We start from the raw sequence: 106763 nt of genomic DNA, 5'->3' as shown, positions 1-106763 counted from the left end.
CTCTGTAAATTTCAATGATGTCGCTCTTGCTGCGGGTGATTATTTGATCCACCTCTACGCAGACAACACCATTCTGCATACATCTGGCCCTTTTTTGGACTCTGTGATAACAAACCTCCAAACGATCTTCAATGCCATACAACACTCCTTACGTGGCCTCCAACTGCTCTTAAATGCTAGTAAAACAAAATGCATGCTCTTCAACTGATCGCTGCCCGCACCCGCCCGCCCACCTAGCATCACTACTCTGGACGGTTCTGACTTGGAATATGTGGAAAACTACAAATACCTAGGTGTCTGGCTAGACTGTAAACTCTCCTTCCAGACTCATATTAAACATCTCCAATCCAAAATTAAATCTAGAATCGGCTTCCAATTTCGCAACAAAGCCTCCTTCACTCATGCTGCCAAACATACCCTCATAAAACTGACTATCCTGCTGATCCTTGACTTCGGCGATGTCATTTACAAAATAGCCTCCAACACTCTATTCAGCAAATTGAATGCAGTCTATCACAGTGCCATCCGTTTTGTCACCAAAGCCCCATATACTACCCACCATTGCGACCTGTCTGCTCTCGTTGGCTGGTCCTCGCTACATATTCCTCAAAAAACCCACTGGCTCCAGGTCATCTATAAGTCTCTGCCAGGTAAAGCCCCGCCTTATCTCAGCTCACTGATCACTATAGCAACACCTACCCATAGCACGTGCTCCAGCAGGTATATTTCACTGGTCACCCCCAATGACAATTCCTCCTTTGGCCGCCTTTCCTTCCAGTTCTCTGCTGCCAATGACTGAAATGAACTGCAAAAATCACTGAAGCTGGAGACTCATATCTCCCTCACTAACTTCAAGCTTCCATCTGTCAGAGCAGCTCACAGATCAATGCACCTGTACATAGCCCATCTGTAAATAGCCCATCCAACTACCTCATCCCCATACTGTATTTATTTATTTTGCTCTTTTGCTCCCCAGTATCTCTAGTTGCACATTCATCTTCTCCACATCTATCACTCCAGTGTTTAACTCGCCACTATGGCCTATTTTATTGCCTCCCCTCCCTTAACTTACCTCATTTGCACACACTGTATATAGACTTTTTCTACTGTATTATTGACTGTGTGTTTGTTTATTCCATGTGTAACTCTGTGTTGTATGTGTCGAACTGCTTTGCTTTATCTTGGCCAGGTCGCAGTTGTAAATGAGAACATGTTCTCAACTAGCCTACCTGGTTAAATAAATGTGAAATAAAAAAATCCAAATTTACTGCCTGGTGATGTCACCAGGCAGGCCAAAACTCCATCCCACCAAAACAGGCAGAAATGTCAGTCATTTCAAACAGCTCTTACACTAAGAGGGCATTATTATCATTTTCACAGTATTATTCGAACCTCATAGCGTGGAAATACTATATAAGTTCAAACACAGGAAAAGCATGTTTTTTACTGCACTGGGTCTTTAATGAAAACAGACTGCTATTGGAATCTGCAGGACAATCTGCAGTTCGAACAATATAATCATTGAATTTACTACAGGTGGACTCCAATCAAGTTGCATAAACATGTCTACATCTGCATTGCTTGTTGTTAGAAAATGACTCTGAAAATGAGTAAGAGTGAAAGTCACCCAGTAAAATACTACTTGAGTAAAAGTCTAAAAGTATTTGGTTTAAACTATACTTATGTATCTAAAGTAAATGTAATTGATAAAATACACTTAAGTATCAAAAGTAAAAGTATAAATTATTTAAAATTCCTTATATTAAGCCAATCAGACGGCACAATGTTTTTTTTCCCCATTTACGGCTAGGCAGGGGCACATAATTTACAAACGAAGCATGTGTGTTTAGTGAGTCTGCCAGATCAGAGGCAAAAGAGATGACCAGAGATGTTCTCTTTGTGTGTGTGAACCATTTTCCTGTCCTGCTAAGTGTAACAGCATACCTTCCGTCCCTCTCCTCTCTGGTGATCAAGAATATTGTTTACCTTGAAAGCTCACCAGCAATGGGCCATCAAGCAACAATTACTAGCATAGGCCTACTGGTCTTTTGGTATGTCAAAATTGCTTGAAATTAATCATTTAATTATGAAGCTTGCATTTGAAATTTGTTCAAATGTATTATTGAATAATCATGTATGCTGTAGACTACATACTGAAAAGGGCTGTCGGGTAGCCTCAATAAATCGACAAAGATTGTTGATGTATATCTGTAGTTAAAGTCATTGCCTGTATAGAATTTTATTTACTTGACTTGAAAAAAACTTGTGACTCGACATGCTCTTAGAATGCATGACTTGGCCTTGACTCGACATGTTCTACTTGGGACTTGACTTAACACTTGAATCTTGTGACTTGGTCCCACCTCTGCCTCGATGATTTAGCGTTTGAACCAATCTGGTTTAACCAGTTGAGCTGGTTTAACCAGTTGACATTTTGCACTGCTTCGATATGGTTTTGGTCAATTTAGCAAGAGGGCAATATTTTATTGCTGTAATAGCGTGTGTGTGTTAAATGTGCAACCAGAGGAAAAATAACTCTGGACCACGTTTACTTCACACACAGAGACACATACAAAGCTCTGCTATGTAAAGGGATCGATTTGTCGTTCTGAGCTTATGCAATGTGTCTACCTCCGACGTAAAACAAAATGTTTGACTTCCACACAAAATTACCTCTTTACTTATTTTAGGTTTAAAGAAGTGTGTAGGTTGCATTCTTTATTGTAGCGCTATGAAAGTTATGTATTTAGATCCGGCTGCTCAAGACATTCAGCGATTGCTTTGCCATGAAGCAGTAGAGCTCGATAAAAATATTTTTAGAAGTACCGCCCGTTTGACGTAACGTTGAAGTGAAGTGATATAAATTGATGTAATGATGCAGCCGGGCCACCAGAGGAAGGCAAATACAAGTTTTTGACAGGACATTTATATGGTCCTATTTAAAAAAAGATATAATTTATTTAACCTTTATTATGAAAGACAGCACCATTGTGGACTGATAAGTTGTGATTTCTATACATCTCTATGGCTCAGAGTTGCCTGTAATTAAAGGGACAATTAACTAAAATGTGCAATTAAAGGGACAGTTAACAAAAAAATATTAGAAAAATGTTAGCTCTGTTCTGAGATAATGAGATAATTTCAGTCAGCTAACATGGCCTTTATTGGTTTAGAGTCACATCTAACTACACAAATAATTGTTTCTAATTTATTTTTCAGTTAATAATTTATGTTGACTGTAAATACTTATTATGCATGCTTTTGGTGTTATAGCAATGTTTATTTACTCCGTTGCTATGGTCACCGGCCACTGTCATCCTCTGTGTGTGTGTGTGTGTGTGTGTGTGTTTGCTTTCAAAATTAATGTCCCTCAGAAAGTGAAGCAAACAAATAAAAGTACTTATCTGTCATTTACCAACAATGCAGAGTTAAAGATAAAGATACAAAAATATAAAATAAAAATAGTGTCACAAGAAATAAATACACAGTGAATAACAAGTACTAATAACATGGCTATATACAGGGAGCACCAGTACCGAGTCGATGTGCAGGGATACGAGGTACTTGAGGTAGCTATGTATATATAAGGTTGGGGCAAAGTGATTAGAGGCAACGGGATAGATAATAGACTGAGCTGTAGCAGCAGCGTATGTGGTGAGTGTAAAAGTGTGTGTACAGTTTGTGTGTGTGGCATCAGTATGAATGTGTGCCCGTGTTATGTGTGTCTGGGCCACAAGAGGTTGGTGGCACCTTAATTGGGGAGGACATGCTCGTGGTAATGGCTGGAGCGGAATGAATGGAATGGTATCAAATATACACAAATATACACACCATACACATGGTTCCGTTTCAGCCATCATCATGAGCCATCCTCCTCTCAGCAGCCTCCACTGGTGTGGGTGTCTGTGTGTTTGGGTGTCAGTATGTGTGTGTGGGGGAGGGGGGGGGGGGGGGTAGAGTTCAGTGTGTGTGTCTAGAGTCAGTGCAATAGAGTTCGTTCAAAAAAGGGTCAATGCAGATAGTCCAGGTAACTTTTTGATTAGCTATTTAGCAGCCTTGTTTAGCAGTCATGGCTTGGGGGTAGAATCAATTCAGGGTCCAATTGGTTCTAGACTTGGTGCACTGGTACCGCTTGTTATGCGGTTGCAGAGAGAACAGTCTATGGATTGTGTGGCTGGAGTCTTGGGGCTTTCCACTGACACGGCCTGGTATAGAGGTCTTGTATGGCACTCCTTGACTTATTCTACAGTTTGTCAGCTTTTCATTTGTATCAGCCTACTCGACACCCACAGAACACAACTATGTAGAGTTTACATAAATATTAGCATCCTAGTTCTTATTGCAGGACTCTGAAACCACTGTGAAATGAGCCACATTAGGCCAAAAGGCCGTCTTAGCATGGGCAGTGCCATTGAGGGCTTCCACCATTTTAATGTAATCAACTAGTTGGGAACTAGGGAACTCTGACATGTCTGACTTTCTAAATGGTTAAACGCGGCACCTATATACAGTTGAAGTCGGAAGTTTACATACACCTTAGCCAAATAAATTTAAACTCAGTTTTTCACAATTCCTGACATTTAATCCTAGTAAAAATCCCCTGTCTTAGGTCAGTTAGGATATTTTTTTAAAAACAACCAAAAATGTCAGTTAGGATTACCACTTTATTTTAAGAATGTGAAATGTCAGAATAATAGTAGAGAGTGATTTATTTCAGCTTGTATTTATTTCATCGCATTCCCAGTGGGTCAGAAGTTTACAAACACTCAATTAGTAATTGGTAGCATTGCCTTTAAATTATTTCACTTGGGTCAAACGGTTCAGGTAGCCTTCCACAAGCTTCCCACAATAAGTTGGGTGAATTTTGGCCCATTCCTTCTGACAGAGCTGGTGTAATTGAGTCAGGTTCGTATGCCTCCTTGCTCGAACACACTTTTTAATTTCTACCCACACATTTTCTGTAGGATTGAGGTCAGGGCTTCTGATGGCCACTCCAATACCTTGACTTTGGTGTCCTTAATCCATTCTGCCACAACTTTGGAAGTATGCTTGGGGTCATTGTCCATTTGGAAGACCCATTTGTGACCAAGCTTTAACTTCCTGACTGATGTCTTCAGATGTTGCTTCAATATATCCACATCATTTTCCTGCCTCATGATGCCATCCATTTTGTGAAGTGCACCAGTCCCTCCTGCAGCAAAGCACCCCCACAACATGATGCTGCACCCCGTGCTTCACGGTTGGGATGGTGTTCATCGGCTTGCAAGCTTCCCCATTTTTCCTCCAAACATAATGATGGTCATTATGGCCAAACAGTTCTATTTTTGTTTCATCAGACCAGAGGACATTTCTCCAAAACGAACAATCTTTGTCCCCATGTGCAGTTGCAAACTGTAGTCTGGCTTTTTTTATGGCTGTTTTGGAGCAGTGGCTTCTTCATTTACATTACATTTAAGTCATTTAGCAGACGCTCTTATCCAGAGCGACTTACAAATTGGTGCTTTCACCTTATGACATCCAGTGGAACAGCCACTTTACAATAGTGCATCTAGGTCTTTTAAGGGGGGGGGGGGGGGGTGAGAAGCCCTTGCTTAGCGGCCTTTCAGGTTATGTCGATATAGGACTCGTTTTTACTGTGAATATAGATATTTTTGTACCTGTTTCCTTCAGCATCTTCACAAGGTCCTTTGCTGTTGTTCTGGGATTGATTTGCACTTTTCGCACCAAAGTACATTCTTCTCTAGGAGACAGAACGCTTCTCCTTCCTGAGCGGTATGACAGCTGCGTGGTCCCATGGTGTTTATACTTGCGTACTATTGTTTGTACAGATGAACGTGGTACCTTCAGGTGTTTGGATATTGCTCCTAAGGACGAACCAGACTTGTGGAGGTCTACAATTTTTTTTCTGGGGTCTTGGCTGATTTATTTAAGATTTTCCCATGATGTCAAGCAAAGAGGCACTGAGTTTGAAGGTAGGCTCATCTGTCTCTAAACAAGTGTTGTGTAATGCACAAAGTAGATGTCCTAACCGACTTGCCAAAACTAGAAGTTTGTGGAGTGGTTGAAAAACGCGTGTTTAATGACTCCAACCTAAGTTTTTTTGAACTTCCCGACTTCAACTAACTTCAGCCAGTAATCAAGTCGGACATTTCAGAGTTTCCTAGTTCCAACTAGCGCACGAACACAGCATTACACAACCAGGTTCTCGAGTTGGAATTCCTTGTTGGATGACTTTTCACATCGATTTTTCCCAGTTGGAGCTCGTTTTTTTCCGAGTTCGCAATTGTTTTGAAAGCACGGAAGTCAAAAGTCTGAGATTTCCGATTTCCCAGTTCCCGAGTTGTTTTGAACGCGGCAATATGCCCTAACTTGCCTTTCTCCGACGCCATCACAGACCTGCCCCCTTTACTGAGGTGTTATTTTTGTCAAGTTCAATGTATATCTGTTGCGCCTTCTAAGAGTAAAGATGAACTTAGTAGATGTGTTGAGAAATGCGTTTACATTTATATATAAGAAAGCCCAGCTCTGGGCTGTAGGTGGTGGTATTACTGTTGTCGCACTTGGTCTTGGATATAAGTTTTTACTAAGGCCTGATAAACTTAACCGTGTGGGAGTTGTGTCACAGCTACTCATTCACCCACTGAAGTCGGGTAGAGCTGTGTCCGTGGCCCTTGCAGAATGTCAACTGATCGGGTTGAAGTACGGTGAACTTCGAGATAGGTTAGTAACATTTTATTCGGACTTTTTCCTCATATATTATTGCAATATGTTTTTTACAAGTCGCTAATGCGCTCCTTGTACTGGTCCCAAACGTTACATAAGCCATGTCAACAGCAACTGTATTTTATGTTGTCATCATCCTTTCTCACATTTATTGCTCGAAGTAATTGCATGTTGCCTAACCCTAACAATAACAAATCGTATATTTATCAATTATTCAAGTGAATCACTTAAGTAAAAGATCAGAACATGCCATGGAAATGTTGTGGTGGTGATTCTGATGAGGTACCACTCAACAATGTACAGATCCGGTCAAATATATTGGCACCTTGCACTTTTTAAATGGAGGTCAATGAGGCAGAATGTTCTGTTCTGTAAAATAGGCTACTAAAATCGTTCCAATCCTGATTTTAAAAGGCAAATGCAGTCTAGACGCTGATTTTAGGGCCATGCAGACCTCTGGGAGCAGAGGGGAGGGAGGGAGGAAACGCTCTTTGTTTGGCTGGCTGGCATTATGGAGAGCCAATGATGAATATAAATGAATATAAACCCTCCATGGCAGATGTGAGCCACGGTCGGCCATATTGGCATTCCTCCGAAAAGCAGTCCTCCATAGGAAAGAATGGGCAGATTCGATTATGCTGTGCCACACGCAGAGCACTAGGTGGCACAGTAGTGGTGTAAGGCACTGCATCTCAGTGCAAGAAGTGTCACTACAGTCCCTGGTTCAAATCCAGGCTGTATCATATCCGGCCGTGATTGGGAGTCCCATTGGGCAGCGCACAATTGGCCCAGTGTCGTCCGGGCTAGGCCGTCATTGTAAATAAGATTTCTTTCTTAACTGACTTGCCTAGTTAAATATAGGTTAAATTACATTTATAAAAGGCCTGTTACGTCATCGGACAAAAGTGGGGAGGGAGGAGCGCCCTTCTCAAATCAAACAGTAATCTGTGCCATTTTGTCAACAAGGCTGCATAGTGCATCATCCAGAATCCAATCTCTTTTCCATAAAATAAATGTTAGAATTTTCTTACTCATTTTAATTGAGAAGGCTGATAAAGCTTAAAAGCAATCACTTTTCCATGTGAAAACACATAAATCTACTCATTACTCTACGTGCTCCTACTTCACATTGTTTTTAGCTGACTTTGCCATGGGTTTTGAACGGGGCACCTGGCTCACGCCCGGGAGGCAGCTCGGTTCCAAAACGAGTGGAATCAACTTTAACCCATTGCAAAACCTGCCTACATGGGCTCCGTGTGAGAGTAATTGAACCCACAACATGTAGTATTTAATTTAAATGTTTCAAGGAGAAATTGTATGTATTTAAGTATTTGTTGTTGTTGTTGTAGTGGGGACAGTAACATTAATACTTGGGGAAAAAAATACTTTAAATAAATCGTTTTTAGATTTAAAAAAAATATTTGTATGTTTAGCTCACATAATATAATTTTAGAGTATGCATTAAGGTGTCTGTAATATAATACATGAGGCAAAAACAAATGTAGACATTAATAAATGCATTTCTTTAGCTTCCAAAATACTTTTTTACAGTGGTGGGGGAGTTAGGTAACTGCTGTTGTCTTGACATGAAACTAGAGTTTTAATACCATACTGAGCTCGTGCATAGCAGCTAATTCTTGCATAACATGTGTTTTGTAGAATGTTAAATCAAATAAAATGTTATTGGTCACATGCGCCAAATACAACAGGTGTAGACATTACAGTGAAATACTTACGAGCCCATTCCCAAAAATGCAGAATTAAAAAGACAAATATTTGCTAAATAAAAAAGGAAATAGTAACACAATAAGACTACATACAAGGAGTACTAGTACTGAGTCAATGTGCAGGGGTACGAGGTAATTGAGCTAATACAGTATTTACATGTGGGTAGGGGGAAAAGTTGACTAGGCAATCAGGAAATATAATAAACAGAGTAGCTGTGTATTTGATGTGTGAGCGTATGTAGTGTGCTGGACTGTCCGTGTATGTGTGTGAATCTGAGTGTGCATAGAAAAGAAAGTCCCCTATTGACTGAGGTGACTGAAGCGAGGTGATAATGGCTGCCCCCCTTTGTTTTAATGCAGGCACTGGCTGGTGATCACTGAGGATGGCCACATGGTGACGGGAAGGCAAGAGCCTCGCCTGGTGCTGGTGTCGTTGACCAGTAAGGGGGGACAGATGTGTCTGAATGGACCCGACATGGAGCAGCTGAGGTTCCCTGTTCTGCAGCCTGACAATCCCATCATCAACTGCAGGGTGTTTAGCAGCGACATCCAAGGCAGGGACTGTGGCGACGAAGTGTCTAACTGGCTCACCAGCTACCTGGCTGCTGGAAAAACCTTTCGCTTGGTGCACTTTGAGCCCCACATGAAGCCCAGGAGGCCAGCAGAGACAGAGTCTCTCTATCCTCAGAGGGAAAAGATTGCGTACCCCGATTGTGGCCCGATAATGTTGCTGTCTGAAGCCTCTGTGAAGGATCTAAACAGCAGGCTGGAGAATGACGTCACAGTTGCACGCTTTCGACCAAATGTCATTGTGAGCAGTTGCGAAGCCTTTGATGAGGATTCTTGGGAAGACATCCAGATTGGTGATGTGCGGATGCACCGCGTGATGGCGTGCGGAAGGTGCATCTTCACCACGGTCGACCCTGAAACAGGAGTCATCAGTAGGAAACAGCCACTGGAGACACTAAAAAACTACAGGCTGTGTGATGAAGCCGAGAAGCACATCTATAAGACATCGCCACTGTTTGGACAGATGTACACCGTCAGCAAGACTGGGATCCTGCAGGTTGGAGATGTGGTGTACAAGATAAGCCACTGAGATGGATGGAGGACTTATCCACAGTTCCAGTCTGTTTGTGCTATCATGACAATTCCTTGTCATGTCTGGCTTGACAAGGACATCAATGGAGTGGGGAAAAAGCACACAGATATCTGGGAGCAGCCTTTGTAAAGGTCACAGTGTTTCCTGTCACAAAATAAAGTAAAGGTTAAAATAAGCCTTTTTTGCCAGATCAGATATGATTATATTAAATGTTAATAATAGAAATATGAAAAATAAATTCCGCACACTTTATGATTGAGAACATTATAGATGGGTTTTATGTTCTATATTGTATGAGCACAAATACTTGCAACATTTATCATGAGTCTGATGAAGGCCATTGACTGCCAAGATGTCACAATTTGTAATATTTAGAAAAATAAAGTACCACATTTTTAATTGCGAGCGAGAGTTGCGCCTTTTCCTTCCTGATGTAATGTTTATCATGGAAAACAATAAAACAATAAAACCAAACGGACATTTGTTGATCTTTAACACCTATCAAATGCATTTTGTTCAGAAATAGTTTTCCCCGTCATATTTGTTCCAAGAAAGGCTGAAATTATTAAGTGATGATTTACCATATCAACAGTGCTGAAACAAACAGTATCAGATAAAGTGTGTTTGATAACTTCACATTCATGCAGTGACATTGTAGCCAAGTCCTTCCAGAGTTCTGAGCAGTTAACACAGGAATTACATAGTTTTATTTGGACATGATAGTTGTTTTTACATTCATAGCCAAGATATCCTTTAAGCAGGTACACAGAGTGTTACGTGGTTTCCTGACACAAACTCCTTTTTCCTCACAGATTCAGTCTGGCTAGTCACAATCGGGACGATTCAGAGTTGAAATAAGCACCTGCAACTCGGACTTGGGAGACTTGGGTGAGAATTTGAGTTAAGCACACAGATCTCAAGTCTGAATCGTGTCCAACTTCTCTTGCTCCCGAGCTTCCAGATAAATGCATTTTTCTTAGCACTGACAAACGCAATGTCTTCTTAAAATAACTGCAACCATGACTTTTGTACAGTGCATAAGATGAGCAGATCTGGTGTTAAGATTTGTTTGCTCAATTCAAATTTCCAAACGTGCAATATATCCTAACGTGAAATGTCCATAATATGTAATATGACAATAGTACATAATATGACTGTCAGTCATGGGCCTGGATGTTGTCCCAGACCCGCACCACGTCTAGGCAGTCGCTCAGGGCTTCTATCAGAGATAAGGCTGCCTCCAGCTGGGCTTGTGGAAGCTGCGTGGGTGTGTGGGACACAAACTCCAGGCCAGCGGACACAGTGCGCACACCCAGTTTTTCCAGCGAGGTCCGCACCTTCTTCAGCTCTGTCATGTCACACACAAACTGACAGAGAGAGAGAAAGTAATGTATTGATGCTGGATAGGACACTAGTTCAAGGGTTTACAACTCAGACCCTCGAGGTCAGGTTTTAATTTGTCCCTGGCACAATGTTTCCTTGTTCAACTTATGTTATACATTGACGTGAAAACCCCTGGGTTGTGTTCATTAGGGTGTTCTAAAATGGTTAGCAATGGAATAATCATCCAGGTAGCCCCTATTTCAATCAATTTCCCCCCATGTTTGGTGCCTAATGAACACAGCCCTGGGTTTTCCATAGTCCAGCAGGTCTGCAGCCCTCGAGGGCCAAATCAGTGCTCTCCTGCATGTATTGACCCTAACCACGTCTCACCTGTAGGAGGGACTTATCATCCTCATCCTCTGTTTCTTGGACGTCCTCGGCTCCCGCCTCGATGGCCAGTTCCAGAGCTCGTTCGGACGACACACCCTGCCCCTGTGCCACCACCACCCCCTTCCTGCTGAAGTTATGACGCACCCCGTCACACAGCACTGCTCTGTGGACAAACACAGAAAAATAAACTATGGATCAGTAAACAGACGCTGGCTCTCTGACATAGTTTTCATTATGTTGCGAGTAATTGCATTATCTAAACTGAACATAAGAAACACTTAAAACATTTACCAAACACCCCCCCAGTCCCTGGTCTGACCCGTGTTTGCTGAGCAGATGTTTGAGGTCCTGGTGACTTCGGGTGTTGTTGTCAGTTAGCATATCGATGAGCAGCATGCAGCCACCAGGCCCCCTGGCTTCATACGTGTGCTGGGTTCCTGCCTTGGACTTTTCCTGAGAAGAGGACAAAAGCAGAGGTGTGGACTAGAGTCACACGACTTGAACTTGAGTATGATTCGAATCACAAATGTTTCATGAGCTGAAATAAAAGATCACAGAAATGTTCCATATGCACAAAAGATTATTTTTCTCAAATTTGTTTACATCCCTGTTAGTGAGCATTTCTCCTTTGAAAAGATAATTCATCCACCTGACAGGTGTGGCATATCAAGAAGTGATCGTTAAACAGGTGGACATTGTGCTGGGGACAATAAAAGGCTACTCTAAAATGTGCAGTTTTGTCACACAACACAATGCCACAGATGTCTCAAGTTGAGGGAGCATGCAATTGGCATGCTGACTGCAGAAATGTTCACAAGAGCTGTTGCAAGAAAATTGAATGTTTATTTCTCTACCATAAGCCGCCTCCAATGTCTATTTAGAGAATTTGGCAGTACATCCAACAGGCCTCAACCGCAGACCACGTGTAACCATGCCAGCCCAGGACCTCCACATCCAGCTTCATCACCTGTGGGATCGTCTGAGACCAGCCACCCGGACAGCTAATGAAACTGTGGATTTGCACAACTTAAGAATTTCTGCACAAACTGTAAGAAATCTTTAGACACACCAGGGTCTTGACCTGACTGCAGTTCAGCGTCTTAACCATCTTCAGTGGGCAAATGCTCACCTTTGATGGCCACTGGCACGTTGGAGAAGTGTGCTCTTCATGGATGAATCCCGGGTTTCAACGACGTCATCGTGTATGTTGTCGTGTGGTTGAGCGGTTTGCTGATGTGAATAGAGTCCCCCATGGTGGAGGTGGGGTAGTTCCCGCCAATATCCAGCAACTTCGCACAGCCATTGAAGAAGAGTGGGACAACATTCCACTGGCCACAATCAACAGCCTGATCAACTCGATGTGAAGGAGATATCGGGCTGCTTGAGGCAAATGGTGGTCACACCAGATACTGACTGGTTTTCTATCCATGCCCCTACTTTTTTAAGGTATCTGTGACCAAAAGATACACATCTTTATTCCCATTCATGTGAAATCCATAGATTAGGCCCTAATGAATTTATTTAAATTGACTGATTTCCTTACATTAATGCAGTAAAATCTTTGAAATTGTTGCATTTATATTTTTGTTCAGTGTAATTGTATCATAATGCATTATATCTGTGTTACAAGTGTTACAAAAACATTTCACTTTAATCATTCCGTCAACTTACCGCTCCCTTGATGGCAGCTTCTATGGAAACTTTGGGCATGTTCTTGCCTCGGCATTGCTCCACTACATTTGCCAATGCTAGATTGAATTCTGGATTACTAGATCCTCCTTCTGTAGAAAACAGAATTAACAAGCAAATCTGGTTGATGGTTGATGCAGCACCAGTCAAAGCATTCCACATAATGCTCACATATAGTGCATTGAATTGGAGCAAACAAGTTGTCAGTCAAGCTTACCTTTGACTGCAATTCTTATCATCATCCCAAACTTCATGAACATTCGACTCCGGGCTGCATCTTTGGGTCCTTTTATATTTTTCACCTTAGACCACTTATTATGACCAGCACACAAGTTAGAGCACAGATGTAGTGTTCTCACAAGATGGGTTGTCCAAAGAGGGTAGCGACATGACACAGTCAGGTCTGTGCGGACTGGACGAATCCTTGCGCCCATGTAATTGTTGGCGGTCAAGCGGGCAAGTCGACGTAAACACAGAGGCAAGAAACCCGTCAACACCACTGCCCATCCCATTGCCCTGAGTCAGAAAATGAAAATGTAAGGGCATTGCATTGACAAACAGTAGTATATGTTTGGTATACATGCGAGAACCAGAAGAAACACGTGGACGTATGTTCAAATGAAAAAATAGCTTATGACAGTTGCCTCGCTTTTATGTAACACAAAAAAACTATTTGTTAAGCTTAGCTAGCTAGCTAACGTTACTACTTGCTGCTAAGAAGACCACATAAAAAGTACCTACATTTGATAAGCTTAGCTAGCTGACGTTACTACTTGCTGCTAAGAAGACCACATAACAGTATGTCTGCTATCTTACTAGTTATAATGCCTGTTCCTAATGGAAAACGTATGAATTATTGAATTTATCACATTTTCCGTAAACGTACACTTTATAAAGAGTAAGTGTTGGTGTCCTTTGAGGTCAAATTGACGCTTCCGGGTTGTCTAGTGACGAAAGAAGCGGACATTTCAAAATAAAAGTCCGCCATTTAAAGCTTTACTGTTGCCACAAGAGGGCGACAGACAATATTTCCAACAGTAAATGTTATCGTCAGCATGTGTATAGACATTATTTAAAGTGTGTCTTTTGGTTGTAAAAAAACAAGCCAACATTTCTTACAGCCTCTCAAAATGTCTTTGGGATAAAATTGGAGGTAAAGTAATGCACATTGTTTTGTTATAATCATGTTAATGCCAGTTTCTAAGATTTAATTTCCATTAAATACATAGATTTTGAGTGATATAAAAAACAAGAACCATCTTCATTGTTAATGTGTTTGTTGTAGAGAACTTTAAAAGCTAATTATTTGTATGACTTCAAATATTTTTTTAGAGTAATACATTGTTCTCATTGAATGACATTGTTGTTTTAAGCATGTGAAAATGTAATGGGATGCATTTGCTCCATGGTGTATGTTTTTGGTGTGTGGCCCCCGTCTTTGATGGACTATGGCTGTTCTGATGATATACATTCTAAGAGATAACTATGGCCTTTTGAACAGAGCATATTTAGAGAAGGGGAAAAATAGATACTGAGGGAATAGAGAACAAACCTGAGATACTGAGTCACCCGGAGAGGCAGCTAGGGAGAGTAGTCTACACAGCAGAAAAGGAGGTGTGGAGGGAGAGAGAAACACATAGAGAGATACATGATGGGGATTGTTGGCTGCACCAGGCAAGCAAAGAGTTAACTGAGGTGGAACGCCAAGAGGACAGCCCATTCCCACAGTCAACAATGGAAGGAGCTGCAGTAGATGAGCAGCTCTCCTACTCTTCCCTCCTCCCCTTACTAACTAATATCATGCTCACACAAAGGAACATGGCAAAGGTACTCATCCCTGAGATACATGAGGAATTCCATACCTAGTCACTGGGACCTGACCTTACCAATGGTCAACGTTCACAAGAGAAGCACTACATGCAGAAGATTGCAAAAAGAGAAGAGAGTTCGCATTGGAAGACTACCAGTGGTTAAAGAGAATCCTTTACTTAACTTCCACAACTGATTCTATTTTCACTCTCAGCTGTGCGGGAGAAGCTGGACGTTTTGATTGAATAACTTCCCATCCAACAATGCCATGGTTCATGTGGTGCCATTCATGAGAAGTATAGAAGGATCACCTCCTGCCTAAGCGTTTAGCCTCTTTGTGAAACAAAGTCACGACATCATCATATCACTGTCAGTGAGACGTGTGCAGGCACCAAGGTAATAGGAGCGGCAATGGGACACAGCCTCGAGGACGACCACTCTACATGTTTCGGGGGACGTTTCCCTTCGCTGCACCCTAGAGAGGATAAGGAGTTGTGAGCAGGGGGTGTCTTGGTGATTAAAAGTTTTGGTTCAGGTTGAAGGTCAAAAGGAAGTCATGGTGTCCGTGGGGAGAATCAGAATTGTTCTCTGCTGCGTATTGATGAATGTCAGTGCAGTGGTAAGTATCCTATCCATCTAACTGCTAAATAATTTGTATTGATTAATTGAATAGATTGATCGATTCATTCATTCATGTATTAGCAATTTTTAAGAAAGCATTCAATGTATTTCGGCAACACTTTATAATATGAGTAAGACGTTATAAATGCTTTATATATTACCACATGCTCACATTATCAAATGCTTATTAATGTTTCCAAGTAATGAAATACATATTTATTAATAGTAAGCTTATTAGGCCTAATTTGTTTTTCTCCTGTAAGACACTGATCATGTGTGATATTAACTGATTATCTACAACGCACATGAGATGGAGATAGACCTATGTTGGATATGCTTTTACAAATATTCAGATAGCTGCCACTGTATAATTGAGAAGTGCCTCATTGTTGAAACAATGTAGTCAGTGATCATACTGTATTATGCCACAGGCTGCACGTTGCTGCTGTTCCACTTTTGACAAACCTCTTATGAAAGGACTTTTCAAGTTTTCACCCAACCTCTTCCATTCACAACTATGACAGAAAATATCATGCATATTTCACACCATGTTTGAATGCCATAAAATGGTAAGTAGCTACGTTGCATTTGATGACCTGTGTGGCTCAGTTGGTAGAGCAGGGTGCTTGCAACGCCAGGGTTGTGGGTTTGATTCCCATGGCAGTGGTTATTGTCTTGCAGAAAGGTGCATTTATCTCCAAGTGTCTGTTGGACAGTAAACTGAACCAGGTTTTCCTCTAGGATTTTGCCTGTCCTTACCTCAAATACATATTTTTTGTACCTCCTTTTTCTCCCCAATTTCGTGATATCCAATTGCGATCCAATTATGATCTTGTCTCATCGCTGCAACTCCCCAACGGGTTTGGGAGAAGCAAAGGTTGAGTAATGCGTCCTCCGAAACATGACCCGCCAAACCGTACTTCTTAACACCCACCCGCTTAACCCGGAAGCCAGCTGCACCAATGTGTCGGAGGAAACACGGTTCAACTGATGACCGATACAAGCTTCCTTATTTCACTCTTAGGTTAGTATTGTGGAGTACAATGTTGTTGATCCATCCTCAGTTGTTTCCTATCAGAGCCATTAAACTCTTTATCTGTTTTAAAATCACCATTGGCCTCATGGCAAAATCCCTGAGTGGTTTCCTTCCTCTCCGGCAACTGAGTTAGGAAGTATGCCTGTATTTTTTGTAGTGACTGGGTGTACTGATACACCATCAAAAATATAATTGATAACTTCACCATGCTCAAAGGGATATTCAATATTTGCTTGTTTTTATCTATCAATAGGTGCCCTTCTTTGCGATGCATTGGAAAACCTCCCTGGTCTTTGTGCTTGAATTTGTGCTTGAAATCCACTACTCGACTGAAGGACCTTACAATTATCAGTATGTGTGGGCTACGGAGCTGGAGTAGTCATTCAAAAATAAACCACTAATATTGCACACAGAGTGAATCCATGCAACTTATTATGTGACTTGTTTAAGCAACATTTTTACTCCTGAATGTATTTAGGCTTATAATAAAATAAGTTGAATACTTTTTGACTCAAGACTTTTGAGCTTGTCATTTTTTATTAATGTAAGGGTTTTCCTGTGGTGAAGGAGAAGCGGACCAAAATGCAGCGTGGCGGTTATTCATGTTCTTTAATAAAGGAACTAGACATGAAATAACTAACAAAACAATAAATGTGCGAAAACCTAAACAGTCCTATCTGGTGCAAACACAGAGACAGGAACAATCACCCAACAAACACACAGTGAAACCCAGGCTACCTAAGTATGATTCTCAATCAGAGACAACTAATGACACCTGCCTCTGATTGAGAACCATACTAGGCCGAAACATAGAAATACCCAAAACCTAGAAAAACAAACATAGACTGCCCACCCAACTCACACCCTGACCATACTAAATAAATACAAAACAAAGGAAATATAGGTCAGAACGTGAAAATTAATTTGTAAACATTTCTAAAAAATAAAATTCCACTGTCATATTATGGGGTATTGTGTGTAGATCAGTAACACAACATTTCAATTTAATCCATTTTATATCCAGGCTGTAACAACAAAATGTGGAAAAAGTCAAGGGGTGTGAATTCTGTCTGAAGGCACTAAATGCTTATATCATGGTGCCTGTGTTTTTACACAGTGCTTATGTCATAGTGTTTGTGCTTATACTCCCCTGTCGATATTCACGTAATAAGAAGGAATTTCCCTAAACCACCCACACCTTGGCGGAAAAAAATCTGTCTTCCCTATTGACCCCCGTTATAAAATAACCAATTTCTTCTCCTGCAAGGAGAGCCCTGTGGCTTCAGGCTATTCATTGAGGGAGAATGGGGAAGTACACATAGCTATGTGTGTGGAAAACATATAATCACAAGTAAGACATTCACTACTTGAAGCTGTATAGAACGTTTGCTTGTATTGTTGGCCTTGCTAATGTTGGGGTCGGTAGCTACCTAGCACTCATTCACGTGGCTAGCGCCGTCATTAAAATGGTTCATCAGGGACAGGGTAGCCCTACAATATTAAGATTTTGTAAGTAGCGGGAGCGCTGGGGAGCTAGCAATGTTGAAAAGTCATCTTTAGACATTGTACTTTTCTTAAATTAATTTGACTAAAACAAGCAGACAACAAGAAAGTTGTGTTTGAAAAAGGTCAAGTTTTTTTGCTATGAGCTGATGGAGTAACCAAGGTAACCACAGGTTGTTTTCCCCATGGGAGAACAACTGTCTGCTCTCATTGAAGCCACGGAAGTACAAGGCCGAACGCATTACGGCAGGCATTGTTATTTTATTTTAGGGGGTAGATCAGCTTTAATATTGCAGATGGTTTGTAGCTTCCATCAATGTAATTGTTTGCATAATTTTCAATCCCTATTTATTGTTTTGTAAATATACACTACCATTCAAAAGTTTGGGGTCACTTAGAAATGTCCTTGTTTTTGTACATTAAAATAACATCAAATTGATCCAGAAATACAGTGTAGACATTGTTAATGTTGTAAATGACTGTTATAGCTGGAAACGGCAGATTTTTTATGGAATATCGACATAGCGTACAGAGGCCCAATATCAGCAACCATCACTCCTGTGTTCCAATGGCAGGTTGTGTTAGCTTTATCAATTTCTACCTTCCTCTTAGTTTATCATTTTAAAAGGGTAATTGATCATTAGAAACCCCTTTTGCAATTATGTTAGCCTAGCTGAAAACTGTTGTCCTGATTAAAGAAGCAATAAAACTGGCCTTCTTTAGACTAGTTGAGTATCTGGAGCATCAGCATTTGTGAAACATTTTGTTTACCTTCATTAGGCAACTTTGTTCCAATATTTCTGTAATTCACATAGTTATTCATTATGGATCCATAACTAAAAAAACATCATCATTTTAATAGAGTATTTTTATCATTATTTTATTAAGGAAAGCATAAAGATGCCACTATTAGTTACATTGTTTTAGTTTGAACGTGCAGACTGGCACTAAGAACAGAACAGTGGGAACGTTTCCCTACTCAGCGCCATTATTAGTGCAATGCCCCTTAAATATTTTGGAGATTATTTTGTTTTCAAATCATGTCAAATGAGCAAGAAAAAGGCCATTCTTGAAATTTGGGTGAGACATTGTTACTAATTTGTTAATACAGCCAGTTTGTTTTGTTGAATTATTTATTTCTGTTTTTAGAGGGAGAAAAACCAAAAACCTACAATCATCTCACGGGTCTCCCAGTTGAGGCCAGCATAGATATTGTACCAGCATCTATAGCAACACAGCTTGCACTGCTATGCAGTGACTTAGACCATTGCGCCACTCAGGCACTGTACAATGTGACCGGTCAGGAGTGGCCTACAGTACTACAGTAAGACCAAAATAATCCTAGCAAAATAAAAAATAATAAAAACCTTACTAAAACTGTTGTTACACTGAGTAATACTGAAGTTGTGCACAATGATCAGTTTCTATTTAGGTTTGTGTCGCCCATTCAGAGACACAATAGGACCCAAAAGCATAATCAGTGCTCTAGCTCCCCCTTGCGCTGGTCTGGAGCAATGAAGTGGTGACGCAGGGTACCGTACTAAACCACAAATGACCTCTAAGTCCCATGCCATAAGCTCGGCAACTTTAAAGGATGAACCACTGCACAGATAAGGACTTAGTGTATAGGTCGCTCAGGTGAGTGTCAAGGGTATAGGGTTGGGGACTGTTCCATCACGATAGCACAATAAATAAACCAACTATATTTATAATTGACTTAAAAATGTATATCCCATACCTGCACAGAATTGAAATCTCTCTCTCACAATCCCTGCTCACAAATACACATGGGCTCTGGGATTTGCAACCGTGTTCCTTTTTCACTCACTTAACTCCACACTTTTCCAAACACAAAAGCACACACCCCACCTTCCGTCACAATGAATCTGCACACACCCATGTACTGTGCCTTCTATGTCCTCTGTTTGCTGTGTTTCAACTCTACCGTGTTGATGGAGTACTTTTGTGTTCCAGATGTATTATTTGACAAATTATCCTTTCTTCTAATGCTGTCTGTTATCTATTTATAAATACTATACTTGGATATTCTAATATTAATTATTTTACAAACACTCCCTATTTTAGAATGGTATAGTGTAGTTGGAGTTTATTTCTTTAACAATTGTTGTATTTTATTGCTTTTATTTACAATCCCTACCATGGCTAGTATTGGGTGTTCCATGATTTGACTCCTCTATAGGAACTTTGTAATATTCAGAATAGCTATAGAGTAGTCTTGTGTCTCGGAACATTTGGTTATCTATATACAGTGAGGGGGAAAAGTATTTGATCCCCTGCTGATTTTGTACGTTTGCCCACTGACAAAGAAATGATCCGTCTATAATTTTAATGGTAGGTTTATTTGAACAGTGAGAATCAGAATAACAACAAAAAAATCCAGAAAAACGCATGTCAAATATGTTATAAATGGATTTGCATTTAAATGAGGGAAATAAGTATTTGACCACTCTGCAAAACATGACTTGGTACTTGGTGGCAAAACCCTTGTTGGCAATCACAGAGGTCAGACATTTCTTGTAGTTGGCCACCAGGTTTGCACACATCTCAGGAGGGATTTTGTCCCACTTCTCTTTGCAGATCTTCTTCAAGTCATTAAAGTTTTGAGGCTGACGTTTGGCAACTCGAACATTGCGCTCCCTCCACAGATTTTCTATGGGATTAAGGGCTGGGGACTGGCTAGGCCACTCCAGGACCTTAATGTGCTTCTTCTTGAGCCACTCCTTTGTTGCCTTGGCCGTGTGTTTTGGATCATTGTCATGCTGGAATACCCACCCATGACCCATTTTCAATGCCTTGGCTGAGGGAAGGAGTTTCTCACCCAAGATTTGATGGTACATGTCCCCGTCCATCGTCCCTTTGATGCGGTGAAGTTGTCCTGTCCCCTTAGCAGAAAAACACCCCTCAAAGCATAATGTTTCCACCCCCATGTTTGACGGTGGGGATGGTGTTCTTGGGGTCATAGGCAGCATTCCTCCTCCTCCAAACACAGAGAGTTGAGTTGATGCCAAAGAGCTCCATTTTGGTCTTATCTGACCACAACACTTTCACCCAGTTGTCCTCTGAATCATTCAGATGTTCATTGGCAAACTTCAGACGGGCATGTATATGTGCTTTCTTGAGCAGGGGGACCTTGCAGGCGCTGCAGGATTTTAGTCCTTCACAGCGTAGTGTGTTACCAAATTCTTTCTTGGTGACTATGGTCCCAGCTGCCTTGAGATCATTGACAAGATCCTCCCAAGTAGTTCTGGGCTGATTCCTCACCGTAAGGTGGTCATTGCAACTCCACGAGGTGAGATCTTGCATGGAACCCCAGGCCGAGGGAGATTGACAGTTCTTTTGTGTTTCTTCCATTTGTGAATAATCGCACCAACTGTTGTCACCTTCTCACCAAGCTGCTTGGCGATGGTCTTGTAGCCCATTCCAGCCTTGTGTAGGTCTACAATCTTGTCCCTGACATCCTTGGAGAGCTCTTTGGTCTTGGCCATGGTGGAGAGTTTGGAATCTGATTGATTGATTGCTTCTGTGGACAGGTGTCTTTTATACAGGTTACAAACTGAGATTAGGAGCACTCCCTTTAAGAGTGTGCTCCTAATCTCAGCTCGTTACCTGTATAAAAGACACATGGGAGACAGAAATCTTTCTGATTGAGAGGGGTCAAATACTTATTTCCCTCATTAAAATGCAAATCAATTTATAACATTTTTGACATGCGTTTTTCTGTATTTTTGTTGTTGTTATTCTGTCTCTCACTGTTCAAGCGCTCATATCTCTGTCGTCTCTGTCCGAAACGGTGTACACATTCGAGTTGGATTTTGTCGACAGCTTCGTGTGGGATCTGAAGCACTGTAAGAAAGAATTCCTTCTCCACACTTTCAGGAACTTGTCCTTCTTTTTCTTGGATACCGGTAAGTACCCGATTTTCTCTCATAGATCTAGTCTGTATGTCAAGTAAGGCTTCTCTCAGAAAGATGTTCTCCTTTTTAAGTTCTTTCACATCCATTTCAATCTTAGTGACTGTTCCTTTTAGCTCTCCATTGTCGCAGCTTTTTCTTCACTCATCTTGAGGCTTGCTTTCAACTCCTTTATATCTTTACTGACTAATTCAAGTATGCCCAGTTTGCCATTTATCGATTTTAACAGATCCGTTTACCACCCTTACCATTCCCGCTGGTGAAAAGCATAAATCGTCTGTGTCCGTCAAGGAGTCACGTTTTCATTTGTAGATTGGTTCTCCTTGTTTTACTCTCCGTTATGTTTGGGTGTTGCTGTTTTCGTAATATTTGTTGATACATTTCTGTAGCCTAATGATTTGTTTTGTGTTGTTATCCAGATTGAAGGTTATTACCCACGAGTATGTGAAGTGCTAATATTTACTCTATCTTACAGATATTGAATGTTATGTTTTTATCTTGATACGGTCAGCACCGCTGTGTTCAGTCCGCCATCTTGGTTAGGTCCTGCTATTGTTAATCCCTGCAGGCATTGTTAAAAGAAAACAGGATCCCACATCATAGTGAATGGAAAAATGTCAATCTTCATTTAAAAAAATAAGAAGACACACATGGTACCAATAATTGCATGTACTGTATGTCCTTGAACCGATTATATTAAAACAAACACAGAAGAAGTAATGCTAATGGTACCTGCAGTACCCCAGTCGGTCCTCAACTTGAGAGGGAGCAGCACTGATCTAGTCTGCAAAGTCACTTCCTGGAGTAGCTCAAACTGCGCATGTTATGCCATCTTAACCGACTGCATTTGGCTTCAATGCGCTATATCTTCACATAGGAATGAAAAGTGTCACGGGATTGATGGCTTTGTCCATGCATATACAGTCATTGGTTTTCTCCCAAAGTGGACGTTCTATCTAATACCGACTGGGAGTATAAACAGTGCTTATGCTTTTACACAGTGCTTATGCCATAGTGTCTGTGCTTATCGTAGTGCCTATGTCATTGTGAATAGTCAATATCCCTGTTATGAGTGATCCATCAATTCAACACAACATTTCCTAATAGAACCCTTGCGACTGTTCTTAACGAGTCATTGATCTTAATTTTTTGTTTTGACAGCTGGTGTCCCCCCATCACAAATGCCTTTTAGACATAGCCATCGATATCCCCAAAGCTCTTGAAGTCTGGCTTTACCTCAGAATCAAACCACATAGCAGCTCTGAAATGACCTCTCATCCCTGACCTCTAACCCCTCCTGTAATTGATGTCTGTACCACTAATTTATGCTCCATCATCTCTTCATCACCTGAAGTCGATCAGTGTCAACCTGAGGCAGACGTACAGCCAGCCGTATGCTGCTCAGCCAACCTGAAAATCACTTGGGTTGGAAAAAAAAACTAATTAAGAGACAATGCCAAGGAGAGGTCCTGCACTAATTGTTTTTTGAAACACATCCTTCCTGTCAGCAAAAATACCACACTGACAATGACAGAAAATGAATGGTCTATATAGAGATCAATGCATATGTACATACACTATATATACAAAAGTATGTGGACATCCCTTGAAATTAGTGGATTTGGCTATTTCAGCCACACACATTGCTGACAGGTGTATAAAATCGAGCCACAGCCATGCAATCTCCATAGACAAACACTGGCAGTAGAATGGCCTTACTGAAGAGTTCAGTGACTTTCAACGTGACACCGTCATAGGATGCCACCTTCCCAACAAGTCAATTCATCAAATTTCTGCCTTGCTAGAGCTTCCCCGGTCAACTGTAAGGGGCTGTTATTTTGAAGTCGAAATGCCTACGAGCAACAATGGCTCAGCCGCGAAGTGGTAGGCCACACAAGCTCACACAACGGGGGGCTGAAAAGCGTAGCACGTAAAACATGTCTGTCCTCGATTGCAACACTCACTGCCGAGTTCCAAACTGCCTCTGGAAGCAACATCAGCACAATAAATGTTTGTCGGAAGCTTCATTAAATGGGTTCCATGGCCGAGCAGGCGCACACAAGCCTAAGATCACGTTGAGCAATGACAAACGTAGGTTGGAGTGGTGTAAAGCTTGCCGCTGTTGGACTCTGGAGCAGTGGAAACGCGTTCTCTGGAGTGATAAATCACTCTTCACCATCTGGCAATCCGATGGATGAATCTGGGTTTGGCAGATGTCAGGAGAACGCTACCTGCCCCAATGCATAGTGCCAACTGTAAATTTGGGGAGGAGAAATAATGGTCTGGGGCTGTTTTCATGGTTCGGGATAGGCCTCTTAGTTCCAGTGACGGGAAATCTTAATGCTACAGCATACAATGACATTCTAGATGATTCGGTGGTTCCAACTTTGTGGGAACAGTTTGGGGAAGGCCCTTTTCTGTTTCAGCATGACAATGCCCCCATTCACATAGCGAGGTCCATACAGAAATTGTTTGTTGAGATCAGTGTGGAAGAACCTGACTGGCCTGCACAGAGCCCTGACCTCAAACCCATCGAACACCTTTGGGATGAATTGGAACGCCGACTGCGAGCAAGGCCTAATTGCCCAACATTAGTGCCGACCTCACTATTGCTCGTGGCTGAATGGAAGCAAATCCCTTCAGCAATGTTCCAACATCTAGTGGAAAGCTTTCCCAGAAGAGTGGAGGCTGTTATAGCAGCAAAGAGGGGACCAACTCCATTTTAATGCCCATGATTATGGAATGAGATGTTCAACGAGCAGTAGTAGTGTACATTATGCCTGCAGAGTCGAAGGGTTTAATAGGTTCTATGCATTTGATTTATTTTTATCATTCACTGAGTATACAAGACATTAAGGACACTTGCTCTTTCCAAGACAGACTGACCAGGTGAATCCAGATGAAAGCTAAGATCCCTTATTGATGTCACTTGTTATATCCACTTCAATCAGTGTTGATGAAGGGTAGGAAACAGGTTAAAGGCATTTTTTTAAGCCTTGAGACAATCGGGGGGTGGGGGTTCAGTACACACACACACACTCACAAGGGTGGTGTGCACCATACGCATGCACGCCCATACACACAGCAGAGGATTAGTCAGCATTGCAATGTCAACAATTCCAGTATGTGTCTACAGTTAACGGGAAAACAGTAAAACTCTCACAGTAACGTAGGTGTCTGTGTTGACTTTGGCTTGACCGGGATGTAAAAGCAACATTGAGGCCTCTTAAACATCAAGTCATGCGTTGAGATGATATCACTGTTGGTGATATTGATTATTATGTGCTCTATGCTGTATCTAAGCTACAATTCACTCCCAGGCAGTTGGTTAATGTCAATTATGAAAATAATTTGCCTGGTCACACTTGGAGATGATATCGTGTAAACATATTTTGGGTGATATTGATCATGTGCTCTATATCTAAAATACTGTTCCCTCACAGGCAGTTTGTTTATGCGAATTACGCGTAGAATGTGATTGTCACATTTTTGCATTTATGAGTTGTTCCAGTTGGTCTTGGTTTGTTCAAGTTGGTCTTGGCTGCCTCCTTTTGTGGGAGGCAGCCATTATAGTGCTGTGAAATGTATGTATATGTCTTGTAGAAAGAAACTACACTATATACACAAAATTCCCTACTCCCAAGTTGACGTAGTTGATGAAAATATGCGCACTGGTGTATCTACAGTACCTCGTCTTCCCCTCTCCCCCTCTTCTAATGTCTGTTTACCATAATAGCTTGTGATGACCTCTCTCTCACTCTAGTCGGAGTGCATGCTGGAGTGAGTCAGGAAGCAGGAGCGATTGTGGGAGCGACAATCTTTTTCACTCTATTGGGTTTCAAATCAAATCTTATTCAAATCAAATCAAAATTTCAGTGTGTGTGTGTGCGTGTGTGTATACATATTGATTCAATTAGTTGTTTTAAGGTTATCTTGTCTCACTGTAAGCACGTATAGGGGATTGTGATCCTTGAGGTTGTTTTTCTCGAGGGTGCAACCAGCGGGTGGTTCTGGTAGCAATGGTCACTCGCGGAGGTTTGGGGTTTGAAAAACTTAGTTGGCGGCGTGGAGTAAAGATTCCTGCTGCGGTGGGGTGTTAGTTGGAAGAATGCAGCTTAGCAGTTGGCGCTATCATTGGGTATGATATCATAAAATCAGCCTCGAGTATGAATAGCACTGTAGTGATATTCTTAGATTCCATTGAAAAGGTGAATACGATAGTTGAGAGCGGTGTTGTATTGCGGGATACACAGACGTCGGTATATCCTCGAATTAAGCCGTCGAAGGAAGTTAGAAGGTCTAACGTGCCACCATTTGTTAAAGATGAAGTGTTAGGGCGAGAGTTCTCTCGTCATAGTCAACTTGTGTCTACAATCAAAGGTTATTTTTGGATGCAAATCTTCTTTGCTGAAACATGTGCATATGAATTTAAAGAAGGATACTGACAAACTGAATTTCGCATTCAGTTTTAAGATTGACGGATTTGATTACGTGTTCAACACTTCTACTGAATCAATTAAATGCTTTGGCTGCGGAAGAGAGGGGCATTTGGTACATTATTGTCCCAAGAACGAGCGCGCAGAGCCCTGTGTTATCTCTAGCGCTGGTGCAAGCTAATGCACCACCGCGAAGGGATGAACATGCTAAGGGTTCAGGGGAAGGGAGAAGGTGGGCAGATATGGTTGGAAAAGTAGGGAAGGAAAGCAGTGTGGCTACAGGGGGCAATTGTGGTGGAGCAGAACAAAGAGAGAGGGGAAACAGCCAGTGAGACAGCGACTGGGGTCGCTGAGTCGGTGCTGGAAAATGAATTTGGAGCTGAATTTAAGTGGTGATGAAAGTTCTAATTCTAAGAGGAAGGTAGAAATTGATAAATCAGTTGAGGATAATCAGGTTATAGTGATGGTGGAGTTTTCCTCTGGGGAGGATAGAGAGAGTCATCTGACGCATCACAACAAAACAGCAAGAGAAATGGGGTGGAAGGGAGGTATGGGATTGAGAAGGTACGTCAATTTCTGAAATTTACAAAAGGGAGGAACTATATGCAGGATTATAATGTTTATTGAATTTTTTTAAATGAAAAAAAAATGGGGGGAGGTTTGACAAGGCCTGAAATCACTAGACTCAAGAAAGTTGTCACAAGAGTGACAAGTGATTTAAATTCTAAGGGAAATGAAAGAGTTCAGTTGCAGCCTTAAATCTGTAAAAAGATGTGTTTTCTGTCTCTTCCTCTGTATTTTTTCCCAGTCTTGAGCAGTTTTAAGATTTCTTCTTTAAACATAGATGGGGCAAGAGATGTTAAAAAAAGAGCCGTGGTGAATGAGTTAATGAAGGAAAGGGAAGTGACATAAGTTTTATACAAGACACACAAAGTAATATTGAAAATGTAATTATGTGGCAACAGGAGTGTGTGTGTGTTTTTTTGTTTGTTGCCTTTGTCATATGAAGTTGAAGATGTAGTTGAGGGGAGGTTATTACAAGTTAGAGCGAGGTATGAAAACATCACTATGTTTTTAATAAATGTATATGCCCCAGAAACCACAAAGAACCTCATATAGCCTCAAGGACTTTTTAAAAATGCCTTATTTTAACACATGAACTGTGTGATATTTGGCGGAGGCACAAGACAGTACACATGGGCCCATGTGAGAGAGAACACCATCTCTCTGGCTAGGTTACATAGATTGCTGCTCAAAACAATAAAGCCACAGATCTGTAAATCAAGTGTGATAACCCCAGTGGGATTGTCTGATGATTGTTTCATAACAGTTTCATTAACGCTGTAAAACCCAAAAGCGCAAACTGGCATATTAATACAACTTTATTGAGTGATGCTCACTTCCGGAAATGTTTTAGTTTTTTTCTGGGAGAGGTAGCGGTCTCAAAAGACCAGTTTTGTATGAAAAAACACAAAAAAAGCCACATTGGCAGACCCGCTGGGTATCAGAGCCCAGGGGGCATTGGTGAGAAGTACGTTTCAGGGAATCTCTGAAATGGATGTCTCATCCAACATTTTCTTCGGTTTAGAGGAAAAAATGGACAAAAAAAGAATTATTCATTGCCTCAAATTTTTTTATTAAATTTTTTTATTTCACCTTTATTTAACCAGGTAGGCTAGTTGAGAACAAGTTCTCATTTGCAACTGCGACCTGGCCAAGATAAAGCATAGCAGTGTGAACAGACAACACAGAGTTACACATGGAGTAAACAATTAACAAGTCAATAACACAGTAGAAAAAAAGGGGCAGTCTATATACAATGTGTGCAAAAGGCATGAGGAGGTAGGCGAATAATTACAATTTTGCAGATTAACACTGGAGTGATAAATGATCAGATGGTCATGTACAGGTAGAGATATTGGTGTGCAAAAGAGCAGAAAAGTAAATAAATAAAACAGTATAAAAACAGTATGGGAATGAGGTAGGTGAAAATGGGTGGGCTATTTACCAATAGACTATGTACAGCTGCAGCGATTGGTTAGCTGCTCAGATAGCTGATGTTTGAAGTTGGTGAGGGAGATAAAAGTCTCCAACTTCAGTGATTTTTGCAGTTCGTTCCAGTCACAGGCAGCAGAGTACTGGAACGAAAGGCGGCCAAATGAGGTGTTGGCTTTAGGGATGATCAGTGAGATACACCTGCTGGAGCGCGTGCTACGGATGGGTGTTGCCATCGTGACCAGTGAACTGAGATAAGGCGGAGCTTTACCTAGCATGGACTTGTAGATGACCTGGAGCCAGTGGGTCTGGCGACGAATATGTAGTGAGGGCCAGCCGACTAGAGCATACAAGTCGCAGTGGTGGGTGGTATAAGGTGCTTTAGTGACAAAACGGATGGCACTGTGATAGACTGCATCCAGTTTGCTGAGTAGAGTGTTGGAAGCCATTTTGTAGATGACATCGCCGAAGTCGAGGATCGGTAGGATAGTCAGTTTTACTAGGGTAAGCTTGGCGGCGTGAGTGGAGGAGGCTTTGTTGCGGAATAGAAAGCCGACTCTTGATTTGATTTTCGATTGGAGATGTTTGATATGAGTCTGGAAGGAGAGTTTGCAGTCTAGCCAGACACCTAGGTACTTATAGATGTCCACATATTCAAGGTCGGAACCATCCAGGGTGGTGATGCTAGTCGGGCATGCGGGTGCAGGCAGCGATCGGTTGAAAAGCATGCATTTGGTTTTACTAGTGTTTAAGAGCAGTTGGAGGCCACGGAAGGAGTGCTGTATGGCATTGAAGCTCGTTTGGAGGTTAGATAGCACAGTGTCCAATGACGGGCCGAAAGTATATAGAATGGTGTCGTCTGCGTAGAGGTGGATCAGGGAATCGCCCGCAGCAAGAGCAACATCATTGATATATACAGAGAAAAGAGTCGGCCCGAGAATTGAACCCTGTGGCACCCCCATAGAGACTGCCAGAGGACCGGACAGCATGCCCTCCGATTTGACACACTGAACTCTGTCTGCAAAGTAATTGGTGAACCAGGCAAGGCAGTCATCCGAAAAACCGAGGCTACTGAGTCTGCCAATAAGAATATGGTGATTGACAGAGTCGAAAGCCTTGGCAAGGTCGATGAAGACGGCTGCACAGTACTGTCTTTTATCGATGGCGGTTATGATATCATTTAGTACCTTGAGTGTGGCTGAGGTGCACCCGTGACCGGCTCGGAAACCAGATTGCACAGCAGAGAAGGTACGGTGGGATTCGAGATGGTCAGTGACCTGTTTGTTGACTTGGCTTTCGAAGACCTTAGATAGGCAGGGCAGGATGGATATAGGTCTATAACCGTTTGGGTCCAGGGTGTCTCCCCCTTTGAAGAGGGGGATGACTGCGGCAGCTTTCAATCCTTGGGGATCTCAGACGATATGAAAGAGAGGTTGAACAGGCTGGTAATAGGGGTTGCGACAATGGCGGCGGATAGTTTCAGAAATAGAGGGTCCAGATTGTCAAGCCCAGCTGATTTGTACGGGTCCAGGTTTTGCAGCTCTTTAAGAACATCTGCTATCTGGATTTGGGTAAAGGAGAACCTGGAGAGGCTTGGGCTTGGAGCTGCGGGGGGGGGGGCGGAGCTGTTGGCCGAGGTTGGAGTAGCCAGGCGGAAGGCATGGCCAGCCGTTGAGAAATGCTTATTGAAGTTTTCGATAATCATGGATTTATCGGTGGAGACCGTGTTACCTAGCCTCAGTGCAAGTGGGCAGCTGGGAGGAGGTGCTCTTGTTCTCCATGGACTTCACAGTGTCCCAGAACTTTTTGGAGTTGGAGCTACAGGATGCAAACTTCTGCCTGAAGAAGCTGGCCTTAGCTTTCCTGACTGACTGCGTGTATTGGTTCCTGACTTCCCTGAACAGTTGCATATCACGGGGACTATTCGATGCTATTGCAGTCCGCCACAGGATGTTTTTGTGCTGGTCGAGGGCAGTCAGGTCTGGAGTGAACCAAGGGCTGTATCTGTTCTTGGTTCTGCATTTTTTGAACGGAGCATGCTTATCTAAAATGGTGAGGAAGTTACTTTTAAAGAATGACCAGGCATCCTCAACTGACGGGATGAGGTCAATGTCCTTCCAGGATACCCGGGCCAGGTCGATTAGAAAGGCCTGCTCACAGAAGTGTTTTAGGGAGCGTTTGACAGTGATGAGGGGTGGTCGTTTGACTGCGGCTCCGTGGCGGATACAGGCAATGAGGCAGTGATCGCTGAGATCCTGGTTGAAGACAGCGGAGGTGTATTTGGAGGGCCAGTTGGTCAGGATGACGTCTATGAGGGTGCCCTTGTTTACAGAGTTAGGGTTGTACCTGGTGGGTTCCTTGATGATTTGAGTGAGATTGAGGGCATCTAGCTTAGATTGTAGGACTGCCGGGGTGTTAAGCATACCCCAGTTTAGGTCACCTAACAGAACAAACTCTGAAGCTAGATGGGGGGCGATCGATTCACAAATGGTGTCCAGGGCACAGCTTTGAGCTGAGGGTGGTCGGTAGCAGGCGGCAACAGTGAGAGACTTATTTCTGGAGAGAGTAATTTTCAAAATTAGTAGTTCGAACTGTTTGGGTATGGACCTGGAAAGTATGACATTACTTTGCAGGCTATCTCTGCAGTAGACTGCAACTCCTCCCCCTTTGGCAGTTCTATCTTGACGGAAGATGTTATAGTTGGGTATGGAAATCTCTGAATTTTTGGTGGCCTTCCTGAGCCAGGATTCAGACACGGCAAGGACATCAGGGTTAGCAGAGTGTGCTAAAGCAGTGAGTAAAACAAACTTAGGGAGGAGGCTTCTGAAACCAAGGCTTTTTCGATCACAGAAGTCAACAAATGAGGGTGCCTGGGGACATGCAGGGCCTGGGTTTACCTCCACATCACCCGCGGAACAGAGAAGGAGTAGTATGAGGGTGCGGCTAAAGGCTAAAGGCTATCAAAACTGGTCGCCTAGAGCGTTGGGGGCAGAGAATAAGAGGAGCAGGTTTCTGGGCATGGTAGAATATATTCAGGGCATAATGCACAGACAGGGGTATGGTGGGGTGCGGGTACAGCGGAGGTAAGCCCAGGCACTGGGTGATGATGACAGAGGTTGTATCTCTGGACATGCTGGTTGTAATGGGTGAGATCACCGCATGTGTGGGAGGTGGGACAAAGTGGGTAACAGGGGTATGAAGAGTGGAACTAGGGGCTCCATTGTGAACTAAAACAATGATAACTATGGGAATCCGGGGATGAAAAATAAATAGGTCCGTTGTGCTCTGGTTAGAGTCGCGTTGTTCGAACTGGCGAGAGCTTTCCGGGCTAAAGGTTAGCTGAAGACCGCTAGCATAGCTGGTAGTTAGCTGGCTAACTTCAGTTGAGGGGTTCCGGTTCCGAAGTAAATATAAATACTTTAGGAAAACATTGGGTGAGACGGGTTGCAGGAGAGTATTTGGAAGCTTAAGTTTAGCAAAATGTTTTTAAAGAGGTATGCGAAGAAAAATATGTTAAAAAAAACAAAAAAGAAGCGATATATACAGGGACGGGACGACAGGACGACTTACTGCTACGCCATCTTGGATCAGGTGTTGGACAAGAGCTCACTAGCCCTAGTGAAATTAGAAAGAGGGCAGTAGAGTTCTATGCTGAGCTCTACGGGTGTGAGTACACAGAGGATAAAACAGTGACACAGCAGTTCCTTGATGGGCTCCCACAGGTGGTTGCAGAAGTTCAGGTTGAGCTAGAGCAACATTTGTCTTTGCAGGAGCTATACACTGCATTAAAATGCATGGAAAATGGAAGGGCATCAGGCTTTGATGGGTTTCCCGTTGACTTTCTGGGGAGAGGATTGGCTAGCAGTAGTTAACAATACTTTGACCGGAGGGCTATTACCGATAAGCTGATGGAGGGCTGTCCTCACCTTACTGCCAAAAAAGGGTGACCCTAGGGAGGTGAAGAACTGCAGGCTGGTAACTTTATTGTGCAAGGCTTTGTCCAACAGGCTGAGGGAGTTGATGGGGCAAATCATACATACGGACCATTCCTACTGTGTTCTCGGCAGGCAGATAGGGGAAAACATTTCTCTGATTCAGTTTTTTGGACATCTCTAGGGCTATTAGGTTGGATACTGGTCTAATTTCGATTGACCTGGAAAAGACATTTGACCGAGTTGAACACTTTTGAGGTGTTTGGTTTCAGCTCTGGTTTTATTGCCATGATCAGAGTGATATATGGTGACATTGAAAGTTAACGGTGGCTTGAGTGCTCCTTTTAAAGTTTGTAGAGGTATTAGACTGGGGTGTTCTTTGTCAGGAATGTTATATGCCATCGCTATAGAGCCACTGCTACCATTAGAAGTCACATTGAAGGGGTGTACCTTTCAGAGGATATTCCTCCTATTCGTCTCTAGGGGAATATCCTCTGCAAAGGTAAATTGGGAAAAAAGTTGTGTTTTACAGATTGGAAAATGGTCTGGAGGGATCATTGCTTTGCCAGGGGGGCTGGAATGGTGTAAGGGAGGGTTTAAGTATCTTGGAGTGTACCTAGTGGATGTGGGGACAATGGAAAAAAAATTGAACGGGGTGCTTGAAATGGTGGGAGGGAGGATGAGGATATGTTATTGTTAACAATGTGCGCACTATTATTGTTAACAATGTGGTTGGTCTGCACTGTGGCATTGGTTGTCATGTATAGAGCCACCATCTGGCCTTCTGGCTAAGATACAGGTGATTATTGCAGATTTATTTTGGGATAAATACCATTGGGTTCGACAAAGTGTTTTGTATTTGTCAAAAGAGGAGGGAGGACAAGGTCTTGTATATCTTGCTAGTAGGGCTGCTGCTTTCCGGTTTAAGTTTATTCAAAGGTTGCTTTATGGTCCAGAACATGTGGTTTGGAGAGGGGTGGCAGGTGTTGTATTACAGCAGGTCGGGGTATTAGGTTTAAAGAAGGCTTTAATTTTGGTTGATAGTAGACATATTTCTAGGGAGGGATTACCTCCATTTTACAGAGGCATTCTTAGGGTTTGGAGCATAATGAAGGTGTCCAGATGCACTCCAGCAGAGTGTATGGGGCAAGACTGGATTGTACAACTGCAGCTGTTCCACATTTCTCCAAGATTCTGGTGAAGGGCAAAATCATCACCCTAAAACAGTTGATGGTCATGGCTGGGCCCACCTTAATGGATGGAGGATGAGTGGCTGAAGATTTGGGGTTGAGGTCAAAAAGGATTACCAGACAACTGCTGGTTGTTACAGGTAGGCTTTGTCAGTAGAAGAGTGGTTCATGCTTAATAGTCACAAGAAGAAGGTACAAGATGAAAACGTCCCATTTCCAAGACTAGGGATTACATCCAATATCCCAGAGTCAGAAAGAAAGGTGTTATTATTAGATTTGAGAGGGTTGGAAGAAGTGGGTTTGGATGAGGTGAATGGGATATACTTATATCAAGATTTTGAATAAAGATAAATTGAAGAATAGAAAAGAAAACTCCTTGGAGGGTAAAACTGGGCATTGGTGACAAGGTAAAGCCAGCATGGAGAGTATTGTACAAGCCACCATTACAAAAGGGCACTGGTGGCATGCAATGGCAGGGTTTTGCATGGCATCATTGCAGTTCATGCTTTTCTGTCTGTTATTAATTCAGATTTTGGAGAAGGATGTCCTTTTTGTAACATAAGAGAAACAATTTTCACTAGTGGTTAGACTAGTGGTTAGACTGTTACAACACATTTTTTGGACAAGCTAAGATGAGTTGGAAACAAAATATACACAGGATATTGGCAGGATGTAAGACGTGTTTTGAAAGGATTGCCAGAATAAAAGTGGATTTTGAGATCTTCTCGGCTGTAAAAGATCTCCCCATTGTTTGAGGAGAAGTGGGCTTACGAAGGAGCAGTTTGTTTTGTGTAGGAGGGAAAACTATTTTTTGTTGAGGAAATTAGTTGTGTACATATATATTGTTTTTTTAGGAATGACAACTTTGTTGTTTATTTTCTGAAAAGGCACAGTGTGCCATTATTTGTGTTAATAATTCAGTATAAAATCAAATGTATTATAAAAACTCAACAAAAAACACTCAATTCAATTCAAGGGGCTTTTTTGCCATGGGAGATATGTTTACATTGCCATAGCAAGTGCAATAAACAATAAACAAAAGTGAGAAGACAAAACAACATCAACGAAAAACTATTAGAATTTGACAGTAAATATTGCTCTCAAAAAGGTTTCATAAAGATAAAGACATTTCAAGTGTTATATTATCAGCTACAGAGCATTTGGAAAGTAGTCAGACCCTTGACTTTTTCCACATTTTGTTACGTTACAGAGTAACATAAACAAAAGGTTTTTTTACATAAGTATTCAGACCCATTACTCAGTACTTTGTTGAAGCACCTTTGGCAGTGATGACAATCTTAAGTCTTCTTGGGAATGACGCTACAAGCTTGGCACACCTGTATTTGAGGAATTTCTCCCATTTTTCTCTGTAGATCCTCTCAAGCTCTGTCAGGTTGGATGGGGAGCGTCGCTGCACAGCTATTTTCAGGTCTCTCCAGAGATGTTCGATCTGGTTCAAGTCTGGGCTCTGGCTGAGCCACTCAAGGACATTCAGAGACTTGTCCCGAAGCCTCTCCTGTCGAAGGTGAACCTTCGCCTCAGTACGAGGTTCTGAGCACTCTGGAGCAGATTTTCATCAAGGATCTCTGTTTTCTTTGCTCCGTTGATCTTTTCCTCGATCCTGACTAGTCTCTCAGTCCCTGCCGCTGAAAAACATCCCAACAGCATGATGCTGCCACCACCACCATGCTTCACCGCAGGGATGGTGCCTGGTTTCCTCCAGACGTGACACTTGGCATTTAGGCAAATAGTTCAATCTTCGTTTCATCAGATCAGAGAATCTTGTTTCTCATGGCCAGAGTCCTTTAGGTGCCGTTTCGCATACTCATTGCGGGCTGTCATGTGCCTTTTACTGAGGAGTGGTTTCAGCCACTCTACCATAAAGGTCTGATTGGTGGAGTACTGCAGAGAAGGTTCTCCCATCTCCACAGAGGAACTCTGGAGCTCTGTCAGAGTGACCATCAGGTTCTTGGTCACCTCCCTGACCAAGGCCCTTCTCCCCCGATTGCTCAGTTTGGCCAGGCAGCCAGCTCTAGGAAGAATATTGGTGGTTCTAAACTTCTTGCATTTAGGAATGATGTAGGCCACTGTGTTCTTGGGGACCTTCAATGCCGCAGACATTTTTTGTTACCCTTCCCCAGATCTGTGCCTCGACACAATCATGTCTCGGGCTCTACGGGCAATTCCTTCGACCTCCTGGCTTGGTTTTTGCTCCGACATGCATTGTCAACTGTAGGACCTTGTATAGACAGGTGTGTGCCTTTTCATGTCCAATCAATTGAATTTTCCACAGGTGGTCTCCAATCAAGTTGAAAAACAACAAGGATAATCAATGGAAACAGGATGCACCTGAGCTCAATTTTGAGTCTCATAGCACAGGGTCTGAATACTTATGTAAATAAGATATTTTTGTATTTATTTTAATTTTTGTATGTGCAAAAATGTCTAAAAAACTATTTTTGCATTGTCATATGTTATGGGGTATTATTTGTAAATTGATTAGAAATATTTTTTTTGTAGTTTAATCAATTTTAGAATAAGGCTGTAACATAACAAAATGCGGGAAAAGGGAAGGGGTCTGAATACTTTCCGAATAGACTGTATATCTCTCTCTGTCAATAACTCTCTCTTGCTCTCTCTCAGATGGCTAGTATAGCTAGTCTTTGCTAGCTGACTAGCTGCTAGTTTTGCTGTGTGGTTGTGAAATGTACCGTGCTCACAAAGCGTTCTTGTTTTGCGCTTGCCCATCACTCGCAAGGCAAGGGCCCTGAGGACAAGGCACCCAGGAGCCACAGAAAAAAAAGGGTTCAAGAGGGATCGACACATACTGCACCCCAGTACAACTATTTCACAACACCTGGAGGCAGCACATCAGCTCCTCGGGAGCATGGCTCTAAAGTGCGATATAAACCACATATAGAAACAGGAAGTTTTGGTACAATTTTTATAAATGCCGACAGATAATTTGTTCATTCGACATGGTGTGATCTTTTTGTGTCTGTAAAATGTATTGCGCGAGAAATGGTGGTGGAAATAATTTTATGCGCAAATACTGATAGGGTGAGGATTGGTAAAGTGGGACACTTTCTGAAAATGTGCTTTCCAGAACACCTTACAGAATCATCCCATTGACTCCCATCATGATACCATTCTAAACAGTTTTGGAACTCTACTACACTATACAAAAGAAAGAGAAATTAAACACAGGATGAATGACTCTTCAAACACAAATTGTCCTTTTCAGTTGATACTGGTAAATTGGGACACCTTGATTGACAAAGTGGGACACTTAATTCTTTATTGTAAAGAAGGATAAATTAATGAGTATGAGTAATTTCAATATTTTAATGATTAACTTAAATTATAATTACAAATTAAATGTATTAAAACATTTAGGTATTTTTGTGGAACATTAAAAATGATCAATTATTAGTATCATCATCATACTTGATTATAATTATATGATGTAGCCTATATGTAAATGTATAGCCTATAAATAAAATAAAATAAACTTCATCTAGGCCTATCAGCTCAGCACTCTCAACACTACACTCTAGTGGACCTCGCCCCTCAACAATTTCAATGACTGTTTAATTGTCACATGAGTTGAATACAGCAAACTATAATATTTTTGTCATCATATACCTATGAATATACTGTAGCTTGCTATGATTTTCTACTTTGGTTTGATCCTATTTAGAAAATTGATTTCTGTTAAGAAAACATGTATTTTACAATCCTCAGAAGAAGAAAAAAATCTGCATTAAAATGGCCTAGAGGAGAGTCCCAGTTTAACACTAACAGGGTGTCCCAGTTTGACAGTATGCGATTGGCAACTGGAACACAGTCAAAATGTCAATGTTCTAAAAAGGTGAAAGTAGTAAGCAAACCATTTAGAGTAATTATTTTACAATTACATCCCATTGCAAAGTATTGTATGCTGTAATGAAACATTGAATATCCTTCTTTTTATTTATTTATATAAACCTACGTTATTTTCCTCATTTTACTTACCATTATGCCTCAAGAGACATGTGTTATTACACGGGATGCTACGCCCACAATGATGACTTCATAACGTTTGAACCCATTTTTTATCATCACATACTTCACTAACACACAGGCATAGATTTTTGGGTATGTTATTGTACACAATTGAATATATCCATTACACAGCTGAAGTATCCCACTTTACCAATACTTTACCCCTAATAACCATCATATCTAAGTAAACTTGGAGTCACGTGATATGGTGTGTGGTCCTCCCACTATGACTCGGGAAACCATGTAATTTAAGGCTAAAGATGAAGTAAATTATGAGGAACTTCACAGGGTGTTTGTTGCAAGCTATGAGCTTCATGCTCCTTTCCAATAAATATCAAGGGTCTTATTCTGGTGACATGATGATTGATGCTTGACTGTTGTTTGACAAATATAAATATTCCTTCTCTTATCCATAATCTCATCATGTAAACTAAGAGCTTCTTAGGGATGCAGCGCAGATTTTAGAGAAACAACAAATGTCGGTACATATAACTGTCTTATATCGGCTGAAAGCTTAAATTCTTGTTAATATAACTGCACTGTCCAATTTACAGTAGCTATTACTGCAAAAAAATGCCATGCTATTGTTTAAGGAGAGCTTCTAACAACAAAACACTTTTTTCAACTTTATAGGTTTGATAAATTCACCTCTGAAGATGAAATGTGTACTTACATTTTGAAATATTCCTCTGATTTCTCATCCAAAGGGTCCCAGAGATAAGATGAAGTGTCATTTTATTAGATACCCTTTTCATATCCTAAAAAAGTCCATATAGCATGCACAACAGATTTTGTATTTCCACTGATTCAATTTGCAAAGAAGGGAATCTGTGAAAATCTAACCCTAAAAGTTGTTTCAGCCAGTCAAATCATGTCTGTATGTATTCCTCAGAGATCCTAGAACGTAACCAGACTTCACTATATCATTATATATATTTGGTCATAGAGCGACGCCATCATGGCACGCCGATGACGCAGGCAGTATTCACTTAAACGACTCTAACTTTGTCAAATAAGCACCAATCGGGGTCAAACAAAGCTAGCTAGATAGCCAATGAGTGAGCTGGGCTTTACTTTATTTGATATATGCAGATTTTAGAATATTTGCATGAAAATCTGTTGACAGTTGGATGGAAAACTAGCTAAATGTGACAAAATATTTTGCTGTGAGACCAGGAGTTTTATTTTTGGAGCACTGTGCAACTATGAAAAAAATCTCCCAGATAATAATTAATGCAGGCTAATGATAAGGCTTTCCAAGTGCCCTAGTGAAACACGATTTGTGCAGATTCATTAGCGTCATGAACCACGTTTCCATTCACAGTTTCTATGTGAGTACCTTATATAAAAAAAATGTCATGATAGCTAGGATGGAAACAGGACATTTCTGTAAAAAAAATTAAATGCCGACAGAATTTTTTCTTCAACACGGTGGGATCATTTTGTGTTGGTAAATTTCATTTAAGAAATGCCGGTAGAAACTCCAATGCGCAAATATTGATATAATAACCATCATATCAAAGTAAACTTGGAGTCACGCCGTGATATGGTGTGTGTGGTCCTTCTACTATGACTCGGGAAACCATGCAGTTTATTAGGATGAACTTCACAGGGTGGTGAAAGTGCACGGCGATCTCGATGCAACTTTCCAATAAATATCTAGGGTCTTGATGATCAATGCATGACTGATCGATGCTCTTAGGCTATTCATAATAATCTCATCATTTAGACTGGCCTACGCACAGCCTACCCGCACTGTATCAGCAAGCTGTTGGCTACAGCACACGTGCAAGACAATAAGTAGGGACATTTGGTATTTAACACAAAGGTTTCTGTGACAAAACGAGTTAGTTAAAAATGTAGAAACACGTTGAACTTCATCGCACATTTTTATCCACAGCGGGTCCGCTCGGTGAAAACATCATTGGTGGGGAAATGCACATATTTTCTTTATGCATTTAAAAAAACATATTTGCATGAATCTGTCGCCAATTGGATGGAAACCTAGCTACGGTTGCACCATTACTACGGTGAAAATGACTTGCTTCTAACCCAACCAGGTCAAAAGATCTGCCCCATATTACTGGCGCCACATTTCTATCTTCCAGGACGCATTTGACACTACACCAATCACACATAAACAACAAAATACTGCCCTGGTTACCCCTATCCCACTGCACTAGCCAACCTCGTACTCCCCAGACCTCAGCAACCTTTGCACACAGGAAGCAACCTTTAAGAGGAACGAAGAAAACGAGGACAGAAGGGAATGGACAGGAGCAACAGAACAGGACAATGCCAAACACAAAATAAACTGTGGTCAGTCACGTGGACATTCAGGAACAGGGCACACAAGAGAGCATGTCAGCAAAGACATTATCAGTCCCCCTGATGTGCCGCACATCGAGATGGAATGCTTGTAAGAATAAAGACCACAATATGTACTACACACAACCCGACATAAACCTTGAAGTGCTGTAGCGCCCATATGAGTGCTAGCGCTTCTTTTTCCACCACGGAATAGTTCAACTGATAATAGTTAAACTTTTTTGAAAATAAACTAACAGGCCTCTCAACACCAGACACCTCTGCTTGCAGCAAGACTGCACCTGCCCCCACATTACTCACATCCACCTGCAAGGCGATTGACGAATCCACGTGAGGAGCAGCCAGCACCGGAGTTGAGGTAAGCAACCTCTTTGCATCCCCAAAAGCCTGTTGACAGAGAGGAGACCAGACGTAAACCGCCTTGACTGATTTACTGAAAGCTAAGGGAGCGACCACAGTAGAGAAGTCCCTACAGAAACTACAGTAATAACCAATCATTCCCAAGAAACGCATCAGTTCCTTTTTAGTAGTCAGCGGTGTAAAGCATCAATAGCTATCACCTAAGCCCAAACAAGATGCAGTTCACCCTGCGCAACCAACTTACCAAGATATATAACGATCACCTGAGCAAACTCATATTTAGCCAGATTGATAGTAAGGTGACCCGCAGCCAGGCGGTCGAACAAGGCTTGAATACGGGACAGATGCTCCTCCCAAGTATCTGCATATACCACTACATCATCCAGATAAACAGAGCACCCGACCAGACCGGAGACTACCCTATTCATAAGTCGCTGAAAAGTGGTAGGTGCATTACGCAGGTCAAAACTAATAACTGAATATGAGTACAGACCGGAGGGTGTAATAAAGGCAGAGATTTGCCCTACTCGTCTATGGCATCTGCCAATAGTCCTTTAACAGGTCAAATTTGCTCACAAACTTTGCTGCGCCGACCTGATCAACGCAGTCCTCCATCCGAAGAAGAGGAAATGAATCTGGTTTAGTGATACTTTACCTTATGGTAGTCCATCCAACATCTGTGTGTCCCATCCAGTTTACTGATCAAGATACAGGGAGATGCCCAACTGGAGAAAGAAGGCTCTGCTATATCACTATCCAGCATGTACCCGATCTCAGCATCCAGACAACGCCATCTCTCTGAAGAAACTCTATAGAACCACTGACGATATCGTGTTCTATTAAGTTTGTAGGTGTATCAGAAAACAAAACTGGAAAACTCTGAATCAGACCGACCATCTCGTCTCGCCTATCAGCAGGTAGATGAGTGAGAAGGCTATCCAAACATCCAGTGTCTGTGAATTTTTCAATCTACCCTGCAGTATGCAATCATCAGGATCAGGAACATCCTCCTCATCATGTACGGACCTAGCATGACAAGAACCCAGCGAAATAACGGTACCGGACTGAAACCCGTGAACGGACTGAAACCAGTGAACGGACTGAAACCCGTGCTCTCCTGTGAAACCTCCCTGGCGGCTAACAATAACCAAGGCAACCCCTCCTCCCAATCCTTATCGATCTCCGTACAAACAGATTAGAGGTGAAATTAGATCCTTGGTCACTCTGAATGACCTTAGGGATTCCAAACAAGTGAGAAACTGGGTCAAAGATTTTGGCACAGACTTAGTCGTGATAGACCGGAGAGGATAGGTAGCAGGAAACCTACTGGTCTGACACATCAGAGTGAACAGGTAACTACTACCATTCTTAGAGCAAGGCAGAGGACCAACAGTCAATAATCAGAAACTCAAAAGGTTGGCTAAGTACGGGAACAGGAAAGAGTGTGACCGGCTTAACCTCTTCAGTCGACCCTCTACTTTTTTGAACATTTTGTTAAAAATCGCGCAACATTTCAGCGCCCTGCTACTCATGCCAGGAATATAGTACGTTCATATGGTTAGAATGTGTGTATAGGAAACACTCGGACGTTTTTAAAACTGGTTAAATCACGACTGTGGCTATTACATAACGTGCGTTACATCGGAAAGCGCAGGAAAACCTGATCACAGAAAATGGAAATAAATATCCTTGCGCCACTACCGCAATTGTTAACAGTGAGCCGAATTAGATAAGACCGAGCATTCAACTCCCACAGCATCCCCATGTTGTCGAGTATCTTGTGAATTTAATCATCTTTGATTCTTGGTTGAACCGAAAGAGGGGCACCGCTTACCTCCGGTCTCCGCCCAGATCATTCCGGAAGAGCTCTCTCCTGAAATTTTTTCCAAGACGACAGCTAATGATATCTACATCGCCTACGGATGATTTTTATCGCTTATTAACGTTTACTAATACCTAAAGTAGCATTACAAACGTATTTCGAAGTGTTTTGTGAAAGTTTATCGTCTACTTTTTGAATTAAAAAAAATGACGTTACGTTGTGAAATCGCTGTTTTTTTCGTTTATCACACAGTCTACATATAACGATATCTTGGCTTTATATGGCCCGATTTAATCGAAATAAAGACCCAATAGTGTTTATGGGACATCTAGGAGTGCCAACAAAGAAGATGGTGAAAGGTAATGACTGTTTTCTATTTTATTGTGCGGTTTGTGTAACGCCGAAATGCTAATTATTTTGTTTACATCCCCTGCTGTTCTCATGCTGTCGCCGAAAAGCATTTTAAAAATCTGACTTGTTGCCTGGATTCACAACGAGTGTAGCTTTAATTTGATACCCTGCATGTGTATTTTAATGAACTTTTGAGTTTTAACTAATACTATTAGCATTTAGCGTAGCACATTTGCATTTCCAGAGCTCTAGTTGGGACGCAAGCGTCCCAGGTAGAGGTAAGAGGTTAATAGCTTTATTAGGTTTACCAGTTAATTGACAGGTGTGACAGGTTTTGATAAACTCAGAAACATCCCAAAAGAAAGGGCCTAGAATGCGATTCATGCCCAGATGTCCAGCAACATCGTTGTGGGAAGTTTTCAGTAACAACTCACAAACCTTAAATGGTACAACAACCTAACTAATATCCTCCCCCACAAAACAACTACCTTGGGACACCCACTTTCTCATCAGGACATCATCCTGGAGAAAATAGCCATGGGCGACTCTTCTAATGTGGGGTCAGCCCGTTTCTTCTTGATTAGATTGGAGCGGTGTACAGAACTGGATAACAGGGAAAGTAGTGACATATTTCTTAGTGCCAACATCGTTAGCCAGAGCAGTGACCAGGTCGCCACGCTTGATGGAACGCGTCACAGGAACATGCAGAGAACACCTCTGGGAAACTCTGCACGCACTCATCAGGAATCCCTACAAATGACGGCTTAGCGGAAACCACTAGAGATGGAGACACAATAGGTCATACATGCTCACCAGCCAAGTTATTCCCAAGGAAAACGTCAATACCCTCAATAGGCAACGAAGGACGCACCCCTACAACAACCTCACCTTTCACCAGTTCAGAATCCAACATCAGTTTATGCAATGGAACTGACAGTGTTCTAACCTATTCCCCTAATTAAAACACTATTCCCCTAATTAAAACACTATTCCCCTAATTAAAACACTATTCCCCGAATCAGTCTCAGCAGATAAGGGTAACACAGACTAACACAAACAACTCAGAGGCACCTGTCTCTTTCAGGATCTTCACTGGCACAAGGTTGTTACTTCCTAAGATTGACACAAAACCCTCCATAATGAAAGGTAAATAATCTGGTTCAATATGGACTTTCACATGCCCCCGGGCATGACACGGAGTGAACTGATGTGGGACAGGCGCTGCTAACACCATAGGCTTAGGTTTAATGTAAGCGTGAGTGCTGAATTTAGCCTTAGCCCTGAGAACAGGGCAATCGTTTTTCCAATGACCTGAACCCTAACAGTAGTAACACTCTTGACCAAAATCAGCTTTACCATGCGAGCCAGGCTCCACCCTAGTTGAATGAAACTCTGCCAGTGAACCAGAGTGTCTCGGTGGGCGAGGCACAAATCTCTCTGAAGCTCCCAGTCGTTCCGAATACGGGACTCTGCAAAGACGCTTTTGTGTGTCAAAACATACTCGTCAGCCACGATCAGGGATTGTGTCCTTAAATTGCTCTAGCATAATCAGATCACCTGGATAACCGCAGAGGCGGAACACCAGCGATTAAACTGAAGATAGCTCTTGTGTAAACTCAACATCAGTCTGTTTGTCGTTCCTTTCTAAAGTTCTAAATCATTGGCGGTAAGCCTCAGGAACCAATTTGTAAATCTGTAACACAGCCAATAGACTGATAGAATTTAGGGAGTCTTGTTTTCAGATTAGCCTTGTTAAAATCCCCAGCTACAATGAATGCAGCCTCAGGATATGTGGTTTCCAGTTTACATGGAGTCAAATAAAGTTTGTTCAGGGCAGTCGATATGTCTTCTTGGGGGGGAATATATGCGGCTGTGATTATAATCGAAGAGAATTCGCTTGGTAGATAATGCGGTCGACATTTGATTGTGAGGAATTCTAAGTCAGGTGAACAGAAGGTCTTGAGTTCCTGTATGTTGTTATGATCACACCACGTCTCGTTAACCATAAGGCATACACCCCGCCCCTCTTCTTACCAGAAAGATGCTTGTTTCTGTCGGCGCGATGCGTGAAGAAACCAGCTGGCTGTACCGACTCCGATAGCGTCTTTCGAGTGAGCCATGTTTCCGTGAAGCAAAGAACGTTACAGTCTCTTATGTCTCTCTAGAATGCTACCCTTGCTCGGATATCATCAACCTTGTTGTCAAGAGACTGGACATTGGCGAGTGGTATGCTCGGGAGTGGTGCGTGATGTGCCCGTCTCCGGAGCCTGACCAGAAGACCGCTTCGTCTGCCCCTTTTATGGCGACCTTGTTTTGGTTCGCTGGCTGGGATCCGATCCATTGTCCTGGGTGGTGGGCAAAACAGAGGATCCACTTCGGGAAAGTTGTATTCCTGGTCGTAATGATGGTGAGTTGACGTTGCTCTTATATCCTGTAGTTACTCCCAACTGTATGTAATAAAACCTAAGATTACCTGGGGTACCAATGTAAGAAATAACACGTAAAAAACCAAAATACTGCATAGTTTCCTAGGAACGCGAAGCGAGGCGGCCATCTCTGTCGGCGTCGTCGGCGCTCATCCCCTCTGTCGGCGCTCATCCCCTCTGTCTGCGCTCTTCCCCTCTGTCGGCGCTCTTCCCCTCTGTCGGCGCTCTTCCCCTCTGTCGGCGCTCTTCCCCTCTGTCGACGCTCTTCCCCTCTGTCGGCGCTCTTCCTCTGTCGGCGCTCTTCCCCTCTGTCGGCGCTCTTCCCCTCTGTCGGCGCTCTTCCCCTCTGTCGGCGCTCTTCCCCTCTGTCGGCGCTCTTCCCCTCTGTCGACGCTCTTCCCCTCTGTCGGCGCTCTTCCCCTCTGTCGGCGCTCTTCCCCTCTGTCGGCGCTATTCTCCTCTGTCGGCGCTCTTCCCCTCTGTCGGCGCTCTTCCCCTCTGTCGGCGCGCTTCCCCTCTGTCGACGCTCTTCCCCTCTGTCGGCGCTCTTTTCCTCTGTCGGCGCTCTTCCCCTCTGTCTGCGCTCTTCCCCTCTGTCGGCGCTCTTCCCCTCTGTCGGCGCTCTTCCCCTCTGTCGGCGCTCTTCCCCTCTGTCGGCGCTCTTCCCCTCTGTCGGCGCTCTTCTCCTCTGTCGGCGCTCTTCCCCTCTGTCAGCGCTCTTCTCCTCTGTCGGCGCTCTTCCCCTCTGTCGGCGCTCTTCCCCTCTGTCGGCGCTCTTCCCCTCTGTCGGCGCTCTTCTCCTCTGTCGGCACTCTTCCCCTCTGTCGGCGCTCTTCTCCTCTGCGAGCCCACCAGACCAGACCACAACAAGAGAAACACCAATCACACTGGGCACCACAGAAGAGAGATGTATAAGGAGCTTCCCCAAATCCTACAATAACTCAACCCTAGCCTTCGTGCGGATTTGTGGTGGACAATTAGGCGCTGTAGCCCGCTGGCAAGGAAAACCCCCCCAGCATGCTGGCAGATTCCCCCAAGCCACGGATGTGCCCCCGAGACAACTGCTCAGTCCACAGACACCACACAAAAATAACGAAATAACCATGCCAAACGTATTCCAAAGTGAAACACGTCGCTAAGCCTAACGGGGAAAAGAAAGGCTATAGGTCCAGATAGCAAATGACACTGCCATACCCACTGAGCTACACAGCAGATTGCACTCACCTCAGACTGATGTCCCAACAGCGAGTAGAGCAAAAGTTGCCAGCCTGGGCAGGGGCCTGGAAACTAACCAATGTTACTCTTTCCAATGCAGCACACAACCAACTATCCACCACAGTGGTAAGTTTACCAAACAAACAAAGGCAACCAACACTGGGCCTAACAACTATTACAACTCAAAAAAGATGCACACAAAGCACCTACAGAGTTTATCGAACAATAACATTTTCTCCAAAACAAAATACTCATATCAGTTAGCCTAATGACACTTGTATTGGTCCTACTGGAATACTTTTACAGGCAACACATTGATGACATCACCGAACAACCGAAATCACTAACTATAAGGCACTATACCAAAACATTTATAAGACTATGCAGTGAATACCAACCAAAGCACATCCCAATTAGCATTAGCCCATCATAATGCAACAAAGTTCTATACGCCAAAATGTCTAGGAACCTAAGTGTGTGTAAGCTTCCGACTTCAACTGTATATACAATCAACAATAGTGTCAGTAGTGTCAGTGAGTGGCTGCACAGACAGACATTCCACAATTGATTTTATATACATTTAAAAATATATATATATAATAATGCCACAACCAAAATCCAACAGCTTGTCTGCATGGAGAGAGTACCCTCCATGAATGGGGAAAGGTGAATTTATCCCTGGACACACTCGGCCCAGATGTGTCCCATTTCGCTGACGACCCGGCTCGATCCACCGACACCCCACTAAGGAAAACAAGAGCAAAGAGAAAGAATTCGGCAGACAGAGAGGGAGGGTCGTCACAGGACCTATAGATAGCTTTAGCAAGAAAACCCAAATGCTGAATTTATTTTTTGGGATCCCCATTAGATTTTACTATAACATTGGCTGGTCAATTATCATGGGCAAGTCATATTGACAAAATTGTTTTGAAGTTGGGGTGGGGGTATGTCTGTTATAAAAAGATGTCATGCATTTTTTACACAAAAATCAACTGTACTAGTTATTCACGCTCTGGATTTGTCCCATATTGATTACTGTCCGGTAATATGGTCAACTGCAGAAAATAAAGATCTGCACGCCTTTCCCTTAACTGCACATACTTAACTAACATCAACAACATGCATGCCAGTCTTTCCTAGTTGAGGGTTGACGAGAGGTTAACTTCTCGTTTTATGAGAAATATCACTGTGCTGAAAATGCCAGATTGTCTGCATAGTCAAATAACATTCAGCTCAGACACCCATACATACTTCACAAGACATACCACCAGGGGTTTCTTCACAGTCCCCAAGTCCAAAACAATTTCACAGCAATGCACAGTTTTATACAGAACCATGATCACATGGAACTCCCTTCCATCTGCAATTGCTCAAGCAAACAGCAAAATAGCCTTTAAAAACCAGACAAGAGAAACGATTCATGGAACGGCGGGGACTGTGAGGGGACACACACGTGAACACAGGCACACCCAGACACTAACACACACATTTTGTTGTGCTGTATTGTTTGCATCATTTTTTAGTTGCATTGTTTGTATCTAGCTATATATTTGACATTTGTGTGACTTTCCTTGTTTATCAGTTTATCAGTGTTTTGTTTCTGGTCATGTTTTGTGTTTTTGTGGACTCCGGGCAGAGTAGCTGCTGCTTCTGCAAAAGCTAATGGGGATCCAAATAAACAATCACAACAGCTGCTCTTCCAGGAGTCCAAAAGATTTGGATTAGATTGTTTTCCGATTGGTTAAAGGTGATCTAATCACTGACAAATTAGTTTTGAACAATGCCGCTCTTTACAGGCACACACGGTTGTAATGAAAAGATGACCATACTGAATCAGTGAAGTAAAACAACTGTGAAACAGAGCGATTCAGTTTGGATTCCCAGGCTTGGATTGAGGGGTAAATTGTCCCTCAGATTTCATTGGTGAAGGTCTTGGACATGCGGGCATGATCAGACAAAGGGTAAGGTAAGAAGAAGATAGACTTCACACCTGAAGGACAAAACAAATGTCGCCCTGTCTGCACACACAATCCTACTTGTTAAACAAACACGACATAATGCAATGATTCATGAACACGACATGACAACCCTCGTTCGAGAGCCACATCATTTGAGACAAACAACTTTTTAATGTCATGTCACACACAGCGGTGGACAGTCTGACCATTTACTGGTTGATACCGCTGGCTGCTAGCCAACTGTCTCGCCTAAATCATGGCATGTGTCACGTTGGTGTCAAGTCATCAGTCCTGACCTGGTAATATGATCTTCTTCTTCTTCTCCTGTCCCTCTACCATAGATAGACTCTGATGATGTCATCACACGAGACGAGCAGATTTACCTCCTGATTGGTCCCCGTGCCAAGTGTGAGAGGATAATCCATTCCCAGCTGGCCATAGTCAAAGGTGTGTTAACTACTTCAACCACATCGCAAGTCATAGGACAGTGTATACCTAGGTATACTTCTATAATACATCAAATACATGGAACGTCTGGTTGTATTGGAGGAGAGGTATGGGAAACATTGGGAAACACAGCCTATACTTTTTTATGATTTCATTGGGATCCCCTTTGGCTACAGTAATGCACCCAACTGAAAATCAAGGGACAGAAAAGGTTTCTGGTGCAGTGGTTGTCCAGATTATGAATGATTTGTTAAAGTGTCAAATCAGCTTGTCTTGTGTCAACCACCATCAGTCCAATATGGGATGAAGTGTAATTGATGACAAAGAAGATTGTTTGTCACTTCCTCCTGTTCAAGTACAGTCAAAAGCGCTATCAATCCAATATCCTGGAGTGAAGTATTTCCACAGTGACGGAAGGTTAGATGTGAGATGAATGATAGGAAAAACCCCGCTCGACTCATGGTCACATGGCATAGAGTTATGATGCAGAGTCTTGATACAGATTGTGAATGGCCATCTGTTAGAAATGTCATTACAGATGCATCGTATCATCTGAGATACAGTGCATTCAGAAAGTGTCTCCACATTGTGTTATGTTACAGCCTTATTCTAAAATGGATTAAATTAACAAAAAAAATCCTAATCAATCTTCACACAATACCCCATAATGACAAAGGCAAAAATAGTTTTTTAGAAATGTTTGCACATTTATTACAAATAAAAACAGAAATACCTTATTTACATAAGTATTCAGACCTTTTGCTATGAGATGTGAAATTGAGCTGAGGTGCATCCTGTTTCCATTGATCATCCTTCAGATGTTTCTACAACTTGATTGGAGTCCAACTGTGGTAAATTCAATTGATTGGACATGATTTGGAAAGGCACACACCTGTCTATATAAGGTCCCACAGTTAACAGTTCATGTCGGAACAAAAACCAAGCCATGAGGTTGAAGGAATTGTCCGTAGAGCTCCGAGACAGGATTGTGTAGAGGCACAGATCTGGGGAGGGGTACAAAAAAAAATCTGCAGCATTGAAGGTCCCCAAGAATACAGTGGTCTACATCATTGTTAAACGGAAATAGGTTTGGAACCCCCATGACTCTTCCTAGAGCTGGCCACCTGGCCAAACTGAGCAATAGGAGGAGAAGGGCCTTGGTCAGGGAGGTGACCAAGAACTCAATGATCACTCTGACAGAGCTCCAGAGTGCCTCTGTGGCAATGGGAGAACCTTCCAGAACGACAACTATCTCTGCAACACTCCACTAATCAGGCCTTTATGGTAGAGTGGCCAGATGGAAACCACTCCTCAGTAAAAGGCACATGACAGCCCACTTGGAGTTTGCCAAAAGGCACCTAAAGGACTTTCAGACCACTCTCAGACCAAGATTCTGATGAAACCAAGATTGAACTCTTTGGCCTGAATGCCAAGCATCACATCTGGAGGAAACCTGGCACCATCCCTACGGTGAGAGCGTCTGCTAAATGACGTAAATGTAAATGTAAATGTGAAGCATGGTGGTGACAGCATCATGCTGTGGATATGTTTTTCAGCAGCAGGGAGACTAGTCAGGATTGAGGGAAAGATGAACAGAGCAAAGTACAGAGAGATCCATGATGAAAACCTGCTCCAGAGCGCTCAAGACCTCAGACTGTGGTGACGGTTCACCTTCCAACAGGACAACAACCCTAAGCACACAGCCAAGACATCACAGGAATGGCTTTGGGACAAGTCTCTGAATGTCTTTGAGTGGCCTAGCCAGAGCCTGGGATTGATCCCGATCAAACATCACTGGAGAGACTTGAAAATAACTGTGCATCAACGCTCCCCATCCAACCTGACAGAGCCTTAGAGGATCTGCAGTGAAGAATGGGAGAAACTCCCCAAATACAGGTGTGCCAAGCTTGTAGCGTCATACTCAAGAAGATTCAAGGCTGTAATCGTTTCCAAAGGTGCTTCAACAAAGAACTGAGTAAAGAATCTGAATATTTACAGTATGTAAATGTAATATTTCTGTTTTAAATTTTTTATAAATTTGCAAAATGTATAAAATACTGTTTTTGCTTGGTCATTATGAGGTGTTGTGTGTAGATTGATGAGGGAAAAAAACAATTTAATCAATTGTAGTATAAGGCTGTAACGTAACAAAATGTGGAAAAAGTCAAGGGGTCTGAGTTTTTCCGAATGCATTGTATATTATGAAATGAAATGTCGGTTGAATTTTCTACTGATTAAGAAAGAGCACAATGACTCATACAAAATGGCCATCTGTGCTGTTGTATTTTTGCAGAAGATGACTGTGTACCGGAGTGGGATGGGATTATCTGCTGGCCCAGAGGGAAGCCTAGTCAGCTGGTCTCGGTTCTATGTCCAGAATACATCTACGACTTCAACCACAGAGGTGGGCTGGCTCATGACAAGATCATTAACCTAAAGCTCAATAGCTGCTTTGTTCTTTTTACATACACTAATGGACAAACCCCATACAGTAGAAGGAAATACAGTACATTGTCCACATACATCTATCACTTACGTAATCATGACAAGTCAGTGATAGATTGTGTTTACCAGCAGACACTGGTCTTCAGGTTTTGTAAATGTAAAATGTATTGTGTTACGAAACCAACAACTAGCCTACGGATATTGTTGCACTCGCTTTGTCCAAGGGTCATAGGCCTAGTTACATTATGTAACTTGAATGAATTATGTGCGTCTATGTGAGAAATCAGCGCATAAGCCTAAGTGTTGAATGTAAATTTTTCCAGGGAAACAGTAAGCTAACCTTGGCCAGCTCTGTCTCTCTTGAGCTTTTGGTCGGCCAATCCAAGCTGATTATTCTTTGTTAAATTGGTGACAAAAAATAAATATGTACGAAAAAGGAAAAATACCAAAGGCATGCCCAAACTAAAAACCAAAAAACTAATGAAAGGCCTCATGGCCACCAAACAAAACCAGCAGCCTCACGGCTAGCAAGCTGGGAAACTGACCCTTTCACCCAACCTTCTAATCACAGTCGATTCCTTATAAAGTGCACCTTGCGAAAAGCAAATTCAGTTCATGCAGTTCACCAGTCTCAAATCGAGTACTCTTTTTGCACAGTGCTTACAGACAGCTGCATGCATACTCAAGTTTGTTCATGTGTTTACAACAGTCCCAAGCTATACCGTAAAGGAGTCTTAACTCCACATTACATTAGATGTAGCACGTATCGGCCTTGCTTTGAATATGCAGTATGGAAGTTTAGTAGCTGCAGTAGTTGTTAATATCACACTCTGGCTTGAATGTTGTCTGTATGGTTCATACACATAAGACACAACAGAAGCACACAATCCTCAGTTTTAGCCTAACGATATACACTGAGTGTACAAAACATAAAGAACACCTGCTCTTTCTTTTATTGTTTTTATCTTTATTTAACTAGGCAAGTCAGTTAAGATCAAATTATTATTTTCAATGACGGCCTAGGAACAGTGGGTTAACTGCCTGTTCAGGGGCAGAACAACAGATTTGTACCTTGTCAGCTTGGGGATTTGAACTTGCAACCTTCACGGTTACTAGTCCAACACTCTAACCACTAGGCTACCCTGCTGCCCCAAAATGTCTTTCCATGACATACACTGACCAGATGAATCAAGGTGAAAGTTATGAACCTTTATTGATGTCACCGGTTAAATAGATGAAGGAAGCAGACAGGTTAGCAGAAGGATGTTTAAGCCTTGAGACCATTGAGACATGGATTCAATGTTCACCATGTGTGCCATTCAGAGGGTGAATGGGCTAGACAAAAGACTGAAGTGCCTTTAGAACGGGGGTATGGTATTAAGGTGCAAGGCAACACTGCTGGGTTTTTCCAGCTCAACAATTTACCATTAGTCCACCACCCAAAGGATATCCAGCCAACTTGACACAACTGTGGGAAGCATTGGAGTCAACATGGACCAGCATCCCTGTGGAACGCTTTCGACACCTTGTGCCCCAATGAATTGAGGCTGTTCTGAGGGCAAAAGGTGTCCAACTCAATATTAGGAAGGTGTTCCTAATGTTTTATACACTCAGTGTAGGCTTTTGCTCATGGGCTTGGGAGGTGAGTCTTTTTCATTTCTGGGCAATATTTCTGTGGCATTTAAGGGATCTATTTTGGCTCAAGAGCCCCTCCTGAGACAAAAGCTCTGTTTTGCCCCTTTTAAGGCTATTGTACTAATGCTGATGGTATCCCTCTTCTCCCCATCCCCCAGGTCAGGCCTATCGTCAGTGTGATGCCTCAGGGAACTGGGAGCAGGTGCCTAGCATCAACCGCACCTGGGCCAACTACACTGAGTGTACCACCTACCTATTGTCTAGCCATAGAAGCCAGGAAGAGGTGTGTGTGTGTGTGTGTGTGTGTGTGTGTGTGTGTGTGTGTTGTGTGTTGTGTGTTGTGTGTTGTGTGTGTGTGTGTGGAATAGTAAACGGACACAAATTTCACCTACTGGGGAGATTTTGTTAGTCTCCACAAGGTCAAATGCTATTTCTTAATAGGGTTAAGGTTAGAATTGCTGTTAGGTTTAAGATGATTTCTGTTTTTGCTGGTATCAAACTTTGGGTTGCACGGGCCTATTGCAGCTTTCTGCCCTGTTTCTATATTGTACATCAGACTGGTTAGGAGAAGGTGAGAGAACATGAAAGGCCGAGAGCTCCGAGGGGTCACCCATGACAGTTCAACAACAGGAGGAAGACAATTGTTGATAAAGTGGTGGGGGTAAACAAGTCTAATTTTAAAACAAATTTTATATAATTCATCATAATAAAACATACAAACTGGATCGATAAATGAATAGATAAACAATTAAGTAAGTAAGTAAATAATTGGAAATCACACCAAGGGATGAAGGGATTAAGTGCGACAAAGATAAGTGCTATGTTAATGTGCTTTATATATATAATACAATTAAATATAAAAATATACAAAAACAGATTGAGCTGGTCTGGAGAGGGTTAGGTTTAGGGTTAGGGTTACGGTTAGAGTTAGGGGTTAGGGAAAATAGGATTTTGAATGGGACTGAATTGTGTGTCCCCACAAGGTTAGCTGTACAAGACTGTGTGTGTGTGTGTGTGGTTGTGGTTGTGTGTGTGGTTGTGCTGTGCGTGTGTGGGCACATTTGTGCGCTTATGTGTGTGTCAGTCCTGTGTGGCTTATTTGGTAGAGCATTGCGCTTGCAATGCCAGGGTTGGATGTTTGATTCCCACGGGAGATCAGTAAGGAAAAAGTATGAAAAGGCATAAGAGTGGCTGCTAAATGACTAAAATGGTAGCATGTGTTATTTTTTTAGGGGGGATTTTCACCTGAACAAAGCCCTCTCTGTCTATTTAAAGTGAATAGTTATCACAGTGTCAACCACAATACATGAATTAGTAACCCTGTGTTGACCAAGCATTTTGCTTGTGGCAAGAATCTTTTTCAGGCATAAAAAAAAGAATCACATCAAAACCCTATGTGGAATTCATCAGTCCATTATGATACTCACCCACTACGAGCTGTGGTCTTCAGCAGTGGACCGTAACCATTTGTGAACAGCATGTTCTTGACTTTGTTCCTGTTCACACGCACACACACAAGCACGTACACACACACACATTCACACACACACATGCAGAGACAAGTATGCACAATTACACACACACACACACATACTCATTTGCTGAGTGTATTTGTTCTCCATTTTTAGGAGGTGTTTGAGCGGCTTCACTTGATGTACACCATTGGCTACTCCATCTCTCTGGTATCCCTACTGGTGGCTGTCTCGATTCTCTGCTACTTCAAGTAAGACCCCTTTAATGCTCCTCTTCAGTAGTATTACTATAGTAATACCAATACACTAGTCCACCATTCATAAAAATCTAAAAGACTCAGTTAAGACAGAGGTGATTTATTGCAAAGTGAATTACCAAAGAAAACATTTGGTAAGTAGAAAGTAAATAATAGCACTTTACTTAATAATGGTATATAGCATTATGATGTGGTTATAATTAGTTGCGGTGACATATGCACAATTAGAACCCCCTTGTAAAGACCAGTATTTCCAGTTTGTTTACTGTCATGATATCAGATGAATCTGCCACACTGGTATGCAATGTTCCCTCTAAACTGCGCCCGTACATGGCAGCACACTTTCTCCAGGATTGCCTCGCAGAAGAAATGCCATGCTGTGCAGAGATGCAAGAGATTGAACATCACTGAGTTCGCCCCATTAGTTTGCACTATATACAGTGCATTCGTAAAGTTTTCAGACCCCTTGACTTTTTCCACATTTTGTTACGTTACAGCCTTATTATAAAATTGATGAAATTGTTCTTTCCCCTCATCCATCTACACACAATACCCCATAATGACAAAGCAAACAATTTGCTAATTTATTCTAAATAAAAACATATCACATTTACATAAGTATTCAGACCCTTTACTCAGTACTTTGTTGAAGCACCTTTGGCAGTGATTACAGCTTCGAGTCTTCTTGGGTATGACACTACAAGCTTGGCACACCTGTATTTTGGGAGTTTCTCCAACTCTTCTCTGCAGATCCTCTCAAGATCCTTCAGGTTGGATCGGGAGCGTCGCTGCACAGCTGTTTTCAGGTATCTCCAAAGATGTTTGATCAGGTTCAAGTCCGGGCTCTGGCTGGGCCACTCAAGGACATTCACAGACTTGTCCCGAAGACACTCCTGCGCTGTATTGGCTGTGTGCTCAGGGTTGTTGTCATGTTTTCATCAAGGATCTCTCTGTACTTTGCTCCGTTCATCTTCCCTCGATCCTGATTAGTCTCCCAGTCCCTGCCGCTGAAAAACATACCCACAGCATGATGCTGCCACCACCATGCATCACCATAGGGATGGTGCCAGGTTTTGTCCAGATGTGACGCTTGGTATTCAGGCCAAAGAGTTCAGTCTTGGATTCATCAGAACAGAGAATATTGTTTCTCATGGTTTGAGAGATCTTTAGGTGCCTTTTGGCAAACTCCCAATGGACTGTCATGTGCCTTTTAATGAGGAGTGGCTTCCGCCTGATGGAGTGCTGCAGAGATGGTTGTTCTTCTGGAAGGTTATCCCATTGCCACAGAGGCACTCTGGAGCTCTGTCAGAGTGACCATCGGGTTGTTGGTCACCTCCCTGACCAATGCTCTTCTCCCCCTATTGCTCAGTTTGGCCAGGTGGCCAGCTCTAGGAAGAGTCTTGGCGGTTCCATACTTCTTCCATTTAAGAGTGAGGGAGGCCACTGTATTCTTGGGGAACTTCAATGCTGCAGAATTAATTTGGTACCCTTCCCCAGATCTGGGACCTTATATAGACAGTTGTCTGCCTTTCCAAATCATGTCCAATCAATTTAATTTACTACAGGTGGACTCCAATCAAGTTGTAGAAACATCTCAAGGATGATCAATGGAAACAGCATGCACCTGAGCTTAATTTCAAGTCTCAGAGCAAATGGTCTGAATACTTACACTAACGTTCAAAAGTTTGGGGTCACTAAGAAATGTCCTTGTTTTTGAAAGAAAAGCACATTTTTGTCTAGTAAAAGAACATAACATTGATCAGAAATACAGTGTAGACATAGTTAATGTTGTAAATGACTATTGTAGCTGGAAACGACAGATTATTTATGGAATATCTAAATAGACATACAGAGGCCCATTATCAGCAACCATCACTCCTGTGTTCCAATGGCACTTTGTGTTAGCTAATCCAAGTTTATCATTTTAAAAGGCTAATTGATTATTAGAAAAACCTTTTGCAATTATGTTATTCTATCTGAAAACTGTTGTCCTGATTAAAGAAGCAATGAAACTGGCCTTCTTTAGACTAGTTGAGTATCTGGAGCATCAGCATTTGTGGGTTTGATTACAGGATCAAAATGGCTAGAAACAAATAACTTTCTTCTGAAACTCGTCAGTCTATTCTTGTTCTGAGAAATGAAGGCTATTCCATGTGAGAAATTGAAGATATCGTACAACGCTGTGCACCATTGCCTTCGCAGAACAGCGCAAACTGTATCTAACCATAATAGAAAGAGGAGTGGGAGGCCCCGGTGCACAACTGAGCAAGAGGACAAGTACATTAGAGTGTCTAGTTTGAGAAACAGACGCCTCACAGGTCCTCAAGTGGCAGCTTCATTAAATAGTACCCGCAAAACACCAGTCTCAACATCAACAGTGAAGAGGCGACTCCAGGATGCTGGCCTTCTAGGCTGCGTTCCTCTGTCCAGTGTCTGTGTTCTGTTGCCCATCTTAATATTTTATTTTTATTGTCCAGTCTGAGATATGGCTTTTTCTTTGCAACTCTGCCTAGATGGCCAGCATCCCAGAGTCGCCTCTTCACTGTCGACGTTGAGACTGGTGTTTTATGTGTGGGTTGTGGGTGTAACTACCCATTTAGTGGGGGATATTCAAAACTGACCTAAGATCAGTGTCTAGGGGCAGTCTCACTGTACACCAAAAATGTGAAATTGTATTTTTAAATTGAATAAAAGTAGAGACTCAGCTACAAAATGGTATATCATACACTTCATTTGAGGAGAAATGGGAAGGTGATTTTGCTTTGAAAGTTGATAAACTTGTAAACTCACTTTTGAGAAAATATTTTTGGTACTACTACTGAAGAGCCCTTCTTTGTCTACACCCATTCAGCATCGTTCACATCCTCTTAACCTTTATCTTCACCCATCTCTTTAAGGGTTTGTCTGAGCGCTCTGTACTAACAGCAGACAAGCACCCATGTAAAAACCTTTATTATACACAGATTCAAAATAGCTACTGATAACAAATGTGTATTTTGTGGTTGTGACCCAGAGGCTCTTGACCATTTATTTTGGGACTGTTCTTATGTCAGATGATTTTGGAGTGAGATAAGATTTGAAAAGAAACTGCTATTAATGTCAATTTGAAAGACTCTGATATTATGTTTTATTTTGATCCAAATTATATAGACCCTGATTTAACTATCAATGTTAATTTGTTTATTTTTCATGCCAGATTCTTTACTCATAAAATGAAGTGAGCAGGGAACAAACCCCTCTTCACATTGTTTAAGATAGAATTGAAATGATTTTGAAATGATTGGTAAGTGTAAAAACAAAAAAGCAATATGTACCATTAAACTTCTTGACAAATTGAAATTGTATCTCGATATGTAATACCCGTCTGTTTATGTACTCTTGTTTGTATACAGTTGAAGTTTACATACACCTTAGCCAAATACGTTTAAACTCAGTTTTTCACAATTCCTGACATTTAATCCTAGTAACAATTCCCCTTCTTAGGTTAGTTAGGATCATCACTTTATTTTAAGAATGTGAAATGTCAGAATAATAGTAGAGAGAGATTATTAGAGCTTTTATTTCTTTCATCACATTCCCTGTGGGTCAGAAGTTTACATATGTCACGCCCTGACCTTAGAGATCCTTATTTATTCTCTATGTTTGGTTAGGTCAGGGTGTGACTCGGGTAGGAGAATCTATGTTTTCTATTTCTTTATTGTTCTTGCCTAGTGTGGTTCCCAATCAGAGGCAGCTGTCTATCGTTGTCTCTGATTGGGGATCATATATAAATTGTGATTTTCCGATTGGGTTTTGTGGGGAGTTATTTTCTGTTTAGCTGTTTTGTTGCCTGACAGAACTGTGCGCTTTCGTTTTTTCTACTTTGTTATTTTGTTGCGGTGTTCAGTTTATTAAAAATTATGAACGCCTACCACGCTGCACCTTTGTCTCCTTCTTCAACCCACGAGAACGTTACAACATACACTCAATTAGTATTTGGTGCCATTGCCTTTAAATTGTTTAACTCGGGTCAAACGTTGCAGGTAGCCTTCACAAGCTTCCCACAATAAATTGGGAGAATTTTGGCTCATTCCTCCTGACATAGCTGGTGTAACTGAGTCAGGTTTGTAGGCCTCTTTGCTCACACACGTTTTTCAGTTCTCCCCACAAATGTTCTATAGGAGTGAGGTCAGGGCTTTGTGATGGCCACTCCAATACCTTGACTTTGCTGTCCTTAAGCAATTTTGCCACAACTTTGGAAGTATGCTTGGGGTCATTGTCCATTTGGAAGACCCATTCGCGACCAAGCTTTAACTTCCTGACTGATGTCTTGACATGTTGCTTCAATATATCCACATCATTTTCCTACCTCATAATGCCATCTATTTTGTGAAGTGCACAAGTCCCTCCTGCATCAAAGCACTCCTACAACAGGATGCTGCCACCCCTGTGCTTCACGGATGGGATGGTGTTCTTTGGCTTGCAAGCCTCCCCCATTTCTCCATAAAGTACAATCTTTGTCCCCATGTGCAGTTGTAAACTGTAATCTGGCTTTTTTTATGGCGGTTTTGGAGCAGTGGCTTGTTCCTTGCTGAGCGGCCTTCCAGGTTATGTTGATATAGGACTCGTTTTACTGTGGATATAGATTATTTTGTACCTGTTTTCTCCAGCATCTTCTCAAGGTCCTTTGCTGTTGTTCTGGGATTGATTTGCACTTTTGGCACCAAAGTACGTTCATCTCTAGGAGATGTTTCCTTCCTGAGAGGTATGACGGCTACGTGGTCCCATGGTGTTCATACTTGCGTACTATTGTTTGTACAGATGAACGTGGTACCTTCAGGTGTTTGGAAATTGCTCCCAAGGATGAACCAGACTTGTGGAGGTCTACAATTTTTTTCTGAGGTCTTGGCTGATTTCTTTTGATTTTCCCATTATGTTCGGAGTAACGTTAGATGGCCAGAAATGGTTACTTGCAGTCTTTTGTTAAGACATGTAGCTAGCTAGGTAAACAATGAACCATAATCACAACTCATGACGTTACTACCCTGTATGAATCTGCAGGTAGCTAACCAACATCTATCAACAGTTGTTGCAGTGACATTCTATTGAAATGCATACTTGCATAGCGGAGGCTTTTGTTAAGACATGTAGCTAGCTAGGTAGCTAAATAATGAAGCAGAATCTCAACTCATGATGTTCCTACTCTGCATGAATCTGCAGGTAGCTAACCAACCAGGTTCAATGTTACCTAGCCATGCAAATGGCTCTGAGATACGAATAATAACATCATACATGTAGCGTTAGCTAGTGAGCCAGCCAGCTAACGTTAGCTAGCTAAAGGTACACTTTTACTTGAAATGAAACTACTTTCTTCCCTGTGTACATCATAGATGGACGCGTCTCCTTTCACGGGTGCCATGGTTGTTCTTAGTTTGAAGATGTAATCCGGAGACAGATGTTTTCTCCATCTCCTTAGCTAGCATACTCTAATTCCACTGAACTCGGTTCTCCAGAAAGTGGAGAGCAACACTTATGCAGTTTTACTACGTGATACATAAAAAAGCCACGTTAGACAGGATTACCAACAAATGCTGACCAGCTCAAATAGACAGAAGCGGGCTGCATGGTAGACCAATCCAAACTCATCTCTTGGGATGTCCAGCCCACTCATTATCTCAGCCAATCATGGCTAGCGGGAAGGTTGCTGACTTTTTCTGTGGCTGAACCAAGTAGGCTCATAATTTAACAATGCACACTAAGATACCTATCTGTTTTTCATGTGTTGAGCATGTGGCAAGTGTAGGCCTCATAGGTAGCTGTTGGGGTCTCTTAACCTATTGTAATCTGCACTGGAATTACTGCTCAACAATGTTATCAGACAGATGAGATCTGATGTGTCTTCAGTGGGTGGTTTTGTATGATTATTTTTCTTGTTTGTTTCACATGTTCTGGATGGTTACTATGACAAAAGTTTATTTGAGCTGTTGTTTGATTTAGTGAAAGAAGCATTGCAAACATTACTATCTCTCGCGCTCTCTCTTCCCTCCAGGCGTCTCCACTGTACACGGAACTACATCCACATTCACCTCTTCACCTCCTTTGTGTTTCGGGCCATCAGTATCTTTGTGAAGGATGCTGTCCTCTATGCCATGTCTGACGACGGAAAGACTGAAGCAGAGGAATTGGCAGAGAGACCCCATATGGTACTGTGCACTTCTGTACTGACTAAAATTAGATTAGATTGAAGTTTATTGTCCTACACGAGGAACATCCTCCCACAGCTCACACATACATAAACCACATAGAAAAACACAGCAGGAAACAAACAACAGTAAACAGTAAGATATAATTAGTACCCCCACACCTGCACATATAGGAGGAAGCTACATAGAATTTGTCTATGCTTTTCTGCTGCTTATTAAGAAATGCGGTTCAATGTGGGTGTGTTATGTTTGCTATTGTTGTTTGTCCCTCTTGAATCATCATAGACCACCTTTACTCCACACAGATGCGTACAAAGCTCTCCCTCGCCCTCCTTTTTGAAAATCTGAACATAATTCTATCCTCCCGATTCCTGCTTACAAGCAAAAACTAAAGCAAGAAGTACCAGTGACTCACTCAATATGAAATGGTCAGATGACGCGGATGCTACGCTACAGGACTATTTTGCTAGCAAAGACTTGAAAATGTTCCGCGATTCATCCAATGGCATTGAGGAGTATACCACCTCAGTCACTGACTTCATCAATAAGTGCATCAATGATGTGGTCCCCTCAGTGACTGTACGTACATATCCCAACCAGAAGCTATGGATTACAGGCAAAATCCACACCGAGCTAAAGGTTAGAGCTGCCGCTTTCAAGTAGAGGGACACTAATCCAGATGCTTATAAGATATCCCGCTATACCCTCAGACGAACCATCAAACTGTCAAAGCGTCAATACAGGACTAAGATTGAATTCTACTTCACCGGCTCTGACACTCGTTGGATATGACAGGGCTTTCAAACTATTACGGACTACAAAGGGAAACCCAGCCGCAAGCTGCCCAGCCTACCAGATGAGCTAAATGCCTTTTATGTGTGGTGCCAGGACAACAACCTCTCCCTCAACATGAGCAAGACAAAGGAGATGATTGTGGCCTACAGGAAAAGGAGGGCTGAACACGACCCCATTCACATCGACTGGGCCATAGTGGAGTGGGTGACAGTTTCAAGTTCCTTGGTGTCCACATCACCAACAAACTATCATGGTCAAAACACACCAAGAATGTCTTGAAGAGGGCAAGACAACACATTTTCCCTTCAGGAGACTCAAAAGATTTGGCATGGGTCCCCAGATCCTAAAGAAGTTATACAGCTGCATCTTCGAGAGCATCTTGACTGGTTGCATCACCATCTGGTTTGGTGACTGTTTGAGGTTGTGGACAGGTGTCTTTTATACTGATAACAAGTTCAAACAGGTGCCATTAATACAGGTAACGAGTGGAGGACAAAGGAGCCTCTTAAAGAAGAAGTTACAGGTCTGTGAGAGCCAGAAATCTTGCTTGTTTGCAAATAAATTCATTAAAAATCCTACAATGTGATTTTCTGGATTTTATTTTGAATAGTTGAAGTGTACCTATGATAAAAATTATAGGCCTCTCTCTCATCTTTTTAATAAGTGGGGGAACTTGCACAATTGGTGGCTGACTAAATACTTTTTTGCCCCACTGTATATACTAGGCGGTGTCAGAGGAAGGCCAAACAAATTGTCAAAGACTCCAGTCCAGTCACCCCGCTTGCCGTACCCAGCGGTACCAGAGTGCCAAGTCTAGGTCCAAAAGGCTCCTTAACACCTTCTACCCCCAAGCCATAAGACTGCTGAACATTTAATCAAATGGCTACCCAGGCTATTTGCATTGACACCCCCCCCCCCTGTTTTTTACATTGCTGCTACTTGCTGTTTATTATCTACACAGTCACTACATGTACAAATTACCTCGACTAACCTGCACATTGACTTGGTACCGGTACCCCCTGTATACAGTTATTATTATTTTAGCTGTCTACCACAGCATATTGGAGTTTAAATTAAATAATGAATATGAGCTGAAAGTGCAGACTTTCAGCTTTAATTTGAGGGCATTTACAACCAAATTGGATGCTCGCCAATAGGTTTTGAATGTAGAAATATTGACAAGTGGCAGTTGGGACGCGCATTGTCTCAATTCTCATTTTTCCTAAAACAGTGGGAGACTTGAGTGATCACCATCAAACACATCAGCAGTGGCCACTCCATCAAGGGCTTAGGGACCAAGTGGTCTTTTAACATAACATTGGCAACCTGCTAATGTGGGCAGGTCTGTCTCACTGTCTGTAGGTTCTGCCATACGATTGGATAGTGTGCAAACTCTGTGCATGACAATTCTCCCTAGGCGTTACCATCCTGTGTTAGTGGGCAAGTGGGAATGACCAAAATCAAAACCTAGCCCTCATGTAAGTCGTTGCATTTACACTAATCTCACAAAACTCTGTTTTGGAATATATTGACTTTATGACCAACGTTATCCTACTTACACTTTTTGGACAGTTTTGGCACTGGAATAAATGTTTCTGACCAATATCGATGACACAGTTTTCAACAAGAGATGTTGGTTTTTGTGTTCAGTTGCCCTTGGTGATAGGCCCTGTGATGAAACTCCTCCCAAGTCTTGATGTCTCTGAAAATGTCAAGTAAAAATAAGATATTCATTTAGCAGATGATTTTATCCAAAGTTAATTACAGAAATGTCAACATTGACAGTGACACAAACATTCAGTATATGTGGCCCATGCGGGATTCAATCCCACAATTCGATGTTCCTTATACCGTGCTCTATCCCAGGGGGCCAGAAAAAGGGCAGTTATTGGAAAATATATAGGTCCATTATAATTTCGACATACTTTATATGTAGTTTAAGCTACGGATTGAAACCGTAGTTTGCCCCACCTGCTCTAACCCATTGATCCATTGGAACCATTATCTGATGATATGTTGAATGTCCCAAGTCCCTTATAAACAATATGAACATGACATCTCTCTTCTCTCTGGCACCCTATAGGTGGGCTGTAAGGTGGCCGTTACTCTCTTCCTGTATTTCCTGGCGACCAATCACTACTGGATCCTGGTGGAGGGGCTGTACCTGCACAGCCTCATCTTCATGGCCTTCCTCTCAGACAAGAACTACCTGTGGGCGCTCACCATCATCGGCTGGGGTGAGTTTTTCTACACACCCTGCAGGATACAACTTTCTGGTTCCAGGTAGGACCATTTTACCTAACGAGGTACCCTCAAAAAACTCTTTATGATGAAACGGTTTTACCTTGAACCTAAAAAGGTTCTAGAACCAAAAAGGGTTCTACTATGGAACCAAAAAATGGTTCTCCCAAGTATCCTTTAAGGTTTTATGGTAACTTTTTTTCTAAGCGTGTAGACCAGTGATTCAGCCCATTGACTTTTCAAGTAATCTTTTTTGCAGCCATTTCAGAAGATTGATTTATAGTATGAATTGGGTTCCTGGGGCGTTAAAGTGGCAATCTGCAGTATAAAACAATAACGAAGCGTGCACCCCATCACTGTTTCAGTAAACTACTGGGGATGGTGCTGGAGAAATGTAACCACTCTCAAAATCATAGACAGAGCTAAGGCTGCAAGGACAGGCCATACTAAGGACTGGCCGTCCATGATTTCAAAATTATAGTTTGAGTCATGTCTTGAGGCAATACAGTGTTTGTTCACATTTACATTGTTTACAAACAAATTGGTAAAGCAAGCTTACTGTATATGTTGGGATCTGACGGGGAATGACAGTTGAACTAAACTAATGAGGCATTTATTAGTGATATTCTTCAAAAATCAATGGGTATATACAGTGGGTGATTTTAAGCATGTAAATGTTGGTGGGGCAAAAAAGAAAGAAAGTGGAATGCATGTCAGCAAAGCCACTACACAATATATTAATTGCACTATAACAGTGGAAAACGGTGTCCAAAAACTGTTAGGGTCTACATAAAGCTGTTCCAACAGCAGTCCCAACATCTTACCACTGTTACACCTGGCTATCAGCGGAGCCTTGTCTGGCAGCAAAACAGTTCATTCGGCCTCATTTACTGTCTTTAAAAAAACATAGCTGATATGGCTGACTTGCTTAAACAAATGTGGTTTCTAATGACAATTGAGATGTACAAACTATGGCATAAGGGGACGACAAGCGGATAAGAGGCAATCCATAATTTTGATTAAGACAACGACCAGGCACAGGACTGTTATATTTGTCAATATAACTATCTGTTTAGCACTTCTGAAATGTACAATAACAGAATTCAGAACATGGGCCGTTCTTACAGTGCTCTCCCTGTACACCAAGTTAGAACCGTAGGATAAATAAAGGGGGCATATAAGCAGACAATGAAAGCTCTTACAATATTTGATGATTACATTTCTCTAAAACAGGTTATAGACTACAGTAGAACAGTCAGAACAGTGGGCTACTAACATCTTACTACACAACATACACTTAGCATTACTTTCTTAGTTACAGTATACATAACTCCCTGGCACATTACATAATTTATGAAGCAACAAACAATATATTTTTGGACTCACATTTTTGTGCTCGGCTCACTTGAACAGGAAGGTGGTGTGGTAGTCCTTCGAGTTAACAGTTGTTTTGAGCGCGGCACAAATCATGCTTCATTGATAGCATGGCCAATGTTAGATGTTTATCATTATAAACTTGGAAAATAACCCCTTAATCCCAGATTTGGGATCACAGAGCCACTGTTACTGATTACTTCCAAACCACTCATTGTTGAATTTGCGATTTCCAACTTGTGAAATGTTAATGTCCAATGGCCGATGAGCACCGATATGTTTTATCTATAATTTCTCTTCATTATTTCTCTTCATATGACAAGGATTAAAAAGGATTTGCCGGTAGATTGTGAACTTGATTCATTATGATGACTGCTCGCTAAGATTGTGAAAGTATGATGTTGACATGATCAGTCCAATCAAAGCTACTGTACATATAATGTGATTTGACGTCATTTTATCTGTGGCCAATGACCTTGAGCCTTCTTGGATGGGCACTTCTATGGCAGCAGCCGAAGGGCTAGAATTTTCAAGGTCTGCTCTTACACTTGGCAGTGAAGTGAAGTCCCCATGAGTGACAGAACACTGAGCCAATCACAGCGCAACGCTCTGTATTTTCTGCTGGCCTGTCCCACCACCACAGAAAGCACTGCTCTAGACTGAAACACCCTGTTTGTATGCAGATTTATTAACTCAATGATATATATTATTTTTGACATTGTTTGTAAACTGATATGTGACATGTATTAATGCCAAAAGAACATGCAAAACATGTTAATGCTAAAAATGTGGGGCTCAAAACAACTGCTCTGAATGACTGGTCGCCACTGGGTATATATCATTAATCTAAAAATCCAAAAAAGGGTTTAAAAGCAGCCACAGATTGCCTCTTTAAACACTCCTCCATGTGTTGCGAGATCAGATTACGTGAGTAGTGCACCAGCAGGAAAAGACCAGAGATGTAAAGTACTTAAGTAAAAAATACTTGAAAGTACTACTGAAGTAGTTTTTTTAGGTATCTGTACTGAACTTTACTATTCATATTTTTAACTACTTTTACTTTTACTTCACTACATTCCTAAAGACAATTATGTACTTTTTACTTCACACATTTCCCTGACACCCAAAAGTACTTGTTACATTTGGAATGCTTTGCAGGACAGGAAGATAGTCTAATTCACACACTTATCAAGAGAGCATCCTTTGCCATCTCTACTGCCTCTGATCTGTTGCCTAGTTAAATAAAGGTTAAATAAAAAATAACAAAAATATCTGGTGGACTCACTAAACACGTGCTTTGTTTGCTAATTATGTCTGAGTGTTGGAGCATGCCCCTTGCTGTCCGTAAATTAAACAAAACAAATGGTGCCGTCGGGTTTGTTTAATATAAGGAATTTTAAATTATTTTTTTACTTTTGATACTTAAGTATATTTTATCAATTCCATTTACTTTTAATACTTAAGTATATTTAAAACCAAATACTTTTAGACTTTTACTCAGGTAGGATTTTACTGGGTGACTTTTACTTTTACTTGAGTCATTTTCTTTTAAAGTGTTTTTCCGTTTACTCAAGTATGACAATTGGGTACTTTTTCCGCCGCTGGAAAAGACCCCCTGGAAAGATACCTTTGTTGTGTATGTAAAATAGCCCAGATGGGAATGCAACATTATTCAACATGAATCTATTTCCCCCACCTACCGCTTTCCCTCCCTCTCTCATAGGTGTCCCTGCAGTGTTTGTGTCCATTTGGGTCAGTGCGCGAGCATCACTGGCAGACACTCAGTGAGTCCCTTTATACATATTTGTGTGTACATCACAATGAAGTGAATAATCACACTTAACATCAGCTATTCTACACACATTTGCAGGTGCTGGGACATCAGTGCGGGAAATCTGAAGTGGATCTATCAAGTCCCAATTCTTGCAGCCATTGTAGTAAGCAAATATTTCCTTTTCACCTAGACTCATGCACTTCACAAGCATTGGTCACTTGTCCCTTTTTTATTGTTTGATAGCATCCTTGATTTCACATCAAACATTGTATTTGACACAATCCAAATCAACTCAAACGCTGAAAGGTACTATTTATTGGATGTCTCCGCTTTCCAACTGATCTTCAACTTCATACCATGAATATGGTGTCCGAAGTCAGAGTGAGTGTTACACACCAACTCCTTGTGACTCTGAGGCTGTGTTAATATGGACACCTTACCTGTATTTCTAACTCTTCCTTACAGGTGAACTTCTTCCTGTTCCTCAACATCATACGAGTGTTGGCCTCTAAGCTGTGGGAGACCAACACAGGCAAACTGGACCCCCGTCAGCAGTACAGGTGAGGGGCTGCATTAGACTAATAAACAGTAAACGACTGACAATAGACTAGTAGTAAACTAGTAATGCACTTGTAATAAACAGCACTAGTAGTAGCATGGATCAATTAATGCATACATGCTTTATGCATATGATACAACCCACAATTTCTTCACTTGCGATAGAGCCTAGGCTAGTTTTTCCTGATTGCGTTTTGAAAAATATAATTTGAAATCAGAAATCACCAAGCATGGTATGGGAATACAATGGCTGTATTCTGATGGTAAATCCTACGTTGTCTTACATAGCTTCACGTTTCTCTAAATCAAGGCCACTTTATTCAAACATAGACAAATAGCATATTACACTGCTATAATATTATCTGTAAAATTGTGTCTGCTACTGTCCACAGGAAGCTGTTGAAATCCACCCTTGTCCTGATGCCCTTGTTTGGAGTACACTATATGGTGTTTATGGCTCTACCCTACACTGAGGTGACGGGCCTGTTGTGGCAGGTGCAGATGCACTACGAGATGTTCTTCAACTCTTCCCAGGTCAGACACCCCAAAGGGCAAATACTCCCTGAGTGAAAAACGTATATTTTTTGAGGTTGACGTTTATTGTCATGAGTCTTGCCCTGGAGGCAGAACTGAGTGATTTCCCCATAGATAGGGCAGCTGAAAAGTAACAATTGGCTATATTGTAAAAATGTATGAAAACAAACATTTGATTTTTAGTCTTGTGAAACTGAAGGGCGCGCAATTCAAATAAATAATCATAAGTTATGGGTATAAACATTTAGGTACATATAAGTGTCTTATATCGGTTGAAAGCTTACATTCTTGTTATTTTAACTGCACTGTCAGATTTACAGTAGCTATTACAGCAAAAACATGTCACGCGATTGTTTGAAGATGGCGTCCCACATCAAAATATTTTTCCACCAGCACACGTTTCATAAATTCACAAATAGCGATTAAATATTCACTTACTTTTTGAAAATCTTCCTCTGATTTGTCATCCAAAGGGTTCCAGCTATAACATGTAGTGTCATTTTGTTAGATAAAATCCTTCTTTATATCCCAAAAAGTCTGTTTAGTTAGCACCATCGATTTCAGTAATCCACTTCAACATGCAGAGAAAGGAATCCGAAAATATAATCTTTGTTTCAACAAGTGAAAATATGTTTCTATTTACTCCTCAAATTGCCTAAAATGTAATCAAACTATAAGATTTCTTACAGAAAGAAGTATGTTCAATAGGTAACCGATTTTAGCAGGTGCGTCCTGTCTTCATGGCACACGCAAACACGCATTTCCAAGACTGTGTTCCTGTACTAAAACTGATATTTCGTATTCGTTTTTGAAGTTACAAGCCTGAAACATTGAACATAGACTGCTGACACCCTGTGGAGACCATAGGAATTGCATTCAGGTAGCTAATTTTCAATATGACCTTATACTTGCCATTCTAGGAGGATTGTCTCTCTCAAAAAAGAAAATTCTGGTTGGTTTTTCTTTGGATTTTCTTCTACCATATCTATTGTGTTATTTTCTCCTATATTATTTTAATATTTCTTCAAACTTCAAGGTGTTTTCTTTTCAATGGTACCAATTATATGCATATCCTGGCTTCAGGGCCTGACGAACAGGCAGTTTACTTTGGGCACGTCATTCAGGCGGAAATTGAGAAAAAATGGGCCTAGCCCTAAAGAAGGGTTAGGGTTAGGCATTATGATTTAGCCGTGTGTTTTTTTGTGTGGCTGTGTCAGTTAGAAACCACTCTGCAGAGCTGCCTCCAGAACAAAATTCATGACGAAAAAAGGCTAATCTGCCAAATTTATGCAGGCTATTGTCCATCAACTGTTGATGACTATTAATGACAGATTTATGTTATATCCTAAAAATCTGTTCATAAATGTCGAACAGCACTAAATGTATTTCCTTTATCTAAACTTGGCCTTTTTCCCTTTTGTCCTTTCAGGGATTCTTTGTGGCATTCATCTACTGTTTCTGCAATGGGGAGGTAAATGCAGAACAATCTACCTCATTTTGAATATCGACGGAAGTCCATAGAGGACATATGAATAAAAAAATTAAAAATCCTCGTTATGTCGAGGTCACGACTTATCTCATAATCACTACATAACAAAACTTGTTTTTGTCGAGATCAAGATGTAATCAAAAGTTACACACATCATCTAATAATTTGTTCAGATGCACAACAATCACTTAATCAAGGAGCGCTGTGGCTGCGCTGATGTTTTAAGCCCTGAGCAATGCTTGACAGGCAATTGTCTCCCTGGCTGCGTGCCCCAAAGACTACAGCCAATCGCATGCAAGGAATAACGCAGCTAACTTGGCTAGTCTTGTGAGCTAGCTAGTTAGCTAAGTAGCTTGTTACCTATACTGGTTGTTAGTGTGCATAACTGTGTATAAATATCCTAAACAAATATATAAACGCAACATGCAACAATTTCCAAGATTTTACTGAGTTACAGTTCATGAAAGGAAATTTAAATAAATAAATTGGGCCCTAATCTATGGATTTCACAGGACTGGAAACACAGATTTGCATCTGTTGGTCACAGATACGCTACTTGACCAAAAGTATGTGGACACCCTTTGTTGCTTCAGCAGCCTCCATTCTTTTGGAAAGGCTTTCCACTAGCTGTTGGAACATTGCTGCAGGGACTCCCTTCCATTCAGCCACAAGAGCATTAGTGAGGTCGGGCACTGATGTTGGACGATTAGGCCTGGCTCGCAGTTGGCATTCCAATTCATCCCAAAGGTGTTCGATGGGGTTGAGGTCAGGGCTCTGTGCAGACCAGTCAAGTCCTTCCACACCAATCTCGACAAACCATTTCTGCATGGACCTCGCTTTGTGCACTGGGGTATTGTTATGATGAAACAGGAAAGGGGCTTTCCCAAATTGTTGCCACAAAGTTGGAAGCATAGAATCGTCTCTCGAATGTCATTGTATGCTGTAGCGTTAAGATTTCCCTTCACTGGAACTAAGGCTCCTAGCCCGAACCATGTGAAACAGCCCCAGACCATTATTCCTCCTCCACTAAACTTTACAGTTTGCACTATTCATTCGGGCAGGTAGCGTTCTCCTGGCATCTGCCAAACCCAGATTTGTTCGTCGGACTGCCAGATGGTGAAGCGTGATTCATCACTCCAGAGAAGATGTTTCCACTGCTCCAGAGTCCAATGGCGGCGAGCTTTACACCACTCCAACCGACGCTTGGCATTGCGAATGTTGATCTTAGGCTTGTGTGTTGCTGCTCTGCCATGGAAACCCATTTCATGAAGCTCCCAACGAACAGTTATTGTGCTGAAATGTCTTCCAGAGGCCGTTTGGAACTCGGTAGTGATTGTTTCAACCAAGGACAAACGAAGTTTACGCAGTACATGCTTTAGGACTCGGCAGTCCCATCCTGTGAGCTTGTGTGGCCTAAACATCCTCAATGGGGGACATGTCTGGTGAGTATACAGGCCATGGAAGATCTGGGACATTTTCTGCTTCCAGGAATTGTGTAAAGATCCTTGTCACATGGGGCCGTGCGTTATCATGCACATAAGGTGATGGTGGCAGATAAAATGGCTTCAGGATCCCGTCACAGTATCTCTGTGCATTCAAATTGCCATCGATAAAAGGCAATTGTGTTTGTTTTCCATAGCTTATGCCTGCCCATATCATAACCCCACTGCCACCATGTTGGGCTCTGTTCACAATGTTGGCACCAGAAAACCTCTTTCCCACACGACACAATACACGTGGTCGGAAATTGTAGATCGGTTGGACATATTGCCAAATTCTCTAAAACGATGTTGAAGGAGGCTTATGGTAGATGAACATGAACAGTAAATTATCTGGCAGCAGTTCTGGTGGACATTCCTGCCGTCAGCATGCCAATTGCATGCTCCCTCAAAACGAGATATCTGTGGCATTGTGTCCTGTGAAAAAACTGCACATTTGAGTGATTTTCTTATTGTCCCAGCACAAGGTGCACCTGTGTAATGATCATGCGGTTAAATCAGCTTCTTGATATGCCACACCTGTCAGGTGTACGGATTATCTTGGCAAAGGAGAAATGCTCAGTAACAGGGATGAAAACAAATTTGTGAAAAAATTTCGAGATAAATAACTTTTTTGTGCGTATGGAGTGGGTGAGCTCTATTCCTGGAATGCTCACAGGCTGATGAATCAGGATGCTGCCTTGGAGGTGTTTCATATGTAAGGCTCATATGTAATGCATACAGTGCATTCGGAAAGTATTAAGACCTCTTTACTTTTTCTACATGTTGTTACATTACAGCCTTATTGTCACGTTCTGACCATCGTTCGTATGTGTTTTCCTTGTTTTAGTGTTGGTCAGGACGTGAGCTGGGTGGGCATTCTATGTTGTGTGTCTGGTTTGTCTATTTCTATGTTTGGCCTGATATGGTTCTCAATCAGAGGCAGGTGTTAGTCATTGTCTCTGATTGGGAACCATATTTAGGTAGCCTGTTTTGTGTTGGGTTTTGTGGGTGATTGTTCCTGTCTCTGTGTTTGCACCAGATAGGGCTGTTTAGGTTTTCGCACGTTCATTGTTTTTGTTAGTTTATTCATGTATAGTGTCTTTATAAATTAAACATGAATAACCACCATGCTGCATTTTGGTCCTGTTGTGGTGGGTGATTCTGTAACTGTTTTCTTCTGGTGAAAGAGAGGCGGACCAAAATGCAGCAAACCCCACAAAACACAAAGGGGAAATGGCTGCCTAAATATGATCCCCAATCAGAGACAACGATAAACAGCTGCTTCTGATTGGGAACTATACCAGGCCAACATAGAAATATCAATCACCTAGATGACCCACCCTAGTCACACCCGACCTAACCAACATAGAGAATAAAAAGCTCTCTATGGTCAGGGTGTGACAGTACCCCCCCCCCCCCCCGACCACAAAACCTGACTCAATAGGGGAGGGTTCGGGTGGGCATCTACCGTCGGGGGCGGCTACGGTGCGGGGCGAAGTACCCACTCCGCTCGCGGATACGTCATATTCAATTGCAGCTCTGGTGAGGGGATCGTCGCCGGATGCTCCGGACTGTGGAAAGTCACCAGAGGCTCCGGACTGGGATCCCCGGCCTGGGACCCCTGCTGGAGGCTCTGGTCTGCCGACCATCGCTGGAGGCTCCGGACCACGGACTGTCGCTGGAGACTCCGTACCGCGGACCGTCGCAGGGGGTTCCGGACTGTAGACCGTCTCAGTAGGTTCCTGACTGTAGATCGTCTCAGGAGGTTCCGGACTGGGGCCGGTACAGGTGGCACCGGGCTGGTGACACGCACCTCAGGGCGAGTGCGGGGAGGAGGCACAGGACGTACTGGACTGTGGAGACGCACTGGAGGTCTGGAGCGTAGAGCTGGCACAACACGTCCTGGACAAATGACCACATTCGCACGGCAAGTGCGAGGAGTTGGCACAGAACGCACCGGGCTGTGAATGCGCACTGGAGACACAGTGCGTATCACCGCAATACATGATGCCTGACCGGTCACACGCTCTCCACGGTGATTACGGGGAGTTGGCTCTGGTTCAAAACCTGGCTCCGCCAACCACCCCATGTGCCCCCTCCCCCCAAATTTTTTTTTTTTGAAAACTTCTTTTTGGATCACCACAGGCTGCCTCTCCGCCCACGGCTCTCGCACACCCCGAGAGCTTCTGGTCAGCGGGGTGGTGGCACCGGGATCCCATCATCTCCCAAGTGGTCATACCCATCTGTCTATCGCCTCCTTTGAATTCCATGCTGTCACAGTTACCAGCCCTTTGCTTAACATCCTTATCATTTATTCCAGGCTCCTCGCTGGCCTTTTCCTTTCCTGCTTCCAGTTCGACTTTACACCTTGACTCATTCCTCTCTGCCTCCTTCTTTCCACTCCTCTCCTCTTTGACCTCACCCTCTCACCTTCTCTCACAAGGCAGGCAAGACTTGCTTCCAAGTCCAGGATATCCTTTTCCTCTCTCTCATCCAACAACACTCCTCGGATGGTAAAGACCATCTCTTCCCTCTGCTCAAACCTTCTCCAACCTATCTCCTGATTCTGCTCAACCCTCCTCTCCTCCCTTTCTGCATCCTTTGACTCTCTATGTCCCCTATCCTCCAGGCCGGCTCGGTCCTTGGTGGCCAGTTGTGATGGAGGATCTTCTGTCACGATCATTATAATAAGTGGACCAGAAGCGCAGCGTGATCTGGGTTCCACATCTTTGTGACCTCTCCAGAATGTGCATGAATGCCCTCTGTGCTGGTTCTGACCTCTTTGCTCCCCTCTCTCTCCCAGATGATCCCCTCCTCTCTTCTCCAGACCATCTCCGGTGACCTTCTCCCTTCTCACAGCAAAACAAAAACAAATAAATCTCAACCTGACACCGCTCCTACCAGGTGGCGTAACAATAGTGCTAACAGGCAACTATCCATAGTCAAGATCCCACAAATGGCACAAAGGGAAATGGAATCGCATCTCTGCATGTCTGGCAGACATAAATATGATCCCCAATCAAGACGGAGCCTCTTCCTCCCGGGGATAAACAGCTGCCTCTGATCACGGTTGAAATATTATCACCCTAGATGACGGTGGCCCGTTCCTGTAGGTTAGTCACACCCTGCTCTCACAGGACCTAACCAACATAGAGAATATAAAGCCCGTCTGGTGTTCAACCTTCTATGGTCCGCTCTCTCCACTGGTGTGACATCTACAAGAAATCAAGCTGTGATTTACCTCCAGGCTCTGCAGGCCCTACACCCAAACAAGGTGTTCATCCACCTCTGGCCTGCTCGCCTCCCTACCATGCTTACTTACAAGTGGAACAAAACAGGACAGCGGAGTCAATCACCACCTTCCGGAGACACCTGAAACCCCACCTCTTTAAGGAATACCTAAATAAACTTCCCCCCCCTTAAAAAATGCAATTAAAAGTGGCTGTTCCACTATGTCATAATATAATAACAAGAACTGCTAAATTACTTAAATGTAAATGTAAATGGAGGTACTGGTACCGAATAATTGTGCAGTGGTTCAGGTTAGTTGAGGTCATTTGTACGTGTAGGTAGGGGTGAAGTGACTATGCATTTATTTACAAGTCTCTGCTAGGTAAAGCCCCGCCTTATCTCAGCTCACTGGTCACCATAGCAGCACTCACTCGTAGCACGTGCTCCAGCAGGTATATCTCACTGGTCACCCCTAAAGCCATTTCCTCCTTCGGTTGTCTTTCCTTCCAGTTCTCTGCTGTCAATGACTGGAACGAACTGCAAAAATCTCAGGAGTCGGGACGAGACAGACAGACATACAGACAGGCAGCATTTCTCAACCAGTCGAAATCATGAATCAGCTGCCATAATTTTTTTATAGATATATACAAAGCAATGTCAATTGAAAAAAGGTCAAACGAAATGAAGTGCAGCTACTTTGCAGTCATTCCAGCTTCAGGTTGACATGATTTTTATGCCAAGCAAAATCATGTCTCTTTAGCTCATTGTTATGGATCTATCGAAATAAATGTTGCGAGAAAACAGCTTAAACAAATGTAAATGCAGCTACTGTTGTTATTCTGGCTGCACTGCTTGACGTGACTGTAAGGCCGTAGTTGGCTACCTAGCAAGCAAGGGATAAGAATGTTGCCAGCCAGTATGGCAATGGAACACTTAGAACAAATGACTGGGTCGCGTCCATAGATACATACAGAACAAAAGGACTGAACAACTGGGTCGCGTCTCTGGCAACCAAACCAATAGAATGATTGAGAATTGCTTGGGAAGCAACCCTACATTTGTGTCGGAACTTTATCTTGTGGAAAGGATGAAATAGTATGAATACATTTAACAAAATAAATGTTTTAATGAAAATATGTAAATTATTATTTGAATATGTTGGTAACCCGTTGTATAAAAGCGATAATGCCCTCGAAGCAGGTGTTTCGTCTCGGGCCTAACAACACCTGTGCCAATATATCTTCCAAACACCGGCTTCTCGGGCATTATCACTTAAGTGTGCAGTCTGAACGCTTGGAGAGCGAAGCGCTCTGAATTTACGAACAGACTATCTGACAATGCTCTGAATTTACGACCAACCCAGAACGCACTCTGACACACCAGAGGCAATTTACAAACGCACACTGAGTTGTCAATCAAATGTATTTGGCATCGATCAAATGGGCGGTCAGGCAAGTTCCCATTCAGTTGTCAAAACGTGGGTTGGGACAAGCATGCATTGGCAGGCAAGCTGCAGAAGGACGAGCAAGCTACTTTTCCCCATCGTTAATCAGTGCAATTTTGATAGCCAACTAGCTGAACATTTTTGAGAGGGTTTATCTAATGTTCCCTTGTTAGATTTGAGCTAATCTTGTTCTTGCTATTAGTATTTGATCTTGTTGTTGATGTGCATAACTGAGGGAGAGAGAGCCTACCTTTTCATGGTTGTTTGATCAATAGGACTGTAAAGTTCCCAAATGTAAGACTCCCGTGATATTTACATATTTTTGTGGCTTTTGCAAAAAAATGCGTTCTAATAATCTAAAGTCGTGCTGTTACTACTGCCTGTAAACACACAGTCCGGTTCAAAGTGAATGATGGCAGGCCCGGGCTACTGTAGCTCTGATTGGTTATGGTGCACCGGTCGGCGTAGACTCCGGTCCCGGATGAGACAGATGTTTTTATTAGGTTTTATTTACAGCAGTGTCTATTAATTGTCCAAACATACAGCCGTTTTCTCATTGTTTATTGCTATAGAATTTTCACAATTGTCTTAGTCTGTCATTCCCAAACAATCAATGAATTTATGAAGACGAGCATATCTAAGTGCTCGCTTGTTAGAAAATGTAACAGATTTTTACAAGATTTAATGTTGCTTAAACACTGTCAGTTCCACTTTAATTCCTGTCTTCCCAGGTGCAGGCGGAGGTAAAGAAGGCATGGCTACGGCGGAGCCTGGCCTTGGACCTCAAACAGAAGACCCGGGTGACCAGCAGTGGGGGCGGGGGCAGCTGCTACTATGGCGGCATGATGTCACACACCACCACCCACAGCGTGAGTCTGACTGTGGCCAATCCCAGAGGAATGTCCCTGAATGGGGCAGGGGCCCCCGGGATGGGAGGAGCTGGGGGAAGCAATGGGGGAGGGGGAAGCAGGCAGCCACGCCTCACCTCCTCCTTCCACCCCCTCACCAACCTGCCAGGTTACGTGCCCAGCAACACGGAGACCCCCAGGCAGAAACTTGTTATTTGGAGGCCTGGGGTGGGGGCTGGAGCTGAGGCCGGTGTTAGTGCCTTTCCCAGGAACCCCAGGGCTGCTAGTGAGGGGATCCAAGGGGGTGGTGGTGGAGCCAAGACAGAGCCTGCAGTCTCTGTGCCCCAGCGGTTGGGAGACGAGGACCCCTGCTGCTCTTTGTCTTTAAAGGAACTAGAGACCATCTTGTGAACTGGAACTGTCAGATATATGGCATCTAACAGTGAGAGCAGCACTGTATCAGATGGCTTTACTTATCCAGATTCCTGCCATGGATCCATATCAAGGCTCCATTCAAGTGATCTCCAATGACCTATTTGAATCTCCCCTGAATCCCTTGTTTGATTGACTGATGTCTGAAGACTTAGCTAAGTACATTTAGTTGGGGTTAAAGAATCATTGTGTGTAAACTGATCTGATGACACGATTATCAATAGAACATTGATCCAAGGATCATGAAGAAAAAACATGTACTTGTAGCATGATTGGTGATTTAATGTATCAGTGGTTGTAATAAAGAACCCAATGACTAGTGAGTTGCTGCACCCATTATTGAATGTGGAGTCCTGCATGCCTTTCTACACGTGCCATATTTGTTTGACAGACCATTGTTTTTCCTTTTATATTTGCCTGTCTGTCTGCTTGTCTGCTTTCTCTGATCTCTTCTCTGTCTGCCTAACAATTCATGCACTATTTGTCTATTGTAGTGAGATGTAATTTTTTATCTGAGAAAAACGTGGAAATTAAGCTTTTACAGCAATGAATAAGCAGCAGTAGGCTGCATTTGAAGACTTCCTTACCTGGGGCCCATCGCCCAATGAGCAAAACTGGTGCATTTAAAATCCCAATACACTTTACCATAAAACAATAATAGATTAATTAAATAATAAAAACACATGTCTAAAACAGTAAAATATCAGCTCAGGATTGACCTTCTTTACAGATTTACCTTCTTTACAGATGTAAAGAAATTGTTATTTTGGATAGTGATAGCACACTTGCTATGTACAGTGCATTCGGAAAGTATTCAGACCCCTTCACTTTTTCCACATTTTGTTACGTTACAGCCTTGTTCTAAAATGTATTACATTGTTTTCATTTATTTATCAATCTACACAGAATACCTGATAATGACAAAGCAAAAACAGGTTTTCAGGTTTTCAATTTTTGCAAATGTATTCAAAATAAAACAAACGTAAATATCACATTTACTGTGCATAAATATTCAGACCCTTTATTCAGTACTTTGTTGAAGCACCTTTGGCAGCAATTACAGCCTTGAATATTTTGGGTATGACGCTACAAGCTTGGCACACCTGTATTTGGAGAGTTTCTCCCATTCTTCTCTGCAGATCCTCTCAAGCTCTGTCAGGTTGGGTGGGGAAAGTTGCTGCACAGCTGTTTTCAGTTCTCTCCAGAGATGCTCAATTGGGTTTGTCGTGGAAAATCGATTCAAATATGACGCTTACAAGAACTGGTGAATTCAATAATAGACTTTTTAATACAACGTATTGCAAGCCGGAGTGGTCTGCGGAACACACACCCTTTTTCAGAGCACTCGCTCTGATTTATACACATACAACATATGAGTCCATCCTTCTCTTCATGTGGTCTGTTTTTAGTGTTCAGCTATTCTATACATCTATGGCCTCCTCTGGTCTCCTCTCCTATACAATAGACAATGTATTTTACCAGAATGGCAAATGCACTCTATAAGTGTATCTCTCTCTTGTGTTACAGTATTATATGTACATAATTATTATTACATAATTATTACATAATTCTCCCATAGGTTCAAGTCCAGGCTCTGGCTGGGCCACTCAAGGACATTCAGAGACTTGACCCGAAGCCACTCCTGCGTTGTCTTGGCTGTGTGCTTAGTTGTCCTGTTTGAAGGTGAACCTTCGCTCCAGTCTGAGGTCCTGAGCGCTCTGGAGCAGGTTTTCATCAAGGATCTCTCTGTACTTTGCTCTGTTCATCTTTCCCTCAATCCTGACTAGACTCCCAGTCGTAGCTGCTGAAAAACATCCCCACAGCATGATGCTACCACCACCACCATGCTTCACCGTAGGGATGGTGGCAGGTTTCCTCCAGGTGTGATTACTTGGCATTCAGGTCAAAGAATCTTGGTTTCATTAGACCAGAGAATCTTGTTTCTTATGGTCAGAGTCCTTTAGGTGTCTTTTGGCAAACTCCAAGCAGGCTATCATGTGCCTTTTACTGAGGAGTGGCATCCGTCTGGCCACCCTACCATAAAGGCCTGATTGGTGGAGTGCTGCATAGATGGTTGTCATTCTGGAAGGTTCTCCCATCTCCACAGAGGAACTCTGGAGCTCTGTCAGATTTACCATCGGGTTAACTGTCACCTCAATGACCCTCCCCCCCTCATGGCTTGGTTTATACTCTGAGATGCACTGTCAACTGTGGGACGTTGTATAGACAGGCGTGTGCTTTTCCAAATCATGTCCAATCAATTTAATTTTTCACAGGTGGACTCCAATCAAGTTGTAGAAACATCTCAAGGATGATCAATGGAAACAGGATGCATCTGACCTCAATTTTGAGTCTCATAGCAAAGGGTCTGAATTCTTATGTAAAGAAGGTATTTTTATTATTAATACATTTTCAAAAATTACAAAAACTTTTTTCACTTTGTCATTATGTGGTATTGCTTATAGATTGTGATATGTTTTATTTATTTTTTCATTTTAGAATAAGGCTGTAACGTAACAAAATATGTAAAAAGGTAAGGGGTCTGAATACTTTCTGAATGCACTGTATGTAATAGGCTATATTAGGCAGACAGGTATGTATTGTAATTTTAAAATAATCAAATTAATAATTGTATATTTCAATCCTTAAAGATAACTCACCCTTTTGTAACACCTATTTTCATTGTTTATCTTTGGGGAAAAGTGTTGACAGATTATGTACGGTATATTGTGGTATTGATAACATAAACCATGCATTGTCAAACTCTTACTCCATAGAATTGCATTTTTGCTCTACAGTCATGTTCACCTTTCGATGAGCTTGTCAAGGGGTATTGGGGATGTACAGTACAGTTGTGGGCACTACAACGTTTTGGAGAAGATAAAAATGACACATTTCTAGTTATGTGAAGTACTTATGTAAAAATACTTTAAAGTACTACTTAAGTAGTTTTTTGGGGTATCTGTACTTTACATTACTATTTCCTCCACTACACCCCCCCCCCAAAAAAATAATGTACTTTTTTACATACATTTTTCCTGACACCCAAAAGTACTTGTTACATTTCGAATGCTTAGCTGGAGAAGAAAATGGTCCAATTCACATACTTATCACGAGAACATCCCTGGTCATCCCTACCGCCTCTGATCTGGTGGACTTACTAAACACAAAAATGCTTAATTTGTAAATGATGTCTGTTGGAGTGTGCCCCTGGCTATCCATAAATAAATAAAAACAAGAAAATCGTGCCGTCTGGTTTGCTTAATATAAGGAACGTGAAATGATTTATACTTTTACTTTTGATACTTAAGTATATTTTAGAAATTACATTTACTTTCGATACTTAAGTATATTTAAAACCAAATACTTTTAGATTTTTTTACTAAAGTGGTATTTTACTGGGTGACTTTTACTTGAGTCATTTTCTATTAAACGTATCTTTCTTTTTGACAATTGTGTAGTTTTTCCACCACTGCACATTGCTGGATGTGTTTTTACTCCACTGTCTAACTCCATGCCAAGGCATGCCAGGCCAGACTTGGGCAAACAGGGCCAGTGTCTGCACAGATTATGTGCACAAGTAGCCCTACAGCATTTTCAGTCCTGCTGCCTCAAAAGAGAAGTCAAAAAGAGAGAAAATAGGCTTTCTTAAAATAACTTCTTATACCCACAGGTTAGGTACTGTGACAGGTGACCCAGAGACTTTCTGTGTCCTTTGTTAGAGTTAGTAAGTAAATGGTAGAAGGGATGGATGAATGGATGGATGGGATGGGGAGGATGGATGAATGAATGAATGGATGGATGGGATGGGGGGGATGGATGCATGGATGGATGGGATGGATGAATGGATGGATGGGATGGGGGATGGATGCATGGATGGATGGGATGGGGGATGGGGGATGGATGGATGGGATGGGGGGGATGGAGGAATGGATAAATGGTGAATGGGTGGTTAAAGGGCTGAATGGAGCAGATGATGAGGGAAGACATGCATTAAGGTGCATTAGACAGACATGCATTAAGGTGCATTAGACAGACATGCATTAAGACAGACAGATTGATAGACATTTTTGTTGTTGTTGTAGACAAATGGACCTGATCTGGAGATTTCAGAGCCACTCCCACAACTTTAGGTGGACAAGAAAGGTGCCCCTTGAAGTAGCCAGACATTGCAATTGGTTGCCACTGAAACTTTCCAATGTCAGAACAGCAACACCTTATTCCATTAGCAATCGGAAAGTGCGGCTCCTGGACAGTTGCTCTGATGTGCAAAAAAAGGGAGACTTTGTGATTCTTCCTCCCTTGGATCTTCTGTGTTGTCTTTTCCAGGCTGGACTCAGCTGTCTGGTGTAGGGGGGGGGGGGGGGGAGGAGGAGGGGGGATGATCGGTTGAGGAGAGCTGACCCTCCCTGGTTGTCTCTTGAAGGTTCTGATTTGGGCTGAATTTCAGAAGGTCCCATTGAGACCAAGGTCTCTTTTGCAAGGGAGCCTTGTATCTCACAATTACAATAACAATTACACAGTCTGGGCATCATAGGAGCATTTGAAAATACTATATATTGCATAATGTGTGTGAGTGACAACTACCATGCCCAATGCTAGCCTTCAACACACACACACACACACACACACACACACACACACACACACACACACACACACACACACACACACACACACACACACACACACACACACACACACAGACACTAGTTGAATCAACTCTGTCAATGTATTGTGAATCTACTTGTAAAAATATAGTGGATTTGAAAAAAGTCATCAACTGTTGTTTTGAGGGTGAATTTCAACCATAGGATTAAGCAGCGGTGTAAAGTACTTAAGGAAACAAACTCGAAAGTACTACTTAAGTAATTTTGGTGGGGTTCAAGACAACTTGGAACTCTGGAAAAACAAGCTACGACTGGGAAAATATGTTTTGAACTTTCATCTTACTCAGAATTGTAATCAGGAACTCAGGCCTCTTTCTAGAGCTGTGACCTGAAGATCACTAACGTCCTCATGATTTAACTTGTTTTCCATGTTCCCAGTTGTCTTGAAAGCACCATAAATCCAGAGAATTCCAGACTTTTATGACAAAGTTTGATGACAAAATTTGCCCACGAAGGACCGTTGTGCCACCTTCCTGTTCAAGTGAGCACAGCACAACAAGAAGAGTCCAACAATGTCTTGTATGCTGCTGCATAAATGATGTAATATGCCAGGGAGATATGTATACTGTAGCTAAGAAAGGTATACTAAGTGTATGTTGTGTAGTAAGCTGTTAGGAGCCCATGTGCCTCACCCTAATAATTTGATATATTTTCACCTCTTAATTTCACCTACTGTTTTGACTTGGTGGTGCACATGTAGCCTATAACCTGTTTTTGAGAAATGTATTCATTGAATATTGAAAAAGCTTTCATTGTCTACTTATATGTCCCCTTTATTTATCCTACAGTTCTGAATTGGTGTACAGGGAGAACACTGTAAGAACGGCCCATGTCTGAATTCTGTCGCTGTACACTTCAAAAGTGCTGAACAAATAGTTATATTGACGACGTCCGTCCTAGCTCGCTCATTAATGTTTTAATCAAAGTTACGGATTGCCTCTTATCTGCTTGTCATCCCCTTATGCCATAGTTAGTACATGTCAATTGTCAGTTAAAACCCACATTTGTTTCAGCAAGTCAGCCATATCAGCTATGTCTTTTTAAGAGGCAGTAAATGTGGCTGAATGAGCTGTTTTGCTGCCAGACATGACTCCGCTGAGAGCCAGGTGTAGCAGTGGTAAAGTGTTGGGACAGCTGTGGGGAGTCTGCTGTTGGGACAGCTTATGTAGGCCCTAATAGTTTGTGGGCACCGTTTGTCACCGTTATAGTGCAATTCATGTATTGTTTAATGTTGTGTTGTGCAGTGGCTTTGCTGGCATGCATCCCACTTCTTTTTCTTTATCCCACCAAGATTTACATGCTAAAATCGCCACTTCCTGTAAGGCAGGCAGTGTGCCCCCGGTGATGCGTTTGGCAGACCGCACCACCCTCTGGAGAGGCCTACGGTTGCGGTCGGTGCAGTTGCCGTACCAGGCGGTGATACAGCCCGACAGGATGCTCTCAATTGTGCATCTGTAAAGGTTTGCGAGGGTCTTAGGGGCCAAGCCAAATTACTTCAGCCTCCTGAGGTTGAAGAGGCGTTGTTGCGCCTTCTTCACCACACTGTCTGTGTGGGTGGACCATTTCAGATCGTCAGTGATGTGTACGCTGAGGAACTTGAAGTTTTCCACCTACTTCACTGCGGTCCCATCAATGTGGATGGGTCATTCTCCCTCTGCTGTTTCCTGAAGTCCACGATCAGCTCCTTCGTTTTGTTGACGTTGAGGGAAAGGTTATTTTCCTAGCACCACTCCACCAGGGCTCTCACCTCCTCCCTGTAGGCTGTCTCGTCATTGTTGGTAATCAGGCCTACTATGGTTGTGTAGTCTGCAAACTTGATGATTGAGTTGACTTGATGATTTGCAAAGTCATCAACAGCTATTGTTTCAATTCAACCTAGAGTTCAACAATAAATAGACAATACATATACAGTGCCTTCAGAAAGTATTCTTAACCCTTGACGTATTCCACATTTTGTTGTGTTACAGCCTGAATTCTAAATATTTTTCTCTCACCCATTTACACACAATATCCCATAATGACAAAGTGAAAACATGTTCTTAGAAATGTTTGCACATTTAAAAAAAAATGAAATATCTAATTTACATACTGTAAGTATTTACACCCCTCAGTCAATACTTTGTAGAAGCATCTTTGGCAGTGATTATGGCTCCAGAGTCTTTCTGGGTGAGTCTCTAAGAGCTTTGCACACCTGGATTGTACAATATTTGCACATTCTTTTAAAAACTCTTCAAGCTCTGTCAAGTTGGCTGTTGATCATTGTTAGACAGCCATTGTCATGTCTTGCCATATATTTTGAAGTGGATTTAAGTCAATACTGTAACTAGGCCACTCAGGAACATGAGTTGTCTTGGTAAGCAACTCCAGTGTATATTTGGCCTTGTGTTTTAGGTTATTGTCCTGCTGAAAGGTGGATTTGTCTCACAGTGTCTGTTAGAAAGCAGACCGAACCAGGTTATCCTATTCAATTTCTTTGTATCACCAAAAACTCTCTAGTCCTTGCCGATGACAAGCATACCCACAACATGATGCAGCCAACATCATGCTTGAAAATATTATGTGTGGTAGTCAGTGAAGTGTTGTGTTCGATTTGCCCCAAACATAGCGCTTTGTGTTCAGGACATAAAGTGAATTTCTTTGCCAATTTTTTAGCAGTTTTACTTCAGTGCCATATTGCAAACAGGATACATGTTTGGAATATTTGTATTATGTACAGGCTTCCTTCTTTTCACTCTGTCATTTAGGTTAGCATTGTGGAGTAACTACAATGTTGTTGATCCATCCTCACTTTTCTCCTATCACAGCCATTAAACTCTGTAACTGTTTTAAAGTCAACATTAGCCTTGTGGGAAAATCCCTGAGTGATTTCCTTCCTCTTTGGCAACTGAGTTAGGAAGGACGCCTGCATCTTTGTAGTGACAGGGTGTATTGATACACCATCCAAAGTGTAATTAATAACTTCACTATGCTCAAAGGGATATTCAATGACTGCTTTTTTCTCCCATCTACCAATAGGTGGCCTTTTTTTACGAGGCATTGGAAACCTCCCTGGTCTTTGTGGTTGTATCTGTGTTTGAAATTCACTGTTCGACTGAGGGACTTTACAGATAATTGTATGTCTGGGGTACAGAGATGAGGTAGTCATTCAAAAATCATGTTAAACACTATTATTGCACACAGAGTCCATGCAACTTAGTATGTGACTTAAGCACATTTTTACTCCTGAACTTATTTAGGCTTGCAATAACAAAGAAGTTGAATACATATTGACTCAAGACATTTCAGCTTTTCATTTTAAATTAATTTGTTAAAAATGTATAAAAACATAATTACACTTTGACATTATGGGGTATTGTTTTTTTTATTAAAAAAAAAGTTGAACCTTTATTTAAATGTACATTTTTAATTTAAATAATTTAAATAATAATCCAAGCATTAGATATCCTTGAAATGTTGATATTTGTTTGCGTTGTCAACCAAACACAATTCAATAATACTTTTGTAATACAGTAAATAGCCGAAAGTTAACACTATCTTACAAACTAATGTAACAGTATTTATTCAACCTTAAAACGAGTAACACATCCATGGCCACATTACGAAAGGCTTAAAAAGTGTGCATGTTCAAGATTCCATGCATTGGTGTAGATTTTCACAATTGCTATAATAATCATACTTTTCATTCAATCTCAACTGCAATCCATGTCATTTGGATGTGCTATTAGATGAAGCACAGTGCTAACATTAAGCTTTTATATAAATACAAAATATTTGACATTGTATTCCCATTTGAACTTTGTGCTTTTAAATGGTTGAAAGCGCAGTGATAACACTGGGAATTCAGCTAACTTCTGGCTGTCTTTTTGAGTGGGTGAATAAAGGTTGAATTCTCATTGATCAAGAGCTCAACCAAATATGACCAAAATGCCAATGTTGAAAATACATGGGCTGCCCAGTGGGACGTAAACAAACACACACACACACACCTTCTCTCTTCTCTCGTCATTAACCGCAAAAGGCATTCTGTGGCACTGACTGTATTCCTGCTAGGCCTGCTTTAGAGATGATCACGTTTCCGCCGCTGGCAAATATTGACCTGTACGTTTCAGGGAAGGTTTACCCAAGCTGGTGATGGAAAAAAAAGAGAGTTTTTCATCGCTTTCTTTTTTTCTCTCACAGTTGACTGTATTATTTCCACAATGGTCAGTCTAAACCCTCCTTTTGTTACAGGCTTGTGTACCTTGAATATTAATTGCAGATACACGTGGGTTGCCATACTCAAGGTCACTGGTTTGTTTTTTGTTTTCTAACCTCATCCCAACCCCTAAACTTAACCAATTTATTTATTTATTAAACTTCACCCAACCCCAGACACTAACTTTAACCAATTGTGATTACTTGCCTAATCTTAATCAACAACATTTGTTTCGGCCTTCGAGACAGTGCTGCCCTCAGAACTCCAATGTGCGTGAAAACTGGGGTTACAGACAAGAGGACCAAGAGAGGTGGTCAGTGGAAGCTTCTGCACCTGGAAGGGCAACTTAAAGACCGTCGCTCCCGAAACCCTTCTCTGTCCCAAACGCCCTCGCGACCGGGTCTGGAATTTCACAGCCGGCCATGAGGTCTCGTCCCGGAGCAAGACGTAGCCAGGCTGTGTCTGCAGGACTCGAGTCTTAGTGGCAAAACCTGACTCCTAACCCGCCAGTGTCTCTCATCCACATAGCACAGCGAAGATAAATACCAACACAAAATGGTGGTGGTGGCTAAGACATCTAATAATACCTGTTTTAGAACAAATGGGGGATTCAAAGGCAACTTGGCAAGCCAAGAAGGACATTTCAGCCCATGCGAGTATGAATGAACATGGCAAGAGACTGAATGCTCCAAATAATCCAATAATAGTTTATTGGTTAGAAACTTTTTGGAATGACTCTTGTCAAATTCTTGCAGCTCTCCTTTGATATCATAGAGGTTCCTTAATTATCAGTGGGCAAAAATAACGGACTGCCATTACTGTTAACAGACAACAACGTTGGATGGCCCTTTGAAAACATTTTGGAATCACTTTAATTTCCTAGACCATTGGAGAGAACACAAGAAGAGGCACTGTTGAAGTGATATTGACCCTGTTGTGACGTTTTTTTCCAGTCAGTGACATAAACGTTGGTAGACATAGTGGTTCTCTTTCCCTTTAACTATCGCTGGTCTAGTCTCTTCCTGTTTGCTTAGAGCAGACACACTGACCTCCTGAACATCCTTCTCCAGGCTGTCTACACATGTCATACTTACACACTATAGTGTAGCCTATAGCCGAAATTAACATTCTACTAACATTTCAATTACCAGCTTATTGGAAGAAGGAAAACTGTAAATGTTGTAAATTGCCATACACTATGTCAGGCTGTGTAGGTTTCATATAATGCAAATTTATTTCTTAAAAAAAAAAAATCTAACTTCATCCAAATGGTCTCTCTCGAATGTGATTCAACCCTTACTTATACTGTAGTTTCAAACTGTGCAACTGAATGGATCAAATATGGTCTACATACACCATCTGGTGGCCAACTATGAGAACAAATAGGCCAAATGGAAAAGTCTGATGCCATTCATGCCATAGTGAAACAGCCTAGAATGATTTCCTTTAAGAATGCATTAGGTTTTAAAGAAATAATTGAATGCAGAGGTTAAATAATAGTGTGAAATTGAGGGTTTATATAATGCTCTAAATGGTATCCAAAAGCAATATGTTTGCATACATTTTTGTGTAGGCTATATCTTGTATAGTTCTTTCCTAACCAATGAATGGGCATATGGCCCCTCAGTTTCAATGTGCAATCGTGCATGCATGGCTCTGGCTTCTGTGGAATGACCTGGAGTGGGTCTGGCGAGGGTTCAGTCCTCATATGTAAACCTGTAAAAGGGTGTTGACATTTGTGTAGGATACAATTGTCCAATTGCCCTTACAACTGTAGGCCTATGGATTTTCCTCTCCTAAAGCTCAGCCTCATTTTACCATGCATATGTATGGCCTAGTATCCCATAAATCAGCTGTCAAAGACAACTGGTGAATGTGGGAGTCTACAGCAAACTTGCCGCTATTTCCCACTTCTGCAAACAGCTGTTCATTGTAATGATGTGCATTTCGCGACCTCTTTTTACTGACTCGAGAGTTATGATTCGTTTATCTGAGTGACTCGTTCATTTAAGTCATTTGTTTGAATTACTAGTGCTGGCAGCAATGAGCTCTTCAGCAGGATTAATAAACGCTCCTCCAGCTCAGTGGCAACAGAGACCTTCTCCAACCACCAACTGTCATATTCATGCAGGGAAATAGATCATGAGCCTAGAAAAGAAAAACACATTTTTAGAACTGACAATTGATGGCATGGTGTAATAATGAATGCAATTAATTCATACGGAACAAAAATATAAACACAATATGGAACAATTTCAAATATTTTACTGACTTACAGTTCCTATAAGGAAATCAGTCAATTAAAATAAATTCATTAGGCCCTAATCTATGGATTTCACGACTGGGAATAAAGATTTGCATCTGTTGGTAACAGGTACCTTTAAAAAAAAAAGTAGGGGCGTGGATCAGAAAACCAGTCAGTATCTGGTGTGACCACCATTTATTTGCGTGACACATCTCCTTCACAGAGTTGATCAGGCTGTTGATTGTTGCCTGTGGAATGTTATCCCATTTCTCTTTAATGGCTGTGCGAAGTTGCTGGATATTGGCAGGAACTGGAACACACTGTTGTACACATCGATCCAGAGCATTCCAAACATGCTCAATGGGTGACATGTCTGGTGCGTATGCAGACCATGGAAGAACTGAGACATTTTCAGCTTCCAGGAAGTGTACAGATCCTTGTGACATGGGGCTGTGCATTATCATGCTGAAACATGAGGTGATGGCGGAGGATGAATGACACGACAATGGGCCTCAGGATCTTGTCATGGTATCACTGTGCATTCAAATTGCCATCAATAAAATTCAATTGTGTTCGTTGTCCGTAGTTTATGCCTGCCCATACCATAACCCAACTGCCACCATGGGGCACTCTGTTCACAACGTTGACAGCAGCAAACGGCTCGCCCACACAACGCCATACACGTGGTCTCCGGTTGTGTGGCCAGTTGGACATACTGCCAAATTCTCAAAAATTTGAGAGAAATAAGTTTGTGTGTATGGGACATTTCTGGGATCTTTTATTTCAGTAAAGAACATGAAGGCCCAGACACTGTTAAATCTCCCAAATCCCAGTTTTATTGACAACGTTTCGATCCGAAACGGATCTTCATCAGTTCAAACAAACAAACTGAGTGCCCACTTCCCAAAATATACACATTTCACCTCACATGACCATTGCTGACATGGTGGGTGTCATAAAATATTCGATACACACATATGGGTTCAAGTTAAAACCTAGGCAACAGTAAAAAAAAAAAAAAGATATTATGTTGGAAACTGTTGAAATACCCGCCCATATGACCATTATGCGTCGGAGGAACTTTGGCCTTAGATATAATTCCAGTGACCTATTTCAAAAACAATATGTGTATGTCTAATAATTTGATATCAATGAGGTGGGCACATGTAGTCAATAATAGATTATCAGTAGCCCCCCCCATCCTAGGAGTCTTAACATGTTCGATACCAATGTATCTCAGAGAGCTAATGTTGTGATGAGCCTCCATGAAATGCGCAGCCACAGGGTTTCTCTGGTCAAGGGCCCTGTCCTTGTTTTCCAAGGTCGTTTAGTTTTCCCGACATAACATAGACCAGAAATACACTTCAGGTATATCACATTTTTGGTGGAACACGTAATAATTCCCTTAATCTTAATGGCCTTTGCCTGTGATATGGTGATCGAACATTGTGCATTTGTTTGTTAAGTTACACTGGGTACATTGGCCACATCTGTAATTACCGTCAGACACATTGTCTAGGAAGGTGCTATGTGGCACCGGTGGAAGATCAGACCTCACCAACATTTGACTGATGTTGTATTTTCCAGTTGTGGATCAGTGCCCAAGATTTGCCAGTGTTTTTTTTAATGATATGGTCAAACTGTTAACCAAGTGGGGAGCATTAAAGGAAGTATTGAACGCGTTGGTGGTTTGGGCATGAGGCTGTCATTCTGTGTCATGCAGCCACTCTGGGTAACACAGCTGTCTGAAACGCTCATCCAGACAGTCAGCTTATTTGTCATAGTCACTCTGTGTACTACAAATCCTGCGTATGTGTGTAACGTTCGTGGTCTTCCTCTGATGAGGAGTAAAAAATGTCAGACCAATGCGCAGTGTGGTAAGTGTTCATCCTTTTAATAAACTGAACTGAACACTAAATACAAAGTAACAAATGAGAACAAACGAAACAGCTCCGTCAGGTGCAACACCACACTAAACAGAAAATAATCACCCACAACTCAAAAGTGAAACCAGGCTACCTAAATATGGTTCTCAATCAGGGACAACGAAAAACAGCTGCCTCTGATTGAGAACCATACCAGGCCAAACACAGAAATCCCAAAACATAGAAAAAGAAACATAGACAACCCACCCAACTCACACCCTGACCGTACTAAAACAAAGACATAATAAAAGAACTAAGGTCAGAATGTGACAATGTGACTATATTGGCTGATGGGGAGGCTCTTTTTTAGGGGTGTAGGGTGGAAGCCGTCTCCACGTAACAGGGAATTAATGTTCGTCGGCTTCCTGTATAGGTCCGTGCTAAAGCCACCCCCCTCCGTCTTTATCAAAATGTCCAGAAAACGTGTTATATGTCATGAATACGTCATCAATGAAGCGTTTGCAGAGCTTGATATGGCACACGAATGGATTGTTAGGGGTGAAAATCCCATTATTCTCAAACAACCCCACATACAGATTGGCATAATTTGGGGCCATTTTTATTACCCATAGCAGTTCCCTTCTGTTGAATGAACATGTTATTTTCAAACATGAAAAAGGTCTTCGTCAGAACAATCTCGTTAAGTTCAACAATACAGTCAGAGCTGGGGAGTGTACCAGTGGGTCTTTTATTTCAGCTCATGAAACAAGGGACCAAAACTATTTGTTCCGTTTTTATATTTTAATCCAATGTATTATTGAATGTTCTGATGGACACGACTTTGTAGAACCAAAACATACACAGCATCAGGTCAACAAACTCAAACTCGATAATTAATCATTTGGGGGCTGCAGTTCACGAACGACATTGTGGGGGGCTGCAGTTCACGAACGACATTGTGGGGGGCTGCAGTTCACGAACTACATTGTGGGGGGGGCTGCAGTTCACGAACGACATTGTACATTGTTTAAAGCACATGTCAACAAGGCTCAGTCACAAATGACAACTCCAATAATCCCCCTATGGTGAACGAGAGGCTTGTAGAAACTTGGATTTCGAGTTTGCAGTTCATTGTTCGTCGGTAGGCGGTCCTGTGTGTTCTGGGCATGACTGACTCAAATGAACAAAATGAGTCAAAAGATTTCTTATTTTGACTGAACAAGTCAAAAAGATCTGAGTCAATAAAAAGAACCGAACTGACCATCACCAGTTCATGGTTAATTGTGTTGGGGATGGCTGTGGTGAAAATATTGCCTACTAAATTGTTAATTTCATTACAGTGTGTGTGTGTGTGTGTGTGTGTGTGTGTGTGTGTGTGTGTGTGTGGGGGGGGGGGGGGGGGTTCTTACATATATTTTAATGCAATGTGAATGTGAGGATGATGATGTGAGGATGATGATGAAGAAAATATAGCTGTCTTGACAGCGATATCATTCAACAGCTTTTTTGTGCTGAGTCGTCATCAATTTCTGTGATGTGGTTTGAGATCACCATAATGCCAAAGATGGGGGGACCGTCTACAGAGCCGTCTGTTTAGTTGGCGCCGCCGGCATGAGTAGTTAGCACCGACCCAACAACTTGGGAAACGCAGCTTCAGCTTAATCACCAAATTAATTGGGAAATAAATGAAAATCTCACCAGCTAGCTAGCAATCTATTTTAGTTTCACTGTCCGATCACTCACAAAACGAGCGCAGTAATTGTTAGTTTTACCTTTCCACAAACAATTTGGTATGTGTTGCTTGATATGATCAAATATATCAAAGAATAGGTCACGCGTCCCCGATTAGGTGATTATTATTATTGCTGCAATCGTACTATTCAGGAATGTATATATTTTTGTCATTTTCCCCAGACAGCCATAGACAAATGTAATTTCCATCACATCATTAAACATTCATTTTAGTTGAAAATTAAATATCATACAATTGATTTATAACGGATTTCTTATACATTTGTACATGAACTTGTATTGAATATTATTTTAAGTGATTTTTAAGGTTTTCCTAATATGAATAATTCAACACGACGCCTGAATATAATAACTTGCCTTGATGACAGCTGAAAACATTTATTTATAATGAAAAATAAGATATTTCTACTCAACCTTTTTGTGAGATTATGATAACAACCATATGATTTCCATGTCTAAAACATATAAATGTATGAAAATTATTCATAATATACTGTAGTATACAAATATAAATGCAATATGCTGCAAATACTGCATCCAAAATCACAGTTTTTTTTACTGAAGCAATTTTGCAGTGTAACTGCAGTGTATTCTGCAATTACTGCAAAATACCACAGTCGACTGCAGTTCAAAACTTTTTTTGTAAGGGAAGAGAACGGAGTTGAGGGTTCCTCAGCTACTGCATGACCAATGTCAGCCAGCATGCTAGCTAGCCAGTTGGCTAGCTACATTTCAGTCACAGAACTGCCAGAGAGTTGGCATTGGCCGTGAGACACACATTTGACCCTCTTCTCACGCTCACACACCACACCTCTTCTATCTCACGCATTAAAAAGTACTGCTTTTATTTTTCTAAGTAGTTCAGTGTATATTGAATGCGCTAACTTTTCAATTGTTTTGAAATCAGAGCATCTGCACCTGCTACTTAACAAGCGGAACCTCTATCATTATCCTGTCTTGCCACACACAGCACTGTGAACAGCAGCACATTGGAGCATATGATTGGTCTAGTTATGTAAGGGATCTTAAAGAAACTTAAAGTGGAGCTGAATGGAGAGAGAGAGAGAGAACATTCTCTGCTGAGTTTATAAAACTATTAAAAATAGCAGTTTTATGTACAATGCTGTCAACAAAATTAGGTTGCTGTTACTCCCATCCCTATTGCAGACTGCAGCCTTTTGACAGCATGTACTGAAGTTGATTTAATCCACACTTGCATTAGTTCCCTGGTTTGGTTACTGGCATTTAGGCTATGACAACAAAAAGGCAGTAGACAGACCTACAGAGTACATTTTAGCAGGGAAGTTTAGTAGGGTGACCTGATTTGTAACTATGAAAATAATTTTGTCAAACAGTGTAAGTTTGATTCTAGAGGGGGGACAATAACTATAAAAATAATTTGGTTAGGTTGTAGGGGCAGATTTATGTAATTTTGTCCTCAGGAGTTCCCAGTAGTTTTGAACGCGGCAACTGTCCACATGAACTCATGAGTCTAGCCAACGTTAGCTAGCTAGCAACGCAAATTAGCATTTCTCTAGCTAGCAGAGCTGTTTTATAAGAAAACATCTGATATGAATCATAAACTGTAGCTAGCTAGCAAGCCCTCATTGGCGACAATGTTATTGAGCGTGGCAATGTCAGATTCGTATGAACATTTTATGCTAACTATCATTGAAGTTGGTGGTTACTGTCACTCCCTGACCATAGTTTGCTTTGTATGTTTATGTTTTGTTTGGTCAGGGTGTGATCTGAGTGGGCATTCTATGTTGTATGTCTATATTGTCTGTTTCTGTGTTTGGCCTGATATGGTTCTCAATCAGAGGCAGGTGTTAGTCATTGTCTCTGATTGGGAACCATCTTTAGGTATTCGACTCTGGCATCCTTCGAAAGGAACTTTCGCTACCCGGAGGCAAAGTCATTAATATTGCCGCATTGCTTGCATATTTCAGAGTTTTCTCATTCCGGCTAGCAAGTGAACACGGCATATCTGTTGGGTGATTGGTTAAGGCTTCTTGGGGATACAGTCAAGAGCCCTAAGATTGTGTGTGGGTGCCTTCAGAATGGGGTAAGCAGAGGGGGTACAGGGGGGACAATTGGACAGAAGCTGATAGAATATGGATTCGGGGAGAGAGAGAGAGGGCCGGCAATTGCATTGGGGAATGTTCCTCCGTGTCTGATTCCGAAACCAAGTGTAGATTGATTGAGAGTAGGAGAGAATGGGGTGAGAAGGATATATACAGATGGTTCAAAGGATCCATTCAGTGGTAGGGTGGGGGCAGGGGTGTCTATCCCAGATTTCAATGTTAAGAATATGTAAGCGGTTAACTGAATATGTCCCAGTTTATGCGGCTGAGTTGATGGCCATGAGATGGGTGGAGGAGTTGAAACCACTCAGAGTGCAGAACTTTTCTGATTTTGCTGCAGTGTTGAGTAGTGTAAAGATGGGAAGGTTGGATAGGGGAGACTTGTTTGTGGAGATGAGGGATGGGAGTGATGGTAAACTTTTGCTGGTTTCCCGCCCATGTGGGTGTGGAGGGTAATGAGAAGGCCGATGTGGTGTCTAAGAGTGCTGTGAGGAGAGAGGAGGTAGATATTCAGGTCCCACTGGGCCGCAGGGAAGTCAAGTCATTGATCCGGGCAAAGGGCTTGATCTTTGGGTTAGGGAGTGGGAGGCTAGTAGTAAAGGGGAGGCAATTTTATCACGTGCATCGGTCGGTAAAGGAAGAGGTGGGGATTATGGGATGTAGGAGAGAGGAAGTTGTGTGGAGTAGACTATGGTTTGGGCACACAGGTTTGAATGCCACGTTGTGGATGATAGGCAGACACGAAACAGGTCTGTGTGATAAGTCTTTAGTGGAGGAAACCGTGGAGCATGTTGTGATATTTTGGGAACGATATGACATAGATAGGGAGAGATAGTGTGAAAGGGTTAGAGAGGCTGGACCAGGTTTGGGGTTTGGGTGATGTAGTGGGGTGAGGAAAGGAGAGGGAAGTGGTGTCTAGAGCTCTATTTCATTTTCTTAGAGGAACAGGACGAATGAAGATAATTTATTGTAGGTAGGCTGTGACTGGATTCACACTCCTGGACAATAGAGGGCAGAGTATGCGCCTTAAAAGTTGGATGCGATCAGTCAACCCAATCCCAAAAAAGGAGAAGAAGTAGAGGCTCGCCTGAAATGAACAGCTGTCTGAAGGCAGATAGAACAATATCATTAGGAATTAATAGGATCTCTATGCATAGAACCCAGTAGAAGCAGCTAGTTCGGTGTGAGAGAGAGCTTAACAATGTGTTTGGGTTGGAAATGGCAGCGAGTAGTGTAGACGAAATAAGGAAATTAAGAATAGGTTGGAGAAGCAACAGCTGTGAAGGAATGCGAACAACACGGATGTCAGTTCTGATGTTATGGAGCAGGAGGATGAGGGTCAAGGACCTGAATGGTCTGTAGTTGAAAGACATAGGAAGAAGAGTGATCATGATACTGAAAGCAGTGGAGCGTCTAGTAAAGAAAGCAAAAAGAGGGCCAAGGTAGGAAGCAAGACTAATAATGTGTCGGAGTGGTAATGGTGTTTGATGAGACCACAGGGCTTCATTTACACCTTATCTGACAATCCAATGTCGTAGAGAAAGAGATAAGTGGAGTCCAACTAGCCCGGTTCATCAGCAAGGGAAAATTCTGCAAATGGAAAACTTAATGGGAAGAAGATTACAAGCCATGTCCCTGGTGCTTATACTGAGGTTTGAGCAGGTTTTGCCTGGAAAAGTACAGATAGGATTCCTTAGTTTCAATGTCTGCGAATTTGTCCCATCCCCATTGTGGTGTTTTAAATGCCAAAGAATGGGACATGTAGCTGTTCAGTGTAAAGGAAAGAAAATATGTGCCAAGTGTGAAGGGGAACATGATTACGGTGAATGTGGGAGCAATGTGAAAGTTAAGTGTTGTAATTGTGGGGGGGAACATAGTGCAGCATTTGGTGGATGCCAGGTGCAGAGAGAGGCAATAGAGGCTCAGAGATATAGAATAATTATATAGTTGACTGTTGCCCACTATAGCCCCATAGGAGACACTAAAACATGAAAGCCTTTAACGACTGGTATAACTCATTAGAAGTTACTTTATACCCATGGTAGCAGGCTCAAGGGGGTGGGGTTTCCACGTCACCAAGTTCAATAACCAAACACGCACACGAAGCACAACTAGAATACAAATGAGGAATTTTATTAGAGAGATTTGCAAACTGTGGGAAAGGGGGGACTTCGGCAACCAGTTCACATTACCCACTCCGTTCTCCAGGAGTAATCCTAAAACACGGGTCCTCAGCCAAACTTGTTCGATACACAGTGGGGGAAATCAGACAGTCCAGGTCACAATGGGTAATCACACAGCTAATTCTCTCTTTTCTCACACTTTCCATAACACAGGTTTCCCTCTCAGTCCTCTCCCTGTTTGTGCAGCCCGCTTCCTCTTTCATCCCCAAGCACTTCATGGCTTGATGACCCACAGGCCTGCCTCGTTGGGACAGGAAGTCCATATAAGGCTCGGGGGTGGAGCCAGCGGGCTGCAAGATATCTCCCTTCAATCACCACTCCCTTTACATCTCCCTGCCAACCCGGGTGTTACTGTCCTTATTCCGTCATATCCAAACCAGTGGTGCATGGTCCGTCACAAGGGTGAAGTGCCGTCCCAATAAGTAATATTTCAGCGTCTCCAGCACCCACTTGATCGCTAGACATTCTTTCTCCACGGTGGAATATCTTTGTTACCGCGGCAACAGCTTCCGGCTAATGTGCACGACTGAGTGTTCCTCACCTTCTTGTAGCTGTGATAAGACGGTACCTACCCCTGTTTTGGACGTATCGGTCTGTACCACCAGTGGTTTCGAGAAGTCCGGTGTCACCAGCACGGGTCCAGAACACAGTGCCCCCTTTAGGTCTTGGAAGGCTTTCTCCGTCTCCTCGGTCTATGTCACCTAGGCGAGCAGACGGCTCCTGGTCAGATCTATCAGGGAGCTGGCTAGGGAGACAAAGTGGGGAATAAATCTCCGGTATTAACTAGTCAATCACACAAACGTGCGTACCTGCTTCTTGGTGAGAGGGCGGGGCCAGTCCCAAATCACCTCCACTTTCTTCACCTGGGGTTTAACACATCCCCTCCCGATTGTGTACCCCAGGTACCCAGCCCCCCCAGGCCGAGCTGACATTTCCTTGGGTTAGCTGTTAACCCCGCCGTAAGGCCTGCAATACCGTGCTCACCTAGTTTAGCTGCATCTACCACTCGCTCCCATGGATCAAAATATCATCGAGGTAGGCCACCACATAGGGATGGAGAATCTGGTCTATTAACCTTTGGAAGGTGGCCGGGGCCCGGTGCAACCCAAAGGGCAGCTTCTTGTAGTGGAACAGCCCGTCAGGGGGGCAAAAGCAGTTTTCTCCCGTGCCTCGGGAGCTAAGAGCATCTGCAAATAATCCTTCATCAGGTCGAGCGTGCTGATAAATCAGGCGGTCCTTAGCCGTTCAATTAGTTCATCAATTCGGGGGATGAGGTAGGCGTCAAATTTTGACATTTCATTTACCTTTCTAAAATCATTACAGAAGTGAATAGTGCCGTCTGGATTCGGCACCAACACTATGGGGCTGCACCACTCACTTTCGACTCTTCGATAATATCAGCTTCCAACATCATTCTTATCTTTTGCCCTGATGGCCTCTCTCCTTGCTTCCGGTATGCGGTATGGTCTCAACCACACCTTTTTCCCGGGTTCGGTGATGATACTGTGCTGAACCAGATCGGTGTCCTGGTTCACTGGAGAACACATCCTGGTTCCCCAGTGGCACCTCCGCTGGCTTGGTCTCTGTGGTTGCCTTCTTTGGGGAAATAGAGTAAAGTACATCACGTGCATTCCATTTCTTAACAAATTCACATGGTAAATCTGGGTCAGATGCCTACGTTCCGGCTGTCTGACCCTATAGTTAACTTCCCCCACCTTCTCCAGGACTTCGTATGGCCCGTTCCATCGGGCCAAAAATGTACATTATGAGGTGGAGATCAACACCAACACTTTGTCTCCTGGCTGGAAGGCTTGTTGCTGTGCCCCTCTGTTGTACACCCACGCTTGGGCCTCCAGCATGTGTTACCGTACCGGGGCCACAGGGTTGCTATCTGGTCTCTCATGTCTTCTATGTGTTCCACCATGGTTCGATGGGGCGACGGTTGCTGTTCCCAGGCTTCTTTAGCCATGGCCAGCAGTCCTTGGGTCGTCTCCCGTACAGGAGTTCAAAGGGAGAGAATCCTGTTGAAGCTTGGGGCACTTCTCGGATCGAGAACATCAGGGAGGGTAGCAGCTGGACCCAATTCTTTCCATGCGGCTCCATCACCTTCTTTAGCATCTGCTTCAGGGTTTGATTGAATCTTTCCACCAACCAATCGGTCTGCGGGTGATACACTGAGGTGCGTAACTGGGTTATTTTCATTAGTTGCAGAGATCCTTCATGATTCGTGACAAGAACGGGGTTCCCTAGTTGGTTGATATCTCGTCGTGGATGCCTACTTGGAGAACAGCATGACTAAGTCATGTGCAATTCCCTTGATGGCCATGGTGCGCAGGGGAATGGCTTCCGGGTACCTGGTGGCATAATCCAGAATCAACATGATGTATTGTTGCCCTCGGTTGCTCTTCGGCAGAGGTCCCACCAGGTCCATTGCGATCCTGCTGAAAGGGACGGAAGCAATTGGTAGGGGAATTAAGGAGCTGCGAACGTGTGGTTTTAGCACCACCTGCTGGCACTCTGGGCAACTGCGGCAGTAGTCTTCCATTGCTCTCTTTACACCTAGCCAGTAAAATCGTGCCTTGATCCGGTCTAAGGTCTTCTCCATCCCTAGGTGAGCCCCAAGAAGGTGGGAGTGCACCAACTGCAGGACAGGTTGTACAAAGGGACAGGGCACCAACAACAACTCCATACATTCGTCATTCTTCTTCACAACCTGATACAGCAATTTCTTCTTTAAAGAAAAATGGGCGTAGGTGATCTGACTTACCCCCTCTATGGGCTTTCCGTCCACCATTGTCACCTGCTGGAGAGCGCTGGCCAGGTTGGGATCCTACAATTGGGCCATGCCGAACTGGCCCACTAGTGAGGCGGGCTCTGGCGCCACTTCATGCTACATTGGGAACATGTCTTCCAGACTTGCCACACCTTCCTACAGTCTTGCTTCACCACGAGTCACTCTCCGAGGGGGGGTTCTGTTGACACCTGGGGGTCCACTTCCTGGAATCCACACATCTAGGCATCTCTGGGCATCTCCCTCTAAAACTAGAAATAAATCATTCTAAATAACAATCTTTATTGGCTTTATTTACAAATTAGTAACAATGTCTCACCCCATGTTCAAGAATGGCCTTTTTCTCGCTCATTTTACGTTATAATCTCCAAAATATTGTGGACCCCCACCCCACCCCACGGGGTAGCACAGAGCAACAATTTAAGGGGCATTGCACTAATAATGGCGCAGACTAGGGAAACGTTCCCGCTGTTCTTAGTGCCAGTCTGCACGTTCAAACTAAAACAATGTAACTAATAATGGCACGAAAAATGCCCCTTAGATATGAATTTGGAGGGCAGATATCATTAACCTTTCTAGCGCAGGGTTCTGACAACATTCCGCTGAAAAGTCAGCGTTGGAAATTCAAAAATATTTTTTTGAAATATGTAACTTTCACACATTAACAAGTCCAATACAGCAAATAAAAGATAAACATCTTGTTAATCTACCCATCATGTCCGATTTCAAAAATGCTTTACAGCTAAAGCACAACATATGATTATGTTAGATCACCACCAAGTCAAAAAAACACACAGCCATTTTTCCAGCCAAATATAGGAGTCAAAAGCAGAAATATAGATAAAATGAATCACTAACCTTTGATGATCTTCATCAGATGACACTCATAGGACATCATGTTACACAATAAATGTATGTTTTGTTCGATAATGTGCATATTTATATCCCAAAATCTCAGTTTACATTGGTGCCTTACGTGCAGTAATGTTTTGATTCCAAAACATCCGGTGATTTTACAGAAATACTCATAATAAACATTGATAAAAGATATTAGTGTTATTCACAGAATTAAAGATAGACTTCTCCTTAATGCAACCCCTGTGTCAGATTTTTTCAAAACTTTACGGAAAAAGCATAATCTGATATCGGCGCTTAGAGCCCAAAACAGCCAGAGGAATATCCGCCATTTTGGAATCAACAAAGTTAGAAACAACACCATAAATATTCACTTACCTTTGATGATCTTCATCAGAAGGCACTCCCAGGAATCCCAGTTCGACAATAAATTACTGATTTCTTCCATAAAGTTCCATCATTTATGTCCAAATAGCCACTTGTTGTTAGCGTGTTCAGCCCAGTAATCCATTTTCATGAGGCGCAGGCACTTCATCCAGACAAAAACTCAAAAAGTTATGTTACAGTCCTTCAGAAACATGTCAAACGATGTATGGAATCAATTGTTAGGATGTTTTTAACATAAAACATCAATAATGTTCCAAGCGGAGAATTCCTTTGTCTTCAGAGAAGCACTGGAACGAGAAGTAACTCTGTCGGGAGCGGTGTCATGAGACCAAGGCTCTCTGCCAGACCACTGACTCAAACAGGTCTCATGAGCCCCTCCTTTATAGTAGAATCCTCATTCAAGTTTCAAAAGACGGTTGACATCTAGTGGAAGCCCTGCCATATGAGTTCTGTTCTACTCACAGGTATCATTCAAACAGTTTTAGAAACTTCAGAGGGTTTTCTATCCAATACTAATAATAATAACATCTGGGACAGAGTAGGAGGTAGTTCACTCGGCACGATATTCATCCAAAAGTGAAAATGCTGCCCCCTATCCCAAAAAAGTTAACCTCTCTGGGATCGTTCGGGACGCTAGCGGCCCACCTCGCCAACAGCCAGTGAAATTGCAGGGTGCCAAATTCAAAACAACAGAAATAATAATAATAATAATAATAATAATAATTAAAATTCCTTAACCATACAAGTATTTTACACAATTTTAAAGATACACTTCTCGTTAATCCAACCACAGTGTCCATTTTCAAAAAGTATTTTCGGTGAAAGCAGAACATATCATTATGTTAGGTCAGCAACTAGTCACAGAAAGCATTCAGCCATTTTCCAACCAAAGAGAGGTGTCACAAAAAGCAGAAATATAGATCAAATGAATCACTAGCCTTTGACAATCTTCATCAGATGACACTCCCAGGACTCAATGTTACACAATACATGTATGTTTTGTTCGATCAAGTTCATATTTATAAATACTTATTTTCCACCATAATTTGCAAATTAATTGATAAAAAATCCTACAATGTGATTTTCTGGATTTTTTTCTTCTCATTTTGTCTGTCATAGTTGAAGTGTACCTATGATGAAAATTACAGGCCTCTCATCTTTTTAAGTGGGAGAACTTGCACAATTGGTGGCTGACTAAATACTTTTTTGCCCCACTGTATATGTCCAAATACCTCCATTTTGTTCACACGTTTAGTTCACTATTCCAAAGGCACAATATGCAAGCGCAAATCCAGAGGGAAAGTCAAGAGTTCCATTACAGTTTGTAGAAACATGTTAAACGATGTTTACAATCAATCCTTAGGGTCTTTTTATAATAAATCTTCAATAATATTCCAACCGGACAATAGCGTAGTCATTACAGAGGAAAAAGAAAGAACAGTGCGCCCGCGTGACCGCGCAGTAAACAACTAATTGGCCTCAGCCTAGTCCACTTGTTGAAACAGCTCTTATTCGACACCCTTCCACAATAGAAACCTCAAACAACTTTCTAAAGACTGTTGACATATGCTGGAAGCCTTGGGAAGTGCAATCTGGCCCCATAGACACAGCATATTGGATAGGCAATCACTTAAATGAAACTACAAACCTCATATTTCCCACTTCCTGGTTGAATTTGTCTCAGGTTTTCGCCTGCCATATGAGTTCTGTTATAGTCACAGACATCATTCAAACAGTTTTAGAAACTTCAGAGTGTTTTCCATCCAATACTACTAATAATATGCACATATTAGCATCTGGGACAGAGTAGCAGGCGGTTTACTCTGGGCACCTTATTCCTCCAAGCTACTCAATACTGCCCCCCTGTCACCAAGAAGTTAAATATTAAAGCATTAGACCTCTCACTAAAGGTGTCACTCAAACATTGTACTTAAATCCGAACTGGATTGAACAAAAAATGACATGAAAAGCACACATTTGTAAATCCCAAACTTTGAAAGTAATTGGAAAGGTAGATACAAATTATTTGTGACATTGTGATTACAATAAAGAATGTAAACAAGATGCTTTGCTATATTCTTAAAGTGTGTACGCAGCATTTGTGTGTTGGGGTCACTTTGATTTCTTAATTTGTCTACCATTTCTCTCATAGGCCACTGTAATCGATGGGGGCTCAGGGCGGTACCGTTCTGTTCATCTGATGAAGGTGCATATGGATCAGATTCAAACTTTGAAGACTGAGATTGAGCCATTTTTTTAATTTAACAAGTTAGTTAAGAACTAATTCTTATTTACAATGACGGCCTACCAAAAGGCAATAGGCCTCCTGCGGGGACGAGGCCCTGAGATATATTTTTTTAAATACAATATAAATATAGGACAAAACACAGATCACAACAAGAGAGGCAACACAACACTACATAAAGAGAGACCTAAGATCTAAGGCAAGGCAGCAACACATGACATCACAGTGCGGTAGCAACACAACATAACAACAACATGGTAGCAACATAACATGGAGAAGCACAAAACATGGTACAAACATTATTGGGCACAGACAACAGCACAAAGGACAAGAAGGTAGAGACAACAATATATCACACAAAGCAGCCACAACTCTCAGTAAGTGTCCATAATTGAGTCTTTCAATGAAGAGATTGAGATTTAACTGTCCAGTTTGAGAGTTTTTTGCAGCTCGTTCCAGTCACTAGCTGCAGCGAACTGAAAAGAGGAGCGACCCAGGGATGTGTGCTTCGGGGACCTATAACAGAATGTGACTGTCAGAACGGGTGTTCTGTGGAGGATGAGTGCTGCAGTAGATATCTCAGATAGGGGGGATTGAGGCCTAAGAGGGTTTTATAAATATGCATCAACCAGTGGGTCTTGCGATGGGTATACAGAGATGACCAGTTTACAGAGGAGTATAGAGTGCAGTGATGTGTCCTATAAGGAGCATTGGTGGCAAATCTGATGGCCGAATGGTAAAGAACATCTAGTCGCTCGAGAGCACCCTTACCTGCCGATCTATAAATTATGTCTCCGTAATCTAGCATGGCTAGGATGATCATCTGAATCAGGGTTAGTTTGGCAGTTGGGGTGAAAGAGGCACAAATACGATAGAGGAAACCATTTAACTTTAGCCTGCAGTTTTGATATGTCCTGAGAGAAGGACAGTGCACTATCTAGCCATACTCCCAAGTACTTGTATAAGGTGAGTACCTCAAGCTCTAAACCCTCAGAGGTAGAAATAACACCTGTGGGAGGAGGGGCATTCTTCTTACCAAACCACATGACCTTTGTTTTGGAGGTGTTCAGAACAAGGTTACGGGTAGAGAAAGCTTGTTGGACACTAAGAAACCTTTGTTGTAGAGCATTTAACACAAAATCTGGGGAGGGACCAGCTGAGTATAAGACTATCATCTGCATATAAATGGATGAGAGAGCTTCCTACTGCCTGAGCTATGTTGTTGATGTAAATTTAGAAGCGCGTGGGGCCTAGGATTGAGCCTTGGGGTACTCCCTTGGTGACAGGCAGTGGCTGAGACAGCAGATTTTCTGACTTTATACACTGCACTCGTTGAGAGAGTTTGTTAGCAAACCAGCCCAATAACCCCTCAGAGACATCAATGCTCCTTAGCCAGCCCACAAGAATGGATTGGTCTTCTGTATCAAAAGCTTTGGCCAAGCCAATAAAAATAGCAGCACAATATCAAGGGCAATGGTGACATTATTGAGGTCCATTAACCTCTTAAGTCGACCCTCTACTTTTTTGAACATTCTGTTAAAAATCGCGCAACATTTCAGCGCCCTGCTACTCATGCCAGGAATATAGTATATGCATTTGCTTAGTCTGTGTGGATAGAAAACACTCAGATGTTTATAAAACTGGTTAAATCACTGCTGTGGCTTTACCAGAACGGCATTTACATCGAAAAGCACAGGAAAAACTGATCACTGAAAATGGGAAAATATATCCATGCGCTACTTGAACCCATTGATAAAGGTGAACCACAATTAATTGACTGAGGTTGCAGTACCTACAGCTTCCACACGGTGTCTAGAGTCTTGTCATTTCCCTTCAAGTTTTTTCTTGGTCAAACACATGCAGGGCACCGTATCTCCTATGGTCTAGGAACGGATATTTTCGTTGAGTTTCTAGCCGGACATTTTTCCAGACGGACAGCTAATGATCTTTACATCGCCTCCTGATGAATTTTATCGCTTATTAACGTTTACTAATACCTAAAGTTGCATTACAAACGTATTTCGAAGTGTTTTGTTAAAGTTTATCGTCGACTTTTTGAATTTAAAAAAATGACGTTACGTTTTGAAACAATGTTTTTTTCGTTTATCACACAGTCTACATATAACGATATCTAGGCTTTATATGGACCGATTTAATCAAAATAAAGACCCAAATAGTGTTTATGGGACATCTAGGAGTGCCAACAAAGAAGATGGTGAAAGGTAATGAATGTTTTCTATTTTATTGTGCGGTTTGTGTAACGCCGAAATGCTAATTATTTTGTTTACGTCCCCTGTGGGTCTTTTTGGGTGTTACATGCTATCAGATAATAGCTTCTCATGCTTTCGCCGAAAAGCATTTTAAAAATCTGACTTGTTGCCTGGATTCACAACGAGTGTAGCTTTAATTCGATACCCTGCATGTGTATTTTAATGAACTTTTGAGTTTTAACTAATACTATTAGCATTTAGCGTAGCGCATTTGCATTTCCAGAGCTCTAGTTGGGACGCAAGCGTCCCGAGTAGAAGCAACAGGTTAAGGTTGCAGTGACACATCCATAACCTGAGCGGAGACCAGATAGCATACCCGGGAGGATACTATATACATCAAGAAAGCCAGTCAATTGATTATTGACAAGTTTTTCCAACACTTTTGATAAACAGGGCAAAATAGAAATAGGCCTATAACAGTTAGGATCAGCTTGATCTTCCCCTTTAAATAAAGGATGAACTGTGGCTGCCTTCCAAGCAATGGGAACCTCCTCAGAAAGGAAAGACAGGTTAAAAAGTTTGGAAATAGGCTTGGCGATGATAGGGGCAGCAACCTTAAAGAAGAAAGGGTTTAAACCATCTGACCTAAGATGTTTTTTTGGGGTCAAGTTTAAGGAGCTTCCTTATCACCTCAGACTCAGTGACTGCCTGCAGGGAGAAACTTTGTAGCGGGGCAGGGGAAAAAGAGAAGCATTGGGGATAGTCGCATTAGAAGGGGTGGGAGATGAGGAAATGTTGGACTTGCAAGGAGGCATGCCTGAGTCAAATAGGAATCCTGACTTAATGAAGTGGTGATTAAAAGAGCTCAACCATGTGCTTGATGGTAGGCTTTACCCTGGTCTAAGGTGCTGAACCAGGAGTAGCCACCAAGCGTGTCTGTAAGGTATTTGATTCTGGGTAAATGGTGCCTGTCAAGTACCGTTTTCTGGTTTAACAGGCGGTAGTCAATACAGAGGCGCTGAATATACCCCTTAACTTCTTGGAACAATGGCTTCGGGACTGATGAGTACACTCTCTGCACAGGAATGTCATCTTTGAGGTTGAGTGATTGGTAGGCTTGGAATACACCCAAGGTCATTGGTGTCTTGAGCGAACACTGCTGATTCTTTATATAACATCTTCTTGGCTGCCTCTTTCTGCCGCTTGTCTAGGTGACTGATGTCAACTGGCGGGTGCCACAGTGATGGGTTTCCATCAGCTGGTGGGCTGGTAACACTGTTGACATTGAATTCTGATTTGCTGGATGAGACTGTTTCAACCATCTTCTGAATGGGCTGAATACTGCCCAGAGCTGTCTTTCGTGGCAGGATGATGATGTGTTTTGTGTTGTTTCCTACCAGCATATGGCCTCCATTGGTCCTGGATTTCTAGCAAGCCTTCACCCATATCCAGTTGCTGTAGCGGCATACCGTTTTCATCTAGCTCAAACAACACTGGGGCATCGGATTGGTCCATACTGAGCGGAACTCTACACTTAATCCAAGCTACCTGGCCAACGGTGATGTCTCAGGCATCCTTGTTGCACATTGGGTTTTACGGTCTGCATACAGCTCACAATGGCCTTTGTTTTGTCAATCGGGACAGAGATGGCCCCACAGAGTAGGGTAATGAGGGTAGGTATTAGTCTTTCTGGATGCCCTTGGACCAGTTCTTCAAGTACATTGAACCCAAGCAATGGCCTCTCCAGTGGTAAACTACTCACTAGGAAAGCAACGTTTATTGACAGGCTGGGGTCCTCATTCCCAGGTAAGTTTACTGTTACGGTAACCCAACCATCGAAAGGGACGAGGTCTCCATTTACTGCATACACCTCCAGCTCGTTATCACCGTTAATGATTTCAATTTGTTATCTGATATCAAGATCAGGTATGTCTTTCCAAATACGATCTATCATGCTGACTTGAGCTCCTGTGTCAAGCAAAGCACTGCTAAGCCATTCAAGTTACATTGGGTCAGGGCTCTTCTCCCTATGAGTCTTACAACATGTTCATTTTTAGCAGCTGGTGGATCTGGTGATGGTAAAGTGGAGATCTTTCTCAGTTTATGTTTCTGTTGTACGCTGACTACTTCTGGTGTGATACAGGGAGGAGTATTGGTATTACCACATGGCTCTGTATTAAGCTCAGTTCTTTTGGCACTATTAGCCTGGGATGGTTGACGGGGCCCGGTTACTGGGCGTACCCCTGCAGTGACCGGCTCCAGTTTCCCTGGTGCTTTGGTTTCTTCACAGCCCATGGCCCTGTGACCTTACTCACTGAAAAATAAGCAATATTGACTGTTTCATTGAATCGATTATGCTCGTGAGTAGGGTTGCATAGTGTTGGAAACTTTCCGGTAAATGTCTGGAATTTTCCCAAAAATGTTCCATGGGGAGTTAAGCCCTGGAATTTGGGGATTTTTACTTAAAATCATCAAAGAAGTTTGCTTATAACAGTAAACATTTTTTGTGGTATACACATAAAGCAATTTTAGGTCTTGTGGCATATTTTGGTGAAACTATCCCCAATTCAATGGAATTGCAACTCTCTGCATGTCATGGCAGTTGAGAATGAAGAGGACCAAGGTGCAGCGTGGTGAGCATACATGTTCTCTTTATTAGAAAAAGACGCATAACAAAACAATAAACACTACAACAAACCATGACGCTTTAAGCTATGTGCCATAAACAAA

At 42.2% G+C, this 106763-nt stretch overlaps 3 protein-coding genes across 5 annotated transcripts; 2 read left to right on the top strand and 1 right to left on the bottom strand.

Moving 5' to 3' along the window:
* The first annotated feature begins 6364 nt into the window (after positions 1 to 6364).
* LOC115106702 (mitochondrial amidoxime-reducing component 1-like) lies at positions 6365 to 9957 on the top strand. Its single transcript, XM_029629689.2, has 2 exons — positions 6365 to 6720; positions 8811 to 9957. The coding sequence occupies exons 1-2, from the start codon at positions 6467 to 6469 to the stop codon at positions 9547 to 9549; spliced, it is 993 nt and encodes a 330-aa protein (XP_029485549.1). The 5' UTR covers positions 6365 to 6466; the 3' UTR covers positions 9550 to 9957.
* A 279-nt stretch (positions 9958 to 10236) lies between these two features.
* Positions 10237 to 13929, bottom strand: LOC115106703 (translational activator of cytochrome c oxidase 1). Of its 3 annotated transcripts, none has more exons than XM_029629691.2 (6): positions 13841 to 13929; positions 13172 to 13470; positions 12937 to 13046; positions 11585 to 11718; positions 11266 to 11428; positions 10237 to 10919 (listed from the first exon to the last, which is right to left on the bottom strand). In XM_029629691.2, exons 2-6 carry the CDS (start codon positions 13464 to 13466, stop codon positions 10710 to 10712), a joined length of 912 nt encoding a protein of 303 aa, XP_029485551.1. In that variant the 5' UTR covers positions 13467 to 13470; positions 13841 to 13929; the 3' UTR covers positions 10237 to 10709. The 3 variants fall into 3 exon arrangements, with proteins under 3 accessions (XP_029485551.1, XP_029485552.1, XP_029485550.1); XM_029629692.2 differs by having other exon boundaries at positions 13771 to 13845; XM_029629690.2 differs by lacking the exon at positions 13841 to 13929 and adding an exon at positions 13696 to 13834.
* A 748-nt stretch (positions 13930 to 14677) lies between these two features.
* pth3r (parathyroid hormone 3 receptor) lies at positions 14678 to 76814 on the top strand. The gene is made up of 13 exons (XM_065008417.1): positions 14678 to 15382; positions 48254 to 48359; positions 50653 to 50763; positions 52598 to 52722; positions 54068 to 54162; positions 60197 to 60350; positions 63229 to 63382; positions 66484 to 66544; positions 66631 to 66697; positions 67000 to 67094; positions 67485 to 67626; positions 69056 to 69097; positions 76003 to 76814. The coding sequence occupies exons 1-13, from the start codon at positions 15320 to 15322 to the stop codon at positions 76528 to 76530; spliced, it is 1743 nt and encodes a 580-aa protein (XP_064864489.1). The 5' UTR covers positions 14678 to 15319; the 3' UTR covers positions 76531 to 76814.
* The last annotated feature ends 29949 nt before the right edge of the window (positions 76815 to 106763 follow it).

The sequence above is a fragment of the Oncorhynchus nerka genome, linkage group LG23, assembly GCF_034236695.1.
Source record: "Oncorhynchus nerka isolate Pitt River linkage group LG23, Oner_Uvic_2.0, whole genome shotgun sequence".
NCBI classification, from domain to species: Eukaryota; Metazoa; Chordata; class Actinopteri; order Salmoniformes; family Salmonidae; genus Oncorhynchus; species Oncorhynchus nerka.
This window is presented reverse-complemented; position numbering and strand designations above follow the sequence as displayed.

What these genes read in the sequence shown, in the direction of transcription:
- LOC115106702 (XM_029629689.2), top strand. Translation starts at nt 6,467, where the DNA reads ATGAACTTAGTAGATGTGTTGAGAAATGCGTTTACATTTATATATAAG. An exon ending in TACGGTGAACTTCGAGATAG is followed by an intron (nt 6,721 to 8,810) that starts GTTAGTAACATT and finishes GTTTTAATGCAG; the next exon opens with GCACTGGCTGGTGATCACTG.
- LOC115106703 (XM_029629690.2), bottom strand. An exon ending in GATAAGAATTGCAGTCAAAG is followed by an intron (nt 13,047 to 13,171) that starts GTAAGCTTGACT and finishes TGTTTTCTACAG; the next exon opens with AAGGAGGATCTAGTAATCCA. An exon ending in AAGCTGCCATCAAGGGAGCG is followed by an intron (nt 11,719 to 12,936) that starts GTAAGTTGACGG and finishes TCCTCTTCTCAG; the next exon opens with GAAAAGTCCAAGGCAGGAAC.
- pth3r (XM_065008417.1), top strand. Translation starts at nt 15,320, where the DNA reads ATGGTGTCCGTGGGGAGAATCAGAATTGTTCTCTGCTGCGTATTGATG. An exon ending in TGTTCTTCAACTCTTCCCAG is followed by an intron (nt 67,627 to 69,055) that starts GTCAGACACCCC and finishes TTGTCCTTTCAG; the next exon opens with GGATTCTTTGTGGCATTCAT. An exon ending in ACTGTTTCTGCAATGGGGAG is followed by an intron (nt 69,098 to 76,002) that starts GTAAATGCAGAA and finishes CTGTCTTCCCAG; the next exon opens with GTGCAGGCGGAGGTAAAGAA.